Consider the following 102,508-nt stretch of genomic DNA (forward strand, 5'->3'; position numbering starts at 1 on the left):
GTGACAAAAACAAACATAAACAAGTGGGACGACATCAAACTAAAAAGCTTCTGCACAGCAAAGGAAACCAACAAACTGAAAAGGCAGCCTATGGAATGAGATATATACACTGAGTGGCCTGATTATTATGATTTCTGAATGCATAATAATCTGGCCACTCAGTGTATTACCTATATAATCCTATATAATAAAAGGATAATATACAAATTGTCCCCTCAACCAGAAGTCCAACCAGCAGGCAGGCCGGCCAACCCACTCATGTCGCCTCCCCCTGGCCAGGCAGGCTGGACCCCACCCATGCACAAATTCATGCACCAGGCCTCTACTATATATACACAGTATATATACACTGAGTGGCCAGATTATTATGCATTCAGAGATCATAATAATCTGGCCACTTAGTGTATATGCAAATCATATGACTAATAAAGGATTAATGTTGAAAATATTTAAGAAACTCCTACAAACAGCAAAAAACAACCCAAATAAAAAATGGGCAAAGGCCTGAATAGACATTTCTATAAAGGAGGAAAATATTTAAAGATCATAACATTAAGAGTTCAATTAAAACACAAGCCTTGGAGATATGTGCTTTCAACCTTTGTCCACAAGAGCTCCTTGAAAAAGTTAAATTATTACAGAAAATATTTTGAATAATTTTTTTAATATTTTTCAAAATGATAGTGCATAGCTAGGATTTCTGGATGCAATGGAGAAAAATGAATTCATTACAAACAACAGGTACTTCAAGCACTGGATCATAATGCTTTCCTGAAATACATGAGAAAGACTTGAATAGAGAGCCCCTGAGGAAGAAAGAAATAAAAAAATATAGGAAATCTGAGTTTCTGGCGGGGGACAAGAGGAGCTGGAAGTTCTATTTACTGAGACAAGAAACACAGTAGTCCACTCGCACCCCTCTGTGTGTGGAAAGTTCTGTCACATCTGGACGGCTACTTCTCATCCTTTCTCTCCTTAATCTGTTTGGACGTCCCACAGCACTGTCATTCCTCAAATCCCCAAACCAACTTCTCATTTTCCACTCCCCTATACCCCCTTTCTACCCTCAGTTGATTGGACTTGACCCTGGAGATGACAGTTATCACATCCAAAAATGTCACTCCAGATATTGGCAATGTTCTCTGTAGTCAGTGTTTTGTCACCATCTATTCAAGGGCAGGGTCTATGCAGATGTACCTGTAATGTCACACAGAGTCTACTGCAGGCAGGTGCTCCATACGTATATACTGAATGATAATTAGGAATGCATTTATGATGATGATGACTAAACCATTTGAGACCTTTTTTTTTTTTTTTGGGAGCAAGAAAATGACTTACCGTATTTTCCGGCGTATAAGACGACCCCCTAATTTTTACAGTTAAAACATAGGTTTAGGCCTATATTCGCTGTATAAGACTAACCCCCACTTCTGAGGCAACACTAATTCTTTTTTTAATAGACCACCTCTCTGACTCTGGCCAATCTGAGCAGGCTTTTTACTAGAACATAGTGTAGCTTCGGGTACAGAACATGTATAATTTGCATGCATAAAAAGCCTGCTTGGATTGGCTGAGTTAGAGAGGCGGTCTATTAAAAAAAGAATTAGTGTTGCCTCAGAAGTGGGGGTTAGTCTTATACAGCGAATATAGGCCTAAACCTATGTTTTAACTGTAAAATTAGGGGGTCGTCTTATACTCCGGAAAATGCGGTAAGATTTGTATTTAAAAGGATTACTGTGGCTGCAGTGTGCAAAATCTCCTGTAGTGGGTTTTCTCAACTACAGTACTCCTGATGTTGGAACGGGTTAGTTCCTTGCTCTGGGGGCTGTTCTGTGCTTTGCAGGGTGTTCAGCAGCATCCTTGGCCCCTCCCCACTAAGTTCCAGTAGCACCTCCCTACCCAGTTATCACATCCAAAAATGCCACTCCAGATATTGGCAATGTTCTCTGGGAACCAAAATTGCCCTGGGATGAGAGAACCACTGTGCTAAAGGGAAAAGAAGATAACGATCAGTCAGCCCATTCATTGGGTAATGTTACCACAGGAAGAAAAGTACACTTAGATTGATGAAAATGTCTTTGTGCTGGGATTTCACATATGGTTCCATATTTTAAAAAGGAGATATGAGATAAGAGAGCCCCACTCCCATACCACTTGCCCCCTGAAATCTCTTCAGGGTTACCCGAGGTCAAGCTCCCAAATGATTAAACCCTAGAACAGACACCATCCCTTTCCCTGGCCCCACGTGAGTGCAGTGAAGTCTAATTCCCACACCATGTCAAAGAGGAGTGTTTAACACTGCTTCCTGGATATTAATTTGTTATTCTAGAGAGGCCTCCAAATCAATTTCCAGTCAATTCCAAGGATGACTACCCAGAGGTTCTTTGACATAAGCTGGTCAAACTCCAGGACTTGGGTGTGTCTTCCTTTGTCCAAGCCCTCAGCCACCTGTGGAGAGCGTCTCTCTGAGGACTATACAAGAGCTGGGCTAAACCCTGAATGCCGAATGCTGGAGCTGATCTGTCTTTCTGGTGAGGTCCAGCTCCGAGGGCCCTGGCAGGTGCCTCCACAGTCACTCAGCAGCCTGGGGACTTGGGTTGCTCTTCTCTGCTCCCACCAACACCCGCTGGTTACTGCTGGTATTAATAACATAAACAGCGGGAGGCTTTCGCACCAGAATCAGGGCTGTCTGGATAATTATCTAGTGGCCAAAGACTAGTCAGTAAATTACTCTGTGGCCTGGGAATCCAGCAGGTTACCCCATCACTCAGGCCTGCTCACTTTATTACTCTCCCCTCCTGCTGCACAGACATTTATTTGTCTCGCTTATATCCAGAGCATTGATTTCATGCCTTTTTGTTTTCCGTCTTGGAGGTGAGAAGTAGCCCCTTTGGGGAGACCGGTTCTCAGGTCAGTGGGATGGCGGCAATGGCGTGTGGAGGGGGAATATTGGAGATTTTGTTTTCTGCCATCATTTATCGTACGCCTAGCACATCAGCACCTGCTCCCTGTGGCACTCCCAAACATATTTGAATTTTTCTGAGTTGTGACACTTCCTAAATGTTAGGATGTAATACCCCTGGTCTCTCCTATTTGGACATGTTTTTCTGAAATACGTTGTCACAAGTTTTTTTCCGTTGCTTGAAGCAAACAGCCTGCACCTGCAGAATATAAGATGAAAGAAACACTCCCCAACGGATTCGGGCTCTCCCCTCTGCCTGACTGGGTTGTGCACCCACCAGATATCCTGCTATCTTCTAAGGACGTCCTGTTGTTCAGGCAGCTCCCCCAGCTGACTGATGCAGCCCTGACCCAGTCCCTCTGTAGGAGAACTTAAACACTCCCAAGGGGTTGACACTGACACATTGGTCCCAGCCTGCTGTGAGAAAATGCAGTAAAATTTCCTAAACTCACAATGTCTTGCTTGGCCTGGTTCCTGTTGGCCCAGACCTAAATCTAGTAAACTGCCTTTACAAGAAGCCTTTCATATTGGAGAAAATAAATTTAAAAAATCTCACCACTCCCACCTCACACACTACACTTGAGCTACATCAAGTGGGAATGGCACATTCAATGAAATTTTCCCAAAATGCAGTGTCTGTCCTCCAGGCAGTTGCAGTAACTGTTCCCTCTATCGAGAGCACTCTTTGCCCTTCCCTTCACCACACTTTTATCTTATCGCAGATGTCACTCCCCTCCCAGAAAGCTTTCCCGCACCCATCCAGAACATAGTTGGCTTACACATGCCCCTTTTGAGCTGCCATAGCATCCTATTCCTTATTGCAAGACTAATTCCATTTGTTGCAATTACCTGTGTCTTTCCTTGCCCTAACTTTTGGATTGTGAACTCCGGGAGAACAAGAACGTGCAGACATCTATCTATACCAGGCCCCCATTTAAAGTAGCCAATGAGAATTAATGAATAACATAGAAAGGTATCCCCTAACTCTACCTTCCAGGCAAACCTCATTCCCAGCTTCAACTCAGCTAATTCACTTACCAACCCCACTCTCAGAAGAGAGAGGTCACAAAGGTTCCCAGGGGGGAGCTTACAGCTTCAGCTGAGGACTGTGTTTCAATTCTCTGGATTGTTCACTTATCTCTCTTTCTTTTCAATTCACCAATATCCATAAATGCACCTGATGATAATCCTGTAACTCTCATTTAATGTTTGCTTTAACCCCATAATTAAAAAGCAAATATCCCTGACTCACCTGATGAAAGTACTTTGTAACCTTGATTAAGACATTTATATGCATTCAGCCTTGATTTGCTCTTGAAAGAATGAGTAATCTCTTTGCTTTTCATCCTGAAAGTTTTCTGATTCTAAAATTTAAAGTATTTTGTGCAATTCTGCACAATAAAGGTGGCAATAATTCTCACTTTGCTGCAAAATCCTTTTGAACAAATAGGGCCTAAACCAAGTAATTCATTACAATAAATAATTTAGCTACTTTTCCCACAAAGGTGCAGTGTGAGAGATCATAATCTGGCCCTCACTCCTCCCACTGCCCCCTTCCACCACTGATCACAAACTGCTCTAGTTCCTCTTGGCACACTTTCTAGCCAACATGCTTTCACCTCTGCTGCTCCATCTCCTAGATTACCCTTTCTCCTCTGTACACCTGGCCAACTTCAAATTCAGTCTTGACCCAGCTTTGGTCAATTCCTCTGGGAGATCTTCCTCAACTTGAGATGCAGCAAAGCACAATGACCAAGAGTTCAGACTGTAACAGCAGACAGATCGGGACTCTCATTTGGCCCGTCACTTGCCAGCTGTGGTTCTGTGGAAACCTGACCTAATTGGTCAGATTGAGCCTCAGCCTCCTCACCTGTTAAATAGGCACATTAGCTGCTACCTCATAGGGCTATAGGAATTGAATGAGGTAACCCAAGTAAAGAATTTGTCCAAGCTCTGGGAAATAATAAGCACGGTGTGAGATTTAGCCATTATTTTTAGTGACCCCAGGTTAGGATTAATCACTTCTGAAACACATTTGTCAAGCTGAATTTTACATGCCTGTCTCTCCTATAAGGCTGTGACCGCCCTAAAGTTCAGACTTGTTCATACCATATTCCTAGAACTGTGTGTGATGCTCTGCACATAGTAAACAGCTAACAAATGTTTTGTGGAGTGAAATTGAATTATTCATTTAGATAGAAAACTAGAGTGCTTTTAAAAGAACAAAAATTTAAAATACTTTAAGTAAAGTTAAAATAAAAAGTGTACAGAATGGTATTAGATGTCCTAGATTGGCTGGGACAGTTTCACATTCATGCTCACACTTTCACTTTGGTTCTCATAATGAATGCATGTGGCAGATATTATCCCAAGTTCTCAAATGAGAGAACAGACTCAGATGGATGTCATTTTGGCCCAAAGTTACAGAGCAAGTTGCAGAACCCTAGTAAGTATCACTTTCCTCCCCTCATTCTTCCCTTGCCCATCCTCACCCCAACCCCCAAAAAGAAATACCTAAACCACTCTTGAAAACCCTCAGGTGTATCCCTGACCAGTGTGTTCAGTGGTTGGGCGTTGACCCATGAACCAGGAGGTCATGGTTCCATTCCTCATCAGGGCACATTCCCGGGTTGCAGGCTCGATCCCCAGTAGGATGCAGGAGATAGCTAATGGATTGTTCTTTCTCATTATTTATGTTTCTATCTCTCCCACTCCCTTCCTCTCTCTGAAATCAATAAAAACATATTTTTAAAAAAATAAAAATAAGAATCAATAAAAAGCCTTTTAAAAAAAACCTCATGTGTAAGATTTTAAGCTTCCACAAATGACCCCTCATGCAGCACCCAAAGATATCAATCACTGGGCACAGGGCCCTTCTCAGAGATGCCTTCGGTGCCCGCAGCCCTGGCTTCTCCACGTGCTGTGGGGAAAGCATGCATGCGCCCTGTGTTTTGCCCTAAGCTTTCAGAGGAGGCAATGGTTTCTGCAAGTGCTTTGGGCTCCTCCAGGCTTTTTCTGTGCTTTTGTGCAGCTGAGAAGATGAAGCAAGAGTATCAAAAGCTGCAAACAGTCCCTACCTCTGGAGACAGGAATTTACTGGAAGAGAGACTGAACCAATGGCTTCCCAGAGCATTGTTCAGCCACATTAGAGAAAGGATTAAGCAGATACATTCAGCTATTCTAACAGATTTTCTTTAAGCCTTGAATACGCCTCTCACACTCGCTCAAATAATCACATTAGTTTTGTCATTAAAAGATCCCTTTTATAGAAAGTACCTAAACCGCTTAAACCACCCAGAGAGGTTGCATACATTATCAAATACCAAGACAAACAAAAGGGATTTTCTGTCCCACATCTCAGTTTTCCTTATTCCTCAAAATTTGGGGAATCAAGGTAGAAATGAGTTTGCAAATGGACAGTGGCAGGACAGCCATTCTCAGTCCTTACCCCGGGTTGTCTTTCAGCAGTCTGAACTGGGAAGACCGAAACATTCCTTCAGCATTGGGGCCAGCAGAAAACAAAAGACAGAGATGAAGATGGCAGGGCAAGGAGTGGTTAGAAAGAAGTGGGCTTGCCTCTTTGCACAGAAAATTGCGTTTGGAACCAAGGAAGAGAAAAAAACCACAGGATTTGGGATCAGATAACTGCCAGTAACTAGGTCTGTGGCCATGGCTGGGGGTGAGAGAGAGTTCCTTTATCTCTGTTGGCCTCATGGTCCTACTTTACAAAATGGAGATATTACCTGCCATCCCTCTCACCCAAGGTTATTGAAGGGGTCAAATAAGAAAGGCAGGCAGTAGAGTTCTGAGGCCTATACAGTATTATATAAGCACTAGAGGCCCAGTGCACCAAATTTGTGCACTAGGGGGCAGGGCAGGAATGGGGAGTCCCTCAGCCCGGCCTGTACCCTCTTGCAGTCCAGGAGCCCTCGGTAGATGTCCAACTGATGGCCTAGGCCCACTCCCCATGGGAGAGGCCCCTGCCAACATCACTGCACTTGCCAGCAGTGAGCCCGGCTCAGGGCTTCTGGTTGAGCGGCGTTCCCCCTGTGGGAGCCCATTGACCACCAGAGACTGCTCCTGCATTGAGCATCTGCCCCCTGGTGGTCAGTGCGTGTCATGTGGCTGGTCGTTCCACTGCTTAGTCAATTTGCATATTAGTCTTTTATTACATAGGGTTACATATTACTTTAATGTCTCATTTCCCAATATATGACAGTCACTGTTTAGGCTGCCTGGCTGGTGTTTCTCAGTGGTTGAGCATCAACCTATAAACCAGGAAGTTACAGTTCAATTCCTGGTCAGGGCACATGCCTGAGTTGCAGACTAGATCCCCAGTGTGGGGTATGCAGGAGGAAGCTGATCAATGATTTAAGTTTCTATATTTCTCTCCTTCTCCCTTTCTCTCTAAAATTAACAATAAAAATTTATTAAAGTATATTTAAGCTAAAAATTTACAGTCTTTTGGTATTACCCAAACAATTTAAATATTTATAGAAAAAGTAAACACCTATTTTTTCAATAGTTTATCAGTATTATTACTGAGTCCACAAACTATGAGAATAACAAAAGACCTACTCTTTTACTTCCTCTAAAATTCCAATTATTGAATCATAAATGGTAGTCTATTTGAGATAATATTTTATGCAGAATATTTGAATTATATTGAATTGTTAGTATGATTTCTTCAGAGTTCTTAATCAAGATAAATCCTTTTTCATTTTTCAGGGTTACTGAGCTGTAGAATTAGATTTTGATGGCACTATTTATCTTCAGATGGTAATATGACATAATGGAGATTAGCATGGACTCTGAAAGTTGAGGAACCCAAACTCAAATAATAAGCGATTTTCAGTCCTGGAAAACACTTATATTTAACTCCATCTATGCATAAAATGCAAATGTAGAGATCAAACATGTTTCTTTATGTAACACCCATTATAAAATGTAGAATCTTTTTCAAGATTTTAGAAGTTTCTTTCATCCTCCTTTCTATTATTCTCAGAATTTCTTAATTTTCTGACCTTTATAATCATTGATAGTACCATCAATTTATAAAATTCACATCAGTGAATTTATATGATGTATCTCATTTGTGTCCCACTTCTTTTGCTCAACATAATATCCATGAAATTAACCCATATTCTTCTTCATATCAGGATTTTTTTTCTTTTTTTATAGGTGTGTAGTATTCTATTATTTGAATTTACTATCATTCTTCCATTTTTCTATGAGGAGATTTGTAAGTTGTTTCTAATTTTAAAATATTATTAATAAAGGTACACTAAACTTCCTTTCACATATGATTTTGAGGACCTATATGCTCATATCTTTTGGATATATAAAAGCAGTAAATTTAATGACTTATACTTAGGCCAGTGGTCAGCAAACTCATTAGTCAACAGAGCGAAATATCAACAGTACAGTGATTAAAATTTGCAACATAAACCTTTAATAAAGGGCCTTAAATTGTGATTGAGATTTAGGTTAGACATCAACACTATCACCATTTTTGTCCACATACAATAGTTCTGTGTTGTGGGAGTTTGTCCTTTGTATAGTATGATTCTTAGCAGAATCTCTAGTGTCTACTCCTTAGATGCCAGCAGGAACTCCCCCTTTCCCAGAGTTGTGGCAAATAATAATGTCTCCCGACATTGCCAAAGGTCCCCTGCAGACCAAATGTGCTGCTAGTTGAAAACTACTGGCTTAGTCTTAAAGAGTAAACTCCTGAAGGTGAGGGTTTTGTGACCTCAGAAAAGGAGACAAAAGAGATGGTGGAAGTCTGCCCATGAGTGCCTTCAATACAAAGCAGATAAATATTTTACTAGTTTATGTTGTACCGTGCATTCTAAAGGTAGATAGATTGACCCAATGAACTGACATCAGGGTAACATATAAACTGTCTCTGTCAACTAGAAAGGAACAAGAGTAATTCATGGGCCTTTGTTGGTGAAAGAAAGAAGCCATTTACTAAACCATCTAGATACTTTGCTAAATTGCACTCATTCAAGTGTACTTATTGTCTGCCTTCAGTGTCATAGCATCCAAATATCACCTGAGCAAAAGTTTCATTTGGAGTTTAATAATCATGGAGTTATTGATTGCTTGTTTTCTATAAACCTTTCTTTTGCTATTTATGTCAGATTTCAGGGGTTATAAAACAAAGAGAAGTGGTTAAAACCACTTCCCAAAGCCACACAGGAAATTTAGTAACAGATGCAAACATCTTGGTGATCAAAACACCTGACTCTCTGCCTCCACATAGCTGGTGAGCTACAGTTGGTCCAATAATGTACTTATGAGCCAAGGATGATAATAAATTCAGGTGTCTGAGCTTATTTTTTTCAAACTAGTATTTCATGTATGTTATAAAACATCCTCCATTCCTTTTTCCCTGTTCAACTGTCTACTACAGCAAGTAAATATCTATCTGGCCACCACAGATGCTGTGCACACAGCAGAGGTAGGGCCCAGCGGCTGCTCTGCACAGTGAGGCCTAGGGGTCCCACAGCTCTGAGTGGTGTAGAGGAGGCCGGTCCTGGCATCTCCACTGCCTCGTACGGAGGAGGAGGTCCCAGTGGAGGAGGGTCGCAGCAGGAGAGGGCAGTTGTGGAGATCAGGCCAACCAGGGAGGGCAGTTGGGGGCAATCAGGCTGGGAGGGGAGGGAAGTTGGAGCAATCAGGCCAGCAGGGGAGTGGTTAGGGAACAATCAGGCTGGCAGGCAGAAGCCGTTAGGGGTAATCAGGAAGGCAGGCAGGTGAGCAGTTAGGAGCCAGTGGTCCTGGATTGTGAGAGGGATCAGGCCTAAACTGGCAGTCGGACATCTCCCAAGGGGTCCCAGATTGGAGAGGGTACGGGACGAGTTGAAGGACAACACCCCCACCCTCTCATGCACGAATATAATGCATCAAGCCTCTAGTCCTATATAATAAAAGAGGGAATATGCTAATTGGCCATCACACCTTCACAAAGATGGCAGCTCCCACAGCCAATAAGGAGGGAATATGCTAATTGACTGCCATGCCCTCAAAAATGGAAGTACCTACAGCCACAAGATGGTGGTGCTGACTCCCTTTAGCCCCACCGGGATGGTAGGTGCACAACACAGATGGGCCTGCCCCCAGGCGGGTCTGGGCACTCTGCATGCCTGCCTCCGGAGTCTCCCAGTCCTCTCAGCTCCCCAACCACCCAGGGCCAGCTCCAGGCACAGGCAAGCCTCAGATGGCGGCTGCCCAGCCACCCAGGGCCGCCTAAGACTCAGGTAACCTGGGCCAACAAGGCTCATGCTGCCGGCAGTTGCAGCAGCAAAAGTGTGATGGGGGTGTCAACTTCCCCTGAATGCTGGGTCACCTCCCACCCCTAAGGGCTCCCGGGTTGTGAGATAGGGCAGTCCAGGCTGAGGAACTTCCCTCCCCCTCCCCGGTGCATGAATGTTCATGCACTAGGCCTCTAGTTTTTAAAAAATCTGTTCATGTCACTCCCCTGATTAAGGACCATCAATTCTTTATGACTCCTGACCATGGTCTACTTTAATGAGCTTTTTCCTGCCACATTTCCAAACTTATGTCACTTTCTTCAATCCTATTACAGTAGCCTTCTTTCAGTTCCTTGAATATGCTATACTCAGGGCTTTTCCACAAGCTGTTTTCTCCACTTCTCTTCCTAGTTAGCTCCCATTCATCATTTAGATAACAGCTAAGACATCACATCTCAGAAAAGGAGTCCTATTCCCATCCCACAGTCTAACTCAGATTCCCTGGTAAATGCCTTCAGAGCCTCCATTCTTCATAGCACTTATAATTATATAAACTCAGTGTATAATTTGACACTTCATATCTTTCTCCCAGGAGAATGTAAACTTTATTAAGATTGATACAGTCAAACCTCAGGTCTCAAATATCTCCCATCTTGAACAATTCAGTACTCAACCGAGTTGGGGGGGAGGGGGAGGGGGGAATGAGGGGGGCAGAAAGAACTGTTTCATGTCTGGGGCACATAAGTAAATAAAAAGTAGGAGAAGTTGCATTCTTAATTACCATTTCAGAGAATTACAATGCATATTTACAGATTTAAAAAACCCAACTATTTAATTTTAACACATTATTTTCCAAACTTGCTTACCTATGGAGGATCTTTCTACTGCACAAGTTATTGGCGTTTTGTTGGATGCCTGTGTTCGCAGAAACGCTGTGTGTTAGATACATACTGAGTTGACTGAACTTCTTCCCTTTCATCCCAAATAGAGTCTCTTGATACCGTATTTTTATGACCGTGCCCCTCCCTAACCATCTGAGACTTGTGGCGTAGCCTCCAGGACCTGAGGACATCATTTTGGTAAGTCACCATAGGCTCTGCGCAAGCAAAGAAGAGGAAATTGGTCTGCAGAGAGACCGGAAAAGCCATGGGAAGAGAAATGATGGGCAGAGTTCCCATACTCAAATGGGATCAGACAAAACAACAGGAGTGAGGTGAACTGAAGGGACATGCCCTGTTCGAAGAAATTGAAATTCAGAATTCTTTCAAATATAGTTTTCAACATGTGACCCAACACTCAGCATCACCTGGGGAACTGTTAGAAATGCAACTTCCGAAGACCCACCCTAAAACTTATTCATTACAAACTCTGGGGTAGGGCTTATCAATCACTGCTTTAGGGAGCCTTCCAGGTAATTCTGATGCACATGCACACTTTAGACTGCTAGCCAAACTAAACATCTGAGGAGCAAATCTCCCCCACCGGCTGAAAACTGGTGACCTCTGTTCCAAATGAAAGAGAAATAGCAGGCTTGACTTTTAATGACTTTCAAGATCCCAATTCCATTCCTTCGTGATTCCTAATTACCCAAGTCCCAAAGCTATTCCTACAGTTCCAATAAATTCTCTCTTTTGCTTAAACAGGTGAGGTTTTACTTTTTTAATCTAAAGGTTAACCTACACCAATAAAATGATAACAAACCAACCTGCATTCAAGGTGGCCTAGTGCTGCCAGAGTTGTGACACCTTATACAAGTTATTTCTCTCTGTGCAACAATGCCATCTACCTACAAATAGTGGGATTGGACTAAGGATTTGAAGTGCCTTTGCGAATACTAGTATGCTAGACTAGACATTGCCTCCTCTGGATAATCTCTTGACTATACAGAACCTTTAAGAAAGATCCTTAATTTTCCTTTGTTTTCACCATTGACTCTATGTAATTAAAGTAACAAAAACAAAATAAAAACCACCCCATCTCTCTTTGGCTCTCTTTCCTGGTCTGTCAAAAGCATCTATTAATTAGAGGGATGCTTTAAGTAAGGTTTATTTGATGTTCTAATTCTTTTTCAATTTAAAAGTAAATTTCAGCATATTATAATTAGGCTACTTTTAATTATGGTTGCCATCTGTCATGAAATTTACATAGAAAAAAAAATCATGTACAGAAGACTAAAATATACTTGCAGAAGAGACATCTGTTTTTTTGGTAATTGTTTTTTTTACAAAAATGTGATTCAACCAAAGAATTAATACAAAATGCAGTGGCAAAGAATTTTAAAGATTTTTAAACAAGTAAAAAGATTTCAAGGAAAATACCCTAAAATCAACAGTATCCTAAAATAAATAGTAAGAATATCATCTGGAAAGCCCATAAACCTTGCATTATATAACTTGTTAGTTGACAAAGAATAAAAACTGAAAACTAGTATTGTTTTGACTCTTAAATTCCCACATCAGCAGACTTTTCTCTGATGTTGAAATGAAAGTAGTGACCAAATGCTTTGATGGACAATTCATTACAATGAGAACTAAAGGCTTCTGAAACCAGACAAAGATTTTTCTGTATCTCCTGGATGCCAGGGAAAATAAGGGAAATATTTCAGTCTCTTTCCCAAGAATTAAACTTTATACATGCATTTAAAAAAAAAAATAGGTACTTTAGAAATGATTGAGGGCAAGGTACAGTTTTTAAAAAGCAGAAAATGCTCTCAAGGCAAGGTAAAGAAAAAATTTTTTGAGAGAAAATAAAAAGAAACAAGGGGGAAGAACTCTTTCAACAGAGTAGAAACTGTTAGTCTCTCTCTGTGTCCCTGAAAGGTTTTGATCCAACCCTATTTGTTATCCTAGAAAAGCTCTTCTGAAGAAAGGTTTCAGTGTAAGAACTGCTTGAAAGAAGCCAACCCTTTGGAAGTAGGAACGGCTTGGCCATTTATTAATGTCAAATATGCTGCCCGCATGAATTAGTCAGCTTGTCTTTTGCACGCCATACAGAAAAGTTCTCGTGCACCTGCCTCTTAGTGTCCTGACACTTCTAGCTTGAATGACAGCTGCAATGACTACCAGAAAATACAATTTTTAAAAAATACTGAACATTAACTACATTCTACCTTCTGAATAGCTGATTATCAATTTTTAAAGGCTTTTTACTGAAGTATCATCAGTGACCATAGCATATAAAAGCTTTCTCTGGTGTAAAATGAAGCAAACCACAGTTATTTTCCTAAACAGGCAAAATGAAACCAAATTACCACAAAACTGACCTTAGGAACAAAGAAATGGAGCAGAAACAGGCCAGATTTCTTACTGGCAGTACCACAGTGGCAAATATCCCAGAACTAAGAAGAGCTGCCAAGTGGAAAAGAGAAAATTAAAGGACTTTCCAAAAACAGCCAAGCCCAGTGCACACAGCATTCCCCACAGCTGGAATGAGCTTCAGGAGCAACACACAGGTATAAGGTCCAGCCTTATTCTTTATTTACAGCACAGTTCAAAACCTGTAAATCAAGTACAAAAGAAATGGCTCTTATATCAAGGATTGGCAACGGACACCCTTCCTATCAGCTGCAATTACATCATTTTTATCTATTTTCTGCTGTTCCTTTTGGGAGGGCAGGGGAGTGAAATAATAAATGAGCCAGAGACTTGTCTCAAAAGCAAGAGAAATCCCTGCTTGCAGAGAAACAAAGGAACTGACTCTAACTCTTGTGAAAGGCAGTCAGGAACTCTGCTCCAATTATGAGGGCCACTGATGGTGAGGGACAGCTGTCACACACACAAAAAATTTTTCTTCTGAAAGAGGGGCAAAGATGGCTAGAACCTGGGATGTGGGGTGGCTGCTGTCACCACCATCACCCTCTCTTCTATCTCAACTTTTGCCTCACCAAATCTAATGATAAAAAAGGGAAAGTGGTTATGTGTAGAAAACCAAAGTGAATGGGAATGTGGGTGGAATGAACATAAAAGAAACTGAAAATGATCGAAAGTTGCTTAGTCCTTCTTCCTTAGAGAAGCATAGAAATCTCTAATCCACTGCTTCATGTATTTAACTTCCAAGGAGCGGGCTAATAGCACAGTCATGGGGTCAAAGGCATTGTTGGCTCGGAGATCTAGATGATGGGCCCCCTCTGGAATAATGATGGCAACCAAGGTGTCTGTGATGTTCCTGGTTACTCCACCTCCTGACCAGGGATCTAGATCACCATTGCTATGTGAGAGAAAGAAGAAAAAATAAGATTGTTAGTTTTTCATACCTATATCCAGATAAGATAGAAGAAACCTACTTTATGCACAACAACTAAAATTATAAGCATATATATATATATATATATATATATATATATATATATATATATACTAGAAGCCAGGTGTACAAAATTCGTGCACAGGTGGAGGGGTGTCCCTCAGCCCAGCCTGCACCCTCTCCAATCTGGGACCCCTCGAGGGATGTTAAACTCCATTTAGACCCAGTCCCAGTGGGCAGTTGGACACCCCTCTCACAATCCAGAATTGATGGCTCCCAACTGCTTGCCTGCCTGCCTGCCTTACTGATTGCCCCTAACTGCTTCTGCCTGCCACCTGATCACCCCCTAACCACTCCCATGCCAGCCTGATTGATGTCTAACTGCTCCCCTGCCAGCCTGTTTGCCCCCAACTTCCCTCCTCTGCTGGCCTAGCCACTCCTAACGGCCCTCCCCTGCAGGGTTGATTGCCCCCAACTGCCCTCCCTTGCAGATCTGGTTCCTCTCAACTGCCCTCCCTTACAGGCTTGGTGCCTCCCAACTGCCCTCCCCTGCTGGCCATCTTGTGGTGGCCATCTTGTGTCCACATGGGAACAAGATCTTTGACCACATGGGGGCAGCCATCTTGTGTATTGGAGTGATGGTCAATCTGCATATTACTCTTTTATTAGATAGGATAGAGGCTTGGTGCATGGGGGGGCGGGGGGGGGGGGGGTAGCTGGTTTGCCCTGAAGGGTATCCCGGATCAGGGTAGGGGTTCCCTTGGGACATGGGATGGCCTGGGCAAGGAGCCTGTGGTGGTTTGCAGGCTGGCTATGCCCTCTGTCAACCCAAGCAGAGGCCCTGGTATCTGGAATTTATTTACCTTCTACAATTGAAACTTTGTAGCCTGGAGTGGAGCCAAGCCCCCTGCTCACTCCAGCTGCCACCATTTCTGTTTGGTTTTATGTATCTTCTATAATTGAAACTTTGTAGTCTGGAGTGGAGGCCTAGGCCAGCCAGGGCAGGTGGAAAGCTTTGCTTTCTCCAATGCCGAGGTCAACCCTAGCCTGCTCTCTCCAGCTCCTGGCTGCAGCTATTTTGGGGGGGATTTATCTTCTATAATTGAAACTTTGTATCCTTGAGTGGAGGCCTAGGCTGGCCAGGGTGTATGGAAAGCTTGGCTTCCTCTATTGCTAGGGAAACCCAAGCCTCTCAACTGCTCTCCGTGGCTGCAGCCATCTTGGTTGGGGTTAATTTGCATACCCACTCTGACTGGTTGGTGGGCGTGGTTAGTGGATGTGGCTTGAGGGGAGTGGTGGTTAATTTGCATATTACTCTTTTATTAGGTAGGATAAACTGGGGGATTGATCTGAAGACTGAATCTGTCCTATAGAAATGTGATTCATACTGGAATTCTACAATATTTCTGAATACAAGTACAAGAAATAGGACCAGCCCAGCAGGCATGGCTTAGTAGTTGAGCATCAACCTACGAACCAGGAGATCATGGTTCGATTACCATTCAAGGCATATGCCTAGGTTGCAGGCTCGATCCCCAGTGGGGGGTGTACAGGCAGTAGCCATCAATGATTCCAATGATTCTCTCTCATCATTGGTGTTCCTATCTCTCTCTCCTCCTTTCCGCTCTGACATCAATAATATATAAATAATTTTTTTAAAGAAAGAAATGGGACCAAAGAATGAAGGTAGTGCCCCATGAGTCAACCCAGATTGTACTGGAAAGTGGAATTTAAAAACCTAAATTTCAATCCCAGCTTCATCACTCAAAAGCCATATGACCTTCCTCCTCTATAAAAGAGAGATAACAAGGCTGACTTCATAAGGTTATTGTACAGATTAAACAAGATGGTACTGTGGGTATATTTAATGAACACAAGAATCAGGCACATGGCAGTTCCTCAACTAATGCCACTTTCCTAGGAGCCAACTATGAAAGTAATAAATGAAAACTCTCATATTTGAAATGATAATTATCTTTTTAGCTCTTTAAAAGAAATACCAACCCTTCATTTTTCATACACTGCTTTCTTTGTAGTACAGTACTTTGGGAAACAGGATGACTGAACTGAAAAATTTCCTCCAAATCTGAACCAGAAAATTTGGCCATTATTCAAACACTCCCATTTTACATTGACTTTAAAGTTACAGAAATGCTATTAAGTTATTAATCCTGGCTGGTTCACATAACACTTTTCACTGTAAAAAAAAAAAAAAAAAAGATCAATCCTTGAAGCAGGCTATTTAGTTTAGCTTAGTAAAAATCCAATACAATCATGAAATATTATTAGCATCCCTAATTAATATTTCACTACTTTGTTGAGATATATTTCACCACAAAAGTTACCCATTTAATATGTAGAATTCAATGGTTTTCAGTATATTCAGAGTTTTGCAACCATTACCAAAATTTTGGAACATTTTCATCCTGAAAAGAAACCCATACTCATTGGTAGCTAGTAATCCCCATTCCCCTCCCCCAAACTCCCTCACTCAGTTACAGGCAACTACTAATCTACTCTTTGTATCTGTGGATTTGCCTAATCTGGACATTTCATGTAAATGGGATTATATAATAGGTGGTCTTTTGTGATTGGCTTCTTTCACTGTGGCATAATGTTTTCAGGTTTCATCTATGTTGTAGTATGTATCAGTGCATTATTCATTTTTATTGCCAAATAATATTCCATTGTATGAATATGCCACATTTTATGTATCCATTCATCAGATTTACATTTGTGTTGTTTCCACTTTTTTTCCTATTGTGCATATTGTTCCTATGAACATTCACGTACAAGTTTTTGCATGGATACATGTTTTCATTTCTCTTGGGTACAGAATGACCTAAGAATGGGATTGCTAATATATATGGTGACTTAACCTTGTGAAGAAGTGCCTAACTGTTTTTCCAAAGTGGCTGAACCATTTTACATTTTGCGCTAGCAACATATGAGGGTTCCAACTTTTTTATACCCTTGCCAACACTTATTTTTTGTTTTTTACTTACTTAAATTTAAGTATAGTTGGTATACAATATTATGTTAGCTATATAAATTTCAGGTGTACAATATAGCAATTCTATACCTTTCAAAGTGATCATCTCACTCTTCCTAGTAATCACCTATCACTGTGCAAACTTATCACAATAGTTTTATTGACTATATTTCCCTTCACCTTTTTCACCTATCCCCTCATCCTCTATTTACAGTCATCCTATGTGGGTATGAAATGAATCTTATTTGTGGCTTTGATTTGCATTTCCCAATTTTTAAACTGGGTCATCATTTAAATCATTTGATTCATTTATTTTTATTTTTAATGTTTAAATAAATCTTTATTGTTCAGATTATTACAGATGTTCCTCTTTTTCCCCCCTCCATAGTTCCCTTCCACCTAACCCCACCCCCACCCCATGCCCTTACCCTCCACCACTGTTCTCATACATAGGTGTAAGATTTTTGTCCAATCTCTTCCCACACCCCTCACTCCCCCTTCCCCCTAGAATTGTCAGTCCACTCCCTTTCTATGTCCCTGATTCTATTATATTCACCAGTTTATCCTGTTCTTCAGATTTTTTATTCACTAGATTTTTAGATTCACTTGTTGATAGATACGTATTTGTTGTCACTTTATAGTTCACAATTTTTATCTTTACCTTTTCTTCTTTGTCTACTTAAAGAATACCCTTCAACATTTCATATAATCCTGTTTTGGTTCTGATGAACTCCTTTAGCTTTATCTTATCTGTGAAAATCTTTATCTGATCTTCAATTCTGAATGATAGCTTTGCTGTGTAGAGTAATCTCGGTTGTAGGTTCTTGCTATTCATCACTTTGAATATTTCTTGCTACTCCCTTCTGGCCTGCATAGTTTCTGTTGAGAAATCAGCTGACAGTCGTATGGGTACTCCCTTTTAGGTAACTGTTTTTCTCTTGCTGTTTTAAAGATTCTCCCTTTGTCTTCTGTCCTTGGCATTTTAGTTATGATGTGTTTTAGTGTGGTCCTCTTTGGATTCCTCTTGTTTGGGATACTCTGTGCTTCCTGAACTTATAGGTCTATTTCTTTCATTTGGTAAGGAAAGTTTTCTATCATTTCTTCTAATAGGTTTTCAATATTTTGCTCTCTTTCTTCTTCTGGCACCTTCATAATTCAGATGTTGGTACACTTGAAGTTGTCCCAGAGGCTCCTTACACTATCTTCATTTTTTTTATTCTTTTTTCTTTTTGTTTTTCTGGTTGGGTGATTTTTGTTTCCTCATATTTCAAATTTTTGGTTTGATTCTAAGGGTCCTCTAGTCTACTTTTAAATTTGTATATTATTCTTTATTTCAGACATTGTATGCTTAATTTCTGAGTGGTCCTTTTCCATTTTTTTGGTATTCTCATTAAGATCCTTGAAGGTCTCACTAAATTTCTCGGAGGTTTCTAGAAGATTCTTGAGTAACCTTATAAATGTGGTTTTGAACTCTATATCCAGCCATTTGCTTTCCTCCATTTCTTTCATTTCGTGACATGTTTCTTTGTCTCCTCAATTTGGCTGCTTCCCTGTATTGATAGAGTTGCTTTGTGTGCTAGGAGACCTATAGGGCCCAGTGGCTCAGCCTCTCCAATCACCTGAGGTGGACAATCTTGATGCACCCCTTTGTGGGCTGGGTGCACAGTATTGTTATAGTTAAGCCTTGATTGCTGTTGGTATACTGAAAGGAATTGACTTCCAGGCCAACTGGCTGTGAGGACCTGCTGTGTCTATAATGGAAGAACTGCTGTGCTGGAAACACCCTTATGGGGAAGGGCTTGCTTCAGTGGGCTTTGGTGCTCTCTAAGTCTGCCCCTTGAGTGTGTCACTTATGGATGTGAGGCGCTGAAATCTGGTATCATTTCACACTGACCACTAGGTACACTAGCTCCTGGATCTCCCAGGAAGTGCAAGTCAGCTACTGCCTGAGGCAACCCAGCAGGAGCTACAGGGAGATCTACAGATTTCTCCTCTTTGTTTGGGATTTGGAAGTTTTGGAGCTGTCTGACCCAACTTCAGTTTGTTAGATTAAGCTGTGGAAGGGCAGACCACTCATATGCAAAAGCCGCTGCGCACTGTTTGGGTGGGTTTGTAAATTGGGTGAGGCGGGGTCTCAGGGAATCACCAAGGTGTAGCAAACACGGATGGCTGCCAGTTAGCCATCTCTGTGTCTCCGTGTCCCCACATTCTGTGCCCCAGAGCAGTAAACAATGATTCCTAAGAGCACCTCTGCAAGAAAGCCACCCTCACTTTCCGACCTGATGCCAGACAGTCCAGCTTCTCCCTATAGGAGTCTGGGTCCCCAGAGTTTTGCAAGAAACTGGAGTTCAGAGCAGTAGGGAGCTTGTATCTCCTTCCCAATTGAAAAAAAAAAAAAACAGCGCACCCAGTCACCAGCCCAATTCACATGCCTCTGTACCTGTACTTTTCCTCACCTCTGCACATCCTACCCGATTTCAATGCACTTTTTTCTTTCCTTCTAGTTGTAGAACTTCTACTTAGCCAGCTTTCCCATGGTTCTGGGGATAGTCGTTTTGTCTTTTAGTTGTAGTTTTGGTGTGGTTGTGGGAGGTAGCATGTACAGGTGTATACCTTATGCCGCCATCTTGGTTTCTTCCATTTGATCCATTATGAGTTAATATTTTGGTATGGTATGAAATAGGGATCCAACTTCATTGTTTTGCATGTTTAGTAAATGAATGAAAAACTAATGTGAATGTCTAGTTGTCTGGCCAGATACCAGAAGCCCTAATCAAAAGAGATCTATAAATACATATATACAAGGTTAGGAACATGTAAATCACTTCAGTACTTTTTATATGACAAAGCAGAGTTATATAAGTGATTAATATAAATATAGACTGACTTCACCTGTGTGTAGAATGGCAAGAACAATTAACTAAGTCAGCAGATCTAAGTTTTTATACCCTTATTAGTCACATGACTTGGAGTAAGTTACCTGACCTCTAAGACCTTCAATTCCAACATGCATCACCCCCCCGAAAAAAAATTTTTAAGATAATATCCCTCCCTCATAGAGATATTGTGGGGTCCGAGTTAAATATTATATATGAAAGTTATAAACTATAAAATACCACATAAATGTGCAGCATTAAAATTATTATCATATTTTATAAGCCTAAGAAGTGTTGCTACTCTGAGAAGTATATGAATCATGAAAAGGAATGTGAAACCATTTCTCATAGAAATTGGGTCAGAAAACTAATGCAATCAGTTTTTTCAGGCAAATGTACAAATTAAATGAAAAATATGCAAGTAGGTACATTAAATATATGTGTTTGAAATGCAACTTTAAATTCTCACCACAAATTTTCACTTTCCTTAAGAAAAAAAAAACATTTAATTTCAACTTAATAACATTATACTTGGAGAAGGGGAGAGAATCAATCCAAAAATATATATTTTTTGTTTTATTAAAAACAAAAGGCAAAACTCACATGCAAAATAGGATCCTTAGTTTTCAACTACCAAATATATTTTAAAAGTAAACTACATAAGGGGTTGAATTCTCTTGAGTGGACAAATAGCCTTTATCATTATTTCAATTTGACAGGACCAACCCGATTAGGAAACTCTCCATTATTTGCAAAACAAAAAAGCCATCCTAACAGCCACATAATACGCAAACTGCATTTGATTTAAAAGGTCATCTGAATCAGCTGAGTGACTTAGCAACAGTGTTTGGAGTTGCTGAGAGACCTAAGATGCACATGGACTTGAATTTCTTCATCCTAGACACGTGAAAGCTAAACCAGTCACTGGGAAATTTACAAAGAAAAAGAAAAGTAATAATAGCTTTCATGAGAAAATCTAATTGCCTGGATAAAATTTCCAACAGTGAGCCTCACTTAATTGCTGGGAACAATTAATTTGCCTGAAAAATTATGATAATCAGCTTCTTAGGAATTCCATTTCTGATTTATATTTAAATACCTAAGAATAACCATTGGGATAACATAATTTCTTACCAATTAAGGATGGGGGGAAAATTAATACTTACAACAAAACCAATATGGAAAAAACTGCTAAAGTTAAACCATTAATAGCTACTATTTCTTGAGTCTTCGTTCATTCAGCAAATGTTTATGGAGTGTCTACTCTGTGGCAGGCACTGACTGGGCACAGGGAATTCAGTGAAAGACAAAAATATCTACCCTCATAGTGCCCCTTTCCATAACAGTCTACCTACTCCCTGAAATAAACCTGTCAGGAAGTCACTATCTATATATAAAAAAGTCTAATATGCTAAGTGTCTGACTGACCGGTCGACCGCTCAACCAGTCACTATGACATGCACTGACTACCAGGGGCAGAGGCTACAACCAGTAAGTTAGCTTGCTGCTGGGGTCCAGCTGATGAGCACTGGGAGAGATGGGTTGGACACACCCTGGAGCCCTCCCGAGGTCCCTCCCTGGCCTCCAAAATATTTCTTCTAATTAATTTCCTTTCAATGTGCATGAATTCGTGCACCAGGCCTCTAGTTTTCTAATAATATAAATTGGCAATCTGCCTGAGGCTACACAGCTAACTTGGTGAAAAAGGAAAAACAGCACCTAGATCTCTCTGACTTCAAAGCCCAAGCTCTTAACCTTCAAATCATCAATCCAACAAATACAGACTGAACTTTCTAATTAGAAAAGCAGTCATGCTTGGATTTGTGTGAGGCAACCTTAGGAGAAAAGCATGAACATAAAGATATTTTCACATGGTTCCTTGGACATTTTCTCCACTGAGCCAAACCAGTTTCGGCTTAGACATTTTCTCACTCATCAACCAGAAATGTTTTCTAGCTGGTAGCCACTAAGTACACAGAACAGGGACACTCGAGGTGCTCCTTTACTTTGGGAATATGCCTCCTTCAGAAAAACAGGGGAATTCTGAATTTTTAAATCACTTAAATTTTTTGCTTTGAATTTTTCACCTAGAACATATGGAAAAATATTTCTTTTAAAAGTAGACTTGCCATGGCAGAATGCTATACCAGCATTATCACACAGTCCTGCCTTTAAACTTGCACAAGCCTCTGAAGCCTTCCTCAGTTTCGTATTCCATTCCTCATCCTCATCAATACACTTATTGCACATTCATTATGTGCCAGTCCCTGTTGCAGGTGCTAAAGGCACAGAGATGATCAAGACAGTCTCTGCCATTAAGAAGTTCACAATCTCATGGGGCAGAAAGTCTGTTTTTATACTGAACTGTTAGAAAGTCCTTTCTTTTTTTTTCTTTTTTCTTTTTTTTAATATATTTTATTGATTTTTCACAGAGAGGAAGAGAGAGGGATAGAGAGTTAGAAACATCGATGAGAGAGAATCATCGATCAGCTGCCTCTTGCACACCCCCTACTGGGGATGTGCCCACAACCAAGGTACATGCCCTCAACCAGAATCGAACCCGGGACCTTTCAGTCCGCAGGCCGACGCTCTATCCACTGAGCCAAACTGGTCCCGGCAGAAAGTCCTTTCTTATACTGAACTAAAAGTTTTATAATTTCCACCTATGTGTTTCAATTCTTTCCCCCAAATTTTTCTCATAAAAAACCTATCTCCCTCCCTATTATGATGATGATTGTTATTTTGATGGCCTGAAGAAAATAATACAACAGGACAAATGGATAACTAAAATACATATCTATAATGATTGAATCCAATAAAAAAAAAAAAGGACAATGTATTTAACCAAAACACATATATTAAAATGTTCATACAGACTCCACTTTATAATTCAACTTGAACTTCAGCTTTATAAGGTCAAAACAAGGAAGGGTACCTTGGAATGTTAGCATGCAAGAGAAATCCATATAAATACTACACAGAGTAAACAAAAAATTTCTTCTAAAGAAAAACAAAAAATTGACAAAGTACTTTCTCCTCTGAGGAAGAATGATAAGCTTGGAGACCCTAGGCTTATACTTAAACTTTCTTCAGTCCTCTCTGTCCTTTTACATTTACCTAATTCCAAACACCCAAATTTGGCACCATTTCCTTAAATTCCCTAAAAAGATTTATTTGTCCAACTGTCACTTTTATAAGGCTGAGCTGAAGACTATAGCTATGAAGAATCCTATTGAGCACAAGGAACAAATCTTAATGAAATTAAACAAAAAGAATCTTTAAGTTTTCCATTAAAGTGTTTCACCTTTTATTTTGGGTAGGTACCCTACTGGATCAGAAAATATCATCAACCCAATAAACTAGATTGCAAAGTGAGCGGTGCTATGGGCCTAAACCCAAGGAGTGATCCTTTGATCAAAACATCACTCCTTACTTCTAAAAGCTATTGAGCATGTCCTGAAGATCAAATTTAACTTTTAAAAAAAATACATTTTATTGATTTTTTTACAGAGAGGAAGGGAGATAGAGAGTTAGAAACACCGATGAGAGAGTCATCGATCAGCTGCCTCTTGCACGCCCTACTAGGGATGTGCCCGCAACCAAGGTACATGCCCTTGACCGGAATCGAACCCAAGACCCTTCAGTCCGCAGGCTGATGCTCTATTCACTGAGCCAAACCGATTTCGGCCAAATAGCTCTTATTTATAAACATTTGTAAAAGAATAACATTTACAATTTATACAATAGCTCCAGGTTAAGAGATGTGTATGGCTATCTCTTTACTATTTCCATACAGATTTGTCAGATATTAAAAATAGTTGCTATTTTTAATATCTGACAACCTGATATACAAGCCAAAACATGGAAATTTTGAAGTGGCAATCAGATACACTTAGTCTACTCAAATAACTCTGATGTGAAACAATACCATATATGTCACTATAAGAGCAGTACAATGTAGAAGAACAAACAGGATTTTTGTGGTCAAACAGACCAAGGTTGAAATCTGGTTTTATTAGTAACTAAAATAAAGCTGAATGAAATTTGGCAAGTGACTGAACACAGTGACCCTCACTTCCTCCTCAGGAAAAAGGAACTATAAAAACTACTTTTCAGGATTATTGTAAGGGTTCAATTTTTGGTAATTTATTTAAAATTCCTCATATAGTGCCTGGAACAGAACAGATTGGGTAAACTTCAAAAGTATTTGTTGAATAGATACTAAAAAAGTTTTATTAGCGTGAATAACAATAGTAACAAAAGGCAAATTGTGAACAAATGATGCTTCATTTTGTGCTGAGGAATTAAAAAATATATATTTTCATGCCCTAGCTCAGTGATTGACAAACTGTGGCTCTTGAGCCACATGTGGCTCTTTGGCCTCTTGAGTGTGGCTCTTCCACAAAATACCACATGCGGACGCGCGTGTACAATGCGATTGAAATTTCGTGGCCCATGCGCAGAAGTTGGTTTTCAGCTCTCAAAATAAATTTCAATCGTTGTACTGTTGATATTTGGCTCTGTTGACTAATGAGTTTGTCGACCACTGCCTAGCTGGTTTGGCTCAGTGGATAGAGCATCAGCCTGTGGACTGAAGGGTCCTAGGTTGATTCCAGTCAAGGGCACATGTTTGGGTTGTGGGCTCGAATCCCATTAGGGAGTGTGCAGGAGGCAGCCAATCGATGATTCTCTCTTATCATTGATGTTTCTATCTCTCTCTCTCCCTCTCCCTTCCTCTCTGAAATCAATAAAAATATATGTTAAAAAAATTTTTTTTTCATTTTGTTGCTGTGCTGTTTTTAAGCCTTTAACAATTGTGGTAATAGTGTAAAATCATATCTCTACTCTGCACCCTCTTTCTGTCTTCTTCTTCTAAATCATATCTCTACTCCACATCCTCTTTCTGTCTTTTTCTTCCTCTTTCCTTTCCTCTTCCCCTTTCTTCCCCCTCTCCCTCCCTCAGCCCTTCCTCCTCCCTCTCCTTCCTCTCCCTCCTCTTCTTTTTCTCCTCCTTCTTCTTCTTTTAGGGAATTTTTATAAGAGTTTATTTGATCCAAACTGATGACATGCCTGGAAGTAAGATCTCAAATGCTTCCAGCATCCTCTATCTTTCAAGTAATAGGAAAACAGAATACCATTGGTAGTATTCTATATTATTTCATTGTCCAACATTTTTCCTGGTTCTATTTTCTCAGCTATTCTACAAATGTCTCCAACAACAAAGTTTTTCTTTGGAACAGCAATAACTCACCTGAAAATGATGTTCGTGTGGGAACTGATGTCTTTGCCTCCATACATAGAAGTGATCCAGGAGGGCCTTGGTTTCACACCCCACTGTTTAAAACAATCATCTGAAAATGTCTTCAAGTCCCACAAAAAAGGTTCAAACATGTCATCAACACCATTGGTACAAAAGGGCATGACCATTTCTGTGCAAGCCTAAAAAAACAATCCATAAGAGTCTAGTGAAAAAATAAGGCACAAAGAAGTTAAATAAATTGTCCAAAGTCATACACTAATAAGCAACAGAGTTTGAATTCAGGCAGTCTGGCTTCAGAGTTCCTGCTCTTTACCTCTGTAACATACCACCGCTCATTGTTCCTTGAAAGGCTCAGATGAGAAATCACAGAAGTTAGAGCTATATGTATATTCCTTCTTTGTAAACTGTTTTCTTTCACATTTATTACCATACTAGAGGCCTGGTGCATGAAATTCATGCACGGGGGGAGGGGGGTCTGAACCCAGCCTGTACCCTCTCCAATTCAGGACTCCTGGGGGGATGTCAGACTGCCTCTTGCATTCAGGGACCGCTGGCTCCTAATTGCTCACCTATCTGCCTGCCTGATCACCCCTAACCCCTCTGTCTGCCTGCCTGATAGCCCTTAATTGCTCCCCTACTGGCCTGATCATCCCTAACTGATTCCCCTAACCACCTCCATCTCACCCCTCACTCAGGACCCAGGATTCCCTCCTCTGGCCAGTTGCAGGCACCCAGGACCCGGCCAGCTTCTCCCAGGCTGGCTGCAGCTACTGGGGACTGTGGCTGGGTGGCTTTGCCCAGGCCACAGCTGCAGGCACCCAGGACCACAGGGCAGGCAGCTTGCCTTATCCCAGGCTACAGCCCCAGCTGCTGGAACCTAGGACCATGGGGTGTGTGGCTTGTCCCTCTCCTTGGCCGGGCTGCAGGTACAGCACAGCCACTGGTGCTCAGGACTACAGAGTGGGCAGCTTGTCCCTCTCCCAGGCCACAGCCTCAGCCACTGGCGCCTGGGACCATGGGGCAGGCAGTTTGTCCCTCTCTGGGCTGTAGTCTGGCTGGTCCCCATTCCTCTCTTGCGAGCTCATTTGTGCCTAGCTGGTCCTCATTCCTCTCTCATGAGCTCATTTGTGCCTGGCTGATCCCCATTCCTCTCCCCAGTGTTGAGTGTCTGAGCCATTAGGTCAGCATGAGGGCATGAGGGTGTGATGGCCATTTGCATATTAGCTCTTTATTATACAGGATCAAATCTTCAAAACAACTCTGGAAAGAAAATATTCTTATTCTTATTATTCTCACTGTACAGATGAAAGAACAAAATATCAGAAAGAATCAAGTTAGACTCCCCTTCATTTATGTGTCCATAAAATTTTTCCTTTATAGGACTTATCAAAATCTATTATAATATTAATTGTGCTTCTTTTTTAAAAAGCTACATTTGATAGTAAAATCAATCATGTCTTACTTATCTTTGTATCTGTGGAGCCTAGAAGGATGCCTAACCCATGATAAATACTCAGAATATATTTGGCCATGATTAAATACATAAGTGAATGAATAAATGAGGACACTTATCATGGCTTCAGAGAGAGACCACATTGAGATCCAGGTTAGGTGATAAAATCTTGTGAACTCTGTTACAGCACAACCATAGCAATGAAAAGTAAGTTCCACTTGGAGAAATCATAAATACTTACCTGATAGCTCCAACCCAGGGATCCCAGACTGCTAGTTGATGTCTCTGACATATTCAGGCATGTTGCCTGGCCTGAATAATTGTGATATACATTCAGAGCATGGAAAATATTCTGCAGCAACTCTTTATCAGATAAATTGGAATTTTTCAAATACTGGCACACCACCTGTCATTTTAGAGAAATAAAAAGAAGAGTCAGAATATAAATCCTATCTAATAAAAAAGCAATGCAAATTGACCATCACCCCAACTACACCACAAGCCACGTCCACCAGCTAATCAGGAGTGAGTATGCAAATTAATCCAACCAAAATGGCGGTGGCCACAGAGAAAGCAGGAAGCTTGAGTTGCCCCCAGCAATGGAGGAAGTCAAGCTTTCCACCCCCTCCGGCCTGCCTTGGCCTCCATTCAAAGCTAAAAGTTTCAATTATAGAAAATAAATAAATCCCAACAAAAATGGCGGCAGTCACGGAAATGGAAAGAGCAGGAGGCTTGAGTTTTCCCCGGCAATGGAGGAAGCTAAGCTTTCCAACTGCCCTGGCCTGCCTTGGCCTCCGCTCAAGGCTACAAAGTTTCAATTATAGAAGATAAATAAATCCCAACAAAAATGGCTTTGGTCATGGAGCAAGCAAGAGGCTTGGCTCTGCTCAAGGCTACAAAGTTTCAATTATAGAAGATAAACAAACCCCAGACACCAGGCCTCCACTTGGGTTGCCTGGGGATGTGGTTGGCCTGCAAACCACCACAGGCCCCTCACCCAGGCTGTTCCAAGCCCCAATGGAACCCCACCCTGATCTGGGATATCCTTCAAGGCAAACTATTAATAGCTGGCCCCCACCTGTGTACCAGGCCTCTATCCTATCTAATCCTATCTAATAAAGGAGTGATATGCAAATTGACCATCACCCCAACACACAAAATGGCTGCCCCCATTTGGTCAAAGATGACTGCCCCCAAGTGGACACAAGATGGCCACCACAAGATGGCCAGCATGGGAGGGCAGTTGAGAGAGACCAGGCCTGCAAGGGAGGGCAGTTGGGGGCAATCAAACCTGCAGGGGAGGGCAGTTAGGGGTAACCAGCTCCCAAATACTCCCATCACTGGACTATACTCAGTACCTGCAATTCAGTATTAAAACTCAAAGACAATCCTCAGGGTGGGAAAAGAAGGCAGGTACTATCTAGACAGGGACATGGAAAGCTTACAAGGATATATAAATATTCCACATCTTCCTAGAGGTCTAGGTTACACAACAAACAGTACATTTACAATTTGTACATTTTACTGTATGTAAATTTTACCTAAAAAAATCAAACAAATACTCAACTCTAGTTAAAGACATTAAAGCTGATTTTAGAAAGTGTGTTGATGTCTTCAACTTAATTTTGAAATGCATTTAATAATAAAATGAGATGAAGGATAAGATAGAAGGATGGATAGGTGAATCCATTTGATATAATTTACCAAATATAATAAAATATTATTTATAGAATTTAGGTGGTAGGTTTATAGGTATTCACTGTCCAATTATTTCAACTTTACTGAATTTTTTTTACAATAAAATGCTGTGGGGAAATCACAGGCAATGGAATCAAAGCTGAATAATAACAATAACAACAATGATAGCTACTGATTACTGAGCCCTAGTTTACAACCATTACATCACTTAAGCCTCAAACAATCTTATCAGATGTATTATTATCCAGTATTTCACATGAAGAAACTGATTCTTAGGTTAAATCACTTTATTCAAGGTCATCCAGCAAGTAAATGGTCGGACCTAAGTTCAACACCAGATGTCTCTGGTTATGAAATATACATCTTACTCATCATGTTACACAGCTTAGGTTGTATACCCTATAAAACTGTCAAGAGCCCCAATGGCAAGAAAAACACATTATGTTTCCATCTTCTATTAACACCTTCACACAAATTCAGTGATCTGGTCTTTTCTCATTTCAGATAAAAAACATATATAACAGGTAAGTTCTGACAAAAATAAATAAATAAATAAATAAATAAATATATGAATCCTGAAAAGAAGAAGCCTGGAAAAAAGGAACTCAGTTACTTCACTTTAGAGAGAGATTCTGGGCAGGAGGAGCAACCAGAGTTGGTCTGGGCATATGCTCCCAGTCAGGAAAGGAGGACACTGAGAAAGAAGTAGCCACAAGCAAACAGTCTCTCAGCACAGTTCTGCCTATGACCAGTTTCCAGTTACACTTTCCTGGAAACCTGAAACAGAGAAAATTAATTACACAAAAAATTAAATGCCTCTCTGCAAATGTATTCAGCACAATATTTCTATGAAATGTTAAATGATAGTGCGTGATATAAAAGGTTTTAGAAAATTTTAGAAAATGTACTAGCAAATGTGAAGTTCTCTTGACTGTAGGATTTCTCTGAGTCTGTGACATGCTTAATTACAATGTGACTTGCCAAAAAAGAGATAGAGTATGCATTTTCCCCATAAGTTTTCTATAATATTGATTATGAAAAGAGTCAGAAATTAACATGTCCAAATAACTGGACATATTGTACTTTAAAACAGTAACTGTGAAGTCATACACCAAGGTTTAAGGTATGTTATACATAAAGAAATGAGTTATGCTAAACTGAGAGCCTCATAAAACTACTGAGCCTAAAATAATAAGTAAATGCAAGATTAAGAAAAAAGGCAAAACAGTGTTTTACTATCCTGACAACTCTCAATCATTCATGGCAAGTAAAAAACATACCTAATTGTATAGCACTTTTCTTAGAAAATGTTCCTAAGAAATATAAGAATCAGAAATAACCAAGAAAATATGGAAATCAAGAATCAATCACAGAATTCATTCAACTGCCTATTTCCAACAGTTGATCAGCATTCTTTCCTGTATGTGGACACCAATAGTGGATCCAGCTCTTTCAAAATGCAGCACAAAACTACAGAGTAGACACATAGAATGTAGAGAAGAGCATTATGTCCAAGCACAGCATGGTAGATGAGGCAGGGTGACAATGGAAGCTGGGCAGGGGGAATGGGGTGCCGATGTGTAGCAGTAAGTGGCCTCAAACTCTAGAAAAGAATAGTCCCAAGTGAGCGTGACTCACATGTTGGCATCAGATCCCCTCTCAGCACTAGAACACTGGGCCTCTGTCAGGCGAAGAAAAGGAGTTCCCGTGAATAGCCATCTCTACAAATAGCAGTTATCCTTAAAAGACACAAGTAAGGCTCGGGACTGGCACAGCTTGACAATACTTAGGGTTTCAGCAACCCCCGTTACACAAAGAGAAAGATCATGGTCTTAAACTTGGCCTCTGATAGTAGAAATTCCATGTCCAGCTTGCTGTCCACTTTGAAGTCGGAGCACCCTTGAAGTACTCGGTCCACTTCTGAGCATCACACTTTAAGAAGGACACTCACTAACATGAGAAAGTCCAGAGAAAAACAATCAGGATGGGAAGTTGAGGGAAACTGAAGAAACCCTACAGTTGTTCATCTGTATCATTTTCAATCTTTCATTATTACAAATAAGGTTACAATAAACATACTCAGGGATAAATGTTTACATATATCCTTAATTCTTTTCTTGAGATAAATTCTTAGAGAAAGTACTGGTTCAAAGGAAATAAACATCTTTAGGGCCTTTGCAACATCCTATCACATTACCTTTTAGAAAGGAAGTACCCATTTATAATTCTACTAATATGCTAGTAGAAGACAAAAAACAAACAAAAAACAAAAAAAAAAAACAAAATTTTTTTGGAAAAATGTTTGCAAATTCACTAAGGGAATTTTGTTATTATAAGTGATTCAAAAGTTCTTTTCTATCTCAAAGAAACTGTGAGTTCAAGCATCATTCTCTAGCGCACGCACACACACACACACACACACACACCAAAAAAAAAACAAAAAAACAAAAAAAACACCAGAATATCTACATATCTCTATGCCTTTCCTTAACAATTTTGGTAGCAAAAGCTGAAACCGGTTTGGCTCAGCGGTAGAGCGTCGGTCTGCGGACTGAAAGGTCCCAGGTTCGATTCCGGTCAAGGGCATTTACATTGGTTGCGGGCACAACCCCAGTGGGGAGTGTACAGGAGGCAGCTGGTTGATGTTTCTCTCTCATCAACGTTTCTAGCTCTCTCTCTCTCTCCCTTCCTCTCTGTAAGAAAAATCAATAAAATATTTAAAAAAAAAAAATTTTGGTAGCAAAAAGTAAATAAAGCTTTCCAAAAAAAATAGTGAAGTCATACCGGCAAAACCTCAACATTAATCCCATACTTGGTCAAAGACTGTAGTAATTCAAAAAGAGATATTCATATACTTTTATTTTATTAAAGATTTATAGAATGAACAAAACACTATATAAAGGTTGAACCCTATAAAATTGCCATGTTTATAAGTCAAACACAGTCAAATATTGGCATATTTGGTTCAATCTCATATAAGACTTCAACTTAAGCATGATAATTTGTAGATATTACCCACTTGATAAGGGCAAGCACTTAGTCTGTGGATTGTTGCCTTGAAGGCTGTGATCTAATCAGACAATAAGGACAGAGTCGCTGCCAACCACTTCCATCCAAAATACCCAACACCAATATAACGCCTGTACCATATTTACTATATATTTTATGGACACTAACAAATACTGTCTTCTGAACTATTTCTACATGAGGTACTGCGTAAGGCCATAAACTCATTCATATGGGAATAGCTGAGGCTGAGGCTGCTAGTATAATTATTGAATGTTTCTTGAGGTCAGTACTTTCCCTAAAATGATCCAGGAAGAAACATATAATGACAGTCTGCAGGAAGAAACAAGCTCAGAATTTAAATTTCAGTTTGGCTCTGTCTAGTCTGGCTCAGTAGATAGATGGTCGGCCTGAGGAATAAAGGGTCCCAGGTTCAATACTGGTCAAGGGCACATGCCTGGGTTGTGGCTGGCTCCCCACTGGGGGGCGTGCAGGAGGCAGCCCATCAATAATTCTCTCTCATTGTTGATGTTTCTAGCTCTCTATCTCTCTCCCTTCCTCTCTGAAATCAACCAAAAAAATAAATGTTTTTAAAAAATCAATTCTGAACCCAGATTTTGGCCACAAAATCCTGGTATTACATAGTAATAAAAATAGTTGTTCCTTTGCTCTAGCATTGACTTAGTGCTTACTATATACCTGGTCCTATTAAATCCTCATACTGACACTAATAAGCGTTACAATGACTATTATGCCCATTTCACAGATAAAGAAACAAACATACAATGGTTTAAGAGAATTGCTCAGATCAGACAAGAATAAAAGGCATCCAAATTGGAAAAGAATAAGTAAAACTGTCATTATTTGCAGATGACATGATTTTATACATACAAAACCCTAAATATTCCATTAAAAAAAAAACTACTAAATTTAATAAATGAATTTGGCAATGTAGCAGGATACAAAATTAAAGCTGAGAAATCTATGGCATTTTTATACACTAATAATGAACTCACAGAAAGAGAAACAACAAAAACAATCCCACTTACCATTGCACACAAAAAATTAAGATACGTAGGAATAAACTTAACAAGGAGGTAAAAGACTTGTACTACAGAACACTGAAAAAAGATAGAGGAAGGCATAAACAAATGGAAGAATTTACCGTGTTCATGGATTGGTAGGAATATATCCCAAGAAAACAAACACCAATCAGAAATGCACCCCTATATTCATAGGAGCACACTTTACAATAGCTAAGATTTGGAAACAGCCCAAGTGCCATCAGCAGATGAGTGGTCTGAAAAACAATGGTACATATACACAATGGAATACTATGCTGCTGTAAAAAAAAAAAAAAAAAAAAAAAAAAAAAAAAAAAAAGAACTCACCATTAAACATGGAGAGCACTGTGCTAACAGAAATAAGCCAGTCAAAGAAAGATAAATATCACATGATCTCTCTCATATGTGGAATATAATGAACAACATAAACTGACAAAAATAGATCCAGAGACACAGAAGCATTGAACAGACCATCGAATTTCAGAAGGAAGGTGGGTGGGGACAGGGAGGGGAAATGGGGGAGTAAGAGATCAACCAAAGGATTTAAGCATAACCAATGGACCCAGACACTAGTGGAGTGAGGACATATGCTGGGGAGTGGGGTGGCCAGGAGAGGCCAATGGGGGAAAAAGGAGACATATATAATCCTATATAATAAAAGGCTAATATGCAAATCAACTGAATGGCAGAACTACCATTCACTATGATGCACACTGACCATCAGGGGGCAGATGCTCAATGAGGAGCTGCTCCCTGGTGGTCAGTGCACTCCCACAGGGGGAGCACTGCAAAGCCAGAAGCCCTGAGCCCTGAGCCAGGTTCATGGCTGGCAAGCACAGCAGTGGGGGTGGGAGCCTCTCCCACTTCTGCCAGCTTAAGCCCTCTCCCCAGAGGGAGCAGGCCTCTAGTACTATATATAATATTTTAAACAATAAAGAATTTTTAAGAAAAATACTTATTTATAGGTCTGTGTTTTCTCAAATACTATAAATTGTGAAAGCTGACCTAAATCAAAGTATAACACTTTCTAAGCAGTAATAAATAGAAAATAAAAGCTGGAGAGAAAAAAGAGAGAGAATTGCTCAAAACCACACAGCCAGAGTGGCAGAACTGGGATTCAAATACAGACTCACTCTGAAGCTTAACTACGACACTACACATACTCAACTTTAAAGTTACAGCATCTGAAACAAATAACAACATAAACAGAGACTAAATATACCTGTAATCTCATGCTTATTTATTTATATTTGCTAATTACAACTGACATTCAATATAATTTTATACTTTTTCAGGTGTAGAACATAGTAGTTAAATACTTATATAATTTAGAAAATGATTCTCCCCAGTCTTGTATCCCCTGGCACCATACATAGTTATTACATTACTGGAGGCCCGGTGCACGAAATTCATGCACAGGGACGGGGGAGGAGGCAGTTGTCCCTCAGCCCAGCCTGCACCCTCTCCAACCTAGGACTCCTCGAGGGATGTCCCCATTGGGATCAGGCCTAAAAGGGCAGTTGGACATCCCTCTCACAATCCAGATTGATGGCTCCCAACTGCTTGCCTGCCTGCCTTCCTAGTTGCCCCTAACCTCTTCTGCCTGCCAGCCTGATAACGCCCTAACCACTCCCAGGCCAGCCTGATTGATGTCTAATTGCTCCCCTGCCAGCCCGTTTGCCCCCATCTTCCCTCCTCTGCTGGCCTGGTCACCCCTAACTGCCCTCCCCTGCAGGTTTGATTGCCCCCAACTGCCCTCCCTTGCAGGCCTGGTGCCTCCCAACTGCCCTCCCTTACTTCCCTGATCACCCACAACTGCCCTCCCTTGCAAGCCTGGTTCCTCCCAACTACCTTCCCCTGCTGACTATCTTGTCATGGCTATCTTGTGCCCACATAGGAGCAGGATCTTTGACCACCTTGGGGGCAGCCATCTTGTGTGTTGGAGTGATGGTCAATCTGCATACTACTCTTTTATTATATAGGATAGAGGCTGGGAGCACAGATTGGTTTGCCCTGAAGGGTGTTCCAGATCAGGGTAGGGGCATGGGGTGGCCTGGGCGAGGGGCCTATGGTGGTCTGCAGGCCAGCCACACCCCCTGGCAACCCAAGGGGAGGCCCTGGTATCTGGAATTTATTTACCTTCTACAACTGAAACTTTGTAACCTGGAGCAGAGCGAAACCTCCTGCTCACTCAGAGCGAAGCCTCCTGCTCGCTCTGTAGCGGCAGCTGTTTCTGTTTGGATTTGTTACCTTCTATAATTGAAATTTTGAGGCCTTGAGTGGAGGCTTAGGCTAGCAAGGGCAGGTGGAAAGCTTGGCTTCCTCCATTGCCGGGGAAACTCCTGTTCTCTGTGGCTTTAGCCATCTTGTTTGAGTTTATTTGTGTACTGGCTCTGATTGGCTGGTGGGTATGGCTTGTGGAGTGATGGTTAATTTGCATATTACTCTTTCATTAGGTAGGATTGACTATATTCCCTGTCCTGTACTCTACATCCCCATGACTATTTCCATGCTTAATTTTTATACAAATTTCTTTTACTTTTAGACTGTCTTTATTTTTCTAAGTTTATTTGTTTTTGTAAACACTTAGAAGGGATTCTGTGTCACTATAAAATCATAAAACTTTTTTATTATGCTATAGTAAGAAGAAAACTGTAAAACAGTAATATGAGGTTCAAGAATCACTGAAGTGAACAGACTAAATTCACTTTCTGTTTCCTAAAACAAAGGTAAACATTCAGGAAAAACTTGAAAAGACCATTAGAAATCCATTTTAATATGTGTGGGGGGGTTTTGTTTTGTTTTGATTTTAAAATATTTTATTGATTTTTTACAGAGAGGAAGAGAGAGGAATAGAGTTAGAAACATTGATGAGAGAGAAACACCGACCAGCTTCCTCCTGCACAACCCCTACTGTGGATGTGCCCGCAACCAAGGTACATGCCCTTGACCGGAATCGAAACCAGGACCCTTCAGTCCGCAGGCCGACGCTCTATCCACTGAGGCAAACTGGTTTTGGCTATGTGTGGTTTTTAAGAGAGTAGAAATTGTGGAGATGGTAGAACATTCTACCCTCAGTACCTAACTAATCAGCTCTGCACTCAAATACTAGGTTCTGTCCTTTGAGCCTGTGAACACCAGAGAAAGATAATGATTTGCTCAGAAGCTTTAAGTGTCCCCATCTCTGAGGATAAGCATTTGAATATAGAAGAAAAAGGGGCAAGGAACATTTTTAAAGAAGGAAGGAAATAAGATAGGTTTAAAAAAAAAAAAAAAAAAAAAAAAAGACAAATCTCCTTTTAGAGAGAATGGTCCATCCACATTACAGAAAGGATTAAGCAGATACATTCAGCTTTTCTAACAGATTTTCATTCTCTAAGGCTTCAATACCCCTCTCACACTCACTCAGATAATCACATTAGTTTTGTCATTAAAAGCTCCCTTTTCATTGAATGCACCTAAACCGGCTTAAACCACCCAAAGAGGTCGCATACATTACCAAACACTAAGACAAATGGAAGAGATTTTCCATTTTATGTCTTATTATTTCACAATATCTAGCTGCATGCTCAGAAAGCTAAGCTAAAAGATTTGGTAAATTATCAGCTAAAAAAAATTTTCAAAATAAACTCCGCTGCACCCTTTAAAACTGCTCTTTAAACTGAGAGGAGAGCTAGTTTTATGCTGACGGAGCAGTCAAGTGACAGAGGGTTTTCTATTTTCCTTTTCTCATCTTCCTAGTGTCCTGTTGGCCAAGTCAATGATTATTTCTGCATAAACGTTGCCGCTTCTGTTAGCAGTAAACAAAGCAAATAAAATCTAACTGTGCAAAGCCCAAAGACAAATTGAAAAGAGTGATACTTGAGTTGACACAGAAACTTGCTGCCTATGGGACCTTCAGAACTGTACAAGGACCAGACAGAAATGGAAATCACCTGCTTTTTTCCATAACTCAACTGTTACTTATTATCTCACTATCCTAAGCCTGCATGGGATATAAAACTGAAACTCATAGACACAGACAACAGTATGAGGTAGTTATCAGAGGGAATGGGGGAGGTGTTAATAAAGGGTAAAGAGGGCTAAATATATGGAGATGAAAGATTATTTGACTTTGGGTGGTTGGTACATAATGCAATATACAGATAATATACCATAGAAATGTACATTAGAAACCTATGTAATATTATTAATCAATGTCACTCCTATGAATTTAATTTAAAAAATGAAATGGAAAAAAGAAAAAAAAGAAAGAAAAGGATGGCTGTTTGTCAGCCCTTTAAAAAGGAGGAAGTGTATCAGAGGGAGGAGGAGTCCTGGTTAAATGGAACTATCCAAGTGAAAGAGCCGTCTCCAACTGGGTAATGTTCCAGGGATTAGTGGGTTGGGAGGACAGAGAGGGGGGTCAAGAAAGGAGAAATAGGATGAACAGTGAAAGAAAGTATCTAAAACTAAAAGTAGTGGGAAAATTCTGAAATCAGGATGAAACCAAAGACAGATGTAGTCAATCAAAGTTTCTCAAGCAAGAAGCAGAGAGAAGTTTATTTTGGGTGCAATTCAGACAAGAAACAGAATCATAAATGTATCTTAAGCAATCAAAAAATTTCTTAATATGTCAAAAAAAAGATAAAGTCAGTAAAAAATAACTGAAGAAAATTACAAGAACTAGTCCTGCATAAAAATAAATAAATAAAAGGTGATTTGGGACAGACACAAAGTTATCTTGCCCTAAAAAATAAATTTTTATACTGTATATATACAAAAGATAAAAGAAGGATTGTGCTAAATCAAAAACAGATGACAAAACATTTCAGATACGTTCCATTCATTTTGAGTGATTATTTAAGAGAGAGAGAGAAATGGAATATTTGTTTACATTTAAGACTCAGTAGAAAATATCTCAAAAGGAACATTAGCCCTCGCTGGTTTGGCTCCGTAGAGCTTCAGCCTGTGGACTGAAGGGTCCCAGGTTCGATTCCGACCAAGGGCACATGCTCAGGGTTGCCAGCTAGATTCCCAGTAGGGGTGTGCAGGAGGCAGCCAATCAATGATTCTCTTTCATCATTGATATTTCTATCCCTCTCTCCCCTCTCCCTTCCTCTCTGAAATCAATAAAAATAAAATTTAAAAAGGAACATCAAAGAAATGTGGAAAAAACCAAAGTTAGACTCTTCACTGTTCCAAATCATAAGCAAACGAAAAAACTGTATCCTACCTTTTTTCCTAACTCAGATTGGCAAACTATAGCCCCCAGGCAAAATGCAGCCCAATTCATTTTTTATAAATGCTAAGCAATATTGGAGCACAATTATCATTTAAATATGTCTATGGTTATTTTCTGCTACTTTCTTGCTGCACCTATTTCAGAAACCATATGGCCCACAAAGCCTAAAATATTTATTATCTAGATCTTTATAGATGTAACAAGAGAATCCCCCATGTTCTTACCATCTAACAATTGATTTGTTCTTCAGGTGGGTGTAAAGATGCAGATGTAATTCTCACTTTGTATACAGAGTTCAGAATTAAATCTGATAGTTGTCACACTGTTGCCAGCAACCAACCCAAACCTTTAGTCAAGTCTTCTATTCCAGTGCAATGTGCTAGATTAGATCCTAGGTTCTGAACAATGGGAGACCTGAGTTCAAATCCAACATCCACCACCCTCTTTGTTGAGCTTAAATTTCCTCTCCATAAAACTGGGATTATACCTCTTTTTCTCACAGTATCTTTGTGAGGATTAAATGAGACAGTGTATATGAAAGTGCTTTGTAAACAGTGAAATAATGTAAAAGGATAAGGTATTATTACCACATAGACATAGATGGAGACTGGTTCAGATTTAGTGTTTCTCATTATTTTGATTCATGAGAGAGATATACTCTTTTAAATAATTTTGTATTATCAAAATTCAGATTAATTCAGTACACATTAACCTCTGGCCTACTATGTTCAAGACACCCACTGATCACTCCACCTTTTATTCTTTATTTATCATTATTCTACTTTGTAGATAAATATCTCTAATAGCAAATGACCTTGTTCCATTTCAGCTACCAAGTTTTAAGCAAGGTGTGCATTTAATATCTCACAGGGACAGTTATGTTAAAAGTGCTTTGAAACCTGGTTCTCAAATTACCAATTCTATTCACATTTCCAGCACTTATTTTGGCTGTAGAGTCAGTCATATTCTCTACACTTAATATTCATCAAGTTGGCCGGCCTTTGTTTTTAAAACTAAGAGGAATGTGCTTTACAAATGAATGTTTTAAAAAGAGCACCTACGATGATGAATTTTGGTATACAAGAACCTTAAAATGAATTACACTTTCCAGAGTGTTTTCACATCCATTATTTTATCTGATCATCAGCACACTCACATGGAGAATGTAAGTACCATTATTCCGTTCTGTAGAGGAAGACATGGAGGCTCAGAAGAAAGCCTTGCCCAAGATCACACAGCTGCTAAGTGGTAGTCCTTGATCAAAGATCCAGTCAGTACTTTTCCACTTCACCTAGCTGCATGTAGATCACCCCTTTATCATGTATGTAGTACGTAGAATGCATAAGTAGTTGACTGATTCATAGTGTTATGAGAGCAGCTGCCACATTGACCATCCTATCTAATAAAAGAGTAATATGCAAACTGACCATCACTCTAACACACAAGATGGCTGCTCGCGTGTGGTCAAAGATGGTTGCCTCCATGTGGACACAAGATGGCTACCAAAAGATGGCCAGCAGGGGAGAGCAGTTGTGGGGGGACCAGGCCTACAGGGGAGGGCAGTTAGGGGCAATCAGGCTGGCAGGGAAGTGGTCAGGGGGTGATCAAGCAGAAGCGGTTAGGGGCAATCAGGCAGGCAGAAGCAGTTAGGGGCAATCAGGCAGGCAAGCAGTTGGGAGCCAGCAGTCCTGGATTGTAGAGGGTGCAGGCTGGGCTGAGGGACACACACACCCATGCACTTACTTCGTGGATGGGCCTCTAGTATATTATATAGCACTACGTGTCTCACATATATCACAAAGATTAAATAAACTGAATATGTAAAGTATATAGCACAGGACTTGACACATAGTAATTATCCCATTAACAGCAACTATTGGTCTCATTTCTACTTTTTATAACTCTGTAATCTTTGCATTTTATCTCCATTATTCATATGAAGAAACTGAGGTTCCAAAAAGTTCAGTCACATGTCCAAAGTTGAGTAACCAGAAAGTGACAGAAGCCAGGATTCCTGCCCAGATTTGACTAACTCCAGAGCCCCTTTGTCACTGAGATTTCCACTGATACTGTACATCAGAGAACACACACACACACACACACACACACACACACACAAAATGGAAAAGTATGTTATTGACAGTGATTGAGCAAAGGACATTTTCCTGTTACCTTGATTGGCCAAGCAGGCAAGTGCTGTAAAAAGCTAGATTCATAAGGGTAGTCGACCATTGCCAGATTTACCCAAGTTTCAGAGATCCAATCTTTCAAATGCTGAACATCCTGAGCATTTTTTAATGGTGTACATAAGTGAAGGGCTTTAGAGAGCCAATCCAAACCAGTACCTGCGAATGTTGAAACATAAGAAGCACTGCTCAACATAAGGTTTTATACAATAGATTCTTCACTTGATATTTTAGAAAACTCAACTTTCAACACCACTTCTCCAAGAATATTTTTTCAACATCCATAAAATGTTTTTAGAGTAACTGCATAATCCCAAATAGACAAGTTGTCTATCCTCTGGAGTTTACCAGAACGCATACTTTTAATTAGTACCTATTCTAAAGATATTATGGAAATAAATAATTAATTAATTAAGTGGAACACTATAGAGCAATGAAAGGCACAAACTACAATTAAATAAAAAACTGGATGTGTCTGACAAACACAGCAATGACAAAAGACAGCACACAAATAAAAATAAAAAATACATACTATGCAATTCCAATGACTAAAAAATCCAAAAGCAAGCAAAATCAAGTTATGGTTTTGAAGTCAGGATAGTGATAGTGACTGGAAAGGGCACACGAAGACTTCTGAAAGGATTTCTTGATTTAGATGCTAATTACACTACATACTTGCTTTGTGAAAATTCATTAAGCTATGTATTTTGATTTGTGTGCTTTTCAAAATGTTATATTTAAATATGTATGTTACACATAAATTAAGTTTCTAAAAAATGTGGAAAATGTTGAATTTAACAAGTGAAAGGCAAAAAAACAACAATGCATTATTTCATTCCCTTAATTAAAGCTTACTCTTTCTTGTGAGTCGATTAATGGCACCCCAGGAACTTCGGATGTTCTCTGAACAATTTGGGCAAGTTCTCTTAAAATCCATAGTTACAATTTTCATAAATACTCCACAAGGTACTAAATCTTCAAACTGCCAGATAGGGGCAGAGGCTGCCAGAGCTCTACATGGTAATAAAATAATGAAAGAGAAAAGAGGGGAAAATGAAACGCATCAAACTCAAGTTTTTGTTAGTTTTGTTTTAATCCTCACCCAAGGACATACTTAGAGAGAGAAAGGGAGACAGACAGGAAAAAAGAGAAATATTGATCTGTGATGTTGATTTCCCTATGCTCCCTGACAGAGAATCAAACCCCAAACCTAGGTATGTGCCCTGATCAGGAACCGAACTGGCAACCTTTTAGTGCATGAGAGGATGCTCACCCAACTGAGCCACTCCTGCCAGGCCAATTTCAAGTTTTTAATTTAAAACTGATACTGAACAAAATTAGTAAGAAAAATAATAGTTGTAAATGAAATAGAAACTAGGAATCTCAGAACAATAGAATGGTACATGTTTTACCCAAAACAAAGCTCTAAGTTTGCCTTGACAGCCATTAAGAAGTACTCATGTCCAACATAAATGCATTTACCCAGCCACCATATGAGGATATTTCATCCTGAACCAGGCTGCAAGCATGCCACCATAAGAGCCCCCCACGGCTATGAAAGGTTGATTTTCAGCTCCTGGAATTGTCCTTTTTAAGTGTTTGATTAACTCTGCAAAATCAGCTAGAGCTTGTTCCGATGTCAGAAAATTCAAGTGTTTGGGATCCTAAAGAAAAATAACAAAGAACATGGGTATAAATGTGCACATAATAGCAGCTTAGGTATAGCATAGATCCAGTAAAAAGCCAGAGTCAGATAAGCTTTTCTCCAAATAAAATTTCTAGGCAATTGAGTTAAAATGCATAGTCAAAGTCATAGCAATGCTGATGTAAAGTAATTTTAAGTTTGTGACAAGAACATAATGTATTTGCATTCAAATATAATTTCCATTAAATGCTATATACCAAAGACCTTGTTGAGGTTTTAGAAACAATAGAAATAAACTGCAAATACTATTTAACAATAAATGTGATGGAATACAATACTAAGCTTAAGGCACCTGCTGTATTACAATTATATTTTAAATCTTCAAACATTTACAATAGGCAAAGGTAAACTAAATCCTATGGAAAACTAAAGAATCATTAATAAAAATAAAACGCATTCTTCTTCTTTTATTTTTTTAATATATTTTATTAATTTTTTACAGAGAGGAAGAGAGAGGGAGAGAGAGTTAGAAACATCGATGAGAGAGAATCATCGATCAGCTGCCTCCTGCACACCCTCCCACTGGGAATGTGCCGGCAACCAAGGTACATGCCCTTCACCAGAATCGAAGCCGGGACCTTTCAGTCCACAGGCCGACACTCTATCCATTGAGCCAAATGGTTTCGGCAAAACACATACTTCTTTATCAAAAAAATTATTTGGTTTTTTGTTTGTTTAATGTATTTTTATTTATTTCAGAGAAGAAGGGAGAGGGAGAGGGAGACTGAAACATCAATAAGGAGAGAGAATCATTTGATCAGTTGCCTCCTTCATGCCCCCTACTGGAGATCAAGCCCACAACCTGGGCATGTGCTCTGAGCCAAAATTGAACCATGACCTTGTGGTTCATAGATCAATGCTCAACCACTGAGCCACATCAGCCGGGCTGTTTGCTGTTTTGTTAATCCTCACCTGAGGATATTTTTCCATTGCTTTTTAGGGAGAGAGGAAGAGAGAGACACATTGACTGGTTGCCTCCCACACTCACCCCAACCAGGGCAGGGAGTCAACCTGCAACCCAAGTATGTGCCCTTGACTAGAATTGAACCCGAGATCCTTCCATGCATAGGCCAACACTGGCCAGGGCAGAAAAATTATTATTATATCTAATATACCAACAACTGAAACAAATTAGTTTGCCTGATCTAAATAACTATTAAAATTAGAGTTAAAGCCGAAACCGGTTTGGCTCAGTGGATAGAGCGTCAGTCTGGGGATTAAAGGGTCCCAGGTTAGATTCAGGTCAGGGGCATGTGCATTGGTTGCTGGCACATCCCCAGTAGGGGGTATGCGGGAGGTGGCTGGTTGATGTTTCTCTCTCATCGATGTTTCTAGCTCTCTATCCCTCTCCCTTCCTCTCTGTAAAAAAATCAATAAAATATTTTTTTAAATTAGAGTTAAAAAACAGTAATTATAGAACAACTATTTTCAGGCATTGGAAAACAGAAACACAAGATCTTAATACCTTAGAAAAGAATATTCATAAAATAAGTGCCATGATCATTTAGCTCTCTGCCTAGTCTTACTGCACTAGGGAAACTAATGAAGTATCTCCCTTTAAAAGCCCTCATACTTTGGACTCACCACTCTGACTCCTTCCATCATTTGGCACATTGGGAGTCAAATAGTTCCCTTCTTTCCTATGTTTGTCACCTACTCCTTTAGCCTTCTGTCTTACCTCCCCGCTCACTGCCTGTCACTATTCTTTACGTGTTTTCATGGCATTACACATATTTGTATGACATTTTTTTCCAATCCTTGCATATTTGTAATATCCTATAGGCAATTGACAAATTCTGTGAGCATACAAAAAGAAAATTATTAAAAAGAGCTTTTAGCTCCATTTAACTAACCAAGTATGAACCATAGAGCCCTAAGAGAGGAGGTTATGTTTCTATCTGCAACAAGCTGACTAATTCCCAATGATTTCAGGAATTCTCAACTTCCATAATCAGATGCAAAATAATAAGTTAAATACAGAGTTTCCGATGCAAACCAACAAATATCAACAAATTTTTCTGCTTTTCATTTATAACATGAAGACTTTTTATTTTATTTATAACAAGGTAATAAAACTTCTGAGAACAAAAATAAAATACTCCTTACAAAACAGGCAGCTGAGAAAAATAATTGACCCCAAGTTCTTCTAAGTCAGAGTTCCTCAAAAGCATGGTATGTGTATACTGTTGGTATGTATGATGATCTTAGGTATTACACAAACACTTTAAATTTAATAATTGTTTTAATATAATTTAGAAAAAATAACTGGTACATAAAACCCTTGTTAAGTTAGTGTTAACTTTGAAAAGTAAGCTGTTTAAAGAAAAATATAAAATAAAAAAATAGTGCACATGGCAAAATCATATAGCCAGAATCACAGGATATTACAGGGATGACTCAGTTGAGGAAAAAGTGTCCTGGTTTATTAGTCGTAAAGTCTATGGCCAAGACCAAAGCTCCTTATGAGAACAGGAAAGGCCAAAAGGGAATCCAAATAGCTAACTAGCCACATTGAATTGTAGAGATTGTTTGTCCTTATTTTACTGAAAAACATCTTATTAAACAAACATTTTAGTTCCCATTATATCTTTTCCAGTGGTAGACCCAATAAGTTAAGTGCATAATTTGCTGATATTTTTGAAACAATGAAAAGTTCCCTCCACAGTCTCTGGAGCCATAGAGAAAAACTATTAGCATCATCACACTGAGTTAAAAACTGATCAACATTAGAAATGATAATATTATGGTTTTAAAGAACCTCAATCTGTTCAAACTGTATATAAAAGTGAAAGATTAAATATAAATTATTGAGCCCTTACTGGTTTGGCTCAGTGGATAGAGCGTCAGCCTGCAGACTCAAGGGTCACAGGTTCGATTCCGGTAAAGGGCATGTACCTTGGTTGTGGGCACCTACCCAATAGGGAGTGTGCAGGAGGCAGCTGATTGATGTTTCTCTCTCATCGATGTTTCTAACTCTCTGTCCCTCTCCCTTCCTCTCTGTAAAAAATCAATAAAATATACTTTTAAAAATCAATAAAATATTTTATATATATATATATATATATATATATATATATATATATATATATACATATACACACACACACACACACACACACACAAATTATTGAAATTTTAGGCAGTTCAAGTTAAAGCTTTCATTTCTTTCTTATAGTGGTATTGTCATTAGAAAATGTTCTAAAATTTTTTAAACTTTTAAACTTAAAAGTAAAAAAGCATACTTACCTGGAATGTGTCAGCACCAAAGGGTAGAGACTGTCCATAGTATCTATGTTCAGCAAACACCAACATAGCTTTCAGTTCCTCAGCCACATCCCACATGAACCCCTAGAAAGAATTTACAAATTCAGAGAATAATATCAGGATATGAAAAAAGTGTGATGGCCAATTTGCATATTACTCTTTTATTAGATAGGACAGTCTTCAAGTTGTACTGTGTGCCAAATAATCTAAGAAAGAGCTGAAGATGTCTCAGTTCACGGCCTACTCATTTACAACATAAAAGAGTACAAATAAGCATACTGGACTCATTTGCATTTTATATTAATCTTATTTACTTGAAAATAAATAGTAACTAGCAATAGCCAATATTAATTAAATGCTTACAATGTGTCAGGCACTGTTTTAAACACTTTATATATATATCAATTCACTCAATTTGCACAACAATGTAGAGATACGCATTTTGATTATTCCCATTTTACAGACAAGGTCACTAAAGCACAAGAGTTTAAATAACGTGGGTTGCAATATTTGCTTATATGTGTACCTTACCCTACAGGCCTATGAGCTGTTGAAGGGTAAGGGCCATCCATCAAAACAGCCAGACTCTCTGTGGAGTTAACCCCAAGCTTTAATTCAATTGAACTGATTCACACTGTAATAAGTGATTATTCACCTTAACTTCAGGGATATTTTTATTTTTCAAAAGATGTCTATGTAATATAGTAATATTTAATAAAATTATGTAACAGCATTGTGCTAAGTGTCTGATTCTTATTTAATTTTCACAATAATTCTACAGACATTATTATCATATCCATTTAACAGATGAGAAAACTGAGGCTCAGAATAAGAAACTGGCCCAAAGTCATATAAAATAGTGGCAAAATCAAAATTCAAGCCTTATCAGTCTGGCTGAAGTCTTCATCCTTGCCTACCATGATATACTATCTCTCAATAAATGAATTACCAGACTATGTGAATATGCAACTAGAACATTTTAGTAAGTAAAGGACCCAGAATCTATCTTTCTAGGATCTGGCTCTAGTCAGTTCTCTGGAACTGTTCCTACACTATCTATTCCTTTCTATCACTTCTGAGGTCAGAGAAGATAAGCCTTCAATTACTGTGCAGTGTCAGCAAGGGCAGTGGTGGCTGGGAGAATCTCACTGTCCCGTGGCCTTGGCATAAAAGGGAAGTCACACAGGAAAAAGAAAGGGATACAAGGCAGATTTGGTTGTTTCACAGAAAACCAGAGCAGGAATCTGATAGAAACTAAGTTCTGATTTCATTTGTCTCCAATCTAAGAGAAACAGGCATCCTAGAATCTCATTTCTCAGAGAATTATTTTATTTTCAAGTAACATATTTATACCCTTAACATTCATAAGGAAATAATCATAAATTTGGTGTGCAAATAACATAATGATTGGGTTCATACCTTTGCTTTCAATTCAGTTCAGTTCAACATTTACTGAGACCTCCTGAATACCAGGCACCATGCCAGACAACAGCAGTGAAGAAACATGATTTTGTTTCCAATTTAAGGTAATTCACAGATTAGGTTTGGGGTAGAAAGTTGACATTTTCTTGTCATAGCTCTGGCACATTATAAAGGAAAATTTCATGTGTCCTACATTAAGTTTTGTTAATGGACTTAAGTTTTATTATAAAAGACAATGTAAAACATACAAAGGAAAGCAAACTAACAACTATACCATTTTGACCCTTATAAACATAAGAAAAATGATAAAACAGTGAAGCTAAATTAAAATATAGCTATAACTTAACCTTTGTCCATTCCTATTTGACAATTAAACTTGTATTTTTTTATTTGCTTTGATGAGGTTTTATTCATTCACTCATTTAACAAATGTTTATTGAGCATCTACTATATACCTAGCTGTCCTGGACGCTGAGCATATAATACCGAACAAATATACAAAAATATGTGCCTTTGTATTTACATTCCAGAGACCATAATAAAAATAAAATAACTGTATGCCAAAACATTCCTGTTCCCATTTTCTTATTTTTGTTCATTCAAAAAAGAAAGATAGGGTTTCAAAAAAATTTTTTTTTAATTCAACTGTCTAAATATACTATTTCATTATTTCATGTGTAATTCGTTAAGGCAAAATATGCAGGCTTAGTGGACATCTGTATTTATTCTTTTGTAAACTGCCTATTCATGGTATTTTGGGCTTCTTTTCTATGTTTTTCTAGTGAGTTTATTTTTTTGTTATTTTTCTAAAGAGCTTCACAATTAAGTTCAGTAATACTTGGTCATACATGCTGCAAAATATTTTTCCAAAATATTATTCATGATAAATAGAGCATAGGAACTTCACAAATCTGCACATACCGTATTGTTGCAAAACCAGATAATGTCCCCTTCATTACCAGTATAGAAAAGTACTGATCCACCCTCTTTCCTCCAGTGTTGATCAGCTATTAGGTACCGCTGTTTAAAAGTTTTCTCATTATTAAATCCAAAATGATCAATCTATGACAAAAACAAAACAGACAAGACACATATTTCAAAGAAAAGTAATTAAATGAAATAAACAAGAAAATAATTAAATTTTTGTTAAAATCCACCTAAGGTACAAAAATTATACTTCATTTGATTTTACTATTAGTAGCAATACTGATACTGTTATTTTTTATGTTGTAAGAAGAAACAAAATTATTTTCTTTATATTGCAAGATAGCAATGTTGGTGGTGGTCAAGATTTTCAGTATAAAAGAAAAGATCCAATCTAATAAAAGAGCAATATGCAAATTGACCGTACGCCACAAGCCACACCCACCAGCCAATCAGGAGTATGCAAATTAACCCAACCAAGATGGCTTCAGCCACTGAGAGAGCAGGAGTCTTTGGTTTCCTCAGCGATGGAGGAAGCCAAGTTTTCTGCCCCCTCTGGCTGGCCTTAGATTCCACTCAAGGCTACAAAGTTTCAATTATAGAAGATAAATAAATCCCAGCAAAAATGGTGGTAGCCATGGAGCTGGAGAGAGCAGGAGGCTTGAGTTGTCCCCAGAGATGGAGGAAGCCAAGCTTCCCCCAGCCTTGGCCTACCTTGGCCTCCACTTAAGACTACAAAGTTTCAATTATAGAAAATAAATAAATCTCAACAAAAATAGCTGCTGCCATGAAGAGAGCAGGAGGCTTGGCTCCATTCAAGGCTACAAAGTTTCAATTATATAAGATAAATAAATCCCAGATACCAGGGCCTCCACTTGGGTTGCTGGGGGGTGTGGCCACCCTGCAAACCACCACAGGCCCCTCACCCAGGCCACCCATGCCCCAAGGGAACCCCCACCCTGAGCCGGGATACCCTTCAGGGCAAACCAGCTGGCCCCCCGCCCATGCACCAGGCCTCTATCCTATCTAATCCTATCTAATAAAAAAGTAATATGCAAATTGACCATCATTCCAACACACAAAGATGGCTGCCCCCATGTGGACAAAATATGGCCATCACAAGATGGCCAGCAGGAGAGGGCCTTTGGGAGGGACCAGGCCTGCAAGGGAGGGCAGTTGGAGCCAATCAAGCCTGCAGGGGAGGGCAGTTAGGGGTGACTAGGTCAGCAGAGGAGGGAAGTTGGGGGTGACCGGGCCTACAGGGAGGGCAATTGGGGGGACCCATGCCTGCAGGGGAGAGCAGTTGGGGAGGACCAGGCCTGCAGCGGAGGGCAGTTAGGGGTGACCAGGCCTGCAGAGGAGGGTAGTTAGGGGCAAACAGGCTGGCAGGGGAGCAGTTAGGCATCAATCAGGCTGGCAGGGGAGTGGTTAGGGGGTGATCAGGCTGGCAGGCAGAAGTGATTAGGGGTAATCAGGAAGGCAGACAGGTGAGGAGTTGGGAGCCATCAACTCTGGATTGTGAGAGGGATGTCCAACTGCCCATTTACGCCCGATCCTACTGAGATCAGGCCTAAATGGGCAGTCAGACATCCCTCTGGGGTCCCAGATTGGAGAGGGTGCACGCTGGGCTAAGGGACACACACCCCATGCCCAAATTTCATGCACTGGGCCTCTAGTACAATTATAAAATGAAATAGCTACTTTAAAACACAATGATGTTAAAATTAAATTGAAAATACTGATATGAACCAATTATTTTTTTCTAAATTTTTATTGAATTTATTGGGGTAGCATTGGTTATAAAATTATATAGGTTTCAATTGTACAATTCCATAATACATCATCTCCCAAAGTTAAGTCTCCGGTCTCTATTTATCCCCTTTTACCTTTTATTTATGAGTCAGTTTCTATTTTGTGAGCCCATTAATTTTTAAAATCTCTTCATTATCTAAACTTTCAATATTAAAATTAAAAACTAAATAGACCACTGAAAAGGTCTATAAACATTGTCACCCCAGTAACACTTGACATTTCAAGGGCCAGGATTTGTGTCTAATACCATTCCCCACTAAAAGGAACTGGGGCTTGTTAGTGATGTGTCTGACTAACATTTGGGTCAAGGAAGCGAGTAAATGAAGCTATGTCTTTTACTGTTCAAGGAAGCAAGGAAGTGCTCAAAAATTAATGGAGTTGTGTCTAAAAGGCATAGGAACCAATTACAAAAGATTATCACTGGGTAAAGTTTTAACAAATTGAATATAAAACCAACTGAGCATAAAGAGAATAATTGTAGTAGATTAAAATATTCAATTCATGAAAAGCCATTAGTCCATAAGGGTATCAAAAAAGAGAAAGCAAGAAAAATTTGCATTTGCCATCATTTAAGGTGTCTAATAAACCAACTCCTTTGAAGTTGGAAAACGAAAGTGTAAAGAACTCAACATTTAGCCAAAACCGGTTTGGCTCAGTGGATAGAGCGTCGGCCTGTGGACTGAAAGGTCCCAGGTTCAATTCCAGTCAAGGGCATGTACCTTGGTTGTGGGCACGTTCCCAGTAGGGGGTGTGCAAGAGGCAGCTGATCAATGATTCTCTCTCATCGGTGTTTCTGGTTCTCTATTCCTCTTTCTTCCTCTCTGTAAAAAATATATTAAAAAAAAACAAACATTTAAGCTGCCTTTTCCAAAGAATTGTATTTCAGTGTACCAAATAGTCCCAGTTGATGAAAAAGAACTCTGTTCAATCAAATGTCAGCCATTGCAGAAGCAATGACAGAAATAGAAAAATCATAGTTTTGTAATCCCTCATGAAGTTACTGATTCAGGTAAAAATTACCAAGTGGTGCACAATAGGAGAGTGAATGATAGAGAAACGAACATTCATATTAGTGCCAAAGTAATATCATAGAGAATACTGTATTTTCACAAAGGGAAAATGTAACTTCACAATGGAAGGATCAGGCTAGCATCACCTTAATCTAGTGATCAATGTGAGCATCACTAACAGTGAAGTAGGCAGGGTTTCTGTATCTCTTCCAATGGTACAACACGAAACACGAATCACTTATGATGAATTCTGTTTTTGTTTCTCACTGCTAAATTGCCCTTCAAAAGGCTTTATCGATTTACAGTTCTACTAACAGTCTATTACTGCTTGCTTCCCTGCATCTTCATCAACGCTGGATAACATTAGTCTTTAAGATTTTTGCCAATCAGAAGGGAGTAAAAACATTTTAAAAGGCAAATCCTTGATAAATTACTGAGTTTGAACCTTTTTCCAGATGCTTATTTGCAATTAACATTCCCTCTTTTGTGAATTATTTATTTGTAATTTGTGCACTTCTCAATTAGCTTATTGGAGTTTTAATTATTCAGTTTGCAGGTGTTCTTTTTTTTTTTTAAATCCTCACCCAAGGATATTTTTTTCATTGATCTTTTAGAGAGAGTGAGAAAGAAGGAAAAACAGACACACATCAATTTGTTGCCTCCTGCATGAGCCCTGATGGGGGCCCAGGGAGGGGAGAAGCCTCCAATCAGGTACCTGCCCTTGACCGGAATTGAACCTGGGACTCTTGGGTCCCTAGGCCAACGCTCTACCCACTGAGCCAAACCGGCTAGAGCTACAGGTGTTCTTATAGAAATTATGGCCTCGACTTTATTTAAAGTTTATTTCCTGTGTGAAGTATTGGAGGAGAGTCACCCTTCTATCAAGCTTTATGTTCCTGTATAGAAGGAGATCTGCCTTTCCATGTGGAAATCTCCTGGCCTCTTGCCCTACTTTCCAGGTCTTCCCCAAGGGAAGGAGAACAACTCGACTTATTGATAACTTCGGCCAAAACACTCAGCTCAGTCCCATCCTCTGTCCTCTCAGTGAAAACGCACTCATCCTTCTCTGTTCCTCCACACCATAAGTGTTACAGGGATAAGCCCTCCCAGGGCTGGCCTCGGGGGTGAAATATCAGCAAACCTGCTTTCCTAGTGGACCCCAACCATGTGGTCCAATATCAGTTGTGGTGGTAATAAGAGTAATATTTATATTTCCATCTGCCACATTCCTGTGTCTATTTCTTAATAGGTTCTTGTGTCAGAGTCCAAACAGAAAACAGAAGGCACATTCAAATTAGAATAATTCAGGAGACTTAATAAAGGGACTATTTATGAAGGTGTGGGAAGAGTATAGGAGAGATAAGCAGGATAGTGCAGCAACCTATGGGTAGTACAGCAGAGCTTTTACCATTCCTAGGCCTAAAAGGGTTAATGGGATGGGGGCATGGCTACTGAAATCCAGAAGAGGATCCTGCAGAGCCAGCTGCCCTCAGATGAGGGACACAGGCAGCTTGAGTCAGCCTGCAGGGAGGAAGCCAGAGAAATAAATACCCTGATGGTTCTCTTCTTCCCCTCTGGCACCAAGAATATAAACTTCCAGCTACATAAACGTAGTTTCTTTCCAAATCCTAATGGCTTAGAATACTAAGACCATTGTGCCCTCTGCTGTTGAGAATTGGGACCTACATGCCACTTTCAGCTCTGCCTCCTGAAGTTTTCTAAATCACATGAAAAGGGACAAGGGCCTTCGAAACTATTTTATATGCGTTGCTCAGCTGAAGAAACTAGGCTTAAAGATCAAGTGACTTTGTCACAAGTCAGAAGCAGAGCTGGAACTTTTAATTAATTTTGCAATTTGGTTTATGTGGTCTAAGAAATTTTAAAGAGATGCTTCCGTTCTTCACCTTGTAGAGGAGAGAAAGATCCATTAGATGAGTAAGCCAAGTACAAAAAAAGCAAAACAAAACATTCTTTAAATAAAGTTTATTGTGACAAAAATAACAATCTGGACTTTAAAACTCAAAAATCAAGTTCACACACAGAAAAGCCTATGAGAACATTACATCTGGTAGACACAGTTTTAGTGGCAATTTTGAAGCAACAGGGATAAGGGGGACAGAGCACCTACTATGTGCCTGGCACCATGCAGGTGCTTTCCACAGATCACTCATCAGCCTCCCAGTCACTCTCTGGGGCACCTTCATTATGCCAGTATTACAATAAGAATGTTAAAGCTCAGAAAGGTCAGATAACTAGACCAAGGTAACATCCTATATAATTAAAGGGTAATATGCAAATCAACTAAACAACGGAAGGACCAGTCACTATAACGCACACTGTGGGTTCCAAACAGGAACGAAAATTCTATGAAATCAAAATACTGTCTGCTCTACTGCTACAGAAGAGGTGGAGATACCCTGCCCTGGAAAACACTGAAATGTTCCAGTAAATCAAGAAGTAACATGTTTTGTCAAATAAGAGTACAATGTTTCATCAGATAAAGATTCCGGTATCACCTGCTGACTAAACAACTCCAAAAAGCACCACATGTTCAAAAATTTCCGACTTTTGTGCCACTAGAATTACCTGGTTTCAACATAAGCTCCCAAATTAGAGATAAAGTGCTACTGTTATGAAACACAAAAATATTACATCATAAAAGTTTGGCCATCAGAGGGCGCTGTAGTATAAGAAATAAAGTAGAGACTTAAATAGATTCATAGTATTTTAGGACAGGAAGGGAACTTAGACATTCAGTCCAAACTCTTAAATGAAAAAACTGAGATCTAGAAATGCCAATTATTTTAAATCTTTCTTTTTAAAATAAAGATATATTCATATCATTCAAATATGGCATTCATCATCATTTTTAAAGTCAGGGATTAAAATTTATCCTGTTAGGAATCAGGATAGTGGTTATCCTTGCAAGGGGAAAGTGACTCTTAAAAAAAATGAAGGGATTCTGAAGTTAAGATAGTGCATTTTTCAATATGTATAATAAGATAATTAACAAATAGCTTTGAGATGAAGAGAGAAACCAAGATGGTGACATAGGTAAATGCCTAACTGCAGCCTCACACAACAATTTCAAAAAAATACAACTAAAATACAAAATGGACATTATCCAGAACTACAGGAAAGTTGACTAACTGGAAATTCTACAACTAAAAGGAAAGAGAAAACCAGAAGAAAAATCAGAGGAGCTGTAAAAGCCTAAGGTACGGAGACACGGTGCATGCGGGGAGAGGAAGGAGCCAGAGAGGAGGGGGAGGCTGAGTGTCTGGCTGGCGTTCCCTCGCGGGAAGGAGATAAAAGCTCCGGACTGTGTTGAACCCCAGTTCCAACAGCACTGAACCCCAGTTCTGGGCAAGACCCTGGGGACCCAGGCTCATATGAGGGGAGTCTGAGATACAAGGCGGAAACTCAGGGGAGCAGCCAAAAGCAGTCCCGGAGGCGCGCACATTTCACGCAGAGGATAAACTGTTGACTCTGCTGCTAGATTGCCCTAGCGCAGGGGTGTCGAACTCAATCAGAGAAGGGGGCCAAAATCTAAAATCCAGCCTAAATCGTGGGCCGAATGGTTTACTGAACAGTTATGAACTGACAATGTTAACCAGAAATGTGAATTTAAAATGAGTGGAACAATCTTTTCCTTAACAGTGCTGTTAACCAACTCACATGCTATCAAGCAAAACAGTAATATTGGTATCAAGCAAAACAGTAATATTGGAATGTACCTAAAATGCTCATTGCTTTGTTTTCTGGCTAGATGTCTGACACCGTTTTCCCCAGATCAATGAGTCAATGTTCGGTTTTATTTCTTGGGCTGTAGCAACCCGCAAAACAGCATGGAGGTTGTCATCGGTAATGCATGATCTGTGCTTGTTTTTGTTCAGATTCATTATTGAAAACATCTGTTCACAAAGATAGGTGCTCCCGAACATGGATAGAATACGGGCAGCATGAAGTCGGAGCTCTGGCATTGAGTCAGGGGGCAGTAAAGGGTAGACGTCCTCAATTTCAACATCCTGAAACCTTGATTTCAGGCCACTGTCAGACTGAAGCTCGATTATCTCCATCTGAAGGTGATGGGGCACATTGTTGACATCAACTGTAAAAGGATTGGCAAAGATGTCAAAGCCTGAGTGCTGTGTTCTAAAGTCAGAGAAGCGCCGCTCAAATTCACTTAGTAAACGGCTAACTTTGGTAGCCAGCCAACTGCAAGGAAAAGTACCAGAAATAGTGGTTGAGATACTCAAACAAACGGGAAAGTGGGCAAGATTGTCCTGTTCCAGTTGGGACTTCCATAGTTGAAGTTTACGCTGGAATGCTGTGATCATGTCAGACATCTTCGTGATGACTTGTTTGCGTCCCTGCAGCTTCAGATTCAGTTGGGCGAGATGCTCGCATATGTCACACATCATAGCAAAATCACATAGCCAGGCGGGATCCGACAGTTCAGGCAAGGGCTTTCCTTTACTTTCCATGAAAACAGCAATTTGTTCTCTGAGCTCAAAAAATCTTTTGAGGACTGAGCTCTTGCTCAGCCATCTTACTTCTGTGTGGTATGGCACGTCTCCATGCTCTGCACCCACCTCCTGTAAAAACTGCTGGAACTGGCGATGATTCAGGCCACGTGCCCGTATAAAGTTAATAGTTTTAATGACTGTGGTCATTATGTCATTCATGTCCAGAACTTTTCCACACATAGCCTCTTGGTGGATAATGCAATGATAAGTAATCAAGGGTGTGTGGCAGTGACTTTTTTGCATTCTTTCCTTCATTAGTCCAACCAAGCCTTTCTTTTCTCCGCACATTGAAGGTGCGCCATCGGTAGTTAGCCCCACCAACTTTTCCCAGGGTAATTTAAAATTATTTATAGATTTCTCCACAGCCTCAAATATATCTCTACCAGTCGTCGTCCCATGCATGGCAGCTACATCCAAAAGTTCCTCAGTGACAGAGAGGTCGGTCTTCGTAGCACGTATAAAGATGGACAGCTGCGCTGTATCAGTGTTGTCTGTGCTTTCATCGATAGCAAGTGAAAAAGCGAGATAACTGCATGCCTGTTCAGCCAGCTGTGATGATAGATTTCCTGAGAGTTCTTGAACTCTATCTGCAATGGTGTTTCTTGACAAACTGACATTTTGAAAACTCTGTATCTGGTCTGGGCATACTTGCTCACACACTTTTAGCATGCATTGCTTCAAAAAGGCACCCTCTGAAAAACACCTTGAAGTACGGGCAATTTCTTCAGCCACTATAAAGCTTGCTTTCACTGCAGCATCATTTTTCGCTGTAGCCTTTGTAAACATTTGCTGCTGTGATTGTAGTTTGCCTTTTAGTTCTTTAACAATTTTATGCTTTTCTTCCAAAGTATATTTGCCATACTTAACATTATGTTTGGTGTCAAAATGACGACGTATATTGTACTCTTCCATCACCGACACTGTCTCATAACACAATATACACACTGGTTTGCCCTCTCTAAGCACAAACATGTATTCATTTTCCCATTTGTCATTAAATTGTCTGCCTTCACCGTCAACTTTTCTTTTCCTGGACATTTTGGGATCAATATTGGCAGTAAAAGATGTAGTTTATTGGAAATCTGCGTTAGAAGGAAAAAGTTGAAAACTGCACAGGGATAGCTTGATTTGGCAGATGGAGTGGAGAAAAAAAAAGTCAGTCAATAAATGCCTGGCTGGGTACAGATAGCAGATTCTGTTGCGATTTTTATGCCTGCACTTTAAGCCAGGAACTGGCAGCTTCTGCTGTGTATTTTTTATGCCCGCACACTCACTCTCTCCTCTGCTCTGCCACCCGCACAACCACATCGGATGCCGGACTATAGGTCACGCCTCCTGAATCTCGCGTGACTTGTTATCTATGCGCATGCGTAATAGATAGCAAGTACAGCGGCCGGCGAGGCGGCGAGATCACAAGCCTCCTATGTCACTGCGCGTCACTGTGATGGAACGCAGTGGAGTGCAGTGATGACAGCGCAGTGCGGGCCACATTGCAAGGACTGGCGGGCCAGATTTGGCCCGCGGGCCTTGTGTTTGACATGTGTGCCCTAGCGGGAAAGAGACAAAGGCTCCAGACTGTGCTGAGGCCAAGTTCCAACTGCACTGAACCCCAGTTCTGGCGAAACCCTGGGGACCCAGGCTCATACGAAGGGAGTCTGAACTATAAGGTGGAAACGCAGGGGAGGGCGAAAGGCTGTCCCAGAGGCACGCACATTGTGAGCAGAGAACAGACTGTTGACCTAAGCCAAGGCTGTAGGCTACACCCTGAAACTCCGCCCCATCCAAGCTGAGCATAGAGGCTTTTGAAATTTTCCAAGTCTAGTCGAATAAGGCTGTCTCCTGGCATAGACACAGCTGATCCTCACAGCCAACTGGCCTGGAGATCAGTTCCTCCCAGTGATACCAGCAACAATCAAGACTTAACTACAACAAGGCTATACACACAGTCCACAAAAGGGGGCACCAAGAGAGTCCACCTCAGGTAACTGGGAGGCTGACCCATTGAACCATATAGGACACCTTAGCACACAAAGCCACCCTACCAACTCGGGAAGCAGTGAAAATGCCGAGACAAGGAAACAGAACACAAACGAAAGAAATGGAGGACAAAAAGTGACTGGATATAAAGTTCAAAACCACACTTATAAGGTTTTTCAAGAATTTCCTAGAAAAGGCAGATAAAATAAACGAGACCTATGAGGATATGAAAAGGGATCAAATAAAATTAATAAGGGGTGAACTAGAAATATAGAATACAATGTCTGAAATAAAAAATATTATACAGAGTCCTAAAAACAGAATGGAAGATCGCAAGAATCAAGTCAAAGATTTGGAACATAAAAAGCCAGAAGACACTCCTTGACAGAAGCAAGAAGACAAGAGAATCCAGAAAGTTGAAGATAATGTAAGAAACCTCTGGAACAACTTCAAGAGAGCCAACATCAGAATTATGGGGGTCCCAGAAGATGAGAGAGAGCAAGATACTGAAAACATACTGGAAGAAATAGTGACAGAAAACTTCCCCAACCTGGGGAAAGAAATAGACTTACAAGTCCAGGAAGCACACAGAACCCCAAACAAAAGGAATCCAAAGAGGACCACACCAAGACACATCATAATTAAAATTCCAAGAGCAAAAGACAAAGAGAGAATATTAAAAGCAGCAAGAAAAAAGCAGGTAGTTACCTATAAAGGAGCACCCATACAATTGTCAGCTGACTTCTCAACAGAAACCATGCAGGCCAGATGGGAATGGCAAGAAATATTCAAGGTGATGAACCTACAGCCAAAAATACTCTACCCAGCAAAGCTATCACTCAGAATCGAAGGCCAGATAAAGAGCTTCACAAATAAAAAAAAAAGCTAAAGGAGTTCATCACTGCCAAACCAGAATTATATGAATTGCTGAAGGGGGTTCTTTAGGAAGAAGAAGAAAATAAAGATTAAAAATTATGAACAACAAAAACGTAACTATCAAGAAGTGAATCTAAAAAACCAAGGGAATTTAAAAAATCTAATGAACAATATTAATTGTTGAATATAATAGAATCAGAGGTATGGAAGGGGAGTGAACTGACGATTCTCAGGGAAAAGAGGAGTGGTAGGGTGCGGGAATAGACTAAACATAAACTGTGCACCTATGGATGAGGACAATGGGGGGTGGAAAAGAGAAGAGGGTGAGGTGGGAACCTGGTGGAGGGGAGCAATAGAGGGGGGGAATGAGGAACATTTATAATAATATGAACAATAAAGATTTTTTTTTTAAATAGCTTTGTTACTATTTAAGCTTTCCTTTAAGATATATTTCAGCCCTAACTGGTTTGGCTTAGTGGACAGAGCTTCAACCTGTGAACTCAAGGGTCTCAGGTTCAATTCTGGGTTCAATTCCAGTCAAGAACATGTACCTTGGTTGTGGGCACATACTGTGTAGGTAGTGTGCAAGAGGCACCTGATCAACGTCTCTTTCTCAACCATGTTTCTAACTCTATCCCTTTTCCTTCCTCTCTGTGAAAAAAAGCAATAAAGTATATTTTTAAAAAGGTATATTTAATATTTTAAGATTTCTTTTATAATATACATATGGTGTCTAGATTTATATTTCACTATAGTCAACCATAAATTATATTGCTCCAAGTCGCATCTATATTAAATGTTTCTTTCATTTAAAAAATATGTATTGAGTACCCTTAAGTGACAGACATTAAGGAAAAAAAACTGAGTAAGATATAGTTCTATCTCTCAAGTTTTGAATATAACAAAAGGAATGAACATATTAATAGACAATTTCATGATGGTATGTTTAGATTCAATATATACAAAGTGCTATGGAAGCTAAGTAGAAGGGGTTACCATCCTGCCTGAGGAGGTGACATCTGAGCTGAACCCTGACAAGAAACAAAATTTTTTTCAGGTACAGAAGAGAATTTTAAGCAAAGGGAGCATGATGAACAGTGAAGAACAAAAATAGAAGCTGTTGTTTTATGGCAGGAGGTATATACGAGTAGTTTATGAAGGAAAGATTAGATTCATCACGCTGCCACTAGATGTAGATGTGGAAATCTTCCAATAAAGAGAAACCTAACTGAAATCTGAAATTGCCTCTCTAAATAAACCAACAGTGAATAAAATCAGTCCATTAGAAATTAAAGCCTAATGAGGCCAAGGAGACCAGAATAATGTCTGGCAAATTAGTAGATCAGTGAATATGTAGAGAATGAATGACTGCATGCATACAACTTAGCTCTGCAAAATTGGTATTAATATAAAAATAGACCAAACCCAGCTTCAAAGAACAGCATGACTCAAAATAATGAGAATGGAGATCAAAGTTCCCAAGATCAAGTTTGTGAGGTTCTTTTATTGTGTGAGTCTGCTACTGGCTGTGGAAGAGTTGCAGAATGCTGTAGTTGGATGTGCCTTTTGCCCAGTGACATATCACATGCCTGAGGGAGAATCCAAGCATAAAATCTAAAACTAGTTCATAACAGTTTAGCCTTTGCTGAGGAAGCAGAAACTGCATGCCCTCTGCTGGAGTTAGAAATGAGAAGATAAGTAACTACACATTAATATAGACAAAAGGCCAGAATCTGGGTGGAGGGTCAGGAAAGGGTTAATCAGCATTTTACTAAAATATATAACCTGAAGTATACCAGATCTTATGACAGTATTAGTCACAGTTTTCAGAGCTGAAAGGATTTAAAGCTGAGCTCTCAGCCAGTGCAGTTATTTAAACTGAATAACAGCCTCTTGTAAAATGTATATCATAACAGCCCATTCAGCAACATACTCGAGTTCAGTAAACCTAAATATGCTGCATAATGTTGATTTGATCAATATTTAAAATACACTTTTTCAACAGCTGAGTTTCATGAAGAAGGAAGAAACCTGAGAAGGGTATAATGGCCAAGGACAATAGGGAATAGTTGAGACTATAAGTGAGAGGGGGATTCCATGATGCAGAGAGATTATGAGGTGGCAGAAGGGAATGGGGTCCATAGCACAGATGGAGGGATCTGACTTGGACAGGCTATTCTGTGGAAAATGACCTGGAGAAAGATGATAAAGAAAGGGAGAAAGTGTAAACAAAAGGCTACTAAAAGGTTCAGGTGAGAGCTGATGATAAGACTAATAAATAAGCCAGGTTTCAAACCCAGGTCTCTTCAATTGCTACATATACAACCATAAACAATGTTCACTTTCCAAAATTATATGGTCTGGAAATATCACAATGAAAAAGGACCCAATGTATGAGATCAGCAGCATTCACATAATAGCAATCAACAAAAATAAGTCTTTGAACAGCTGTAACAACCTTTACCACCCTTTTATAACTGATTCTGCCTGTCCTGTGGGCATTTTAAGAGAAAAAGCCCCACTAAACTGGTGAGAGAGTCCCAAGACCATCAGGTTCCCCCTAACATTTAATGGAAGTTAACAAAGTAGATTCAGTTTCCACTCTTTTCTTTTAAATACTATTTAAAGAAACTTTACAAAATGAGAATCTAATAGTTCTGAAACTTTAGTCCCTGCTTCCCTCTGGTGAGATAAGACATCAGGATCACAATCTTGACCTAGTTCTCTCTGTTAAATTAATAAACTACTTTTTTTAATAATAAAAAAAAAGTATCACATACAAACAAGGTATAACAACATAATGCAAAAATGCATCTCCTCCTTTTGCACAGAGGACCTGCTGTGATTCACACTGGAAGAACCACTGGAACAAAACTACAGCATTCTCTTTTTAGAGATTGTTTTTAAAAAGAATTATTCTTTTTACACTAATAACTGATTTTAGAAACTTTAAAGTCTGAAAAATTAAATTTTATAAAATCTCCATATGAAGAGTATCCACAAAAGGAAAGCAACTGAAAAAAGTAGCTGCCTAAGCTTTTTCCTCTTGGGGAACTCCAACATCAAATGTCTGGTTATGGTTTCACTATGCAATGGCCTCTAGAGACGTTTATCATCAACTCTATAGACTACTCATTGTCTTCAGCATTTATCCGGCCTGAATTATAGGGCACTATAAAAAAAGATAAAGGAAGGGAAAAGGATATCCTCAGCTAAAACCAAAAAGCTCAGAACAATAGCAGCAAGTTCAAACAGAACAAAGTTGCTTCTTTGATTACTGTCAGGGGCTTTTGCCACCACGTCACCATCCTGTGTAGCAACTTCCCAGAGATAAAAGGATGTAGAGAGAAATGTAGAGAGCATGAATAGGATTTTGCGAGAGTCAGTGATTAAAGTCATTCATTCATTCATTTATTCAAATATTTCTTGAGTGTCTACCTTGGGATAAAGGCTAGAAATACAACAGTGAACAGTTGAATATGGTCACTGCCCTCCCAGTACTACCTATATACATAAAAGCGTAAGCATCCATCTGACCGATAGCTATGATGCACACTGACCAACACAGGAGCTACCATGACGTGCACTGGCCATTTAAAAAGAAATGGCACCACAGACCTGGTGCAGACAAACCAACACTTGGCTTCCCCCAAGTGGACCCAGGCCCCGCCACCACACTGGAGCAACAGCCCACTAAATTGCAGCCAACATTGCCAAGATGCTTTCGCACAAAATATGACCCACAGCCCAGCCCAGCCCAGAAACAGTTGCTGTGGGTGCCAGGTAATGATGTCACATAGCAAAGCCCAGCTTCCTCTCCCTAGCGACTAGCCTCCTTGGAGTTTTTTTAGCCCAGGAACTCTACCTACTTTACAGCCAGGTGCAAACATTTTATAGTTTAACCAAATGTCTGTGAAGCATTTTCATGTGCCTCATCTCATTTGATCCTCACAGAAGTCCTACAGTAGGTAGATAGGAGACTCTGTAGAATCCTATTTTATTTTCATTAGCCGGAAAACAGAGATTTAAAAAGTTTAGAAATTTGACCCAACTGAAAAAAAAGTAAGAAATGGCGGACCTTGAAAATGACTTCAGGTTTTCTCACTGTGCAGAATATAGTCAAACACTGCTACGGTTAAATATTCTCCCTTTATTCTCCCTGCATGAGCTACAATAATAATCTGCTTTGTGTTGATATTTACTGCTGTGTAGCTGGCAATTACCTGAAAGAGAAGTAGGTGTGCTTCACTGGGCTGAAAAAAGATTAGCTAAATCAGAAAGCAGGTCTAATTAAGCAAGTTTATCTATATATATAAAGCTCTCACTGGCACCAATCACATGCGTGTGCTTCCATCTGTCATTGTCAATTGTGAATTTGGTTGACACTTCTATTATAGAGAAAGAGTGAATAGCAATATTAAAATATTTCTTCTAATTTAATTTCCTTTCATTGTGCACAAATCTGTGTACCAGGATACTCGTAGTCTAATAAAAGAGACAACAACAAGCAAATCTATATATATAAAAGCCTAAGCGACTGTTATGACCATACGACCAGAACAATCGGTCGACCAGTCACTATGATGCTCTGTGATTTTTAGAATAAGTGAAAAGGAGAGCGGGGGAGAGAGGAGAACTCAATCTGAGAGAGATACATCAATCCATTGCCTCCTGCATACTGCCCCAACCAGGGCCAGGGATTGAACCTGTAACCCAGGTATGTGCTCGTAACCAAGAATTGAACATGCAACCTTTTGGTGTGCAGGCTAATGCTCTAACCAATTAGCTCACCTGTCAGGGATCTTTTTTATTTTTAATAAGAGAACATTTATTTAGAAAATCACAGAGGTATAAGAAATAATTCATAGAAGAATCAGGATTAGGAAACAAGTAACTGCGGCAAAGGAACGGCCCTTGGATCTTAGAAGTAAGGAAGATAATGATGACACACCTAGGGGAATAGAGTGGAGAAAGGGGGAGGGGAAAGGCTCAGGCATGCACCCAGAAGAGAGAACACCCTGGGTTTTCCATCCTAAGGGTTTTAAGAGCAGAGACTTTAGGGGAGGTCACAGAGGAAGATCTTAATATTGTAGAATATTCAGCAACTTTTCAGGTATGTCCTTTCAGGGTTGGGTTCTCCATTGAATAACTGGTTGGCACCAGGGTAGGGGTTCATTACTCAATGCAGCTGGTCCTGAGGTCACGTGATACATCACTCGTCTGGTTTTGCTGCTTTTATGGGCCTGGAGATGAAATACAACTGAGGTCTAGATATTATCTCTAGGTAGGAAAGGTCAGGGGTCCAAACCACATGAACAGTGATAATATCTGTTATGCATTTCTTAACAGAAGGGAACAAGGAAGCACTAAACAGGCCAGACAACTTAAAGATCAAATATGTATTTAAAGAATAAAACATTGCAGGAAGACCAAAAGGAAAGAGTAAAAAGATGTATATATTTGGCTGGGGTGTGAAGTGAAGAAACAAGATCACCTGGAAACAGAGACTATAGGTAAATAAATGACTATAAATTCATATTAAGTAAATATTAATGTGACTGCAAAAAGCCCTTCTGGAAACCATAACCCATACTTTGTGGCAAATAACTCCCCTGGCATCTCAGTCAATATTCATTTCACCATGTTACACTCACATTCTTCAGAGATGGACTAAAGCACTGGGAGCATGTAAGTAACAGCAATAGGCTTTTGCACTTAACATCTGCGATAAGAGAGGACATGCATGATAATTCAGTGCCATCCCTTCATCTCATCTCCACATGTTCAGAGCTTGGTGCTGTGGTCTCCCACATCCACACATGAAACCCCAGGTTGCTATCCTTGAGGAGATTACAGGGAAGTGCTCAGCAAATATGAATTCCTTCTCTTTTAAGGTGTGGTCATTTTATGGGAATATTTGAGATCTTGCTTCCTGACGTATTTTGTCAATTTGGCTTAAATAAACTCTTAAATTTTTTCAAAAAATAAATAAAGTGAGGTCATTTTTTAGAAAATAGACTACATAAAAAGGCAAACAAAAGTCTGTTTTAGTTTGTTGGGGCTGTACTGGTCATTGTCATTAAAGCCAACTGTTCAAGAGAAAGAAAATATCAAACACCAAAGTCACCACCACTGCTTTCCAAAATTATTGTATGAGCTGCTCCCTAAAAGGAAAAGGCCGTTAGTGCTCAGGAAGTGCAGAGGTTTCCGACAGTTTTAACAGACAGTGTCTGCAGTGTGACCCTTGGCTCAAACTGCATAAAAATAAAAATTCACTGACAAATAATAACAAGTACTTCCTCACTTTCCTATCTGCTGCATCAGAGCCATTGTTTGGGCTGTCGTTCCTTGGATAAATCACAAGGATACTGGCCAAACATGCTAATTATACAGCATCAGGCAAACTTACCAAATGCAAATTACGTCAAGGCTTAAATACACCTATGCACACACAGACTAAAATTTAACCAGTACCAAGGGGATCTTTCAAAAACTTTGGGTTTGTTTGTTTTTGTTTGTTTTTGTGTGTGTGTGTGTGTGTGTGTGTGTGTGTGTGTGTGTGTTTCCTCCTGAAAACCACAAACATTCTGTGATACAGTGAAAAGAGAAGGGTATGTGAAGAGAGATCTAAGTTTGAGGGTCAATTATCCCATCTATTAGATCTATTTAAACTTGAAGTTACTCCATGTCTTTGGTTTGTTTTCTTGTATGTACAATGAAAACAGTAATAACTATCCCAGAGGGGTCCTGTGATGATGAAGTTGGATAATACATGTGTGCAAGTGTCCAGCAAGGGCCTGAAAAAGAAAGCTTGATGTATTACTAATATATTTTTGAAGCAAATTATAATGCACCTCCCAAGTGTGAAATCATTGCCACTCACATGCAAACATATACAATAATATTATATTTTAATATTGTCAACTATACAAAAGAAATTATCACATAAACTTTAAAAATTTGCTCGGAAAGTTCACTTTAAAAACCATGACCTTGCAAAGTAAAAAAATAAAATAAAATGGCACCCATCTTGGAGCTGATGACAGGGCAGTGACTTGGTGACAGTGAGGACTTCTCTTACACACCCAATATGATGTGTCCTGGTATGTGATATGCTTTGCTTTTGACCTACTGTCCAGTTACTAATGCTGTGACAGTGCAATATACTATGCATACAAATTCATCACTGTAGAAATTACATAGCTCTGAGGAAAAGTACATATGGCAGAAATAAAACGTAAGTGCTTTGGATATTCTATTTATAAAATAATTTTAAAACAATTTGTGTTAACACTTTGATCACTTCATATCCTGGAGATTATAAATCTACATCTCATGGACTACTTATTTTCTCTTACATAGCAGAATAATATCATTACAATCATGGTTCAACAACCAGGTCTCTGATTATAAAAGTTAAAGGGATTAAGCTTAAAATTTCAATCTAATGTCCTTTAAAATGATAATACTTTATTAAACAGAAGAATAGTGCTATTATTCTATAAATAGTATTAAAAGATGAGACAAATATCCAGGCTCTTAAAGAAAACAAAATATCTACACAAAGTCATTGAATTTGATTTACTAATCCAAGGGATGGTAGTCTTTCAAAAGCAGAGTGCCAAACAGGTGACCTCAGTCCCTTTGAATTTCTGAACAGGAGGTGGGATATGTAAGCACCTCTATAAATGAAGTGAAAGATGAATATATGGCAGCATAGATTAGGGACATTTACATGAATTCTTATTAACTTATTCTAAGCCAATTGTTGTACACAGGTAAAGCTTAAGATGAAGGATGTGCTAATGGAATTAAGGTAAACTACCCTGAGTAAGCTTAAGGGAACAAAGTTCTAAAGTAGTAAAATCACTCCTGCCTCACCAATTTAGTCTCCTTTATTCCCTTGGAGAGTGCCTTTTTGATCATCAAAGGACATCTCTTAACAACTTTTGCTCTACAATGTACAAAGCCACCTCAAAATATCTAAGTCTGTTTTATCTGAGGTTTCATAGTCCCTTTTGACTGCGAACATAGTTGCCATTCATTAAAAGCTCTTCTTTCCATAACACAAAGCTAAAGTGAGAACAAAATTCTGTTTTTTAAACTTTTTTTTTTCTTCTCTCCAAAATTACCCAACCTGGTGTTGAAAGACAATTGAGATTCCTCAACTTTATTATTGTCTAATCTGGATTTCCTTAATAAATGTGACTTCCATGACTATCTTAAAATCAGGATATGAGTTACAAAACTTCTATCTCAAATATATGGCTAGTACAGAGGCAACATGGAGCAAAAGCTCTAATGTCAACAGAGCTGTTTAAATCCTGGTGCTATCACCATCACTTATTAGCTATGTGATTATGGATATATGATTTCATCTCTGATCCCTTTATCCCTCTGTAAAACAACTAGAGACCCAATGCATGAGATTCATGCAAGGAGCTCGGCCCTTACAGACCCTTGCATCCTTGGCCAGCCCTCGAGGCAATGGCTTAGTCCGAAAGGTTGTCCGGACTGTCGTTCTGCTATTTGGTTTAACTAGCATATTAGCTCTTTATAGTATAGGATGCAGTACCTCCCTGAAGAAAAAAAAAATATTGAGCATTTATGCAGTTCCTGCCACAAGATGAATGCATCTATTCTGCTCAACGTGTGCAGCATGTTCTGCCCCATTAACCCATATGAGTACTTCAACACCAAGATATGTTCTTAGAGTGAATGAAGGCTTCAGAGAAGTAATAGCCATACCACAGGTATGCAAATGGAAAAAGTGACAATACTAACCTCAGTGTTGAGGGCTTCAGCCTCCTTCCTCTTCTCTGGTCTGCTGTCTCAGTCTTACTGACCTCCCTTCAGTTCCTCCAATATGACCTGTTCTTTACTAACTCATGATCTTATATATGATATACCCTCTATCTGGAAAGAAATGTCAGTTATCTCCCTTCTCCTGATTAACTCCTGCTCAGCTTTCTGGTTTCTGCTTTAACACCACTACTGCCTAGCAGATTCCTTAATACCCAAAACTGAGGACTCTATTGTAGATCCCACCACAAACTACTTCCTTAAAGCACTATCCCTGTCCTCTTTCCCACTAAACTGTAACTTTGATGAAAGCTGTCTTTGTTTTAACACAGCTATTAACACAATATACAGCACATAGGAAGAGTTTGATAAATATTTATTAAATAAATATATAACTATACTGCTTTACTATAGAAATGTATATCACACCTGCTGTAATAGAGTGATACTTCATTTTATTATATAGCAAAATTACAGAACAGGTCAGAGAAAGCTCCTAAAGAAATCTGACAAAACAAATCTGCCTTTTACTAACCCATATGGGTAGTTCTCACAATATGAGCGGCAAGAAAAAGAACATGATGACTTCTCCAGTTGCAGGACCACAGGGCAACTTGGAATTGACACGTACATAATAGGTAGTAAGGATTTACAAATATATGTAGCGAATCGGCCTCTGTTTGCAAATAAAAAACCAAAATCATAAAAACAACTGCCTTTACTTTTGCTCTCTAAAAATAATGGCTCAAATAAACTCATTAATAAAAAAAGAAAAAAGAAGTAGCCCCAGGAAGCAGAGTCTGAGATGAGATTAAGAAGGGAAGGGCATGAGAGAGGCATTCCAGGCAAAGGGAACAATGTGGGCTAAAGCAGAGAAAAAACAAAGGAAAGGACATGTGTGCAGAATAGATTAGCAAACTGAAAAGGTGGGTTGGGGCTATAGGGTGGAAGGTCTTGAATGCTACAGGACTTGGTTCTTTTTTTTTTTTTTTTTTTTTTTTTTTCCAGGATTTTCTTCTTAATAAAGCAAACAATAAGGAACCATTGCAAGTTCTGAGCAGAAGAATGGTTTGCCTAGAGAGCTGATTTCTGACCCATGGAGACTATAGTGAAAGGAGAGCTACAGGTAGCAAGGAGGACCTGTTAAGACTCATCACACCTTCCCCCAGGTTCACTTTCCCTCATTCCTTGAAGATTTTATCTCCTGTTCACTGCCACTCCAACATAAAGCCATTCAAAATTCTTAGTTATTTCAATTTCCTAGCCTCTTAGTTCCTCTTTATCCTCTGCTCCAATGACCTTGTCTTCCACCTACCTAAGTCACTACCCATGGTTAAACCCTAGATCTTGTCACTCCCAGTAACTGCAATCCCACCATACACTTAATTGCAAACATTCTACTACTTCCCCATATCTTTTCATCTCATTCCCTTTACTACTATGATTCCTTAAATCCTTCCACCTCATATATTAGTACCAATAATCCACCTTTTCCCTGTCCCTTACCTCGTCCTCAAACCTTCTTTACTCAGCTTAAATTCCATGGCCCATGAGCATAATCATCCTCTTGCATATATCCCTCAGTACCCATGTCTCTTTCTCATTTTGTTTTAGTCGTTTTGTGAAACAAAGGGCAAACTGGTTAAAAAGAACTCTCCACCAACTTCATACCCATACTCAAGAAACTGACTGTAGCTAGAGAAACATACAGCCATGTCAAATGGCTAACTTTCATGAAACTTCAAGGCAGCCCAGCAATCAAATTCTATTTCTCTAGTCCATTTACAGCCTTCTCTAATACCGGAGTATTTATGCTCTCTTTCCTCCTTACTATCCTCATCCCCTACTACTCTCTCCCATGGCTATGTCTCTCCAGTCATACTAACCTCCTTGAAGTTGCTCCTGCCTAGCACACACCAACCTCAGGGGTTTTTTTTACTTGCTCTTCCTCATACCTTAAATGTTCTTCCCCCACTGCCTAGAATAGTGCATAGCACACAGTTGGTCATTTAATAAAAACTGAGTAAATAAGCTTGGAAACACATTGTACAATCAATTTTCTATTTTGCTTTTTTTATTTACCACCAATTCATGTCAATTTACCTACACTGTCATTTATACTTCAAATCCATTCTTTTTATCAGACTAATATATTCCATTTATAGATAGACCACAAATCATCTACAATCTAGAAATGAGAAATCAGAACATTTGCTAGTGGGAAATTTTGGGTATTTCTTCCTTTGATCTTTCTGAACCTCAGTAGTTTCATCTCTAAAAATTAGGATAATATCAACCACACAGGAGCATTGTAGAGACTGAATGTGCAATATAACTATACATACACAGTTTTATTACAACTACTTAGATGTCAATTGAATGAAATATCCTAAATTAAAATGGAACTCATAATATTGTTCTTAATGACTTGATCAAAACACTCTCTATTAACCTCACTTATAACATCTTTTTTAAAAAGTAATTGTGATAATTGAAAGCAAACATGTAAAAGGGCTTAGCATAGTATCTGGCCCAAATTTAAAAATCAATAAATGTTCATTTACTCATTGTCATAAATAAAAACTAGGATTTTTCTTAAATTGTGAAGCATAAGAAGAAAATTTTTTATAAATCTCCCAATAATATCTAGACTACCAATGCAGAATTTGACTTTTTTTTTTTGTTATTGATTTTGTACAGAGAGGAAGGGAGAGAGATAGTTAGAAACATCGATGAGAGAGAGTCATCGATCAGCTGCCTCTTGCACATGCCCCTACTGGGGATATGCCCACAACCAAGGTACATGCCCTTGACCGGAATCGAACCCAGGACCTTTCAGTCCCCAAGCTAACGCTCTATTCATTCAGCCAAACCGGTTTCGGCCAGAATTTGACTTTTTGATGAACAATTAACAAATACTTACAAAGCATGCTTGAGATTTTTTTATAAAAACCTGTATCAATTTTGTATCTTTTATTATTTAAAAAAAGACAGGTAAGACAATTATTTTAATTACTAAATAACCATATTAATAAATAAATTACTTTATTTGTGTTATATATATATATAATAACACAAATAAAGTAATTTATTTATATTATATATAATATATAATATAATATATATATAATATAAATATAATATATAAGTAATTTATATATATTATATATATATATATATATATATATATATATATATGGTCAGTGAATTATGATTATGATAGGAGCAAGAAAACATTAAGTAGATCAGCCTTACTTCAGGAATATTCTTTGAAGAAATCTGTAAGTTGCTGCCATATATTAGTATATGCCTACACATTACAAATTTATCAGTACTTTTCCATATTTTTCAGATACAAGTTTGAGTATATGCTACAGGAATGGTCAACAAATACAATGTAAGGTTCTCAAGATGTACTAATCGTCCTGCCTTGTTAAATAAGTCCTCCCTAAGAACTAGCCCAGTATCAGACATGTAAAAGGATTGGATGAATCCTGTGTAGGTGGATAGGTGGTTAAGTGACTAATTGAGTTTGTTGTTCCTTCTTGGCACTCCAAAGTCGGTACCTTTTGTCTCCCACCCTGTGATTAGATGCAGTAATAGAACCTGTTCTGGCCAATGAATTGTGAAGAGAATTAACATGTGTGTCATTTTCATACTGGAGCATTTATATGCTGGCATAAGTTCTTGTAGGTTCTTTTTCCATTGCTACAATGATTATGAGAGCATATATTGAGAGAAAGTTTCTACCAGTCCCTCAGCCTCCAAAAGAATATAATGAGCAGAAGCCTCTGCCCATCCCAATGAAAATACAGTATGAATCAAATTTCTGTTTGGGTAAGTCGTAAAAATTTTGGAGTTTTGTTATAGGAATATAACCTAGCCTATTCTGACTCGTGCAATAACCGAGGTAATGGTATTTATTTTAGAACTAGAAATTTGTGGGAGTTTATTTTAAAAAAAAACTGTACAGTTTAGCAATTTATCATGAACATGTAAATTAATCTCTATATGATAGCTCTCACCTACAAAATAGGGCAATAATATCTACTTCATAGAGCAATAATATCTACTTCATTAATTAAGTGAATATCTATTAAGTATTTAGCAGAATACTTAGGACATATAAAGCTTTCAATAAATGGTAGCATATTATTATTAATGCATTAGATATTTATGTACTGCATATTTTACTTTACTCTTCCACCTCTTACTCCTTATTCATTTTAATTCAAAAAAAAATCTTTATTAAGAATTAATATATAAAGGGCACTATGCAAAACATTAGGAATGAAGACAAGTAAGATAAGACATATCATCAGTGATTCTTTTTTTAAAAATATATTTTATTGATTTTTTTACAGAGAGGAAGGGAGAAGGATAGAGAGCTAGAAACATCAATGAGAGAGAAACATCGATCAGCTGCCTCCTGCATACTCCCTACTGTAGATGTGCCCGCAACCAAGGTACATGCCCTTGACCAGAATCGCACCTGGGACCCTTCAGTCTGCAGGCTGATGCTCTATCCACTGAGCCAAACCGGTTTCAGCTTCAGTGATTCTTCTTACCTACAATTTTCTTTCTTCTCTAATTCACTCATAAACAAGCAAACTTTAAAATCATAAACAAAAATACATGTTCTGAGTTATAAATATTGTCATTGGCAGAGTTAATTTAAAAAAACAAAAACAAAAAACAAACACTTAACATTATATGAGTCTGGATTTTATTCAATATTGAGATGGAAATTTTTGTTTATGTCTGATTTACCAAATGCAATCAATAATAGGGCAAAAAATAGACTTGTGCCCACATCCCTACCACTCCTAATACAGTCCCCTACAGAGGCCCACAATGAACAGAATTACAGGCATCAGAGATCAGGCAATCCATTCCTCTTTCCTTGTATGTTAGTATAGTGAGATCTAGAGTTAAGCAACTTGCCCAAGATCATAACATGAGCTGATACCAGAACCCAAACTTTGAAACTGCTTTAAGTGCCTAAAGCACGAAGTCCCTAGAATATGCCAACAGATATAAACATAATAATGCAAAACCTAAAATTAATTTTTACTGAAAGTGCATTTTAGCACTAACTGGTAAAATATTCAAAATTCAGATATCAGAAAGACAATGTGAAAAAGTACCTTCAAAAACTTAAAAGGATACATTATCATATTTTCTACCCTATAATTTACTAAATTCAAAATAACATAGAAAAAAAATAGTTTCATATGCCTTTATGTATCAGTCTTGTGAGGAAGAAAATTATTTTAAACAAGGAAACAAGTCAATTTCCATGCCTTATTTACAAGTGTACTAAGTTATAACCCCCTGGTATGTACTATATTTGTAATATAAAAGAATTCACATAGATTTTCATATTTTTCAGAGTAGTAATTATTTTAGATCATGAAAAGGGATGACTTAAGTATTTTATTCTGAGTGGAGAGGGAATAAGTTAAAGCCATGTACATTAAGAAACTACAAGATAGGTCCTGGCTGGGTAGCTCAGTTGGTTAGAGCATTGTCCCGATATGCCAAGGTTGTGGGTTTGATCTTGGAATCAACCAATGAATGCATAAATAAGTGGAACAACAAAACTCTATCTCACTCACTCTCTCAAAACAAAAAACAAAAAAAGCAAAAAACTATGAGATAAAATAATATTTACCATTCATTGAGTGTTTATTAAATGATATAAACTGTGCTAAATAAGTACTTTACACATATCAGCTCATTTCACAACAAATGGGTAGAATGGGTAATATAATTATCTCCATTTTGCTGATTATAAAAATGGAAGCTCAGAGTAATTTATCTAAAGTTATTCAGGTAGTGGTAAAAACAGAATTCATTCTCAAACCCATATGGTATTCAAGTTCTATCAAATCCTGACCCTCCGTAATTTAAATCAAGGTTAATTCGTCATTTCTAAGGGGTGGACTACATGATTTCTATGACCCTTTCTGACAATGATTCTGTGAGCAAAAACAGAAATCAGTTCAGAATTCACATAATATCTGTGACACTATACTCTAGGTCAGTAGTCGGCAAACCACGGCTCGAAAGCCACATCCAGCTCTTTGGCCCCTTTAGTGTGGCTCTTCCACAAAATACCACGGCCTGGGCGAGTCTATTTTGAAGAAGTGGCATTAGAATCAGTTTAAGTTTAAAAAATTTGGCTCACAAAAGAAATTTCAATCGTTGTACTGTTGATTTTTGGCTCTGTTGACTAATGAGTTTTGCCGACCATTGCTCTAGGTCTAAAGAGAAGGCAATCAATAGATAAACCAATAATAAGACAAGAAACGAGGGGGGAGGGGGATAAGAAGACAAGAGCAATAGGCTTTTCCAAGGGGCCTGACATAGATACATTTTACTAACCATCTCTGCCACTGACACAAGAGTAGGAAAGGGGAACTATAATAGAAATTGAAAGGAGAACTGTATCAAGCCCACTGTTATGGCCTCACAGCAGACAAGGAGGAAGCTGTGGAGAGGCCTACAAGTGGCCATGAGCTTAATGTTGGGCTAAGTTGCAGCGTTCTAACATAAATACGGGTCAGTAATTAAAGAGTAACAGTTGAGTATAGGTGACTAACCACTAGGTTTCTAGAATAGGTATTTCCACAACTGGCATGCATTTGGATCAATCTGAAATGTGTAATACTATGGAGAGTGTACTTTTAGGACAGGATGGGTGAGGAGCCAGCATTACTCTATTAAGTTCCTTAAGTTCCTACCAAGGTTCCAGGCACTGTGCATATGCTTTCATGTGTTAAGTCTCACAACAACCTTGGTAGATGTGATGGTTAATTTTACATGTCAACTTGGCTGGGCCACAGTGTCAAACATTATTCTGAATGTTTCTATGAAAGTGTTTTTTGGTTAGAATTAACATTTCAATCAGAAAATCAGATTTTTAAGTAAAGCAGATTTACCCTTCATGATATAGGTGGGATTCATTCAATCATGTAAAAGCCTAAATATCACAAAAGACTGACCTACCCTGAGCAAGAAGGAAGTCTGCAAGCATACTTCCTTTGGACTCAAACTGCAACTCTTCCTCGGCTCTCCCTGAAAATTTTGGACTTTCCAAACCTCCACAATCATATGAGCCATTTGCTTAAAATAATCAATCTCTCTTTGTGGAGTGTCTCTCTCTCTCTCTCTCTCTCTCTCTCTCTCTCTCTCTCTCTCTCTCTCTCTCTCCCTCCCTCCCTCCCTCCCTCCCTCCCTCTCTCTCAGTTGTTTCTCTAGAGCAGTGTTTCCCAACCTTCTCTCATGATGAGAATCACCTGGTGGAGTTGTTAAAACACAGATTCCTGAATCCCAGCTAAGAAGTGCTAAACTAGAATTTTTGGGAACATATAGGTAAAATTGTATACTTAACTAGTGCTCTAAGACAGATTTTATATACAGAGCACTAAGTTAGGTATGCAATTTTACCTATATGTTCTCAAAAATTCTAGTTTAGCACTTCTTAGCTGGGATTCAGGAATCTGTGTTTTAACAACTCCACCAGGTGATTCTCATCATGAGAGAAGGTTGGGAAACACTGCTCTAGAGAACCCTGATTAATAGATATTGCTCTTTTGTCATCACTCATGAAAATGACAGCCTAATAGAACCCATTCTCTCTCTTTTTTTAAAATATATTTTTATTGATTGCAGAGAAAGGTAAGGAAGAGATAGAAACATCAATAATGACAGAATCATTAATTAGCTGCCTCCTGCACAATCCCTACTTGGAATCCACCCACATGCCCTGACCAGGAATCCAACAGTGACCTCCTGGTTCAACCACTGAGCCATGCCTACAAGGTGGACCCATTTTCCTTCCCCACAATATCACACAGTAAAATGCCCTCAGGACTCACATTCCAGTCTGAGGGGCTAGTGTGGGAGGTAGAGGGTAGTGAGAAGCAGGAAAACCTTGTAACCACAAGCCACACATCCCAAGGATACACATGTACCCAAGAGCCTTGATGTGCCCGAGTGATGAACTATTCTCTGTCTGCTCTCCTGATTCACTTATTTTGAGTAAAAGAAATGAAATAACCCTCCGAGATCAATATTCCAAGATTTTGAAAGAAGAGGCAGGGACTACAAATATGTTCAGTATGGAGAATGAGGAAGATTAAAAACTCTTAATAAAAGGACTACAAAATCAACTTTGAGCTGAGCATACAATGACAAGCTGGCGTTTTAGGTTAAATATTAGAGACTAGAGGCCCTATGCACAAAACTCCCTAGCAGCCCTGGCTTTCTCCAGAAAGTTGTCAGGACAGTGGTCCTAAAGGATCGTCCAGAGGTTGTTCTGTTGTTCGGTCTAATTAGCATATTAGCTCTTTATTACATAGGATCATCGAATAAGATATTGGAAATGTATTTCTAAGGACAACTTTGTGATCAAGGTTGACTGCTACAGCGGAAGAGGGAGCAGAGTTGTCATTAAATAAGTTGGATTTGGTGGGATTCAAGGAAATTTGAATGAGAGCATCCTCAGAGAGAAGGACTCGAAGTGACTGTCGTGGTCAATTACAGAAGAGTATGGAGCTAGGGCTGAGAGTAAATTACTGGTAAAGGGAGGAGAGATTTTAAACAGAACTGGGCTTAGGGCCACCCTATAGAAAACGTGATCCGGAGATGGGACAAGTCATAGGCATTGGGGGCCCCGAAATTCCCCCAATGGGTGGGCACCGTCCGGTGCCTGGGGTCTCGTCGGTTGGGCGGGAGACCACCGGGAAGCCCCAATCCTTTCATGGCCCCTTACCCAGCCTTACCTTCTGTTCCATGTAGTGAATCGAGTACTTCATGACTATAGAGGAGCGTGATGTAAAGCTGGTGGACAAGTGCAGGTTGCTGAGGGCCTTTAGTCTTGGCGGCAAAAGGATGGCGAGCCCAGGCATCAGGAAAGCCAGGAGTAGAAGCTGGACGAGGCGCCCCATGGCTCGGGCTGGAGGCTGCAGTGCGGGCGGGACGTGGACCAGCTAATGCGCGTAGCCAGAGCGAAGCCCAGCCCGCCGCTCCGCCCGCCACCAATCGGCTCCTCCCCCGGGAAACCCAAAGTCGCCCGGCCCCTCTGCAACCCGGCCAACCCGGCCAACCCGGGTCACACCGCCCCCGCCCCGAAGGCGCCACACATTTCATTTCCTTCTCGTGCCACCTCCTCTCTCCTTTCGGGGACACTACAAACCTGTTCTCATCTCCCAAGGGTCCCAAACTACCTGACTAAATCGCCCCTTTTCCAACTGCTCACCCTACATTCTCGCCTTATCGTCACCTCCTACCCTGTCCGTCTTACTGCCATTGCCACACCGCTTGCCCTCCCTAAATCCGATAATACTAACAGCTACCGTGACTGTTCGACGTAGTGAATCGAGTACTTCGTGACTATAGAGGGGCGTGATGTAAAGCTGGTGGACAAGTGCAGGTTGCTGAGGATCGTTCACTAACTGTCACTGTGTCAACTGGGCAAGAAGCACACACACACACCATCTCCTCTAACTCAACCATCATGGAAATCTTTGCGTGCGTACTGATCTGTTGACTGTTGATCCCATTTATACAAACGGGTTCAGGCAGGTGCGGGGCTTGCCCTGGGTCCCTCCGAAGTGGAGCCGGGCTTCTCAGACCGCTCCGCCGGGCTCCCCGACGCCACCTCCAGTCAGTCAGTCCAACCACCTCCCGCGGGGCCCTCTCGGGGGGTCAACCCGAACCCCCGCGCAGCCCACACCACCCACCCCTTCGGAGAGGTCGCCGGGGGCCCACAGAGCCCCCGAATCCCGCTGGGTCCTGGTCCCTTCTTCCGTGTATGGCCCTCTCCCGCCTCCCGCTGCCACCCGTTTCGGTCCCCAGCCTCGGGCTGTGCCATCCCCTCGGGCACAGACCCCTTCGGACTTCGGGGCTCCACCAACCCCTTCTCCGCCCAGCCTTCACCCAGCGGCAGCCGCCAAGCCGAAGCCCAGTCCGAGGGGCGGCTCCGCCCCTTCTCCCTCCTCCCGCCCTCCTCCCCCGCGGCAATCCCCCGGCCCAGAGGGCCCCGCCGCGCCCACGCCCCCTTCACAGGCAGAACCACTGCCCCGCCGGCCGGGGAAACACTCGTCAAACCTGCCTCCACTCCCAGTTGGACGAAAATAGTCGCTCCCAAACGTTCACAGCATATCCTGGTTCGTCTCCACCCTCGGCGGCGCCGCCTTCTGATTGGCTCTCAGGAGCCACGGCGGGAGCGTCACTTCCGGCGGAAGCGGGGCGCGGGAGGTTCGATTGGAGCCGGCTCTGCCTGCCGGTGGGAGTGTTGCCCGGGCAGGTTCCGGGTCCCGGTCCTCGGCCTGCGGTGAGTGGCTGCGGGAGGGGTTTTCTGGAAAGGGGAGACCCCGAAACTCCTAACGAACCCCCTGAACGTTATGAATGAGACTCAGAGCGTTCTTTGTTGTTGTTCCAGGAGGTAGCCTCTTCTTTAAAAGAGCGGCCCTTTTCACTTTAGACCGAGCTCTCGCCATCGTTTACTGAGCATTTACTTACTGAGCTACCGAGCTGGACCCGGATCAGCATCTGGAACTGGAAATACAGAAAGGACAATGGGACGCCGCGGCGTTGGAGGTGCTCGGAGAGACTGACACAGCCGGCTGCTGCGCGGAAAGTAATTCGTGCTGCAAAGGCGTCTTTTCCAATCTGCCGTGGTGGCCCAGAGGGAAACGTAAGTAACTGAGCGGTGGGACCAGACCAGAAACGTGCACGTTTTCTAGATTCCTTCCTATCGCTCACATGTAGCCAGTCACTGTGACAGGAGCCTCCCAGCTGGTTCTCCTTCTTTCAGTCTTGTTTCCTTCCAAGCCAGGCTCCACATTGCCAGGCTGGTAAAGCTCAGGTCTGGTCCCGGCACTCCCCATTTAAAACCTTTCCGTCTGCTGGTATGGTGAGGCGTCGTCAGCATCTTCCATCTCTGAATTGTGTTTCTTCTGTCTTCTACAGACTGATTCATTTGCCTCTCAGCATAACCATTATGGCTTGTCGCAGTTTAGGTTCTTATAAGAGTATTTCTTGGATCACATGATCTCACACATCTAGAGGAAATAATGAACAACATAAACTGATGAACAAAAACAGACCCAAAGAAAGAGAAGCAGCGATCAGACTCTCAAACATCAGAGGGAAAGTAGGGGAGGGTTGGGGTAAAGGGAAGAGATCAACCAAAGGACTTGTGTGCATTCATATGGGCCTAGCCAGTGGCCATGGACAACAGGGAGGTGGGGGCATATGTAGGGAGGAGTTTGGGATGGGAATGGGGGGGGGGTAAGGACAATTATTTGATACCATAATCAATAAAATAAAATAAAAATTAAAAATAAATAAAGAAATAAAGCCTTTCTGTCGCTCCGATCTTCCCTCAGATGTAAATCTAAACTCCTTAACATGGGTCACCAGACTTTTCTTGTCGGGCCTTTGCCAACCTCTCCTGCTTTGTTTTTCACCACTCTAGCCCTAGGTTCCAACCATACCGAATGTCTTTTTGAGTTCTTCAAATGCACCATCTCCCTCACCTCCAGGTAGTTATTCATTCTGCTGAGAATGTTTTAAGTGATTCTCTCCTATGTGCCAAGAACTGGGAGGTACTGGGATTACAGCGGTTAACAAGATAGATTCCCGCCCTAATAGAACTTAAATCTTCTATAGATGGACGTTAGAGGAATAACAACGTAGCCCATCTGAATCAGATTGGTTTCAGAAGGCCTCTGAGAAGTTGACACTTAAATTGAGGCCTATGAAATGAGAAAAATTTAGACATTGAGCTGGAAAGGAAGAACATTCCAGAGTGAATAGATTGTACAATGGCCCTGAGGCCAAAAAGAGTCTGGCTTCTTTGTGTTCAAGAACCTAAGAAAAGACCAATGTTGCTGGAATATATATATTCAGAAAGAACAGTTGTATGAGATGAGTCTGGAGAGATTGGCAGGGATCAGACCACTTAGGTTGTGAATGGAGCCACAAAAGTAGGAGATAATGGTTGTTTACATTAAGGTGGTGGCAGCTTAAGGTGGGATTGGACTGGGGGAAGGGAGAAGTGAATGAAGGTTTTTAGATAAGGAAATAGACTCAAGCATTTAACCTATGGGTATATTGTGTGACTTGTGGCAAACAGATGACTCCTAGATATCTGGCCAGAGTTACTGATGGAGAGTAGTGCCATTTACTGAAATGGAGAAAATTACAAGAGGTTTGAGAGGAAACCAAGAATTCAGGTATTTTACCTATTAAGACTTGAGATGTTTATGAGACATCCAAATACTGTTGGCTCTCAGATGAGCAGTAAAGATATGGAAGTCTGGAGCTTGTAAATATTGTGTGCACCTTTGTGTCACTTCATTGGCAATTATACATTGCCAATTATACATTGCCATTGGATTATAAATTCCTTGAACACAAGCCTGTTTTTTTCTGTCTGTAACCCTGTTCCCTTCCCTATTCCCAGAATAGTACTTTACCTATTTGGACAAAAAGGGGCCACATGCTAACCTGACTGTGTGGAAGCCTTGCAAACTCAGAGACCTAAAGTAACTACAAATGTTGTTCTGAAATTTAAACTTTAAAATTAAAAAGCCATTTATGGTGGATACTCATATCCTAGGCTGGTATCTTCCCTGACAAAGGTCAGTCTGTCAGTCTTTACCTTAAGTGAGCCTACTGCCTTTTTGCATCTACAGGTACATATTTTTGGAATGTCAAAGTAATTTTCCTTTTTCTGAACCCCTCAAAACACAGGCACCACTCTGCGTTGACCACAAATCTTCTCATTATTATTGAGTTAGTTGTTGACTGTTACTATCCTGTGCTCGCCTAAGTAAAAGGAGTATGTGTCTATCATTTTACTTTTTATCCAATCACAGAGGTTTCCCTGATTTGCTTTTCCCACCTCTCTAATCTATCACCAGTGGATTTCATGTAATCCACTTACATCTCCTTTTTTTATTGTAATGTATAAAACAAGGTGCAAAACTGCCATTCTCTGGAGCATTATCTCAATCCGTTGAGATTCTGCTTCCCAACAATTGTCAACACTTTAGCTCAAATAAACTCAGAAAAATTCTTCACAGGTTTGAATGTTTCTTATGTTAACACTCATAAATGCAGTGGACAAACTGTGTTATAATCACTAAGATTTTCCTGAATAACATTTCAAAATATTTACCAATATTTCTCTAGACAAAAGAGATTTTGTCTCTATGTTTTTGGTTTATTTAATTTTCTATCTCCTGCCGGCCTCTCTTTTCCCTTTCTAGAGTTTTCATAGGAAGTTAGTAAATCACTTCTCAGGGACATCTTATGACAACTTTGTGCCCTTGAAGGAAACCATTAGATAACATCTTAATTTCTATTTGTATTCCATAAAACACTCTTATGTGATTTCTTCCCTCTAATCATTTTTTTTTAATAGTTGTAAAAATTATTTGTGAAGTAATCAGATCCCCTACTGTCTTGGGTATGACCCCAGTCCACTATCATAGGACCCAGAGCTTATGTGACATGACTCCCAACTCTTTCAGAAAAGGACCTAATTTCCTCACTCACCAGACCCAGAGCTGATGTGACTGGACTTCTTGCTATCTCAGGAAAAGACCCTGCCCCTCACTCACAGGAACCAGAGGTGATGTGACATGATCCCCAAATCTCAGGGACAGACTTTCCTCACACTCACAGGATACAGAGCTCATGTGACAGGACACACAACTTTTACAGAGTGAGACCCCTCTCCACACTTACAGAACTCAGGGTTAATGTCACGAGATTCCCCAACCCTTTCAGGTTGGACTCCTCCCCACACTCACAGGATCCAGAGATGATGTCTGAGGACCCCATACTCTCAAGTGGCTCAACGTTCCACACTAAATAGACCCAGGGCTGATGTGTAAGCATCCCCCAACTCTTTCATGAGGGAACTCACCCCACACTCACAGGGCTCAGAGCTGACATGACAGGACTCCCTACTTTCAGGGAGGACCCCTCCCAACACTTAGAGAATCCAGACCTGATGTGGCAGGAGGGAAGAGCTCCATATACTCAGATGCACACTGTCAGGAAGTGCTCTTCCCTGTTGTCATCTTGGGACTAGATGCTTATTCACTAATCATCTGTTCTTATCATTTTGCAAGGACCCTATGAATTCCTCAAAGCGCCTTATATCATCCCTACCTCAGAATGTCTCATATGCCCATAACAGTAGGTCCCAAAGTGTATGTGGCAGGACCTACTACTCTCTCAGGTGGGACTCCTTTCCATAGTAACAGGATCCAAAGCTCATGTGACAGGATCCACTATTCTCTCAGGTGGGACTTTTACCAAACTAACCAGACCAAGAGCTGGTTTGATAGGAACCACTATTGTCTCAGAGAGGGACCTCTGTCCAGACACAGGACCCAGAACTGAACTCATGTTATAGGACTTTAAATAATTTTCCCAACATGAATATGACCCAGAGCTAATGTGAGTGGACCCTCTACTCAGAATGGGTTCCCTTTCAACACTGATGCATACGGCCAGCTAGTGTGCATCTTTCGGATAACATTGAGGCCACCAGTAAATATTTTCCGTTTTGCTGCCATCTAGTGTACATTTTGGGAATAGCACCTTTTACTAAGCCTCTTACCACTTTGCAAGGGCACTTTGAAGGCACCTTACATCATCCCTAGCTCAGAATATCTTATATACTCTAGTTTTCTTTCTATCTCTGATCCTCTTCTGCATTTGGAGTCTCTGACTCTCATGTATGTGAGGATTTCATACATATGTATGTCTTAAATTTGATTATTTTTTGTTGCTAATTTGTCTCATATATATTTGATTAGATCAGGAAATAGAACCTTGAGGTTAGAGGGAAGTTTGTTCTTTTCCCTCATAAGCAAATAATCAGACATTTAATAATAGGTAAATTTTGGGAGTACATTAACGTCACCGTTTCCTGAAATAAAGTTTTAACAATTTAACTAAACTAAGTTATTCTCAAGACTAAATGATTATATCAGTGAAATATGGAACAATCTAGTAATTTAGCTTGTGGATCTAAAACTTTTCTTTAAAATTTCAAAGGTGGGGATGAAGAGGACCAAAGTTTTGCACTTGGTGTGTTGATTTTTTTTTTTATTTTTTTTTTTGCATGTTGATTTTAAGCTGGTTGTTAAGAAACAAAAAACTGAGAAAGAACCTATGGTTCTCATCTCATTTTTTCCTAAGATATTTCGTTAGGAAAATCTGGTTTAGGAAGAAAACGTAAGCATAATCACTTTAGCTTTAGAAATTCAGACTCCAAGCAGGAGTTTGTTGACCTCCTTATCTCTCCCGGACCATGGGCTACAGCTTTGGGGGTTGCCTTAAAAAAAGTATCCTGCCATGTATGTTGCACTTTTTTAAAATTACCTGCTTATAGCCTATTTCACCTAAAGTTTAAGACCCTGTTCCCCCATTTCCAAAATGTCCTGTATACCCAATATTGCCTCATTGTTTTTGCTATTTATTTGTATGCAAATTCTCCTTCACATGTATTAAATTTTGAATTACTTGTTAATCTAAATATGCTAATTTGATTATTAGCCCAGCTGTTTTAACTTAGAAAGTGTGAGGAAAATATTTTTTTAATATATTTTTATTGATTTCATTGAGAAGGGACGGGGAGAGAGAGAGATAGAAACATCAATGAATTCCTCCTGCACACCACACACTGGGGATCAAGCCCGGAACCTGGGCATGTGCCCTTGACTGTAATCGAACCTGGGACCCTTCAGGCTGCAGGCCAATGCTCTATCCACTGAACCAAACCAGCTAGGGCAGAAAAAAAATTTTTTTTTTAATCCACAGTACTGATGAACCAGTCATATGAACTTAATGGCAGGGACACTGCTAACTTCTGGAAATTGCTGCACCTGAAAGATCATGAACATCTGCCAGCAAAGGTAAGCATTATTTTTGTTGACTCTGTCCACCTTTCTGGTCTATTTCTGCAGTGTTTGGTAGACTTTAGAAGTGCTTTGAGTTATTTTCCTCTCTTCTACATTTGCGAAGCTAGCTGCATTGACTTAGAGAGTCATGAGATTTCTTCATTGAGTCATGAGCCTGTTTACATCATGAGGATCTGGTTCAGCCTCTGCATTTGGCGGCAACGGGGGTCCATTGTCCGGCTCCAACTCTGGAGTCTGGCTATGCGGCCTTGATTATGGATCTGGGTTCCATCCCCAGGGCCTGTGATCTGGTGTCAAATCTATTTAGCTATGTGTCTGGGGTCTGGAGTCTTTGTATGTGGCTTTATGTCCTGGATTCATACGTTAAAAGACAAGGAGAAGCCTGAAGACAAATTTTCTCTCCTGACTCCAGCCATGATGTGAAGGGCCAAGGGTGTTTTGAGATTAACGGGCCAGGAGAGGCCTTAAGCTGAATTCTGCATCTTGGCTTTAGCCAGGTTGTCCAGGGTAAAAGGGCAAGACCTGGAGGCAAATAATTCATCCTAATGCCAGCCCAGCACGTGATGGGCAGAAGAGTGCCTGGGGAAACAGGTGAGGAGAGACCTGGAGCTGATAGCGTTTTTTCCAGCTTTGCCGAGTACGTGATGGACAGAGGGTGTCCTGAGATCAAGATTGAGGAGGGACCTGGAGTCAAATTCTCAGATTTAGCCTAGCCTGTGATGGACAGTAGGCCTGGCTGCTTGGGAAAAAGGATGAGAAGAGATCTAAATGCAAAATGCTCCATCCACTTCCAGGCAGCCTGTGTGTGAGAGGTAGTGGGGTGCCTGGGGTAAGGAGCAAGATGAGACTTGGAGGCAATTTCTCCATCCGTCTGAGGATCAGAGGGGATGCCTGTGGTAAGAAGTACACTCAGCTGGCTAGATTTCTGTAAACACTTTCTCCACTCTGTTTTTGAAAGATGAAACGGAGGGGCCGGAGAGCAGGACACAGGCTTTATTGATGCAGAAGACCCCTGCCGGGCTGCCTTCCAAGGAGAAAAGAGCACATGTGCCGGGGTGAACATGCCTTTTGAGGGGAGGAAAAGGAAGGGACGATGCTCTATCCACTGAGCTAAACCAGTTTTGGCTATTTTAAGTCTTTTTGTTAATGATATTGTAAAAAATTAGGCCATGTGAACATATTTGGCAGTTTAAATAGAAGATTAACAAAATGACAAATTACCGGTATAATTAAAAATAAAACCGTAAACAATAGAAGAGATTTAAGACAATTAGGCTTACTTAAGTTTAATTGCCATTCCTTTCTTGCTCAAAATCAGAAAGAAAAAAAAAACAAATTTCAGCATTTTAGGAAGAGGAACAAGCTTTTTCTTTTACTAAAATTCATCAGACCCGAGACTGGCCAAATTGCTCAGTTGATTAGAGTGCATCCCCATACATCAAAATTGTGGGTTCTCTACAGTCAAGACACATTTAAGAATTAACCAATGGCCGAAACCGGTTTGGCTCAGTGGATAGAGTGTTGGCCTGCAGACTGAAAGGTCCCAGGTTCGATTCCGGTCAAGGGCATGTACCTTGGTTGCGGGCACATCCCCAGTGGGGGGTGTGCAGGAGGCAGCTGATCAATTATTCTCTCTCATCGATATTTCTAACTCTATCCCTCTCTCTTCTCCTCTGTGAAAAATCAATAAAATTAAAAAATTAAAAATTTTTTAAAAGTCAACCAATGAATGAATAAATAAGTGGAACAACAAATTGATGTTTCTCTCTCTCCCTTCTTCTCTATCTGAAATCAATAAGTAAAAGTCATCAGACCTGGGAGTTGGCAGAGAGGGTCAAAAGCTACAGACTAGCATGGAAAGATAGCTTATTCTCCAAAACAATTAGTAGCTACCTGTCCCTTGGACCTTTTTCTACCCCCGTTTCTATGAATTTGTTAACTAAATGGAAATTTATTCCCCCAAAATGTATTTAGTAAAAGAATTTCCTGATCGTAATGGGACAAAGTTACATTGAAAGTACAAGTAGGTATAAGAAATTGAAGATTAATTGGTTAATTTTCTTTTTAAAAAATGAAAAAAATAATAAAATTAGCAAATGATTATAATAGAATAAAGCTCTACTAGATATAATTGTATACCTTGCTCTTTAGAGATTTATTTTAATTTAAAATTCTTTGACTCTGGTTCAGGATTTTCTTAGTGCTTTTATTCTGAACCACATTCTGTTCCTTAGGGTAAGTAATGTAAATGTGTTTCCTCAGTACACTGGCATTATTCTCTGTGCTCAGTGAAAGCACTTGTCTTCCATCCTTTGAGCCTCCCTTTCTCCCAGTTGATTTGTGGCTGATGATAAGTTGATAGTTGAAACAAGATGAAGGGTTTTAAACCAAGAATTCAAGAGCCTCATACATTAGCCTTGTTCTGCTGCAGCCCCCGTGCACCTGTTCCACTTCTACCACACCACTCCTACTCAGCCTCCCACAGGATATGGTTTGCTGACTATGATGGAGCTGAAATAAATGTAATACTATATCACCAGCCTTCCTAATAAAAATCAAGAAGAAAGATAAATTGCAAGGAATACCACATATGAAATTGTTAAGTCTATCATTGTGCTTGCCTAACTTTAGTATTTATTCATTCCCAATATTTCATTCAGTTATGCATTAAACATGGATTCACATACTGCAAGTCAAGCAAGAGAGAGAGAGAGGGAGAGAGGGAGAGAGAGACAAAGCAAACTAGATGACAAGTATCATGATGGAAACAGCTAATAGTAACTTTCTAAAAGGATATTATTATATTTTTGTCCACCAGACAATGGGAAGTTTTTTTGTAATTTTCTGGGGTTTACAAGGTGAAACACAAATATTTGATGACCTTTTTCATTTCAGTTCTCAAATTTGCTAGTCATAATTTTCTAGACATACTTATTTTATCCACTAGAGTGCAATAAATCCTTAAAGACAGTTTAATCAACCTTCCTTTAAAAATATAGTAATTACTTCTTATACATTTAACTTAGAAATTAATTCCCAAATATTTCTGCTTATATGTTTTTCACTTATTGGTAAGTTGTCTGCCCACTTAAACAGTGAACATTTTAGGACAGGAAGTATCTTATTTTTTAAATTTCCCCACAACACTTGGCACAATTAAACCTAGTCATTATATAGGTTTAATCTATCTCCTAAAATTTGAATTTGATAATAGTTTTGTGAAGAATATAATTTGATGCATGCCAATAGTTTTGATACAATATAAAATTTTAGAACTCTAAATAAAATCATCTCTGCTCATATAATCACAATTAAAGAAAATAAATCCAAAAAGGATAAAATGTAAGTAATGGTTAAAATAAGTTTTAATTAAGGCACCATATATGAAACTACTGTAATGTATCTACACTAATAAAAGAGTAAGATGCAAATTGACTGTACCCTCATGAAGCCCACCAGCCAATCAGGAGTGAGTATGCAAACAAAGATGGTGGATTAATTTGCATACACAGGCTCACAAGGCTGGGAGCAGGGTGGGACACAGGCTTTTGCACCACCTCAGCCACGTCAGACCTCTGGACAGAGTGGGAAGGTGGGAAGGTGGCACCAGCCAAAGCAAAGGCAGTGCCAGCAGCCAGGGGAAGGAAGGCCTATTCTTGCACAAATCTTTGTGCATTGAGCTTTTCAATACATAGACATTTACTAGAAAAGACATCTTCAGAAATGAATTATGCACCTACAATTAAAGATTTGCCACTCACCCCAGTGACTATTTTGTTTTGCAGGCCACAGCGTGAATACATGAATAGAAAAAGAAAGTTTCTTCTTGCCTCCGTTCTTGCTCTCCAAAATTCAAGTTTTATATATCCTTCATGTCAAAAGTGTTTCTCTCGGATAATCTTAGTCTCCAAAAGGTAAATGTAAAGCCTATAAACACAAGAGAGGAAATACAAGTCAGTTGCAAGCCAGTGTAAGAAACAGAAATTCCCCATTTGCATTTCCCCACTGCTACAGCACAGCATAGCAAGGTTTTGACAGAGGAATTCCATACTCTAACCTTTGGAAAGGATTTTAGAGACACCAAAGAGCAGAAAAATTTCCACCTAAAGATTTTCTTTGAATTCCAAATCCTTAGTGATAAAATCTATAATAGGTGCTTTGTATTTAATAAGGTTAACCTTCTTCTTTGTTTTAACCTCCAAGATTTAGAGCAGTGGTGGTTTTCAAATTACATTCTGCAGATCCTTAAGGGTTCATGCTTCTAGAGGGAAATGGGGATTAGAGAAGGAATATTAGTGCTAACAAGTAGGATGGGCACGGGCCCCCACTTTTGTTTCAGCAAGACCTCCATTTTCATCCTTCTGTTAGGGTTCCAAAATTTCATTTAAAAAAGTTCCATGATGTATATAGAGATGCAGACACATAGATGTACAGATATAAAAAACACATGTTTGAAAAGTTTTGATCATTCATATAAGATTATCATATTCACATACGTGTGTGTGTTTGTGTGTGTGTGTGTTCGCTCTCCCAAAAATTATGAGTGGGGGGGGGTACTTATTTATCCACATAAGCTGTTCATCTAACCCAAACAGTTGTGAGTTGTCCTTCTAACTTACATAATGGGATACATAGTTTCTTTAGTTTAGAAATCTCTCTGATACTAAGCACTTCCATTTCCTGTCTTAAAATGTGAATTATAGCTCAGACACTATCCTCTCTCCTATCCCTTCCCACCCCACTGCTCAGCCACCCAAAAAGTTTGTGTCATTTATTTAAATAAGTTGAATTGAATTTTACACACATTGATCATAGTTTTCTCCTATTGGGGAGAAGTGGTATGTAAAGCTTTAAAGTACTTTTTTTCAATTACAGTTCAAATTCAGTATTCTTTTGTATTAGTTTTAGAGTTTCAAGTGTACAGCATAGTGGTTAGATAATCATATACCTTACAAAGTGTTTCCCCTGATATTTCTAGTACCCATTTGGAACCATACTGAGTTATTACAATATTATTGACTGACTGCTGTACTATACATCTCTGTGACTATTTTGTAACTGCCAATTTGTACTCCTTAATCTTTTCACTTTTTTTACCCTAACCCCACTACCATCAGTCTGTTTTTTGTGTCTATAAGTCTGTTTCTGTTTTCTTTGCTCATTTATATTGTTCTTAAATTCCACATGTAAGTGAAATCCTATGGAATTTATCTTTCTCTGACTGACTTATTTCACTTAGCATAATAGCCTCCTTCAGTGGTTCTCAACCTTTCTAATGCCGTGACCCTTTAATACAGTTCCTCATATTGTGGTGACCCCCAACCATAACATTATTTTAGTTGCTACTTCATAACTAATTTTGCTACTGTTAATGAATCGTAATGTAAATATCTGTGTTTTCCCCTGGTCTTGGGTGACCCTGCTAGCTAAGAATATTACCTCAGACTTGAATGCATTATTATATAATCTTTAAAGAAGGTATATTTATAGCCAAACGACAACACAACTCCAGCAGGTTTGGGTAAGATTACAAAATGGGTTGGCACAGATCCATCCTAAGTGTAGCAAAAAAATAATTAGCACAGATCTAATGATGAATCAATAACTTCTTATATGAAGGATTAACCTTTGTTCAAAATAGTCACCTTGGTCCTGTGGAGTTTAGGCTCCTCCTAGTGGCTATATGGCAGCAATCTAATGTTTACAGCTCTCGTTATTTTCTGTTAGCATCTTCTATTTGCTTTTTTAAGCTAGATCAGTGACTTTCAACTGGTGTGCCACAAGAATTTTTAAAAAATGTAATACCTGATTATTTAGTCAGGGGCACTCACCTCTTTTTCCTTAGATTGCCAAATTAAAAAAAATGGCAACAGCCAACACAACAATAGCAATCTGTGTGGATGAATCAAAATCACACCTATTTTTTGTCAGATTGCAAAGTATATATTTGTTAGTGTGCTACAGAATTTTAGTAATTAGTTTATATGTGCCATGAAATGAAAAAGGTTGATAATTGCTAAACTGTAACACAAAAAACAAAAAATCCTAAGATTAACTGTTACCAAAAGATGTTTTCATCGGTCAGTGTGCTAAATTAAGAATGTATAATAAGTTATAAGACATTATTGCAAACAACTTAAAAGGAGGGAAACAGTAGAAGTGACAATATCATTACAATATTTAATAACAAGAATCAAACTAACTTATTAATTGGTAAAATTGGCAATAGATGTTTTCTTTACTTTCTTTTCTTTTTCTTTGTCTTCTTTTATACTTCTTCAACCCTGAATTTTACTGATGAGGCAATCAAGGTTTAAGGGATTTAGTAAATATCCTAAAACCAGACATTTAGTACATGACAGTAAAGTTACACTTAATAGGTTTTTTTCACCAGAAAGACATTGACAATAATTATATAATACATTGCCTTAGAAAAACAAGTGAAATAAGATGTTTTGTAATCTGATAAATTCTTAACATATTCCAATGAATTAAAGAAAGTAAGGTTATTTTTATAATGGTGAGAAAAAATGTAACTGGGTTCTCTATATATACATTTTTATTAATTGTTTCAAGATTATTAATTATTTTTAATAGAAGATAGACATTAATTTTCAGGTCTTCTGTTGGCGTAGTGTTTACTTCATTATATTTAGTTTGCACATACCCCCAACCCCAGACTATAATGTATCTCACTTTGTTCATGATGATTTAGCTATTAAAACATCTCTTCCCACCATGCTATCTCCTAAATCCTACACACACACACACTCCCTTCACTTTTCTGTCAGTTCGTGCCACTTAATTTAAACCATTGAAAGCAGCTGTTATGAGTAAAGAAATTCAAAAGAAACTAATCTGAAGTAGTTTAAGATGAATGTAAGTTGAATAGGAACATTTGTAAACAAAACATTATTTTTAATTTTTACTTTTCCACATTTGTTTTTCATCATATGAAGAAAAAAAAAAAAATAGTGAACCTTTCTATACTTTTCTCTTCTACTTTTCCAGGTCTAATTGTCCAAAATGTGGTTCTACTGGTGAAGCTGAAAATGCCAGTTACAGATACAGACTTTGCATAAAAGTTGCAGAATCAAACAAATTATTTGGCATTACTGTTTTTGGAAGCTGCTTAGATGCATTTTTTGGTCTTACAGCCACTGATTTGCATAGGTAAGATTATTTAAAGCATTCTTTTTCCTAGCTACACCTTTAGTATATTAATAGAATTTTAAAATATGTGTTTTTAAGGTAATAAACATTTGGTTAAAAATAAAAAAATGATGACCTCATTCATTGACTGCTCAACCCTCAGAACATCAGTTTCTTTAAAAGATCATCAAGAGCCGAAACCGGTTTGGCTCAGTGGTAAAGCGTCGGTCTGCGGACTGAAAGGTCCCAGATTCGATTCCTGTCAAGGGCATGTACCTTGGTTGCTGGCACATCCCCGGTAGGGGGTGTGCAAGAAGCAGCTGGTCGAAGTTCCTCTCTCTATCTCTCTCTCTCTCTCTCTCTCTCTCTCCCTTCCTCTCTGTAAAAAAATCAATAAAATATATTTAAAAATAAATAAATAAAATAAAAATAATAAAAGATCATCAAGAAATAGATGTTTATTTTCTGAATATATAATGTGATAATGTTAAACCAAGCTCCTTTTATCCAAGCCAATTAAGCTGTGATTAGAATACTAAATTCCAAAACTCTAATCCAAATTAGAGGACATAGAATAAGAAAGTAAAATTGTTTCAAACTGAGGGATTATCCAAGTTACTTACATTCAGTTGGCCAACATCCCTGAGGCAGAAGAAGTCTTTTGTGGGAATATTTGCATATAATATGTAGAAATGTTATTTCTCTCATTGCAACTTCACCTGCATAGTTTGACCTTTTATGATGTTGTCCTAAAAATGCAAGGATATATTTAAGCAGTCTTCTACCCACCTCCCCTAATCCCTAACAGAAGAAATGCCTGTCTCCTTATAGTCGAGAGCAGACTCATTTGAAGAAAGGGACAGCAGAGAGACCAGAGGATCACCAGGGAAGAGGAAAGACTCCTCTCTGCTTTGATGAGGACTAGAGATTCTATCACTGCTTCTACTGCTACTTCTAGAATAATTGCTGGGCCTGATTCCTAGGCAGGCATCTATTTATTCACATTTGATCAATTGTTTTTGTCTTTCTAGCTATGGGAAACTAGAGGGAACAAAATGCCTAGCTTTTAATGTCACCTTTTTTTTTTTTTTTTTTAATTTCAGAGAGGAAGGGAGAGAAAGAAATATCAGTGATGAGAGAGAATCATTGATCCACTGCCTCCTGCACTACCTCCATTCTTCCCCCTTACTAGAGATCAAGCCCACAACCCAGGCCTGTGCCCTTGACCAGAATCAAACCTGGAATCCTTCAGTTTGCAGGCTTACGTACTATCCACTGAGCCAAATCAGCTAGGGCTAAAGTCACTTTTTTAAATATGTAACTCAAAAGTTTCATGCTGCATTTTCAAACTAATTGTTCATATTTCTGACTTTATGGCAAGTTAAAATTTCAAAGTTTATCTCTTCAAACTTTTTTTTTTTCTTCCAATCAAGGTACATTCAGGATTCCAGTGAAATTCCAGGAGCACTGGATAGGGATGCAACTCAGAACCTATTGACTAAAGCAGTTGAAACTTGCTTTGTTGGACAGAGTTTTATTTTTGGAGTGACGGTAATTAAGACTTTCTTCTGTTAACATTTCCATTGTAATTAAATTATTTTAATTCTCTAAATAGTTTCTCGGAGTCATAAATGTGAGATCCTGTAGAAGCACTTTAGACTGTGTAAAAATAGCTATCGGTTAAACACCATGTGTGACAACTTCCTCTTTCAGAAGTCAGAAAAGTCTAGTTTAAATGTTTCAGAACTTTAAAAATCTAACTTTATATAAATTCAGAAGTGTTAGATATTTGTTTATCTGCATATTGATAACTAATAATAGGTTAGAAAGGACAGTTTTAAATAATTATAAAAGTGATAATAGAAGTTGAAAATAATGTACTAATTCTGAAGGAGTAGTCATTTTCTATTTCATCTGTGCTAAAGGAAACAAATGTAAATTTTATCCACATTGGAATTAGGGTGTGTTTTTTTTCTTTCTTTCTTTTTTTTTTTTTTTTTTTTTTAATTATTATCTGTGTACATATCTTACCATTGCCCCCTCCCCCCATATATACCCTCCCTTCCCAGAGTTTTGTGTCCATTGGTTGTACTTATATGCATGGGAATTAGGGTTTTAAAACTAAGAACAGAGCACTCCCTAACTGCACAGTGAGAAAGACCAAAGGGAAGGTGAAGCCAGGAGCTACAGAGCTTTTCTTTGTTAAAACCTTAGATAATTCTTTTATCTTTTTTTTTAATAGGGGAAAGCATTCCCTTAAGCATTTAAAGTTTATGAAAGTTAATGACAGATATAATAGCAATCATTTATTGAGCAACTACTTTTTGCTAAGTAGTATAGTTTTCCATGTTACTGCAAATACAGTAAACTTGCATTTTTTTAATCTCTAGTTTATAAATGAGGAAACTAAGGCTCAAAAAGGTTAAATAAGTTGTCCAAAGTTACACCAGTAAATGTTAGAACTAGGATTTGAATACAAGTCGCTTTACTCCAAAGTTTACTTTTCTTATTTATACTACTATGTCTATAACACTAGATGATGTGAAATTATTTTAAATGTTTCACATTCTAGTCGAATAAAATTTTATTCTCATTTAAATGTATTAACTTCTTTCACAGAATTTTGAAAACCAACATGGGCAAGGTTCAGATTCCAGTAACTTCTTAGAACAGTGCCCTGGCCGCAGGAGAGAAATTAAAGAGCTACTGGCTTGCCAGATCGTCCTACCAGACCCGGGTGTTGCAGGCTTCACTGTCATTGACTATTTCCGGCAGCTTTTGCAGCTTTCCAATTTCAGGAAATTCCACGGTGGCTCCCGGGCACCTAATGGCCACCTGCTTGCTTTAGAATGCTCCGGTAATAGTGATCTCAGCAGCATATGTGACCTTGACAGCAGCTCTTGTTTTGTTGAGTCCCTTGGCAGAGAGAACTTTTTAATGTCCTGGCAGCTTTCACTTGAACTCACTTCCATTGTTTCACAACTAACAGATGAGGATAATTTTTCAGCTTCAGAACAAAGCAAGGCCTTTGATACTCTTCACCAGAACAGAAAGTGCATTTCCTTGGCAGAGGCCACTGGTTCAGGTGGTTGCCATGATGCCATTCAGGATTCATGGAGCCTTGTTTCGTATATGGATAAAAAGAGCACAGCACAAAAGTTAGGTGATGAACATGGCTTACAAGCTAATCAGCCAAGTGCAGCACACAGCAGTCATCATGAAACTGGAGTTACTGGTTCTAATATAGTCTCCTTGAAAATGCAAGAGTCCCATGAACCAAGTAATACAAAATCCTTCCACAGTGCAGTAGGAATTAAAAAGACAAATTCCCAGCATGAGCTAACGTGTCATGATGTTAATACTCCCTCCAGCCTTCAGGAAAGATCTGCATGTTGTCCACCTATATCACTCAGTCTTGAAGAGATAGCTGATGGTTCCCAGGATTTTGATCCCAAGATTTGGGATGATCTGCCACTCTCTGAAAGCTTAAACAAGTTTCTGGCAGCTATCGAAAGTGAGATTGCTATAACCTCCATGGATGCCAGCAGTATGAAGCATCATCTAGATAATGGCATCGATGAATTACAGGCAGACCACAGCAGTTTATCTGTGACTCCCCAGGGAACTGCTGGAGCCTTGCATACACCACCTATAGCGTTAAGATCATGTCAAGCAGCAGTCAAAGCAAACTGTGGCAAAGGTAACTTTCTTTCCAACTGTGAAGCAAATCCAGCTGTTAGTGTTCAGGAGTCACAACCAGATAACACAGCAGAGGCTGTCTCCATAGGTAGAAATGGAAGAGATATTTCTGAATGTTTTCTATCAAATGCTTTTCTGCCAGCTCTGTATCCAATTTCAAAAGGTTTAGGAACAACACGTACTCTTAGGAAGTCTACCAGAATTCCATCACGTAGGGCTACAATTTCACATACAGACAGTACTTCAAAGAGTGACCATTCTTATCTCAATATCAAGTGTTTTCATGGAAGTGGAGAAAAATCACCTTTGGAAATGAGTGAAAAGTTGATGACTTTGTGTTCCAGGAGGTATAATGATGTTTCTGACCTTTGCAACTTAGAAAATAAACAATGTAGGAGGTGGCCAAAGGACCAAGGTGACAGTCTTACAATTTGCAGGAAACTTACGTATTCCGTAGAAGCTCTTTGCAGCAGTCCAAGTAGAAGTACAAATGCATTGAAAGAAATGCCTTATGGACATATCAAAGATAATTTAACACAGACCTATGTTCCTGGTCATGAAAGCAGTTACAATGCTTCTGCTGATCTCTTCGATGATAGTGCTAAAGAAATGGACATGGCAAGAGAAACCACCAAAAAGTCACAGGATATTTTGTTACAATGGGGAAACTCTTTGGCAGAAAGTCATCATATAGAATCTGATTTTTCACTGAGATCATTTTCTGAAAACTTCAGCCAATCTTCACAAAAATTACCTTTGCCAAACATACCTGCCTCCATGAATCCAAAAACATGCTCTTCACCACATTTCCCATCAGATTCAGAAAGTGATGTTGAAAGTAGCCAGGACTTCGTTCCATGTTCACAGTCAACTCCTGTTGCAGGATTCCACCAAACAAGAATTCCTGGGGTGAAAGGAGCTTTCAAGAAACTACCTGTCTTTTATGTGGATCTTGATACTAACTGTAAAAAAGCAGGGATTTCCTCTGAAAATGAGGCACAGCAAGCCACTCCCAGGTCTCAAAAAAATATAAAAATACCCAGCCAGAAAGCCAAAAGCCCTGTTATACCTGGTGTGACACAACCAGAGGTTGTCAACAACTGTTCTATTGCTGAGTGCCTTGAATCTGACATTGATGAATGGGTCCCTCCTACCACAAAAAAAGCATTTTGTCCCGATAGGCTTGGATTCCAAGCCTTAGGTATAAGAAAATGCCTTCCTGCCTATAATTCTCCTGATGAGAACACATTACCGAGAAAGAAACTGAAGCATATCAAACAAAGAACTAGTAAGCGTTTCATTAAGAAAGAGTTAAATATAAAGAACACACTTACAGCAGTAGTCGCAAACCAGAAAACGCCTACCTTCAGCAGTACACACTCAGGCTGGATTTCCAAAGAGTCAGTGTTGGGACTTGATTGTAGTTCAGAAGCCAGTTATTGCCTTTCATTTTCAGAAAATTGGCCACCTTCAGTGCCTGAAACTAAAAACGTTTGGTCTCCTGAATTGTTTTCACAGAAAGTCACCTCGACCCAATGGTTAAACCTTTAAAGGTTTGCTTGGAAACATTTGCCTCCACTGGCATGGGAAGCATTCTTCCCATTTTGAACACTTGAAGAAGTACAAATAGAAAAGAGGTGCTGTCTTTTAAAAATATTATAAAGCAATTGTTTTTCTGTGTTTTATCAAGAATATTCTGATTCAGATAACTTGGCACTTTATGTTTTTGATTGTATGTTAGTAATATTGTTGGTTTTGCTTGTTAAAATTATTTAACTCACATGTATATTCAGAAATAAAGCCTTTACAAAACAAAACTTAAAGTCTTCATTAATTGGTCTGGTCAGCCCAGAAAAATGCCTGCTGTGTATTAGGCCAACTACTCTGTCAAGTTTGTGATAGCAAGCCTACAAGATTTTGCTCTACTAGGTAAGACAGACGTTACAGTATCACTACAATGCACCAAATGCAATGAAAGAGGTTCTTTAGTGGCTGTTACAAACATTCATGTGCTATGGGATCCTGATAGAGAAGCAGTTAGCCCAGCAGAATCTGGGCTGGGGATAAGAAGAAAGGTAAAAAAAAAACAACTAAGTAGTAGAATTAAATGTGACTATTTTATTTAATAAATATTAATTATATTCTTACTTCATTCGAGGTACTGGAAATACAAAGGTGAAAGCCAAGCTTCTTCCCTCAAGAAATTCATGGTCTATTAAACAAACAGTATCTGATAAGTTCTGTGATTGGACATAAGCTTGTAGAGCTCATAGGAGCAAAAATCAACAGCAGTTTCTAGACACACAAGTCCCTAGCAGCCCCTCAGCTAAACCTTTAGCTGTGAAACCTGTACTCTGTTCTGCTCCCTGTGCCATTCCCCACAGCAACTATTCCAAATCTTCATTCTCTTCATGCTGCCAATCTGTTCCTCCTTTTGCTTCCTCTTTCACGGAGAAGATTGAGATCACCTGTTGAGATCTCCTTGGGTCAAAGGAGAGAAATGACATCTATTTCACACACCAAAGTGAAATTTAGAAAACTTCAAGAGGTACTTCTGGCAACCAGGTCCCACATGAGACCAAATCCAGGCTCAGGGTGGCTTGTGGAGTCCCAGGAACGAGGAGGATTTACAAAATCTTGAAAAAGGCATTTCCTAATAAGGCACAAGTGTTCCTGACACGTGAGGGGCAGGATCCCTGCTTACTCAGATCTCAAAGGTACTGTCTAAGCTCCCCGGGGCCCCCTTATCTTGACTGTCTCCTGTTTGCCTGCCTTTTAAAAGATAGTGCCTAAGCTTAGTGTTCTATTATTGTCCTTTCTACATGTACTCAGTTGAATTCATTCACTCATCTATATTTACCCATAAGCTGTTTAATTTGAAGTCTATCTAGAATTTCTCCTGAGACCAAGCATATACATTAGTGTTTGTTTTCATTCAGTTCAAAATTCTCTATAATAAAAGCCCGGTATGCTGTGTCCAGTCATGCAGTTGGCCATTCAACCAATCAAAGCGTAATGATGATATGCTATGCTCAACTGCTTGCTATGATGTGCACTGACCACCAGGGGGGGCAGTTGACCAGTCACTACTGATGTGCACTGACCACGGGGGCCAGACACTGACCAGTAGGTTAGCTTGCTGCTTGGGTCTGGCCAATTGGGATTGAGCAAGATGGGCTGGACAAACCCTGGAGCCCTCCTGCAGTCTCCCCAGCTGGCCAACCTCCCACATCCCTCCCTGGCCCCAATTGTGCATAGATGGGGTACCCTCTCACAATCTGGGACCCCTTGAGGAATGTTGGAGAGCGGTTTCAGCCCAATCCTGCAGGCCAGGCTGAGGGACCCCACTGGTGCACGAATTCATGCACCAGGCCTCTAGTATTTTATCATTTCCATGTGTTTTTTGATGTATGAGATTTTTACAAATGTGCTCCTTATTTCAGCCCTTTGAAATTTGTTCAGACTTGTTTAGTGGTCCAATCTATAGTTAGTTTTTGTAAATGCCCCACATGTGTCTGAAAAGAATGTGTTCTGCAGTTATTGGGCAAAAAAATTTTTTTTTAATCTTCATCCGAAGATATGATTTATTGATTTTTTTAGAGACAGAGAGAAGCATTGATTGGTTGTCTCCCATATGCATTCTGAAAGGGCACATACCTAACTATGTGTATTAGAATTTTAAGTGTACTAGATATGTTAATCATGTTGCTCTAATTATATATGTACTGATTTTTCCCATTCTGTTAATTACTGAAAGAGGGATTTTAAAATCTCTGTGATTGTGAATGCATATTATTTCTCATTTTATTTTATTTTATTTTTTTATTGATTTTTTTACAGAGAGGAAGGGAGAGGGATAGAGAGTTTGAAACATCGATGAGAGAGAAACATCAACCAGCCGCCTTGTGCACAACCCCCACCGGGGAGGTGCCCGCAACCAATGTACATGCCCTGTGACCGGAATCGAACCTGGGGCCCTTCCGTCCGCAGACCGACGCTCTATCCAGAGCCAAACCGGTTTCGGCTTATTTCTCATTTTAGTTTTATAGTTTTTATTTTATTTGGATATCATTACTAGGTACAAATTCAATCTTGTATCTTCCTAGTGGACTAAAAATTTAAACATGGAAGTCCCATTTCATTACTATTAATATTTTTGTCCTAAAAACTAATTGTATCACTGTACTGTATTAGCTTTGTTTTGCTTAGTATTTGCATGAGGTTTTTGTTTTTGTTGTTCATTTCTTTTTCAATCTGTATTTTTATGTCTTACATGTGCTTCTTGGAAGGCTTGAAGAGTTGGGTTTTGTTTTGTTGTCCAGTTTGGCGATCTTTGTCCTCTAACTGGAATGTTAGTGTGTTAACAATTAATTTAAAGATCTAAACTTAAAGTTCATGTGATTAGCAAAATAGTCATAAGTCAGCAGACCTTAACCAAATTACTTGTCTCAAGGCTTGCAGTCCAGTTGGTACCAGATGAAGGGATTGATTGAAAGCATTTCGACAAATATTAATTTGAACAAGCTAAATGGACATAAGATTAAGTTAACTGGAGTCAAAAGCCATTGACAGTGTGTTATAACTCTTTGATCTGGGGGTATCTCTTTGATATATAACAAAGGGGAAATGGATATGCTTACTCCGCTACTTATCCTATAACTCTGAGTAACCAATTGGCCTGATTAATCAGACACCATCTGCTATTGACTGACTGTCTGTGCCCCCTTCCCCAGATGCCTTTGTTGAAACCTAATCCCCAATATGATCATATTTGGAGAGGAGGCATTTTGGAAGTAATTTGGTCACAGGGACAAAGCCCTCATGAATGGGATTAGTGCCCTTATTAAAAGGTCACAGGGAGCCCCCTTACCCCTTCTGAGCATCAATAAACTTGGTAGAATGTTAAGCCACATACAATTGTTAATTTTTATGGTTTCATCTCCAAAATCAAAGTCAGAAAGACTAGCCTGTTTAAGCTTATTTTTACCTACATGTGAAAACATAACTATTCTCTGGGAAGCCTGAAAAAATTCTAGATATGACCATTTAGGTAGCATGTCTTATGTAACTAACATGTGGTTTCCTGCAAGGAATGGAAATAGGATACTTCAGTTCTTGAAATATTCAGAGGTGAGCACCTGGCCCAAAACACAGGCACATGGTGTGGTTTAAAAATAGCTCCAGTTTCTGTCTTTCAGCTGCAGATGTACTTGAGGGTATAGAGATAGCATATATTGGGTATAGTTTGTGGGTAGCAGATGTGGAATAATTGAGTCAACTAATGATAGTGATCCTCAAGGTTTTTCAAAACACCGATTTCCAATTTGCCAAGGAATTGTCCAAATGAGGATATAGAACCATATAATGTGTTTTAGCTAGAAATTATCTTAAAGTTATCTAATCTAGTATATAATATAACATGGCTCCTCAGTGTTGGAACTGAAACTAGATTTGACTCCTCATTCTCGGTGTAATAATACTCCTTCCACTATGTCATCAGATAAAGCATCTTTCTCACCATTAGAAATAATTAACATATTACTTTCACATCCTGAGAACAGCAGAGTAGTCTTATTTTGGGTTCTAAGAGAACTTAAACATTATTCTGTCTAGCCCCTTATTTTATAGAGGAGAAATCCATGGTGCAAAACATTAAATGAATTGTCCAGGTTAGTCAGTTAGAGAATCAACAAACTCAGGCCTCCAGATGGCTAAATCCAGAGCACATTCCGTCATGCTGAAAGACATTAGTGTACTTGAAGCTTATTTGCTTTTTATGAACTTTGATAGCTTATCATACTTCAAATGTGGGCAACAGGAAATGTTTATTTATATACAAGTACATGGGAGAGCAATTTCCATTCATCTTGTTTTTAAAAAATCTGTTACAAATAAAGTTACCGATATATTCATCCTTTGCACACAAAATACATTCTTCTTACTTTTTGACTCTCAGTATGAATTATGTCTTAATAATAAACACTTAAGCTACAATGGAGAGTCAGGTGGTTTGACTATTTGACAAATCTTTTTTTTCTAAGAGGAAAATCCAAACTTTAAAAGATAGTTGATATGTAAAGGAAATTATATGTTAAAAGTGCTCCTTCAGTGAGTTCTAGAAGATTGAATGAGTACTTTTCCTCTCCAGCATGACGTATAGCTGTCCTTTAAAACAATGCAGAGGACTTTAGAAATTCTCTATATGATGACAACTCAGTTTCTACAAGACTGAAGCTGTCTTCATGAAATTATCATATCTAAATGATAGGCTCGTAGAAAAATTCTTATGGACATATGTAGCCGTCTCCTCATTGAATAATTGATTTAAGGTTATAGGTTGCATTCCCTAAATAGGAGTTTAAGAAGTTCTGCTTAAATGAACACACAACTAGATTTGCTAGACTAATTGCTTTTAAGAGAGATGTAAAAACATGCCCACACAGAAAACTTGTACACAATGTCCATAGCAGCATTATCTAGAATAGCACAAAAGTGGAAACAACCCCAATATCCATCAACTGATGAATGGGCAAATAAAATGTGGAATACTATTTCATGGTGTGTGTGTGTGTGTGTGTGTGTGTGTGTGTGTGTGTGTGTATCATGAAATAGTATTTAAAATGAATGTATTGATTCATGCTACAACATGAAACTTAAAAACAGTATGCTAAATTTAGAAAGAAGTCAGACATAGAAAATCAGATATTGTATAATTCTATTAATATGAAATGGCCAGGATAGGCAAATCTATAGAGACAGAAAGTAAATTAGTGCTTCTCAGAAGCTTCAGGGTTGCAGAGGAGGAGAGTGACTGCTAATGAGTATGGAGTTTCTTTTTGGAATGATGGTTCTGGAGATAGTGGTAATGTTGTACAACTTTGTGAAAATACTAAAAAACACTGAACTGTACACTTTAAGGGGGTGAACTGTATGGTTCTAAATACTTTCACTGTAAGCACCTTTATTCATAGCCTTTAGTCATTATAAGGGCTAGCTAAGATTTATATATAATACAAAACTGGGAGTAACTGAGAAAACTTTGTCAATAGGAATATAAAACTAAACTGATGACCAGCTTAAATACATTAAGTCTTAAGTACAATAAGGCAGTTGATTCATCAATAAAGAAACCAAACCAACCAAACAAACCCAACTGCCACGCAGTTATTTTATCTTTTTTCACAATGGTTGATTTGTCAATGGAGAAATAAAACCAAACAAAAGACAAATGTTATTTATCATTTACAGCAAAATTGCCTTTTGAACAATTAGTTATGCGGCAAAAAACATTTGTGGCAAAAATGTTTCTGGCTAAGATGCTACAACAAAGATGTCTACAGCAAAAATGCGGTATATGGAATTATATAATGTGTGAATTATATCTTAATTTTTAAATGAGAGATGCAACTTCATTTAAAATATTTTGTTTAGATTCTGTTTCCTACCCCTCCTTTTTAATATTGATTGAAGTTTTCATACACAATCACCTTTCTACAGAATATTTGTAGCTAATTGTACTCAGGTCATTATGGGCTTATGTGTCTACCAGGCTTTTTATTAAGGGGAAAAGAACATGATCACATAAGACATGGTACAGTGTAATGCTAATATCCAATATTAACATTTAAAACCAAGTCTTATGTTTGCATTGAAGCTGATAATTAGATTTCATATACTTGTGTATTCAGATATTACTGAGAGCCTATGCTTAAAACCAACAGCCAAATATTAAGAATTGAGTTCATAAGATTTGATGACTAGCATGTTTGTCAAGCTGTGTGTTAAGATCCATGTTTTAATGAAAAGAGATAGGAAATTGTAGGGGGGATATCAAGGATTAAGTCTTCATAAAACAGTTTCTCTAAATATTTTTATTAGCTGCCAACAAGACCTCCAGAATAATATATTTTGCATATTATTTCATCCCTGTACTAAAAAAAATCATGCATTAAAGTGTATGCAACAATATAGATGGGGCACACTTTTCCCTTTATCAAAAAATCTAACTTTTGCCGAGACCGGTTTGGCTCAGTGGATAGAGCGTCGGCTTGGGGACTGAGGGGTCCCGGGTTCAATTCCGGTCAAGGGCATGTACCTTGGTTGCGGGTATATCCCCAGTGGGGGATGTGCAAGAGGCAGCTGATCGATGACTCTCATCGATGTTTCTAACTCTCTATCTCTCTCCCTTCCTCTCTGTACAAAATCAATAAAACATTTTTTTTTTTTTAAATCTAACTTTTATTATCTGAAATGTTGAGGATTGTTTGTTTTTGCTGAAAGTGTATACAAATTGACATACTTACCTTTATGTAAATGGATTGACAAATACATTGATGTAGCTCCCATACATATTATCAAAGGAATGCCAACAATCTGGTATGTCTAGAGGACACTTCAATGAGCAGAAATTGGAAGCCAGCATTCCAATCATTTGAAATTTTCTACAACTGGGACATGGAAGCACCAACATGCCTTAAAGGGATAAGAGGATTTTGTTTTAAATTTTTATTTAAATGAATTAACATTCATTGTCAAATAGCCTACAAGAAAGTTCCACCAGCATTCGGCAATTGTATAGGAGAAGAGAATATTTATTCTTAATGATTACAGTTCAGAAAGCAATGAGTTTAGCAGCTGTTTTTCAGAAGGCTTATCAAGTCTTGCTATTGTTATCTAATTCAGGCATAAGTAACCTTAAACAAAAGCTATGCACCATTCAACCAACTAGTGACAAATTATCCTAACAGACCAGATTCTTATCTTTTGTTATTCTGTACATGAATTTTTTCTTAATTAGGCATTTGATACTCCAATTTTTATTTCAGAATTTAGTGCACACATAAAAAGGGAAAGAAGCCCAGCTAAATTTTGTTGTTGGTGTATGGGTCCATCAAATAATGTCCTTTATGAAATTAAATTCTAAAAGTAGATTATCACTGGAATTATGACTCAATTTTTACCAGGAGGAAGAAACAAGCCACACAACCAAAATAATTCTTCAGAAGCACACTTTCTTATCAATTACATTACATAACGAAGAAAAATACATGGATAATTCAAAAGTTAACCAACAGTAAAATTATGTCTAAATATCATACCAATAAGAAGCTTAAGAGTTTATAAATACCTATCCTGACATTCCCTCAAGGAATAATTAA

General features: G+C 39.2%; 2 protein-coding genes across 10 annotated transcripts; one reads left to right on the top strand and one right to left on the bottom strand.

The window, feature by feature from the left end:
* Positions 1-13,675: 13,675 nt before the first annotated feature.
* Positions 13,676-76,745, bottom strand: LOC118713412 (prolylcarboxypeptidase). Of its 3 annotated transcripts, none has more exons than XM_036427900.2 (10): positions 76,664-76,745; positions 75,333-75,512; positions 47,535-47,675; positions 45,174-45,275; positions 41,705-41,886; positions 41,078-41,235; positions 40,209-40,381; positions 27,286-27,450; positions 25,583-25,770; positions 13,676-14,427 (listed from the first exon to the last, which is right to left on the bottom strand). In XM_036427900.2, the coding sequence occupies exons 2-10, from the start codon at positions 75,495-75,497 to the stop codon at positions 14,211-14,213; spliced, it is 1,491 nt and encodes a 496-aa protein (XP_036283793.1). In that variant the 5' UTR covers positions 75,498-75,512; positions 76,664-76,745; the 3' UTR covers positions 13,676-14,210. The 3 variants fall into 3 exon arrangements, with proteins under 3 accessions (XP_036283793.1, XP_036283792.1, XP_036283791.1); XM_036427899.1 differs by having other exon boundaries at positions 76,660-76,737; XM_036427898.1 differs by having other exon boundaries at positions 76,625-76,722.
* Positions 76,746-76,766: 21 nt separating this feature from the next.
* On the top strand, positions 76,767-95,161 carry DDIAS (DNA damage induced apoptosis suppressor). 7 transcript variants are annotated; one of them, XM_045578121.1, is made up of 7 exons: positions 76,767-76,885; positions 76,994-77,248; positions 82,399-82,493; positions 86,285-86,413; positions 89,511-89,672; positions 91,085-91,202; positions 92,271-95,161. In XM_045578121.1, exons 3-7 carry the CDS (start codon positions 82,474-82,476, stop codon positions 94,899-94,901), a joined length of 3,060 nt encoding a protein of 1,019 aa, XP_045434077.1. In that variant the 5' UTR covers positions 76,767-76,885; positions 76,994-77,248; positions 82,399-82,473; the 3' UTR covers positions 94,902-95,161. The 7 variants fall into 7 exon arrangements, with proteins under 7 accessions (XP_045434077.1, XP_036283789.1, XP_045434079.1 ...); XM_036427896.2 differs by lacking the exon at positions 89,511-89,672; XM_045578123.1 differs by lacking the exon at positions 86,285-86,413.
* Positions 95,162-102,508: the final 7,347 nt, after the last annotated feature.

This window comes from Pipistrellus kuhlii, unplaced genomic scaffold (assembly GCF_014108245.1).
Source record: "Pipistrellus kuhlii isolate mPipKuh1 unplaced genomic scaffold, mPipKuh1.p scaffold_m20_p_9, whole genome shotgun sequence".
In the NCBI taxonomy this organism is placed as follows: Eukaryota; Metazoa; Chordata; class Mammalia; order Chiroptera; family Vespertilionidae; genus Pipistrellus; species Pipistrellus kuhlii.

Excerpts from the sequence above, each read along its gene's own strand:
- LOC118713412 (XM_036427900.2), bottom strand. The coding sequence starts at position 75,497 with ATGGGGCGCCTCGTCCAGCTTCTACTCCTGGCTTTCCTGATGCCTGGG. Across the intron at positions 40,382-41,077 it reads TAATCGACTCACAAGAAAGA|GTACTGGTTTGGATTGGCTC; the intron begins GTAAGCTTTAAT and ends CAACATTCGCAG. Across the intron at positions 14,428-25,582 it reads CACACGAACATCATTTTCAG|CAATGGTGATCTAGATCCCT; the intron begins GTGAGTTATTGC and ends TCTCTCACATAG.
- DDIAS (XM_045578121.1), top strand. The coding sequence starts at position 82,474 with ATGAACATCTGCCAGCAAAG. Across the intron at positions 82,494-86,284 it reads ATGAACATCTGCCAGCAAAG|GCCACAGCGTGAATACATGA; the intron begins GTAAGCATTATT and ends TTTGTTTTGCAG. Across the intron at positions 86,414-89,510 it reads ATAATCTTAGTCTCCAAAAG|GTCTAATTGTCCAAAATGTG; the intron begins GTAAATGTAAAG and ends CTACTTTTCCAG.